The 122,397-nt window shown below is 32.1% G+C and overlaps 15 protein-coding genes and 1 non-coding gene across 24 annotated transcripts; 10 read left to right on the top strand and 6 right to left on the bottom strand.

Annotated features, from left to right (window-relative positions):
• Positions 1-1,274: 1,274 nt before the first annotated feature.
• On the top strand, positions 1,275-8,958 carry LOC108347325 (glutamate--cysteine ligase, chloroplastic). Its single transcript, XM_017586492.2, has 15 exons — positions 1,275-1,815; positions 2,724-2,874; positions 3,005-3,112; positions 3,359-3,451; positions 4,489-4,572; positions 4,707-4,775; positions 4,853-4,923; positions 5,009-5,077; positions 6,188-6,281; positions 6,424-6,513; positions 6,608-6,688; positions 7,473-7,565; positions 8,138-8,218; positions 8,296-8,365; positions 8,605-8,958. The coding sequence occupies exons 1-15, from the start codon at positions 1,532-1,534 to the stop codon at positions 8,691-8,693; spliced, it is 1,527 nt and encodes a 508-aa protein (XP_017441981.1). The 5' UTR covers positions 1,275-1,531; the 3' UTR covers positions 8,694-8,958.
• Positions 8,959-10,984: 2,026 nt separating this feature from the next.
• Positions 10,985-13,473, top strand: LOC108347324 (tubulin beta-1 chain). Its single transcript, XM_017586491.2, has 3 exons — positions 10,985-11,546; positions 11,997-12,266; positions 12,539-13,473. The coding sequence occupies exons 1-3, from the start codon at positions 11,153-11,155 to the stop codon at positions 13,213-13,215; spliced, it is 1,341 nt and encodes a 446-aa protein (XP_017441980.2). The 5' UTR covers positions 10,985-11,152; the 3' UTR covers positions 13,216-13,473.
• Positions 13,474-13,783: 310 nt separating this feature from the next.
• Positions 13,784-13,855, top strand: TRNAC-GCA (transfer RNA cysteine (anticodon GCA)). Its single transcript has one exon. It is a non-coding gene; the product is annotated as a tRNA-Cys (tRNA).
• Positions 13,856-14,142: 287 nt separating this feature from the next.
• LOC108347326 (serine/threonine-protein kinase BSK7) lies at positions 14,143-25,788 on the bottom strand. Of its 2 annotated transcripts, none has more exons than XM_017586495.2 (12): positions 25,688-25,788; positions 25,421-25,477; positions 24,900-24,994; positions 24,595-24,818; positions 22,638-22,773; positions 22,213-22,346; positions 21,574-21,679; positions 20,609-20,694; positions 19,452-19,640; positions 17,180-17,332; positions 15,978-16,091; positions 14,143-14,885 (listed from the first exon to the last, which is right to left on the bottom strand). In XM_017586495.2, exons 1-12 carry the CDS (start codon positions 25,765-25,767, stop codon positions 14,643-14,645), a joined length of 1,617 nt encoding a protein of 538 aa, XP_017441984.2. In that variant the 5' UTR covers positions 25,768-25,788; the 3' UTR covers positions 14,143-14,642. The 2 variants fall into 2 exon arrangements, with proteins under 2 accessions (XP_017441984.2, XP_017441983.1); XM_017586494.2 differs by having other exon boundaries at positions 25,421-25,485; positions 25,688-25,772.
• Positions 25,789-28,980: 3,192 nt separating this feature from the next.
• On the top strand, positions 28,981-33,773 carry LOC108347429 (AT-hook motif nuclear-localized protein 5). 3 transcript variants are annotated; one of them, XM_052879865.1, is made up of 5 exons: positions 28,981-30,284; positions 31,009-31,076; positions 31,645-31,776; positions 31,872-32,030; positions 32,857-33,214. In XM_052879865.1, the coding sequence occupies exons 1-5, from the start codon at positions 29,813-29,815 to the stop codon at positions 32,941-32,943; spliced, it is 918 nt and encodes a 305-aa protein (XP_052735825.1). In that variant the 5' UTR covers positions 28,981-29,812; the 3' UTR covers positions 32,944-33,214. The 3 variants fall into 3 exon arrangements, with proteins under 3 accessions (XP_052735825.1, XP_052735821.1, XP_052735819.1); XM_052879861.1 differs by lacking the exon at positions 32,857-33,214 and adding an exon at positions 33,221-33,773 and having other exon boundaries at positions 29,001-30,284; positions 31,681-31,776; XM_052879859.1 differs by lacking the exon at positions 32,857-33,214 and adding an exon at positions 33,221-33,773 and having other exon boundaries at positions 29,012-30,284.
• A 1,047-nt stretch (positions 33,774-34,820) lies between these two features.
• LOC108347430 (probable glutathione peroxidase 8) lies at positions 34,821-37,719 on the bottom strand. Of its 2 annotated transcripts, none has more exons than XM_017586661.2 (6): positions 36,483-37,719; positions 36,163-36,242; positions 35,973-36,034; positions 35,661-35,779; positions 35,112-35,279; positions 34,821-35,022 (listed from the first exon to the last, which is right to left on the bottom strand). In XM_017586661.2, the coding sequence occupies exons 1-6, from the start codon at positions 36,534-36,536 to the stop codon at positions 34,987-34,989; spliced, it is 519 nt and encodes a 172-aa protein (XP_017442150.1). In that variant the 5' UTR covers positions 36,537-37,719; the 3' UTR covers positions 34,821-34,986. The 2 variants fall into 2 exon arrangements, with proteins under 2 accessions (XP_017442150.1, XP_017442152.1); XM_017586663.2 differs by having other exon boundaries at positions 36,163-36,239.
• Positions 37,720-37,858: 139 nt separating this feature from the next.
• On the bottom strand, positions 37,859-39,978 carry LOC108347458 (probable phospholipid hydroperoxide glutathione peroxidase). 2 transcript variants are annotated; one of them, XM_017586707.2, is made up of 6 exons: positions 39,623-39,978; positions 39,459-39,535; positions 39,211-39,272; positions 38,859-38,977; positions 38,170-38,337; positions 37,859-38,079 (listed from the first exon to the last, which is right to left on the bottom strand). In XM_017586707.2, exons 1-6 carry the CDS (start codon positions 39,872-39,874, stop codon positions 38,050-38,052), a joined length of 708 nt encoding a protein of 235 aa, XP_017442196.1. In that variant the 5' UTR covers positions 39,875-39,978; the 3' UTR covers positions 37,859-38,049. The 2 variants fall into 2 exon arrangements, with proteins under 2 accessions (XP_017442196.1, XP_052735842.1); XM_052879882.1 differs by having other exon boundaries at positions 37,859-38,337.
• A 529-nt stretch (positions 39,979-40,507) lies between these two features.
• On the top strand, positions 40,508-43,533 carry LOC108347457 (glutathione S-transferase T1). 2 transcript variants are annotated; one of them, XM_052879881.1, is made up of 8 exons: positions 40,508-40,668; positions 40,756-40,829; positions 40,919-40,979; positions 41,141-41,194; positions 41,714-41,793; positions 42,363-42,568; positions 42,908-43,147; positions 43,234-43,533. In XM_052879881.1, the coding sequence occupies exons 1-7, from the start codon at positions 40,604-40,606 to the stop codon at positions 43,118-43,120; spliced, it is 753 nt and encodes a 250-aa protein (XP_052735841.1). In that variant the 5' UTR covers positions 40,508-40,603; the 3' UTR covers positions 43,121-43,147; positions 43,234-43,533. The 2 variants fall into 2 exon arrangements, with proteins under 2 accessions (XP_052735841.1, XP_017442195.1); XM_017586706.2 differs by having other exon boundaries at positions 40,516-40,668; positions 42,908-43,533.
• Positions 43,534-44,054: 521 nt separating this feature from the next.
• LOC108346224 (glutathione S-transferase T1) lies at positions 44,055-46,950 on the top strand. 2 transcript variants are annotated; one of them, XM_052879873.1, is made up of 8 exons: positions 44,055-44,152; positions 44,232-44,326; positions 44,447-44,520; positions 45,116-45,176; positions 45,365-45,418; positions 45,882-45,961; positions 46,162-46,367; positions 46,512-46,950. In XM_052879873.1, exons 2-8 carry the CDS (start codon positions 44,253-44,255, stop codon positions 46,722-46,724), a joined length of 762 nt encoding a protein of 253 aa, XP_052735833.1. In that variant the 5' UTR covers positions 44,055-44,152; positions 44,232-44,252; the 3' UTR covers positions 46,725-46,950. The 2 variants fall into 2 exon arrangements, with proteins under 2 accessions (XP_052735833.1, XP_017440730.1); XM_017585241.2 differs by having other exon boundaries at positions 44,059-44,326.
• Positions 46,951-47,079: 129 nt separating this feature from the next.
• On the bottom strand, positions 47,080-56,007 carry LOC108346225 (probable copper-transporting ATPase HMA5). The gene is made up of 6 exons (XM_017585242.2): positions 55,664-56,007; positions 49,687-51,078; positions 48,938-49,192; positions 48,633-48,755; positions 48,074-48,550; positions 47,080-47,746 (listed from the first exon to the last, which is right to left on the bottom strand). Exons 1-6 carry the CDS (start codon positions 55,952-55,954, stop codon positions 47,330-47,332), a joined length of 2,955 nt encoding a protein of 984 aa, XP_017440731.1. The 5' UTR covers positions 55,955-56,007; the 3' UTR covers positions 47,080-47,329.
• Positions 56,008-71,941: 15,934 nt separating this feature from the next.
• On the top strand, positions 71,942-74,843 carry LOC108346969 (serine racemase). 2 transcript variants are annotated; one of them, XM_017586046.2, is made up of 7 exons: positions 71,942-72,044; positions 72,613-72,803; positions 72,960-73,046; positions 73,123-73,353; positions 73,899-73,972; positions 74,073-74,259; positions 74,412-74,843. In XM_017586046.2, the coding sequence occupies exons 2-7, from the start codon at positions 72,628-72,630 to the stop codon at positions 74,662-74,664; spliced, it is 1,008 nt and encodes a 335-aa protein (XP_017441535.2). In that variant the 5' UTR covers positions 71,942-72,044; positions 72,613-72,627; the 3' UTR covers positions 74,665-74,843. The 2 variants fall into 2 exon arrangements, with proteins under 2 accessions (XP_017441535.2, XP_052727936.1); XM_052871976.1 differs by having other exon boundaries at positions 72,016-72,044; positions 72,509-72,803.
• A 1,131-nt stretch (positions 74,844-75,974) lies between these two features.
• On the top strand, positions 75,975-77,650 carry LOC108347199 (actin-depolymerizing factor 7). Its single transcript, XM_017586362.2, has 3 exons — positions 75,975-76,126; positions 76,624-76,883; positions 77,059-77,650. The coding sequence occupies exons 1-3, from the start codon at positions 75,980-75,982 to the stop codon at positions 77,207-77,209; spliced, it is 558 nt and encodes a 185-aa protein (XP_017441851.2). The 5' UTR covers positions 75,975-75,979; the 3' UTR covers positions 77,210-77,650.
• Positions 77,651-79,617: 1,967 nt separating this feature from the next.
• Positions 79,618-82,740, top strand: LOC108347711 (RNA-binding NOB1-like protein). The gene is made up of 5 exons (XM_017587128.2): positions 79,618-80,035; positions 80,171-81,308; positions 81,534-81,702; positions 82,114-82,233; positions 82,373-82,740. The coding sequence occupies exons 1-5, from the start codon at positions 79,717-79,719 to the stop codon at positions 82,520-82,522; spliced, it is 1,896 nt and encodes a 631-aa protein (XP_017442617.1). The 5' UTR covers positions 79,618-79,716; the 3' UTR covers positions 82,523-82,740.
• Positions 82,741-84,165: 1,425 nt separating this feature from the next.
• Positions 84,166-88,401, bottom strand: LOC108346201 (probable LRR receptor-like serine/threonine-protein kinase At1g63430). The gene is made up of 13 exons (XM_017585204.2): positions 87,691-88,401; positions 87,304-87,442; positions 87,064-87,135; positions 86,792-86,935; positions 86,564-86,713; positions 86,351-86,467; positions 86,208-86,272; positions 85,794-86,045; positions 85,503-85,708; positions 85,265-85,400; positions 85,031-85,188; positions 84,738-84,953; positions 84,166-84,648 (listed from the first exon to the last, which is right to left on the bottom strand). The coding sequence occupies exons 1-13, from the start codon at positions 87,776-87,778 to the stop codon at positions 84,403-84,405; spliced, it is 1,989 nt and encodes a 662-aa protein (XP_017440693.2). The 5' UTR covers positions 87,779-88,401; the 3' UTR covers positions 84,166-84,402.
• A 6,723-nt stretch (positions 88,402-95,124) lies between these two features.
• LOC108347107 (protein LURP-one-related 4) lies at positions 95,125-98,347 on the top strand. Its single transcript, XM_017586236.2, has 4 exons — positions 95,125-95,254; positions 97,049-97,461; positions 97,596-97,817; positions 97,937-98,347. The coding sequence occupies exons 2-4, from the start codon at positions 97,231-97,233 to the stop codon at positions 98,069-98,071; spliced, it is 588 nt and encodes a 195-aa protein (XP_017441725.1). The 5' UTR covers positions 95,125-95,254; positions 97,049-97,230; the 3' UTR covers positions 98,072-98,347.
• Positions 98,348-104,032: 5,685 nt separating this feature from the next.
• On the bottom strand, positions 104,033-109,459 carry LOC108347579 (uncharacterized). The gene is made up of 9 exons (XM_052879974.1): positions 109,044-109,459; positions 108,513-108,713; positions 108,318-108,440; positions 108,178-108,215; positions 107,968-108,076; positions 105,435-107,675; positions 105,179-105,316; positions 104,845-104,930; positions 104,033-104,629 (listed from the first exon to the last, which is right to left on the bottom strand). Exons 1-9 carry the CDS (start codon positions 109,110-109,112, stop codon positions 104,383-104,385), a joined length of 3,252 nt encoding a protein of 1,083 aa, XP_052735934.1. The 5' UTR covers positions 109,113-109,459; the 3' UTR covers positions 104,033-104,382.
• Positions 109,460-122,397: the final 12,938 nt, after the last annotated feature.

Genomic DNA, 122,397 nt, shown 5'->3' with positions numbered 1-122,397 from the left:
CACATATCTTACACTATTTTTTGCTTTTCTTTACTTAAAAAAATCCCATACTATAACTTAAAGCCATAATATTTTAATTATATTTATTTTTTAACTTGAAATTTTAATACATATTATTATATTATTAAAGGAGTTATCAAATGAGTATATATTTGAGAATTTAATATATATTTAAGAATATGACACTTGAGATAGATAACTTATCACTATTCATTCTTTATATACATTTAACAGATTAATTCCATTACTTTAGTATAATGGGAAAGAAATAACAATGTTATTTTTTTTAATAATTCATTTTTTAAATTATATCGATTTTGATAATTTTAAAATATACTATTTTTTTTCAATCAGACATAAAAATTAAAAAATTATAACTAAAATAATGTTCAAATTTTTATTTATTTCCAGAGACTATTTTTTTCAATTAGAAAAAAAGCCAAAAATACTCAAAATTTCAAACTCTTGGAATATAACTAAATCCCTCTCTGTATTATATAATAACACGAAATAATTGCAAGTATATAAAAAAAAAGTATGTACGAATTTAGAAAAAGACCATGAGATATTATGTAGGTGCCATGATCACCAAATTTAACTACATTTTCCTTTTCTATTATAAAGCAACTGATATTTATATTAAAATTATACCATAAAAGGCTAAACAAATCTTCTTCCCAATTTGCACCAATTAAGTTTTTTTTTTTCAATCACTATTATTATTTTTAAACGGGGGATTATAATCTACTTACTCACGAATAATATCGATAACTTGTTTAAAGAAAACCCTAATATTGTAACTGTTTTGAATACCTTGCAAGTAAAAAAGGGATATATATATATATATATATATATATATGTTTAAATGGAGAGAATAAGAATGATGTGGCATTCATGGAAGAGATTGTGCTTCACTACTTTATTGTCTAAATCATTATACCATGCTCAAGCCTCGTGACCCTTTTGCTCACTCACAACAATTCGAATCATAGAATAAACTTTATAACTATATATATTATTTATATAATTATAATAGTACTACTTTCTTGTCTTATGCTCCCTAAAACAAATATTTCCTCGTAATTCACCTCTAAATTTCCGCCCATTACTTTTTTTTACATAATATAATAATTTGATTATCTTAAATTACTGTAGTTTGATTTTATTTAAAAACGGAGAAATAGTTTATGTTTTAAATATTTGAATAATATTGTTTGGAAGAATAATGTTATTTTAGAGAGTATAGTGCGTAATGCATATTAAGTAGTGGAGAGTGGTGGTGTGGTGGTAATATATTGCTTCCATTTTGATTCGAAGAGAGAAATAGAAGAGATAGCTACGAAGCTAAGCTTCTCCAAGCTGTGACCCACCGACTGTACCAGAGAAACACCTTCCTCCACTCTCTCTTCTCTTCTTCTTTCTTTCTTCCACTGCTAACAGTCAATTCCTCAACCCTAATAACCGTTTTCCTCGCTCTTCTCTCTCCCGATTTCTAACATTCCTCCGCCTTTCGCTCCTTCCGGCCACCGCCATGGCAGTCGTTTCGCGAACTACCACCACCTACTCCTACAGCCACTTATCCCGACGACACTTCGATAGGGAAACCAAAGCCTCTGCTGCCAACACTTTGTCATGCTCTGCCTGGGTTTCTGCTAAGAAGCCTTCTCCGACGCAGAGGATTGCCACACGTGGGGGAAGAGTGATTGTTGCTGCTAGCCCTCCCACTGAAGATGCCGTGGTTGTCACGGACCCACTCACCAAGCAGGATCTTGTGGACTATCTTGCCTCGGGTTGCAAGCCCAGGGAAAAATGGAGGTGTCCTTTTCTTGTTTTGCCATTCGGCCTTTCTTTAACACGTGTTTTGCTACATGATTGTTTTGTTTTGACGTGCTTCTTTCTCTTTTCTTGTTTGGTTTAAGAGTATTAATCATGCTCCTTTTCATATCACTTTTTTTTTACTTTCCACATGGTCCACGCATTAAAGCTAACAACCAAGAACTAATTTGTGTCTGGCCACCCCAGCATTATTCTAACATGCAAAAAATTCAGCACTTCGGTAATGGATTCTGTTGTAGTAGAATTGAGATGATTATTAATTAGACTCCTTTGTAAGCTGATACAACTGCGCTGACTTGGTTTATGGTTCTAATGTAGTAAGTCTTGTTTTTTGGTCCTGGTTTCATTTTCTATTTCAGCAACAATGTGACTATTGCTGGTCCCCCGATAGAATACGGGTTACAAAGTAGAGAATGTTAAGTATCTGTGACCGTAATTGCAACTGTAACACGGAGGTTTTTGCGGTCCAGCTACTGCCATTGCCTCTGACAACTTCCACATTTGTCTGTAATTATCTGCAATATCAAGGATCACCACAAAACTGCAACAATAACCACAATCGCAATCACAACTATCATTTTAAACCCTTGGTTTTGACACTTATAAATGAAAGAAAAATAAAAATAAAAATGCTTCAATTGCTGGAGCAGTCATCCACACTGGACCAATGCTCAAATAGTTAGAGGAAAAACATTTTCCCCTGGTCTCGTGTTTGTTTATTACGAGGAGACCTTTATCTTTATATTTTCTTTTCTTGTTTGTGATTTTAGTTAAGTTTATATAGAACCTCACTAATTTTCTTGAAGGTTTAAAATTTGAGGTGTCTGTGATGTTGATGACTACTTTGTATGTCTATAAGTGGTTAATTCCTTCATCTTGTCTAGCAGAATAGGTACTGAACACGAGAAGTTTGGTTTTGAGTTTGGAAGTTTGCGTCCTATGAAGTATGAGCAAATAGCAGAATTATTGAATGGAATCGCTGAGAGATTTGACTGGGATAAAATAATGGAAGGTGATAAAATTATTGGACTCAAACAGGTTAGTTAAATTTTGAATGAACAAGAATGTCAAACATTTCTTGGGCAATTACAGTTTAATTCATTTGTTTAAATTGCATGCATTGTTACAGTTGAAGATTTGAAGTTTTTTTGTGCTTTATGTGAACCAGGGAAAGCAGAGCATATCATTGGAGCCCGGTGGTCAGTTTGAACTTAGTGGAGCCCCCCTTGAAACCTTGCACCAGACTTGTGCTGAAGTTAATTCCCACCTTTATCAGGTAGGCCACATGTTCTTGTTAGGGAGATCTGTTGTTTTGCTGTTAGCAAAATAAATGTGTGATTTTCTGTGGAATCATGATTTTTTTTGGATAAATATGTATACCATTGTGGGTGTGGTCTTTTATCTTTTTAAGTTGTGATAGCTAAATTTAATGCTAGTTTTGTGTGTTTGATCTTTCTGTTATCTGATGAGTGGTCCTATTTCTTTCAGATCTGTAATTATTTCCATATACTTGTGTTTATAGGTTAAAGCTGTAGCTGAGGAAATGGGAATTGGATTTTTGGGAATTGGTTTCCAGCCAAAGTGGGGAATCAAAGACATACCTGTAATGCCAAAGGTAGTACTTTTCTTTCAACCCCAATTTAAATTTCTTGAAATGTTGAACAGATACTAATATCTCAGCATAAAAATCTTCCTCAGATGTCACTTCCTGACTGCATCAGTTATTACTTAGCCAAGCTAATAAAATAATGATGTCATCCTATGTTACACAAATACTTCAGTTTGTGTCACGTATGAGTATTCAGTCCTCTAGGATACTTGACCAATACTTTTATGATGACAATAATTTATAATTTTTTGTGTCAATGTCTAATAAATGTGATTTTAAGTTGGATGTGAACAATGCAATTGTATATTTATCAAGTTTTAGGAATTTTTATACATTTTTCAATGTGTATATATATCGTATCATGTTATTTTCAGAATGAGTGTATTGCCATATCGGACATGTATTGTCTGATACACATATGTATCAGTGCATCATAGACACCATCTCATTTTAGTTGTCTTTTCATCAATTTGGTTGGGTTTCCTGATTTCAGGTTACATAGCTGTCAAATTTCAGTCATACCTATTCACTATCTATCATAGTTGTTAAATAACAGTTATGATAGGGCCTTAAAGGAATTATGGGAAGTTTTGTTGCCCCCTGCCACTTGCCTCCTGCTTTGTGCTGCTTTCTGCCATTTCACATTTTGTGGCTTTCATAATGGATTTGGACCTTTTTTAGGCAAATTGTTTTAAAACCTTTCTTCATTCTTCTGCTTGCGTGGGCCAATTGTAGCCCTTCTCCCTGTACCATCAGCTGCCAGTTCCAACTCTGATGACCCAAACTGTGGCAACCACCATAGTTAAAGCTCTTCTTTCCATTTTGTTTTAATTTCTTATCTCTCACTCTTGTATTTCGTCTCTGTGCTAAATCTTGTTTTTCAATGTTCTATCAATTGTCCCTGTTGGTGGTTTTTTTATTTTATTTGTTATATGCGAAGTTCTGTCAGCGGGTCCTATTCTTTGTTTTAACTGAAAATGAGACAGTTTATTCTTGACCTTTGGTTGTTCAATCACCTGCTTTCTGACTATGTGTTGCCACAGGGAAGATATGATATTATGAGGAATTACATGCCTAAAGTTGGTTCTCTGGGGCTTGACATGATGTTCAGGACATGCACTGTACAGGTATATATGTGATGATTTTCAAGCTTGCTTTTAACAAAGTCATCCTAATTTAAATTTGTTAAAACAGTATCTTTTGACACAATGTAAGCTGCTCTGATGCTGGATAGTAATTTTTTTTTGTTTTAATTTTATAGGTCAATCTGGACTTTAGTTCAGAAGCAGACATGATCAGGAAATTTCGTGCTGGCCTTGCTCTACAGCCTGTAAGTAATGTTCACATTTTTTTGTTAGGGAATTTGGTCAGTGCAGTGTGGTGTAGTCAGTGTTATCTTTATGACAGATAGCAACGGCTCTTTTTGCGAATTCACCTTTTAAAGAGGGAAAGCCAAATGGTTTTGTCAGCATGAGAAGGTACATAGAAGTTTTCATGCAGTCATTTCCTTTCACACTCTGCCTTGTAAAGGTACCTTAACCATTTGTCATATGATCGGAACAGCCATATTTGGACCGATACTGACAAGGACCGCACAGGCATGCTGCCTTTTGTCTTTGATGATTCTTTTGGGTAAGATATTTTCCAAACCTTTCTGAGTCCTGGCTTCATTTAATACTTTGATGTTATAAGAAGCATTGAAAAGAGAACTTTTTATCTTTTTGCTGATTTTCTTATCCTTCTTATTGGCTTCCAAAATACATCATGTATTGGGAAATATACCCGTAGGGCATTTAAACTTTTGAGATATAAGATTCCGATCCCTAAAACTATTTTTTACCAGATATTAAAGGAGAGTTCGGGTGTGATGAAATTGAGGGTCACTGTTCTACTTAAGTAGGATACTGTGAATTTTTAACACTTTTGCCTCTGAAGTTCTTCTGGTACCGTGATAGGTTTGGTACCATTTACAAAAGAAGGAAAAGATAAGATAGTTAGTACAGCTGTAATTAAATTGCTGTAACAGACTCTAATATAGTTCTATCATACCATTATATCCACACCGTCCAACTCATTCCTTGATGATTTTCTTCTATGACCTTTTTTTAACTTAGGGTTTGGCCGAAATTCAAGGGGTTAAAAAACTGAATGATGTACTTAAATACAAAATTCAAGGACTACTGTTTTTTTTTTCTTATAAGAAAAAGGACTACCATGATGACTACATCAAGACTGAAGAATATGAAGAAAAAACTCAGTATGCATAGAGCATAATTTGTTGTTTTAGTGATGTTTGCTGAATTTACATGGGTATTTTGAGTAAGATAGAACAGAACATTTCATAGAGAATTTAGAGATCAGAATTTCTTTATTATTCAAAACAATGCAGTATACAGTTTCTCGGTATCTTCGGTATCTATATACTCTTGATAGACTATTGGAGATGTATTCTAGGCTATAATTAATTTAGTGCCACTCCCTAGGCACCAATACCCATGAATAATAAATGCATATATCATTTGATTCTGGACCATACTATTCTTTAAGTGCATTAACTATTAACATATCCAACAATGCTGGATTTATCATGATAGTTATTTTCTGTAATATTTATTTGAACTACGATAATTATTGTATTACGTAATCTCATCTAACGTTCTGAATTACTTTTTCTTACAATTTTATCAATTGCATTTCCTGTGATGATTTGGTTAATTTTTTTCTCCTATTTTTTGATTGCAGGTTTGAGCAGTATGTTGATTATGCTCTTGATGTTCCTATGTATTTTGTCTACCGGAAACACAGATATATTGATTGTACTGGAAAGACCTTCAGGGTTCCCATCTATCCTTACTGTTATTGTAATTTAAGGCTATTTATTGTAGATATGCCATTCTTTGTCGCAGAACACGCTTTCCTTAACCACAGTGCATGTAATCTTGAATTTTCAATGTAAAGAATTGATTTTTTAATTGCAGGACTTCTTGGATGGAAGACTTCCTTGTATTCCTGGGGAATTACCAACTCTCAATGATTGGGAAAATCACTTGACAACTATATTTCCTGAGGTTAGATTTTGTAGGTTTGACAATATAATATTTCTTTGCAATGGATTTGCGGTATTTTCCTAGTTGCGTTATTATAAATCATTTTTCTTTCCAGGTCAGGCTGAAGAGGTATTTGGAGATGAGAGGTGCTGATGGAGGCCCTTGGAGAAGGTTATGTGCATTACCAGCACTTTGGGTGAGTGGCCTTTTTCTTAGCTGTCAATTATGTTTGTAGTCACTTGGCCTTTGACATTTGGAAGTTCATTGCATTATTTGTCCAGCACTCACCATAAAAAATGATGTCACTGAGTGTAGATGCTAGCATGTTGAAGTTCGAGCTGTAACTTAGCATTTAGCTTATTCATGGAGGTGCTATGTGTGCAACAATTTAACGTTTATTGTCTTCAAAAGGCAAAATGGAATAATGCTTTTAATAATACATTTTTGGAATTTCTGTGGAGGAAGTCACAGATGGCGAATTACTTATTGTTAGTGCTATCTTATTTGAGGTATTATCTGCTTTTGAAGCTTAGACATGACTTTGTCATGATTTTCTTCGTAAGTTAAGGGAGTAGGTAGTGTATATTATAAACTATAATTGGCTTTCATAGGTAACTTGTTCCAGTATGTCCAGAAGCCCTACATTGGTATTAGAGTCTATGGTATACACGTTAAAAGGGCCAGTGACCATGTTATATATGTATCAAGGCCAATAATACTGGATTTGAGGAAGTGTATTGGGAAAAACCCAAATCCCACATAATCTATCTATAGTGTTAAAATGCAGTATATAAAAAAAGGGAACCGTTCTCATCTTACACCTTACAAATCAATTTTGTAGGGATAAATTATACCTAAACCCACTTTCTAAGATATTTTTAGTTGCTCAAATTTTTGCTTGCATGCTCTTCACCTAACATAATGAACTGCTTCAATAAAATATTTAGTGACAAGCTGACTGTAATTTTTCTGATTGTCAGGTAGGGTTATTGTACGATGATGCTTCTCTACAAAGTGTTTTAGATTTGACAGCTGATTGGACCCCAGAAGAAAGACTGATGTTAAGGAATAAGGTAGCATCCTTTATACCACTATTTTCTATTTTCATTTGTATTGCTATTATCCAACCCGGATGCCCAAGTTGTTAAGTTCAGTCTCAGAAATATTTTATTAATCTCCGACATGTTCTCTCATGCACAATATCTCTGGGATGGAAGCGTGGACTAACCCTTGTGCTGAAATATATTTAGAAGTAGGGGATAAGTGAGAACCGAAATCTTGTCTTGATCATTTGATCAAAGTGGCCTTGGATCCTTGCCTAGTTATTTTATGAGAGGTGCGACCGGAAAGTTGCATAAAAAAGGGAGCTGTTTTACTTGTTGCAAATTCTATTGAATTTCAGAGAACTAAATGTCACTCAGAACCTAGTTTCTTCTCTGATTTATGTCTCCTCCCCTCTCACACACATGCACACTAACACACGGGTATACCTCAATGCCTAGAGATTTTCTTCTAATTTCTTCACGAGGATTGATATATATGTCAACCCAGGGGTCAGCGAATGATTCTTACTATTGTACAGTTTATATTTCAGCAATGACTATTTTCGTACTATGTCTATACTAACCACTTGAGTCTATGGCAGGTTCCCGTAACTGGTCTAAAAACACCATTCCGAGATGGTTTGCTGAAGCATGTTGCGGAAGATGTTCTACAGTTGGCAAAGGTAAAAGCCTAAAAGGTGTCATTATTTGTGTTATTGCTGTTGTTTTCAATGTTGCTAAGGACATTTGGCCTCCACAGGATGGCTTGGAGAGAAGAGGCTTCAAGGAATCGGGATTTTTGAATGAGGTAGCCGAGGTGGTTAGAACAGGTAATGTTTAATTTATAGGGTATATAATACTGTAATTATGCAAGTTTAAGCCAATTTTAAGAGCGCTTTTTTCATATACAGACCCGAGTTTTATTTCTACATCTTGAAATAGAATTTCTTTGCATAGACCACTGCATCGTGAAATAGATTATCTTTACTATGCCATCATTGTTTTTTGTTTTCATGAAAGGTTTTCTCTGTTTTACTTGGTTTTTGAGTAATGATCTTTGTATTGGCAGGCGTCACTCCAGCTGAGAGGCTTTTGGAATTGTATCATGGAAAGTGGGAGCAATCCGTAGATCATGTGTTTGAGGAATTGCTTTATTAAAGGTGCATTATCTTCCAAATGTCAGTGGAAGATTAATTGTGTAATCTTTTGGTTATAGTCCTGGCTATCTCATTTGAGCTCTCCATTTAGATATAGGAAATAATGTATTTGTAATTTTTGCCATGAGGCTTCTCATATACCTTTCTTGGAAACACGATCTGATCTCGCTGACATTTAATTTATGTCACGCATTTGAAAATCCATCAGCATAGTCATCATTTTAACAAGAACATCAATAGATCAAATGTTTGTGGTAGATATTCAATAACCTTTATTTCTAGACTATGACTCATTCAGTTACTATCTTTTTAAGTTATTTGGTCACTATTTTCCATCATTGTTTAAACGTTCACTAATCTATGCTCCATTTGAAAGATATATCTCAACCAACCAAAATACTAACTCCATGTTTTTTTGTGACAAGTGATTACAAGTCATCGGCCATGTTGCATGCTCTTGCGTAAGTAGTTCTTACTTCTAAATCATGATACCTATCATGAACAGTTGTTTAGCAATTAACATGGAACACTACAGAATAGCCTTCTGAATGTGAACGTGAATATCTTGAAACTCAACTAGTTGGAGAATGAGGGGACTGGGTAGAGGTGGGTGATTGCTGTGGATAGAACATTCTATCTGTCATCTGAAGCCTGATTTCATTTAATCAGAATTGATGGGCTACCTTATTAGCTCAATCCACTCACTTGAAAACCATATATTCAACAGCATAACTCTATCTCTTTAAACCTCCTCTAATGCCACTGTTCTTGAATTTGATTTATTTTTACACAATATAACACCCTGATGAAAATTATACTATATTCATTTTCTTTCGTTTAGTCATCAATGAAAAATGGATCATTCCTATTACAAGTTTTTTTTTAAAAGCAAGATTTTGAAGATTAATTAGAAGTGAACATTATTTTTTATCTTATCTTTTTTTTTATTTATCATCAATTTAAATGTGAAAACAATGATTACAAAAAGATTGTTTTGCATATTTGATTATAACAAAAAATGATTAAGTCAACAATTGTTTATTAAATTACTCTTCAGAAATAATTCAGTCTACAAACTCATAGTATGTCGCAATCAACAGATAATGCAACCACCAGATATTGGCTGAATTAGCAACCACCTTAAATCCTGTGTATGGTAGCTGTATGAGATGATATCATACATTCACAATCATTCCTATCACATTTCTTTCTCTCTTGTTTTATTAAATTACGGATCAAAATTTTCTACGCAGTAGTAAATTTAATATAAACTGGAATACAAGTAGCACGTATGAAGACACAGATTTTTAATACACAAAATACGCATACTTTTATCTTATCTTATTATTATTAAATGCTCAAATTAACGTAATTAATGTTATCGATTACAATTCTCATTTACAGTTTCTAATTGGGAAAAGAAAGGTAAACAATCTCTCCACCAGCTTGTGTTATTCCATGAATAAAGATGACAGTGAATGGAAAATGCTGATTATTATTTATAATAGGAATTGGGTTTTCCAGACCAATACCTAACTATTCTCTGTCAACATGCTTAGGTATTTATATGAACATACACCTTTTAATTTTTTTAGTGGATAACCGACAAGAGAACTTAAACCCTAATAAAAAAGCTTGAAAACAAGAAGTAAAACTTCCAAATTATTACATGGTCCGAAGTCATGATTTCAACGACATTTTACTCAACAATTTCTCTTAATTAGTTCTAACAGATATGGGGGAGAAAAATGATAGAAAGAGATGGCATTTCTTCCCCCCAATAACATTTATTAACATGTCTAAAAGAAATATTAAAAATCAATAACATGTTACATAAGAATAGAGATGAATGGAGGCTACAACATACTTGATCGTATTTCATGATGACAAGACTACAACAAACCTAAAAGTTCAGAGAATATGTATGTAGCAAACTGTTTGGAAAAAAAATATACATTAATGAGTCTAAGTCCAGATAGAGAGGACAAAATTAAATATTATATATAATATCTCCTTTTAATGAAGGTCTGAGTGAGAAAGGAGGTGAAAAGAAGTAGTGAAATGAGAGAGTAAAAGCATGGTAAGCAAAGAAGGAATGGAGAATTATTGGAAGTAGTAATTGACAGATGGGATATCAAGTGGTAGGAAGGAGTGATGATTCAGATATTTTGCTTAGCTAGCATGAGGCCATAATAGCACAACAATCATGCAATGCAAGTTCTTGTCCCTTTCCACGTCCAGCTCATTACACTACTTGGAGTAAGACACAGCCCCTTCCCAACAAACCCACATGAACCTATTAATTCAACTTCCATTCATTTTTATTTTCATGTTGACACTAAGAAATTCAAGTACCATTTTTATAAATCTTATCATCCCCTTTTGCCTTGTCCCTACAAAAGGACCAGCCCCTCTTCCTCTTCCCTTCTCAACTTCTGCTGCATCACTACCCTCTTCAATATGAGAGAAATCCTCCATGTTCAAGCTGGCCAATGTGGCAACCAAATCGGAGGCAAGTTTTGGGAGGTGATGTGTGATGAACATGGCATAGATGCCACTGGAAATTACATAGGGGACTCTCATCTTCAACTTGAGAGGGTTAACGTCTACTACAATGAAGCAAGTGGAGGACGCTATGTTCCTCGAGCCGTGCTTATGGACCTTGAACCGGGCACCATGGACAGCTTGCGATCTGGTCCTTATGGGAAAATTTTCAGGCCTGATAACTTTGTCTTTGGTCAAAACGGAGCTGGAAACAACTGGGCCAAGGGGCATTACACTGAGGGAGCAGAGCTTATTGATTCTGTTCTTGATGTTGTTCGTAAAGAAGCTGAGAACTGTGACTGCTTGCAGGGTACTACTTCCTTAGCTGATTCAAGTTCTTAGTAAATTGATAAATTGTATGTTCATTCCTTCATGCATGTCCTTTATCACTGACAAACTCTAGATTCAGATCTTTGCACAATTTTCATGTTTATCATACTAGAATCACAGCTTCACCTTAGGAACATGTTTTATTACTGGGATTACAAAAGAAATTTTTAATTCTGGTTTAAAGATAGCACTAGAATCTCCTAAATTGGAAATTGTGTACTTTTACTCTTTGAGTGTGTTTTGATCTGTCCCACAATCAAAATCAGACTTTTAGTTGACAACGTATTCTTAAATGCAATGTTCACATTTATGAAACTCTAATTCTGATAGAAAAAAAAGGGTTTTCATACAAGTTTTGTACCTTTTGAAAGTGTGGATTTGTTTATGGTTTTATGTATATGAAAAATTGTTTGTTTGATGATATTGGCAGGGTTTCAAATTTGTCACTCACTGGGAGGTGGAACTGGGTCTGGAATGGGTACTTTACTGATCTCAAAGATCAGAGAAGAGTATCCAGATAGGATGATGTTGACATTCTCAGTGTTCCCTTCTCCTAAGGTCTCTGACACAGTGGTTGAACCCTACAATGCCACTCTCTCTGTTCACCAACTGGTTGAGAATGCAGATGAATGCATGGTCCTTGACAATGAAGCACTCTATGATATCTGTTTCCGAACACTAAAGCTCACAAATCCAAGTTGTAAGTGTGATCATCACCCTAATCCCACTCTTTTAACACATTTCTAATCATCATTTATTAACTCCAATAAAGTAAAATTCACCTTAATGAATAATGAAAACGCCAGAGCATGTCTTGTGTTGGAGCAGAGCACTTCAAAATTAGCAATCTCATCCTGAGATTAATTTGGATTAGCTTAAAAAAAAAACATTTTCATTATCAGTGATGTTTTCTTAGCTTCTCTTCAATGCGTGTGTTTATGTTGGTGAAATGACATGAATGAATGCATGCAGTTGGTGATCTGAACCATTTGATCTCAACAACAATGAGCGGAGTAACGTGCTGCCTCCGCTTCCCCGGCCAACTCAACTCCGACCTCCGGAAGCTGGCCGTGAACCTCATCCCCTTCCCGCGGCTCCACTTCTTCATGGTGGGTTTCGCGCCGCTAACCTCCCGCGGCTCCCAGCAGTACCGCTCCCTCACGATCCCGGAGCTGACCCAGCAGATGTGGGACGCGCGCAACATGATGTGCGCCGCCGACCCTCGGCACGGCCGCTACCTGACGGCGTCGGCGATGTTCCGTGGGAAGATGAGCACGAAGGAGGTGGACCAGCAGATGATAAACGTGCAGAACAAGAACTCGTCGTACTTCGTGGAGTGGATTCCCAACAACGTGAAGTCGAGCGTGTGCGACATTCCCCCCACCGGCCTCTCCATGTCCTCCACCTTCATGGGCAACTCCACCTCCATCCAGGAGATGTTCCGGCGCGTCTCCGATCAGTTCACCGTCATGTTCAAGAGAAAGGCTTTCTTGCATTGGTACACCGCGGAGGGCATGGACGAGATGGAGTTCACTGAGGCTGAGAGCAACATGAACGACTTGGTGGCTGAGTACCAGCAGTATCAAGACGCTGCCGCCATGGAAGAGGGAGAGGTTGACGAGGACGAAGAAGATGACCTGGCTGCATGAGAATGACATCATCTGCGAGAAACACATGTAACACTGTTTCACATGGGACTAGTCGAAAACTACGTGTGATGCCAACTATCTAATAATTTCTCTTCCTTATTCATGTAATGAAATTCATGTGTGAAGACTCTTTGTATATGGAAGGGAAGGGTGTGTTACATATTTGTATAGTTATTATGGTTTGATTATTTGCAATTTGAGGATTTTGCTTTGCTGTTTTTGTTTCTCATTGCTTTTAATTGTTCTGGGTTTTGTTTTTCTTGTTTGTTGTCAATGTTAATGCTTTCACATAGTTTTTGTTTTCTATTTTATTCTCCTCCTCACCTTTTCTATCATCTCCATGCCAATAATTGATGTGCCAGTTGTATTACACGTGGAAAAAGTCTCCTTAAGGTTTTTCAAGTTCATGCTAAATTAACAAGTAAATTATTTAACACCCAAATTAATTATTATTTAAAGGGAATTTCGCATAAATTGGAATGGAACAAGAATTGTTTGTTCAATATTAGTTATAAAGTAAATAAACTATACTTTAATTTTATTAAAAATGTGACACATAACATCGGAAGGGTCCATAGCTCAGTGGTAGAGCATTTGACTGCAGATCAAGAGGTCACCGGTTCGAACCCGGTTGGGCCCTTTTAACTATTTTTTTGTTATGGTAAATCATATTAAAGTGATGCTGATTCCATAACAGTTAATTTTGCTGAACAAAAAATAGTTCTTTGTGCATGGCTTGAACATTCCCAAGTTTATTTAAATCTAATCACATTTTCATCCATTTGTTAACATCCAACCCCGTATGGAAAAAGGATTAAAACCTACCTTATTCATCGTCAAACAATATCAAAAGAAGAAAAATTTGATGAGGTTTAGTAGGTAAGAAACCAAGATAAAGAGGCAAGGAGATGATTGTAGAAAAGAAAATAATATTAAAAGAATTTATTAGATGCAAAATCAATATCAATATAACATACAAAAACAACATATTTCATGTTGACACGGTAGCCATAACCAATTGTTCTGTACATTAAATTACAAGCACACCAACAACATCTGCTGTTTACTCAACAAATGCTGACATACAGTGACAGGTGAACCTTACCTTTACAAACACAACTCTCTCCCAAAAGTTCCTCAAATTCTTCCCATCATCATCTTTATACTGACATAGCTGACTAAACAACAAAAAGAGAACCCTAATGCAAATAGATAGTGTATATCTCTGGTGACTCTAGTCTGTGCAAAAGAATGCTTCTAGGCAACCAATGAACCAGTGATGCACAAGTATAATAAACCACTCTATTCCATGCAATACAATTTGTCCGATTAGGAACTGGGGGGCCCTGTAACATTGAGAAACCAGCACTTGTTCTATGCAAGTTATCTTCACGAACAAGAAAGCAAGGTTTGGCCAAAGAACTCCATTAATTTGTGCTCCTTTTACTTTCAAGAGAGGAACCTTCTTTAAGTGCCATTTGGGCATCATTCTCCTTGCCCATTGCTAAAAGTGCAACAGCTTGTAAATAAAACGCAATATACCAAACGGGTGATATTACTTGGGCTTGCATTGCATCATTAAGTGCTTCATCAGCCATGTTGCTCATAAGATAACATAAACTACGACGTGCATAAACCGTTGGAGAAACCATTGTTCCAACATCAATGAACTGCATTACACAACAAATCTATCAGTGCCACATCATAACATAACTGCTCCAACATATATAATCAATATAGGCTATTAATAAACAGAACTAGTCATTCACATTATGTCTTTATTTTGTGTATGAATCAGATCTAGTCTTGCAAGATTGAAAAATGTACTTTATAACATTCCAATATTTGAATTGTATCACTTTCTTTCCTAGTTCAGAAAGGAAAATTATAGTTTCATAATGAATTTAACATTTCAAACTGATTTCATCCTCTTATAACGCCCGCCAAGTCAGAAAGGGACACCGAGTGATTTCATACAGCTTAATTTCCCTTTTGATTCCTCTACTTTCTCTATCTTGCAAAGTTCAACACCAATTCTTTTGGCTTAATTTATCTCTCCAGTACCAATTGTACAATTTTGGTTCATATGTTAGCTTAACACTCAATGTTTAACAAAAATGGTGACATGACACTCTAATGCCATGGCACATTAGCACAATAATCATGTTGGCGTGACTCTGCACTGTACTGCTACATTATTATTTTTGTTAAATATCGGGTGTTAAGCTGGATAATCCAACACACTCTTTATTAAAATCAGCATAATTACAGTCAATTCATTGATATGATCCGTTAAACTCACGGATTTCCGTGGACTTCAAACTGCAACATTTTAGACAGAAAAGTTACATAACTAACCAAGAATTGAAGAAAAAGGAATTTGATTTAATTTGATGGATTTTATTCTATAAATTCTAATTTGGTCAATTTTATTTGGATAGATTTTGTCTAAACAAAACAAAGTAAAAATAAATAAATTTCTTTTAAATTAATAGATTTTTCAGTTTTTGGAATAATTATTTGGACCCAAGACAGGTCTGTTTATCCACAGGCTTTTACGGACTAGACTAAACCTAAAAAAAAAAACATTTGTTTTGACCTAACTTATCCATCCCTAAAAATAACTCAACTAAAATATAGGGGATCAAATTAACAAAAATAATATAGAGGAGCAAAATTCATGAAATTGAGAAACCAGGAGGACACCAAAAGTGAAACTAAGTTTACTCTTCAATATAACCAAGAGCCAAGAAATTATTAACCTGCGTATAGCCATCAATTGCCGTTTTAAAATCCTTATGCCGAAAAGCAGCATCCCCTTTCTTCTTTGAGTCCAACGTTTCCTGCATCTGGTTCGTCCACATTTGGAATGAAAGCTGCTTGATAGAAATCAGTGGACAACAAAATCAGTCAACCAGCATGGAAAAACAAGTTAATACAATAGAAAACAAGTCAAGATTAGACCAACATGTTTTAACTAAGTGTGCAAACAAAAAAATGAAGTTCATAAGTGAAAAACTCAATGTAGCACTAAGTCTTCTTATGTTGTCTGATATGACAGACCAAGTACAGCATAAAATATTCCCTTCCCTTTCCCACTAAAGATTAAACTACAAAAGTGTCAAACAAAGGACCCAACAAATTACGAAGACCAACAATGAATTATGTCAGAGTCGACCATAAAACAAACAACAATAAAAGCCTTGTCTCACTGAGGTTGGTACATGGATTGCAAGACACCATTGGATTCAATTAAAGAAAAATACTCAAAGTGATTGGGCTGATTTGTTTGTTTATTTAAAAAAAAATGCTTTTATAATAATAAGCAGTTATGATTCTTTTTATGTTTTGTCTAATATGCTTAGTTTAAAAATAATATGCTTAGTTTAAAAATAATATGCTTAGTTCAATAAGCAAATCTTATCTGTTTCTTAAATAAGTGATTTTAAAAAAAAAAAACATTTGAAAAAATTTAATTTAAATTTAAACAAACTAATCCATTATTCACCACAAGGTTAACAATTTCTGCTAACGTCCTTCTTAGGTTCCTTACCCTTTTTACACGGTTCAAAACCATGCATTGTATGTTCCATGTAGCTGCTAACAGTAATCTTCCTCACACAAACTTCTTAACCAAGTTTGTCACATATTCTCCAATCTATGACACATTAATATCTCCTCATATATTATAATCTGGAATAACATCCTTTCTTGTGCAGCCACACATTCATTTTAACCTTCTCATTTTTGCTACATTCACATTTTTTTCGTTTCTTTAAAGCCAAACATTCAACACCATTAAGTATAACTGGATATATAGTAATTTGATAAAACATTCTTTTTGAGCTTGGCAGTTACTTTGTGATCACGACTAATCATTGATACTTCACAATAAAAACACAGTTGAATGAAAATGAATAATAAACCAATGGCTCAGGTTCTACAGTTTAGATATCAAACAAACCTCAGTTGCTGCACCCTCATCGTCTTTATACCCCATTTTCTCCATCACCTCATGCAGAGCAGTAAGATCCATTCGTAGACAAGCTTCTCCTAGAGGTGTAAGGGGAAAAGTAGCTGCACCATCTGGTATACCCATCAGTACATGAGAAGAAGCCTACAAAAGAAAAAACATCGATTATCAATTCCAACAATAAAAAAATATGGTCCAAGTGTCTTATGATTCTATTAAAATATCATGACTAACCAATTCATTGTTATTTTCTTTTTTTTACATTCCTTTGACCAATTCTCAACAAAGAAATTAGAAAGTTAAATATCCTAAAATTTATTTATCTATTTACAACATATAAAATTTGAAGCCCTAAGTGTCATAATTACATCTGTGATTCTGCTCCGTTCGATTGTTACATCAATGATGTTTTAAATTCTCCATTCCTTTGTTGAGACATCCATCTCTATTTAATTCTGACATCAGCAATTTGCTTGGTTCCACATCCATCTTTATGTTACTTAAAACATGCTAGTATCTACACCGGCAATGTATGATCATTTTTTCTTCATGGCTGATTTGTGCTTTCGAGTTCCACACCCATCAACAATTAGATTTAGAAGCTCATGGCACCTATACAACATGCAACGTTCGACCCTAGTTATTAAATTAAAAAGGGATTAAGGAGTACTATTAGTTGCATATTATTTGGTTATTGCACTACCAAATTTTCATGTTACTGGAACTGGAGTTTTACACTGACACTCATTTTTATACACTCTATTCAGAATCGCGTCCAGGATGACTTGGAGGTTATGGGTCATTCATTTAGGGCATACAGAGAGGACTTGTCGTCATTCTCTCTCGTATGGTTTGTACAGAAGCATAGGTCTTGTTAGAATAATTACTGTTATATATTATCATTAAGGCTTGTCTGCTAGCCCATTAATGAGTCGTACCTAGTTTTGTACCTAGAGGTCTAGTGCAGACTCTTGATGTTCCATGTACTCTTGTGTTTTCAATATATATAGAAGATAATGAGAGGGATCTGTTAAGTACTCAAGAATATATTTTATCAGTTTTAATCTCAAGTGGTCTAAATGGTCACAGAATATTTTATTGCTATCATTAAAGTTGTTAATTGTCCTACAGCCACAATAATTCGTACAGAAGCACTTCCTATATTTTCCATTTTCAGATTTAAAATGGCAGGATAAGCTTGAATTTTAGGGTGGGTTGTACTGCTAGTTCAGAAGGGAAAATAAATTAGGGACAGTTAGCCATATGGGATTACTTAGATACAGGGGATGAAGTACAAAGTAGGGGAGAATAAGGATGGAGGGGCATTTGAAATGTATAGATTCAGATTCAGGTATTAGCTCCATTATAGGAAGGGGAAACCCTTTGTGAAAGGGAGATTCTTGGAAAAGAAACCTCAGTTGTTCTGTTATTTTCAATCAAGAGATAAGATAAACTTCTTTATCTATTTTTTATTCTGGGTTTTTCGCATCGTTCCATAGCCTTTTTTTCATAGTTATGTTGTGGAATATCAACTCGAAGAATTATAGAAAGGTAGGAGATTGAACAAAGAAGAATCCCGAACTCAATTTTATTACAGAAAGAAGATGCAAGAAGAGTTTGAATGAAATCAATAGTCAAAAAGGAGTTATTTACAACAGTAGCCGTTATTTTCTTGTATAACTGCTGAAAAACTAACTCCCTCCCACGTGGCACCCCAACTAACTACAAATAAACAGCACCCCAACAAACAATTAACAAACAATTTCATAGCAACTTCTAAATTAAGGACTTGGAATTTATCTCTTCTGAGATTTATAGTTAAGACGTTTTCCATTTTCTCATTTAAAATTATTATATTGATCACTATAAATCTTTTATGAGGAATACTTCAATGTGTTTTTCATTGAATTCCTGAATCTTACGAATCAGTAAGATTTACAATTCATAGTTCAACAATTAGGTTTGTGTCCAGAATTTGGTCGGAATATTATTACTAAGACAGATATGCCTTGCAAAATATAAATCAGTCTCCAAGGTTATTTTAACTGGTATATATCAACCACATGTTACCCTTTTATATGAACCTTTATATAATAATATTTAGCAGATAAAGTAAGAAACATCAGTCAAAAAGCAAATTAAAATCCTAGAAAAACCACTCTTCAAGAATTATGCTATAGTTTATCTTCATTTAAAATTATTAAGTCCAGCTATCCTTGTGCTCATACAGTAAATTATTCTGCCCACTTTCAAAACAGCTAACCTCAGAATCCTTCTGTAGAGGTATTAGAGCAGCAACCAGTGACTTTGGATTAGGACGCTCTCGTGGTTCAGATTGCAAACATAGTGAGGCCAGACGCACTAATTCAGTCCCATCATCATTTGTAAGCTCCCCTTCTAAGCAAGAGTCTGATAGCATCTGAAGGTTCTTGTCTCTAATTAGGTCAAGGGCCTGCAAAAATTATGAACGTAAGTGTGTGTATGCTTTGAAGGAGATTATTTTGGGGAATTTTTTTTCCCAAAAGTTGACAAGTAGTAAATTTTTCTTCAAAATAAGTCAAACTTAAAACACGCTAAATGCTAGATGCACAACAAAATTTAAATAAAAATCAATACAGAAGCTTAGCGCTTAAGAAAAATAAAAACTACCATTCACAGGCACAGGAACCCTTTGTTTGTCCAAACAAATGGATAAGTTAAAATTCTCAAACAGGGCACTTCTTACTTGATTTTATAGCTTAGGTAGAATAAATCAACTAAATGAAAAGGCTCAAAAAGAGAAAGAAGATAGACAACATTAGGGAACAGAGCATACTTGGAAGCACAAATTCAGTTTCCTGATGATTTGAAAAATTGTTTAGTGCCCTACATTTGAAAATTGTTCAGTCCCATGATCATCGAAAAATTGTAGAGTCCCTAGATCATTTGAAATATGATCAGTTACCTGATCCTTTGAAAACTGTCTAGTCACCAGATCATTTGAAAATTTCCCTTATAAACAAGAGTCAGATAGCATCTCGGGGTTCCTGATTCTAACCAGGTCGCAAATACTATGAAAGGAAGTGTATGTTTTGGAAGTGATTATCTTGAGATTTACTTTTTCAGAAATTTTCAAAAAGTTTACAATAATAGGTTATTAAACACTTTAAATGTTAGATGCACAACAAAATCTAAATCTAAATCAATACAAAATCATTAGTCCTTGTCCAAAGAAAAACCACCATATTCTATCACAAGAGCCTCAAGTTAGTCCAAAAAAATGTGCAATTCAAAAATCTCAACGGAGTACTTAATTTTAGCTAGAACAAGGAGAAGAAAAAAATGATCAAAAGAAAGCTAAATTAAGAAGATGGACAACACTATAGGACAGGCCACAGTAAGTATGGTTTGCATAACTTTGAATCAAGTAAAGAAACTTACATGGCTTGGAGGAATATGTTTTCCACTGAGAAGGTCAAGCAAAAGTGTGCCAAAGCTATAAGTTACACTCTCTGGAGTGACTCTGCCTGCAAGACCAGGGAATAGGAGGGCAAACACAATGCCATTATATACTTATATTTATTACTTAAGAATATATGATATGAAATGAATATAATAATTAAACCATCATCACATCATATGAAAAAAAAGTGTTTTTATATTTGGGGGAGATGAGATTATATAATCCACTCAAGGCAAATTCACCGATCAAAATAAAGAAAAAACTCAGGGCACACTAAAGTTTGAAATATATCACAATAAAAACAAAACTATATCAACATGTTAATTAGCCATGACACTAATAATCCCCCAAATTTGCTCAAATATCACCCACGACAATATGAAGATGAATGTCCACAGAAATAAGTCAGTAATTGGATTAAAAGTTTATGAAGAGAAGCATGAAAGTATAAAATTGATCTAAAAACAAAATTTGCAGAAGACCCGGTATGACTAGATAGTTTCACATTCTTGACCAATGAATTCTTCTTGACAGAGAATAAGAAAACACTAATGATAATGACAGTAGTCCAGGTCCAGGAGTAAAATTGCCATAGGTATCATCTGATAACATTTCAGCTCCATGGATATCATCACATTAGGTACTAATTACTTGAGCTCCAAGAGAGAAACTACTTTTACACAACATATGAACACTTTCCATAAAAATTGAACAGACAAGTAGGTTTTGGTTCAAGTAGAACAGCCAAAGAAAGGTGAAAGTAATGACAACTGAAACTCAATTATCATATCTGAAACAACTGTCATGAAAGAAGAAATGCCAATTATCATAACTAAAAAGTCTTAATAAGAATGGTACTAAAGTTATATCTCCAAGTACAGACAGAGAATATCAAGTAACAATCATTTTGTGATGAAAAATATTATCTTGTTTGATATGGTACCTGTCCTGAGATATTCAGGTGGAGTAAACGCCAAATTCGTACTATAACTTTTTCCATCTCGACTATTTTTCATCAAACCAAAGCATGAAAGTCTAGGATTGTAGTCCTGAATAACAAGTGGGGAAAGAAAAAGACAGTCAACATTTACTCTTCAGGCTAAGAACACAAATCATTCCATTTCATTGCCCTTTAATAATGTAAATAGGAACTTACTATCCACCCAGTCTTTACCCTCTGAGACAATGAAGAATAGAACAAAGATCAACTCTATAAGGTTCTAATAAACTTATGATATTATTTCAAATTCTTCAAAAACAGCATATTTATATATTTACCGCATTCCAATGTTTTTTTTCAATTATTTTGAAATAATATTTAGGATTGTGAAATATAAATATTTTAAAACAAGAACAAAATAAGTATTAATTTTCTGCTTGTTACGGGGAATGAATTGTCAGTATTAAATGACGTTGATTAACTTTTAATGTATAGAATATCGTTTTATCAACTGTGATAAAGCTTTCCAGGATTACACCATATTCTGTGCTGGATAGCACTTCCTGAGGATGAAGACAGTTAACATACTGCATGTTCTAAGCACCAAAAAGGTCATGTCACAGATGAAGGAAATAAACTTACATCATCATAAAGAACTCTGTAGGCATTTAGATCATGATATAGTGCACGTCCTTTGCTGGTACAGTACTCCAGAGCTTGGGCAAGGAACAATGCAACTCTCATTCGCATTGCCCATCGCATGGGCTGATTTTCCCCTAAAAAGTTGAGTAAAATGTTGCTAAGAAAGCATCACCAAACCATAAAGAGGATGCGAGCATGAAGTAATGGCAACAACAAAGACACAGCTACAGTTCACCAGGAAGAATTGAACAAATAAAAGAGTTATGGCAATGAATTGCCTTCCTGGCAAACAGATTTTAAAGAATCATGACAAGGGGGCATTCTTAATTCCACCAGGTTGCTTTCAGCCAATGGCTTGATGAGAGTTTTATTTAGAGCCCAAACAAGTGAATGGAAAAAATATTAGTTGTCAACTATGCACTTACAATGGAATAAATGTTTTGCCAAAGTATCATTGGGCATATATTCTGCAACGAGTAACCTCTCGTCACCTTCACAGCAACAACCAAGCAGATTTACCAGTCGTTGGTTCCTCAGCTGACCAACAGCCCTGGCCTCCTCCTGACGTGGGAAAAGAAGGTTCTTTAATGAGCTGATAATGAATACTAAATAACATGCTTAAGTGAACAAAGAAAACCACATCTAATCAGATGCAAAAGAATTTGTAAAAACAGTGGATAATTTTCAACTGGTATTACAAGTAGAAAGGATGAAATATGAAAATGCTAAACTGCAAGAAAAAGCATTCCGTTTCACAGCAAATAAACCAAAGCACACTTAAACGGACTACCTTACATTTGTTTATCTAACACAAAGAAATGCAAATGAGTGAAAAAAAAACAGTAGCACTTACAAAACTAACTAATGATTCCACTGAACAGGTGACCCTGATAGGACCTATGTGTCCTCAATGGGACAAGAATGAGGTAAAACCAAAAAAAATAAATAAATAGATGACAAATGTGCACGACCCAGAGTAATAACGAATTCAGCAGTTAAAAGTGGAAAAAAGAAGAAGGATAAACCAAACAGATTGCAGCATTATTAAAATGTAAAAACACACAAAAGAAAACTTTAACGTACACTTAAAATAACAAATCTAGAAGGACATGCCTGCTCATCATGGACATCTAACCAGGTTGACTAATTGAAACCATTTGAAGCACAACATTTAAACAATTTAAAACACTTAAACTGGACCTATTATATGTATTCATCCTATATAACGAAATGATAAGCAGATAAAATCTTTGTCTGCGGTAGGAAAACAGTGAGGTAAAAACAGACATAATAATTGATTTAGCCATTATAAATGACAAAAGTTCTGTAAAGCCAACTGGAGAATCACAACTCTATAAACATCTACAGTGTTGGAACCATGTTAACTGAAGTTAATGCAAGAAAACAACATCAAACACACGCATAAAACAAATTATTATGAAAGTGAAATTTAGGTTTAACTCAATATCACAAAACTAGTTTGGTAAGATAAGGTTTGCACCCATCAATATATTATAATTCGGTCATATTTCTAAACAATGTGAGATTTCGAACATATTCCCCCAAGCAAAGGACATCGAACATTCCAACCAAAAACATCAAGCATGGGAATACAGGGGAGCCCACCAACAGGTGGCAAGATAAGTCCAACAAATCTCACTACAATAAGCTTTGGTTAGCTTTAATAGCATCCGATGAAATTGAACTTTAAGTCTACCTTAATCTAACAAAATTAGCTTGATAAGGTGAAATTTGAACTCTTTTGTATATTATAATTTCACCATATCTCTAAATCTCACAAAATTAGCTTGATAAGGTGAGATTTGAACTCTTTTGTATACTTCAATTTCACTATATCTCTAAATGTGACATCAATTAAAGATATGGCCAAATTATATAATATAGATGGATAAAAACCTCACCTTATAAAACCAATTTTGTATTAAGTTAGGCTTAAATTTCACTTTCTTAAGATAGTATAAGAGTCATTAAGAGTCTATCCTAATATATCATTGACGTGGGAGTGTATTAGAGATCCTACGTTAGCCAAATTTATGGTCAAATTATACTATATAGGTAAGTCCAAATTTCACCTTAATAAACCTATTTTGTGAAATTGATTTAGACTTATTTCACTAATTAGTCATCCCCCTAATTCCCATAGCATATAGGAACTCTGTCCGGCGGAGGAAAAGAGCAGACAAAAACCAACAAAAAGAAATCAATAGAGACATGCGCAAGAAACAACAATTGATTCAGTTGTTAAAAATAACAAAAGTTTGGTAAAACCAACAAGATAATTGCATCACTATAAAAAGCATAAACATACAAAAAAGTTAGTACTTATAATGAACATGTAAAGTAACAATGATGCGTGCTTACCAAAAATGGCTGCGCTTCAGGCCAAGCATTTCTGTTGAACCGTTTGACTGCAATTCGCATTTGATTATCAAGTCTCCCTTTATAGACCACATTTGGAGCTTTTTCTCCATGTTCAGAAACTATATTTTCAACAGCAAATCCTGATGTAGCCCTCCTAAGCTGATCAATGGTGAATTCATGAAACCGTGGCAACTCAATGCCCTCAACAGCATTGTCTTCGTTTTCTGAACATCAAATATAAACACAGAAACAGCAATTACTCTCAGAGCATTAAGAACAGAAACTAGGCACATCCAAACACTTACCACCGTCAACCTGATCCTCAGGAGCCGGATGACCATCCTCCTCTGTACCCATGCAGCATGCTGTGTACTTAGAAAAGTCACAACCCATCCCAACCCTGTAACTCAGAGGAAAATTCCAGTTAGACCACAAACTTTCCAATTACCCAAAAGCCCCTTTTAGCTTAAAACCGTATTAAGCTCCCAACCTAACACCATCTTCAACTGCATACCATATCACTCGTAGGATTACGTTGGAACAAGTTCGGTAGGCCTTCACTTACCAAAATTGAATCTCTTTATTTTCAACACTCAAAAAACCCTTTTAAATTAAGAGAACAAAACCCCCCCACAACAAGCAGTTTCTGTACGGAGCTCGTCACAAATTCACAATTGAATGTCACCTGGGACCATGCTTAGCTCGGTTGGGAGAACCCAATAACAGTTAACAGTGAAAAAAGGACAGAAACTACCCAATAAGGAAATTATCAAAAAACAAGCATTACAATAACGCATATCCAGCATATGCGGCTAAAAAAACAAACCTTTCTGTCAGCAGCAAATCAGAGCAGTCCTGGTCAATCAACTTTAACGGTGCCTCCCTGAATTTCTAACCAAAAGCAATCAAATCAGCCAAAAGACGAGCTCCAAAACATTTATTTGCTAGAAAAAACTAAAAATGCATTAGAAGAAGACGAAATTGAAGCAGCAAGCAATGAAGCAAAGGATTTCTTTAAGCAAAATCAGAGATCAGAAAGAAACACGAAGAGGAATTGACTAAGAAAAAGCGATAAGAAGCATTGACGAAGCACCTCAGCAAGCGCAGGGATTCCAAACAGTCAAAACTATGAAAGACAGGGAAAGTGAAAGGACTTTGGTTGCTAGTTCTCATCTTTCACACCTTATATATGTATATACTGTGTTTTAATATTATTTGTATTTTCTATAATAAATACCTTCGTTAATAAAGGAATAAAAAAGGTTAAGTCAAAACTCAACTTCGTCAATCAAACTTAGGAGTCACCAACTACATTAATCAACTACTAATCTAGCTTTAGCCACAAGTTGTGTTGCAAATGGGTTTCATTAGCTTTTTATTTTTAAATTATCTCAGTTTTTTAGACTTTGCGTGTACCCTTAGATTATTCATAATTTATGTTATTTAAATTTGTAAAATTAAAAAATTACTCAAGAATTACAATAAATTAAAAAAATATATGTACCAAAACCAAAACAAATAATTTGTATCTGTAGACGTAAAAACTAAAAAGACAAATAAGTGATTAAATTTCTATGGTTGATCTCAAAACCTGTTTTACAATTATTTTTAAACAAGTTAACAAGATATTCCAGAACATATTAAAAGTTGTGGATTTATATCTAGGCTAATGAATTTGACCCTTTGAAAAAGTATATAATCATGAATCGAGTGAGTCATAAATTTTCAAACAGCAACTTAAATTATTTATACATGTAGTTATCACCTTTCAGTGCTTTCATGCCTAACAAGAAAAATGGATTGAGTATATTTTTCTTTTTATTTCTACAAGTGAAAACACATGCCTTAAGAGCGCACGTGTGTATATTTTTGTGATAATAAAAAATAATAAAATTATTATTTTTATTATTATAACAATATTGAAATAGCTTTTTAACTTTATCATAAATAATTTTATTTTGTAGATAGTTTTATAATTAAAATATTAAATTAAAAAATAGTAATTGAATTTTAAAAAATCATTTAAAAAGTAAACTTAATAAAATAGTTACTTTAATTTTAAAAAAATATTTATTTAAAAAGTAAAACTGAAAAAATAATGTAAATACAATAAATGATTTTTTTTATATATATTGATATAGATATGTCAATAAAATAAAAAAATTCCGCTTAATTGTACCACACCATCATTTAACAAAATAAATATAACACCGAAAAAAACAAATATGTGTATTTTAAACACCAAAAATATTATGGATAAAATAAAAATTAATTATATTTTAATAATCTTTTATCATACTGTTATGGTTTTTTTATTTTGTCTCCTTGTTTTTAATGAATTTTTACTATTTTAAATAATATACCTGTACTAATATTTTAATAAATTAATATAATTGTCTTTAAAGCATGTTTCATTGTGAAAATATTATACACACTTTTTTAAAAAAAAAAACATATATATGTGGCTATTTTGTTTTTTCGAGTTGTAGACGGTGTTTGTTTGAAGTTTATATAAGATAAGATGCAAGCCATACAACAAAATTTTATAACAAGACAAAAATAATATTCAAATCTATGAAACTATTTTGTGAAGCTTGTTTATTTAACTATTTTTTTTAAGTTTAGACAAAACTTAAAATAGAGGTGTTAGTATAAGCAAATATGTCCATTGTTTTGAATCGAAATAAATATAATAAATATCTTGTCAACTTTTGTTATCGTTATGGCAAATTTATATTTGCAGTCTTTTAACAATTTTTTTTATAGTATGTCATGAGAGGCAATTAAATAATTATTGAAATTTAAAAGTAATTACATGAATTCTCTAATTTGAAAACAAACATTATGTTTTCCTCGAAAATTAACAATAAAAAAAGCTTTACGATCAAAGATAGAATCCTAAATTATTTTTATTACTCTATCAAATTAGTTATTTTACATCTTATTTTAATTTGTTATAAATTCTCACAACAATCAATAAGTTTTTTTCTTAAATCAATCTATTATATTTTACATCACTTTAATTAATCTATTAACTAATCTCAAGAGTTGTCTAACATTAAAATTAAATCTCAAACTTTCCATGGTATACGAGTATTGACTTATATCAACTCCTCGTATATTCAATAATCAAAGCCTCTTTTAATTAACCAGAACAAAATATTCAAGTCAATTAATATTACCAATCACCCAATTTGTATTGTATTCTTCTTCTTCTTCTTTTAACATGGGCTTGTACTGTATGACTAAAAAAACATCAATTTATTCATTAATTTAATCATAATTTGATCACAATTACAATGCGAGACGAGCAGAAAAGGAATACATTTTAACTATAGGAACAGGACACAGGAAAAGGGAAAAGTTAGATGATAAAATAATGTTTAATATATTTTAGCCCAAAAACTAATTTTGTATAGTTATTTAAATGGATTTAAAATTTTGCAGGTAATTATGACTTTGTCTGATTACTTGGATATTTTATTAGGATGTGTTTGTGTTTGGTAGAGAGAAAAGAAAAAGATATGATAAATAAGAATTAAAAAGTGTTTGTAGAATGGGAATGAATGGTATAGCTTATTTGTGAATAGTCCAATTGTGAATTTATGAGATGGTCAATAATGGCTACGCTTTATTGCTTTGAAATTTCAAAAAAGACCACAAATGTTTTACCTTTAAACAAAACTATTCTCGTACGACTAAGTGATTCACTAATCATGATTATTGATGTCTAATCTAACATTGAACTCGGCTGATTCAACAAATTAAGAGAAGATATTAAAATTAGTAAAAGACAGAACAGAAGACAATCAAAATTTAAATAAAAAATAAAAAATCGTTAAAACCACAAAAGAGGACCTTTAATTAAGAAATAATGTATGGGAAATAATTATATTTCCTTCTCAATAAAAACTCTACCATTTTCTTTATTGTCATCCGTTTTTATTTATTTATTCCATCGACACTGTTGTTCATGCTTCCTATCGACAAATTGATATAATTATATAAGATTATATGTATGGCAAAATTAATATTTTTTATGCATATATAGTATACATAAATTACATTATTATTTATGAAAATAGTAATAATTTAAAATAAAATAAAATTTAATGTAAATAAAGTTCTTAAAGTAGACTATATTTCTTGACCGACAGATTCTCTACATTTTTTACAGAAGTTTGTTATTAATAGACACTCCATATCAGTAATATTAAAAAAAATATTTTTAATACTTAACAAACTAAAATTGAAATTGAAAACTACTAACAAAGCAAGAACTGAATTTAGATTAAGTACATGCATCTTGTTTGTGAGTAAAAAAATATCGTTTATAGCGGTTAAAAGACTTTATGCTATGCCCTCTGAAGCAAGGGCTGAGTACCCTATGAAGCAAGGGCAGTCAGAGAAAGGACAAGAGGTTTTGGTACTTTGGTAGGGCACACTTACCCTCCAATGCCCACATTTTCTGCCGTCCCTGTTAGTCTTCTTTTCTTGTCATGTTTCCTTTTTTTTTTTTTTTCTCTCTTTATCTCTCTGCCTGCTTGGTCATGCTCACAAAACAATTAACTGTCAAAGCCTCTTTTTTTTACCCCCTTTATACACCCATATGTTTCACTCACACTTCTCCACTTCACTACCCCACTTTCTTTCAAAAGCTCACATTTTTATTCATCTTTCCCCTTCTCAACTCCCAACTCTCACCCATTTGTCCTTTTCCCCCTTTCCCCCCTGCATTCTTCTGTCAAAACCCTAGATATCAAATCTGGGCTTTTGTTTTCTTAGTCAGTTCAGACAGGTCCTTGAACTGCCAGCTTGCAAGGCTGAGTTTTCTGTCTGGAATCCAAACTTCTGGTGTTCCTACATTATTTTATAGACAGAACACAATTTTCCCTTATGTGCTTTCTCATGGATTTTCTGTGGTGACAGTGTCTTGAGTTCCTTTCAAATGGGTAGGGTATTTTTTTTTTGTAGAGGGGATATTTTAGATTCATCTAAGTAATTAAAACCCTTGTTCCATCACACACTTTGCCTTGAACCTGATACCTGTATCTGTAGAACTGTGTGTTTTAGATCATTTTATCTTTTTAGGGCTTAAAGTCCTATTTTTTCATCATTGTCTGTGTCTTTTCACTTTTAGCATTTTCGCCTATTTTTTAGTATAAGAAGTTAGGTTTTGGAGAGTTTTGGCGTAGTTGCACAGGTAGCAAGTAAATGCATGGATGGGAGAGAGGTTATGTCATTTTCTGGTGGCTCACCTTCATATTACATGCATAGAGGAGGGGTTGGAGGGTCTGGTTCTGGAAATCTTAGTGGGGGAGGGGAGTTCCAAGCTACCCCTGGGTTCAGACCTTTGTCAAACCCTGCCATTCAAGCTGAGCCAAATTCAAGGGGTCAGGGAGGTGGTTCTGTAGGGTCTAGCTCCATATTTTCTGTGGAGCCTCCTCACGGTCGTGCCAATTTTAACCATGACATCGGCATTGGCAGTGGGGCACCTTCAAGTGAGCCTGTTAAGAAGAAAAGAGGGAGACCCCGTAAATATGGTCCTGATGGAACAGTTTCTTTGAGATTGTCTCCAATGTCTGCCCCCGCTAACTCCACCCAGGGTGGAAGTGCAACCACCCTTTCTCAGAAAAAGGGAAGAGGGCGCCCACCTGGATCTGGAAGGAAGCAACAATTAGCTGCATTAGGTGTGTTTGTGTGGAGATCTTCATTTCTTGTTTATAGTATTTGCAATACGGTTAATGATCTCTAGATTTACTGTTTAGTATTTGACTATTTGTGCTCAGATTTTGGGTGCAGCAGTAGATGCTTTAAATTTTTGATAAATTTTGTGGTCAGTTTTATGTTGTTAAATTTCATTTATTGAATCGTTATTTGCAACTCAACAGTAAGAGGTGGATGATGGCTGTGCTCTGGTCTGGTATTGCTGAAATGTATTTTAAAAAGCATTATTTTTGTGTTGCTGTTTTTTTCTATTTCTAGATGCATTATACTGGTTTTTTCCGTTTCTTTATTCTCCTAGTTATTTTTTATTATTTTGCAGTGTATCGTGCCTGATTACTGACATTCTATTTTTCTTGTGATATGATCTCCCGTTATTCTTAAATTCCTCTTTCAAAATTTCTGGAATGGAAGTGAATGTAACGATGAAAGGATTTCCTGGAGACGTAATTGCTTAATGTTGTCATCATCGTGATTTCTGACGTTTATCATGTGTAGTCACTGTCCGCAGTAGTTTACATTTATGAATTATAAATTAAAATAAAAAAATTAGATGATAAGTTTTACACTTTTAACTTTTTTTGTTTTGGTAGTAACTAATAGTATTAACAAGCTATATTTTTGTCTTTAGTTTACTTATTTTCTTGAAAGTGGCTGGATCTTTAACATCTTTTGTTTATTGTATTGCAGGTGAATGGATGAATAGTTCAGCAGGCTTGGCCTTTTCACCTCATGTTGTCACTATAGGAGTTGGGGAGGTATTAACACTGTTCATACACCATACCGATATTCATATTTATTTTGTTCTCTTTCTTCATCCTGAACGCGAAAAATGTTGTTGAGGGCATTGTATGTCTTAGAGCGGATGGATTTTTTCTTAAATGCTTCCTCTTATGGGCTAATTTTGTAGTGACTCTAAACTCTTTGTTGTAATTGATATAAACACAGGAAAAAAAACTTGCTCAATTTAGAAAATTTACTTTATGTGATTTGAAGACTTGTCGTCAATAGTCCATAATTCACACAGATCTAAAAAGCATGCAATCCAAATGAATGGTTTATATGATTGGAAATCATTGAATGTACACATGGAGGGACTTTTCAGTGACTGGGTTTATCATAATAAATATAAAACTTCTATTTAAAGATGCTTGTTGAATACATGTAATACTGATGATTGATGATGCTACTTGATAGAAACATCTAATTTGGTTTTCAAATAATAACTGTAATTACTGTATTCTTCATGAAACTCTTCAAGATTTTATTTTTATCAATGCATATTAATTTAGAATTTCCTTGAACAATCAATTTTTATTGCTGCAGGACATTGTGGCTAAGTTATTATTGTTATCTCAACAGAGACCAAGGGCTCTTTGTGTTTTGTCAGGCACTGGGACAGTTTCTTCAGTCACTCTACGACAGCCTGCTTCTACCAATGCCAGTGTAACTTTTGAGGTTAAAGCACTAAATAGTACTGCTTAAAGTGCCTATTGCCTAAGGTCGTTCTTATGATGTACTGGGAAACTTATTCTATTTTCTAAATTTTACAGGGACGATTCCAAATACTATGCTTGTCTGGTTCTTACTTGGTTGCTGAAGATGGTGGACCCTCCAATAGAACTGGTGGCATTAGTGTTTCACTTTCTAGTCCTGATGGTCATGTTATTGGTGGTGGTGTTGCTGTGCTTATTGCTGGAAGCCCTGTGCAGGTATCTTGATTCTTCTAAAGCCTGCAGTATGTTTGTAGCATGATTATCAGTATCGAATGATTAGTGTGATACAATGCTTGGCAATACAGAATGTGGGTTGTATTGTATCAAATGTGTTTTAATCGCACATGAATCACGTAAATTGCAAATGAATTATGTCTTGCATGCAAATTATGTGATTCCTCTGCAGCATGTTGCAATACCTCGCTTTCAAAGATCATTGCATTGCAACTGGCCGAAGCAATGTTTTTTGGCAATCAGAATTACAAAAAAAATGGTTTTTGCAATCAGAATTACAAAAATATGGGCACTGGGGTGGGCAAATCTCACTGTACTGCATATCTGTGACCTCTGTTTCATTTAAGCTGCACTAGCTGCTTGTGGACCAAGAAGGGAGATGACCCACAACTCTGAAGATAAATGACAGTGTTCTGCCTTTTATTTTTAGTAGGAAAAAAATTATATTTTATTTCCATGACAAACTTCACCAAGTTTCAATTTTTTACTTCAGGCTGTAAGTTCATCTATTGGATCCTTTTATTCATATAGAGCTTTATAATATCTTTTAATAAAAAATATAGAGAAAACAAAAGGGTAAAATCTATATTTGATTATAGTCAAGATTTATTTTCTAATTTAAATTCTAATTATGTTATTTTGGAAATTATAATATAAATTATTTTGAAATATGTCACTTTATTACCTATTTAACTTCACAAAGCTATTTATGTGTGTATTGATTTCTTTTGTTAAATGGCTCAAAGAATTATGCTTATTATTGATCTGAATCTTACAATTCTCAATTCCATATCGATTTGCCATTCAGAAAATGGACCTTCCAATTTATGATCTGTATCCTAATTCAACCACCATACTTGGATTGGAAGTTCTGGTTGTTATCAACTTTGCTTAATTGCTTTTTCACACTGTTAAGGCTGAAACAATATGACAAAACAAGAATTTGCTTTGAACGGTTGGGACAATATATATTAGATCTAGCGAGATCGGGATGCTCACAAAAACAGTTTTGATGTAGCTTAGGCCTGTTCATAATACTATAGTTTCCTTTCAGCATCGAGAGTGTGTAGGGACTATATGCTTCTGAATTTCTGTATCAAAAAACCGAAACAACATCATAATCCTGAAATCTAAAAGGTGGATAGATGAATGAAAGGGTTGGCTTGGTACAGGTGGTATTGTGCAGTTTTGTGTATGGTGGCTCAAAGACCAAGCCTAAACAAGGGCTCACTATCACAAATGAAAGTGGTGAGCACCCTCAGCATAATGACAAGATGGCTACACCAGCCAGTGCTCCACCTGGTCATAATCAAAACTACCTCCCTTCTGGTTCACACATTTGGCCTGGACCTCAACCGGCAGAGCTGAAAAACACGCAAACCCACACTGGCATTGACTTGACTCGTGGCTGAGGATTTCTCTCGGAAGGAATGATAGAGTTTTGTATATAACTGTTGTACATGAACTTGAGTTTGCGAGCATTGTGACTGTGTTTGTTATCCCCTTCTGTTGGGTGAGAGGTTTGCACTAACACATGCTGCAACAAAATGATTTATTAGTGATTAAGTGATGATTCTTGGCATATCCCGAAAAAATGTCTGTTGAAACGTTCATGATATTTGCACATGTTTGGTCGACAATTACATTAGTACCTTTGGGAATTTGAATGCAACTGTGGGTTTAGATGGATGACTTGACAAGTTATCAAATAAAAGACTTTTTTTTGAACCCTTTCTACTTTTAACCAAAGCAAAATTCATTGGGATGCATGCCTTCCCGAGTTGAATTTGATGAGTTCTGGGATCCCTTGATGATAATGGTTCACATTACTCCAATTGCTGAGTGGACTGAGCTCAATTATTTGCCTGTCCTTGGCCCTGGTATTTAATATCTCTGCACACTGCAGCGTAATAAACTGAACAGAACATAATTGTGACTGAGCTGGACCTAAATCCTCCTCACTGGTATGTTATGTTAGCAAGAATACTGCTTAGAAATGTTTCAGATTTTTTTCAAGGAAAAAGATAAATGAAGTTTTCATTTATAATTTGTTAAAATAAATAAATAAAATAATAAATTAGTGTATACAAAATGTTGGGTTGTGTATTCTTGTTATTATTAAAGCTTCATTTAACAATACAGTTTTGTTTGGTTTTATTAGTTAAAATAATTTGAAGGGAACAGTTTGTACATGTTGAGAAGACAAAGAGCCTTATTTGCCTGGTCAAAACTACTATGCAAACCAGGTCTTTGATTACTCTTTTTGGTTGTGATGAGAAATCCTTTTGCATACTACATTCCACGCTTTTGCTCAAACAAACAGACCTTGAATATCCTCATTGAAATGAATAATCACGTGCTTATGTAATAACAATAAGTTGAATCATAGGAAATAAGATGTAATTAGTCCTAAATGTTTTGTCAACAAATGTTAATATTTTGTTGATGAGAGTTCAATCCATAACTTTTTTCACCTGCCCTTCTAAACTTACCAAATCCATCTTATATCTCTTAAATGTTCGTGATGAGAGTTAAATCCAGTATCTCTCCCTCTCTTCTCTTCCACTTTATCACTGTGCCACCTTATTGCAATTAGCCCTATTTGCCTTGGAGGTTTTACTAAGTACTGTTATTTACGGTCAATGAGTTTCTCAATGAATTACTCAAGTATGAAAATAAAGTTATATGAATTTTTCTTCAAGCAACCTTATACAACTTTTTCATATTTTGGCATATTATTATGTCTTAGATTTATGCTCCCACAATCCCAACTAAGCACAACCAAACCAGACATCATGTTATCGATGGGAATAAACAAATCTTGTTCAGATGATAAAACACCTTTATGCACAAAATCAGATTTTTCAAGGGTAACATAACAAAGTCAATACTAGATCCTTTGACGTTCATCACACCCTCTCCTCCCAGCTGAATCCTTTCATTCAGACAAACCAAGTAGCTTACGGATGTCTCGCTGCCAAAAAATAATGCCATAAGAATTAGAGGCAGCACAAACCATCTGATTTATAGAATATTAACATACAGAGAGAATGCAACTTTTACCTCAAGGCTAAGAGGAGATGTGGTGGGATAATAGCGATCTACCACTTGCCCATCCTTGTCAACTAGAAACTTGGCAAAGTTCCACTGAATATCATCCCCAAATATTCCCCACTTACCTGACTTCAAGAATTTATATAAAGGAGCAGAATTGTCCCCATTCACTTCAATCTAGCAGAGTGACAGAGAGGTGAACATATATACAGTATGTCGGATTTCTTCAAAAAATTTGGAAGTTCACAGATGCAGAGTCTAAAAAAGATGAAAATGTTTATTTGACCTTCTTTTCCACACACGAGGAAGTTTAATATTGACAATAGATGACAAAGAAAAATGGACCTCATGCCACAATAAACAGAAATCTCACTCAGGGCAGTGACAAACATTAACCAAATTGCAGACGCACAAAATCCATACTATTTAATCTTCAGCACAAGTATCACAAAAGAGTTGGAATTTGAAATAGAATATCTGAATAAAATTAATTCGCACTTGAGAGGGCTCAAACTTGGTGATTAAATGCGAGCTTTCCAAGCTAGTATGTTCATCTACCTTATCAAAGATGGGAAATTCAGATTTAAAGCGAGTGCAGACAAACTCCTTAATTTGATCATTGCTTCCAGGTTCTTCCTCCCCAAATTGATTACATGGAAATGCCAGAATCTCCAGCCCTAATGAAGCCATCAAACTCCGTCAAATCTATAAATAATAAAAACCATACTCGGAAAATAATAAAACGAAACACTCAGCTTCATACAGTAAAGCATCACAATATCAATCTCCACAGGCACAAATCATAGAGCCAACCTGAATTTTGCAGAACTGAAGTACATAAAATCATGGAAGCGTTATATAACTACAAACCTTTGTCTTTGTACTTCTCATATAGTTGATTCAACTCCACATAATTTGAGTTGGTCATGCCACTGCCTCAACAATACCAACCAAAACAAGAACTATAAATATTCTCACGTGATCAGAAAGAATAATCATCGATATGAGGGGGGGAAATTTCCGACGATGAAATATATAATAGCAAAGAGGGATAGCATACCATTTGGAAGCAACATTAACAATGACCAATACCTTTCCTTTGTAAGTGACAAGATCAACATCATCACCTTTAGTATCCTGCTAGTGAACGCAAAAACTCGCAAATCTTAATCATACTTGCTTACATATACATACACATACACATGCAAGGATTAAAATGATGCTTTTATGATTTTGAGAATAAGATTAAGTGATACTAAATATTTTAAACCTAATTTAGCAACAGAATAGTAATCTTAAATAAATAAAAACAAGATTGTTATAGAAGAAACAGTTGCGAGTTAAGGTTACAGTGAAAGCAAAGAGAGATAAAGTACAAACCTTGACATTAAAATCGTATACTGAGTTTGGATGGTTGGTGGGTTGAGTGGCCATGGTGTGGTGAAGGTCGCAAAGAGAAGGCAACAGCTCCGATCAGAGAATGAAGAAGCCGATGAGTTTGGAACCCAACCCAACCAATACCACACTCAGCGTGGTTGAAAACTTGTGTGGAATAATTTTCTACTTCACTTTTTCTGAGTTTTAATCCTTTTCTCCGTCTCAAATTCGTCATAGATTCTTTGTTATTTGACAATTTTAGAAAAAATAACCGAGAATCTAATTTATTTTATTTTTAGATCGGTTAATGAGTGATTGACTTCTCTAATTTATCAGTTTAATTTATTTTAATCCTTCTATCATTTTTGTGTTTAATTTAGTCTCTATTTAAAAAAAACAATTTGATCATTTATATTAAGTTGATATATTTTTTATGTTATCTTTAGCTTCTTTTTTTTTTTGAAATTTCGTTCTTGACTAGGTTACCTCGAGAAGAATATTTTCACGTGTGGCCTTCTTTATCAACGCACAAGGAACTTTTCTTCCCCATTCTCCTTCTCCATCCGCAAGCCACCACGATCGGAATCCAGTGCCTCACCGCCGCCCGTCATCTTGCCGGTCTGAGCTTTCGACGACGACACAATTGGAGTCGAAGTGCTTGTCGTGTCAACAACGTTAGTCACCTCCTATTTTCTTGCGTGAAAACATCAAATCCAGCCACCGTGTCTTGATCTTTGTCGAGCCCCACCTACAGCTGTTGCTAATCGTGACTGGGGACAACGTCAGTGCTACCATCGTCGTTCCCTTCCACCACTGCGCGACTTCACCTTCTATCCTTACCCGTTATTTATTTTAATTTTTTTTCGATTGATTAGTCTGTGTTGTTGGAATGTTGGAAGGGGAGGTGGAAAAGTAGAAGGCGTGTGATGGAGAGAGGTCCCTGTTGCAGTGGTGTGTGAATGGGGAAGAAGACAGAGTTTTGTGATGTCTGTTTTATGTGTAAAATTGGTGCAGAGGAAGAAAGTGAAAGTGATGATGGCGAGTTGATCAATCATGGGATTGCAGAAGAAGAGGGTTGGAGTGGTAGTGAAATTGGTAGCGGCTGAGTCTGAGAATTGGATTGGTTGAAGCTAGGGAAAATGTCTTTAAAGTTGCATAACCCCAAGCAATCCCTTGACAGAGAAAAAATTTTAATTTTAATTCAATAAAACGTCTACAAAATTTACGGACAACATTTTAACGCAGTTGAATCAAGGACTAAATTACTACTTTTGAAAGTATGAGGATTGAAAACCATTACAAATTGACATATTGACATAGGACAAAAACATATTTAATTCTAAAATTAATAATTTAATGATAATGATACGAGAGCAATGTAATAGAAAGCTTAAGTTTAAGTAGACAATGTCATAGTTATGAACATAATATCAGGTACCAGGTACAAGAGCAACTGTTTCAGTATATGTAAGACAGACAGGAAAGTGCAACAACATCTCCAACACTTTTCTTATTTATAATTATGTTCTAATCTCTACTCATTTATTGACAGATGCAGTCATCCATAGCTTCAAGCATCCAACAACTTCAACAAGTCCTTCTGCAGATATCAGAAAAAGAAGCATTTTTAGTGTAAAAGTATCAGATAAGTATAGGCCAAATTATTGGTGCATAATACTATTTGTCTTACCTCAATGCTCAGAGGAGAAGTTGTGGGTGCATAGCGATCAACAACCTTCCCCTCCTTATCAACAAGGAACTTGGAGAAGTTCCATTTGATATTATCCCCGAAGAGTCCACCTTTGCTTGATTTTAGATACTTGTAGAGTGGATCAGCACTGTCACCATTCACATCAACCTATATTAAATGCAAAAGAACAATGGTCTCAGTATAAGGTTAACAGTACAGTGAATACTTAGACACAGAAAAGTGAAGTATATTCAAACAAGAATTAGTTTCCCCTAGTCTGAAATTTATCTTATTTTCTTAGTACTGCGTGGTGGGATATTAACACCACATCAAGGAAGAATCCATTCATCTCTACTTTAATGGTTAATATATTAAAGCATTACACAACCTGGACTAAAACTGGGGGAAATCTTGAAAGGATTCACTGCTCTCCTAATCGTCTCTGATTTTCAGGGAGAGTTAATTTCAGAACTCATTAAGAACATGTTCAAGGGAATCCAATTGGAGATTAGAGGTGAACAGAAAGAATACGCTAACTTGTGAGTCAAACAAGATTTAAGCTAAAGCCCAAAAAGATTGGTAATAGAAGAGCTAATCCCAAGAATACAGACAGAGCATGAAATTGATTTTTATACACAGGAATGAAATCAGTCAGTGGGAAATGCGAATAAGCAAAATTTTTGTTTTACCTTGTTAAAAACGGGAAACTCAGCCTTGAAGCGAGTACAGACAAAATCTTGTATCTGTTCATTAGATCCAGGCTCCTGTGCCCCAAACTGATTGCATGGGAATGCTAGAATCTCCAGACCTAAACAAAGAAGATCAAGGTTTTGAGAATGAAGACATGGGTTTGTTATTGCAACCAGTTCAATATGAATAGAACAAAATATGTAGATTAAAACAAAATGAATTTGCCATGCTACAGAGATAACATTGACACTACCACAGCATAAGTTAACACAACAATGAAAGGGACAACAAGAAACAAACAAACAGCAGGACACCATCGCAACAGCACGATAACAGAAGACAAAAACAAACCTTTTTGTTTGTACTTCTCGTATAACTGACTCAGCTCTGTGTAATTCGAATTAGTCAAGCCACTGCATCAAACATTAAAACAAAATTAAGGGCGAAATCCTCCAATTCTAGACCCACATGACTAGCTGTGCCAATTTACGGTAAAATCAGAGAACATAACTAAAAACATTCTTGATCAAAATGAAAATCGGTAAACTTCAATTTAAATTAAACAAAGAAAACGAGAAAAATGAAAATTGGAGAGGTACCATTGTGAGGCAACGTTGACAATTATAAGGACCTTCCCTTTGTAGTCACCAAGATTAATATCATTTCCCTTAGCATCCTGAAAAAAGAATAAAGAAAAGGGTTAACCTAAAATCTAAAAAGTTTACGCACTAAGCAAACGATGAAAAAGAAGCAAGATTTGTACTTTAACGTTGAAATCGTGGACTGATTTGGCGCTTGAGGTGGCCATAGTGTGATCGGTTCTAAAGGAGGAGAACAAAGAGGTGGACGAGGTTGAAGGAAGCGGTTTGAAATAAGCGTGCAAAACAGGGCGGAAGAGGGTAGGGTTGGAGAGAAATCGAAGAGAGGAGGAAGAAGAAGAAGAGGAGGTGGAAGAAGCTAATCTTATAGCAGTTGTTGTGTGGATGAAGATGCGAGTGGTTGAAGAAGAAAGCATTGGTAAATAAGTGTAATTTATAGCGTCTTTATTCCGCGTAGAGCGACACCTTCCTTCTTGGTTCTTCTTATTCTCGTAGCTGGGTCCAGTACCAGGATTTCATGGTTCTATTATTATGTGAACGTCAACCACTTATGTGGTTGTGTCTGATGACGGCATCGGTGACGGTGAGGAGGTAAACGTTTAACACGTGGACGCACATGCACACTTTCTTTAAAATTTAATATTGATTATTATACAATCCTATATGCCAACTATTTATTTATGTCATTTTTTTATATGCAGGCAAGCTTCCTCTTTATTAAAATAAACATATTATAAATTTTATTATCTATTTTTTATTGTTTTTTAATAATATAAACTTCAAACTTCCCTTTTCCCAAACCTGGCAAAAGAGTAAAAAAAAAAAAAATTATCATTCTTAGTTTTTAATAAGAATTAAAAACTGATTCTCTTTATTTCGGAATACACAAAATTTGAAAGACACTCATTCCACCCCTGTTTCGGATCAAAATTTCAGAAGGCTGTGATGGGATGAAGAAAGAAATTTGACCGGGGGTGCAGGAAGAAACACCCGAAGGCTTGACACTCAAAAGCCCAATAAGGCCCAAATAATTTGCAAAAAAGTGAAGTAGAAAAAAAAAATAGAGGATGAATAAAGATTATTACAAATAAGATAACGTGAACGGTGTTGAGTGCTTATGCAACTGTGAGAGAAAGAAAGAAAAGATGAAGCTGAAGGTTTATGCAGATCGAATGTCGCAGCCATCCCGTGCGATTCTCATATTCTGCAAGTATTTCTATTTCCCTTATTATATTTTCTTTTTCTTTTTTTACTTCTTGTTGTCTTCTTCTGGTATTTGAATACGGTCTCCGTGCAGAGTGAATGGAATAGATTTTGAGGAGATCAAAGTCGATTTATCCAAACGTCAGCACTTATCTCCCGAATTCCAAGGTAATCAGTCAATTGTCGATTTTTGTTTTCTTGGAAAAGAGTATCTATACTCTCTCTCTCGTCTTTAATTTTGTTGGATCTTCCTTCAGCAATTAACCCTTTAAGGAAAGTCCCTGCAATTGTTGATGGAAGGTTCAAGCTATTTGAGAGGTACTTCAGTTTCAAAATTTCATGTTTGATGCGATTCTTCAAATTTCATTGTGTTATTGGTTTGGTTTGGTGCTGGTTACAGTTACCAAAACATTCCGTGCTTATGGAGTGTGGAATTATCTTCATTTTTGTTAAAGGGTGTGTTGTTTTCTTCTTTGCAGTCATGCAATTCTCATATATCTTGCATCTGCGTTTCCGGGAGTTGCAGACCATTGGTTAGTTACTATTATTGTCTTCTCCCTCTTTATACATTTAACTGTGAAATTAAGATATGTGGATGTACAGAAGCAGGGAAAGGTGTTGGGTTGTTTGTGTTTCGTTGGCTAAGTGCTGCATGTGTTTCGCAGTTTGTATGTGATAAGGGATCGTATGGTTTTACGGAGGGGAAGGGAAGGAAATGAAAGAGAGGGATTTTGATTTTATATTTTGTTTGGTTAAGAGGAGGGGAGGAGAGGGGAAGTGATCCTTTCTTGTTTGGTTTACAAAGAGAGAGGGTAATGATTTTAAATATTAAGTTACTTTTATGTCCTATTAGTTTTGAATTTCAAAACATAAATAGTTATTTTTGTCAATAGAATTGAAATCATACTGCAATAATTACCTTTCTGTATGCTTGTCATTGATACAGCAGGTTCCTGTCTGTTGTGTTTATATTGATCCCCTTGCTGTGGACACACACTTCTGTTGCCTGTTTTTTTTTTTCTTAGCAAGTTTTGTTTTGTTCATTCCGGTAGGTACCCAGCCGATCTTTCCAGGAGAGCAAGAATTCACTCCGTGTTAGATTGGCATCATCAGAATTTGCGGCGTGGGGCAGGTGCATCATAGCTCAAAAAGAAGCCTTTAGCTTTTTGTTGTTGTCTTGCTTGCATGTGAAACTAGTATGAAAATTAATGTTATTTCATGACTTTTTATCATGCTGGCCTACTTTAACTAATCTCAATGTAAATAAATCAAAACTTGGTTTCATGTTTTGCTTGCTTTCTTGATCAGATAGCTTTATATTATAGCACTTTTGAGGATTTTTTCTTTTTCCATTTGCAAAGAGGGGAGTTGAATAGAGTTAAAAACATAGCTGGAAGATAATAGTGAAGCTTCAGAAAAATATGCTCAAATGCCTTACTCAATTTAATTAGTTGTAGAAGGCCATATATCTTACTCCGATGCTTTGTATCAATGGCAAAGTAATTTGAATTACAGTTTGTTTAGTTCTGGTAATGCATGTATTTAAGTTGATTTATAGTTTATTCTTGTACATGTACATGTTGAAGCCATGCTTTGCAAATATTTCCTTTGAGCACAGGTGAAGGTGCTGTTTTTTGTTTGTATGCAAAACCATTCCTGCTTCGTTTCTTTTAATGACATATCTTCTTGATTGTATTCCAGCTGGATTTGTTCTAAATACTGTACTAGCGCCAATGTTGGGTCTACCACTGAACCAACAAGCAGCTGCTGAAGCTGAGAAAATTTTGATTTCATCTTTGACAAAAATAGAAAACATTTGGCTTAAGGGGAACGGAAAGTACTTGCTTGGTGGCTTACGCCCATCCATAGCAGATCTCAGTCTGGTTTGCGAAATTATGCAATTAGAGGTAAATGGTGAAGTTCATCTAAATTAGGAATCATCACTAATTATGTCATGACTTCGGTAAATGGGGATAGATTTATTTTTCCATTAAGCTTTTTTCTTGAGTTTGAAGAAAATAAATTGTCGACCTCTTTCTCGTTTAGTTTATGTTTTATGATTGAGAAGTTCAGAAACATACAGGTGTGGTCAGACATGTTTGGTTTCGTTAAGATAAGGAAACAGTTTACTTTTCATGTCTGTCTAATTAAGAACTGTTTACTTAGAAATGTGACACGCATGACAGAATGTTGATCCCCTCATCTTGAGGAATTGCGATATTGACTTTTTTTTTTTTTGGTTGCAGCTTTTAAATGGGAAGGACCGTGATCGTATCCTTGGCCCGCACAAGAAAGTTCAGCAGTGGATAGAGAGCACAAGAAATGCAACGATACCCCACTTTGAAGAAGTTCATAAAATCCTCTATAGGCTCAAAACGAAGCTTTCTGAACAGCAGTCTAATCAGGCAGATAGCGTAATGGAATCTAGGATTCGAACCCCACTGACTTCAAAAATGTGACCAAACAACCTTGACAGACAACTTTAGGTGATGCATATACATATGTTGATTGAAACATCAAAGATGATGATGTTTTTGTCTGTATTAAGACCACCTTAATATATGTTGGATAGGTAATAAATGTCACTGCCATTTGAAGATACAATCGTGCCTCCTAAATGCAGATCTGGCGTTACACTTATTAGGGTATGTTTGGAAACATGTTATAACTCGGTTGAATGGAAATTTTTCAGTTTTTGATGCTCAAACTGAGAAGGAAGTGGAGTGTTAGGTCCATGTTCAGTTCAACTGAACAGAAATGTAAACAGATACCTGATCTATCTGTTATTTACTTTTACTGTGTACAATATTTTCAAGGAGTTGGTAAATTGCTGTAGAGCTATATGAATTGTACAAATATGCTTATCGAATCACTATACTGACCTCAATCCTTGAATTGTAAAATATAATTTTGTATGCATTATCCAATGGCACTGGCGTGGAAGTACGTCATTGCGTGATAAAGTCTATTATATTTCTCAATTTATTTTTATATAAATTTCTCACTAATAAAATGTCTTATGATAAAATAATAACTAATAAAGTTGGAGACTCTGGATGCAGAGAAGGTACGTAGTTCTTTATTAATAAAGAGCAGGAGTCCAATTTTCGACTATTTGGTTAAGGATTGTTATTAATGTTATTGTAGATTTAGTAAAACTACTGTTGATTAGTTTGACAATCTTAAAAAAAAAAGACAGGATAAGAGAATTATATTATAGTGTATATTTTAAGAATTTTTAATACAAAGCTAAAAGAGCATTTGGGAGTGGATATTTTTTATATTTCTAATAAAATTTCTCGGAGACCCTTTTAAATTTTTCTACGAAACAATATCTTCCTTAAAAAAACTGAAAGCCTTATCTAATTTACGGTTTGTTTTTGGTTTCGTTGAACAGGTTTATCCAAACGGATAAAAACTGTTCCTTACAAGAATTCCATAAATATATTAGTTTATGGATTTTAAAGTTTGACTGTAAGAAGGTATTTTTGGTAAGTGTGTAATGAGGCAAATGAAGCAATGCAACGAACAAGATAGAAGATAGTCAAAGCGGTGCTTTCCTGACTGCAGTGCTTCCCAAACTTGTAATCGATGATGATGGAAAAGCTGAAGGTGTTTGCGGATCGAATGTCCCAGCCTTCTCGAGCAGTTCTCTTATTCTGCAGGTTAATAGTTCTTCATACTTTGCACACACCGCTAAACAAAACCTTGATCTGTTATTTATTTATATTATGATATGATTATGATGAACTAAACACTATTATCATAATCTTTGTGTTAAAAAGGTTGAACGGAATTGACATCGAGGAGATCAAAGTAGACATTTCCAAAGGCCACCACCTCTCTTCTGAATTCAGAGGTATCTATAGTGATATCCCTCTAATCTAGGACGTTAAATAAGCATATGCACTTTATAAGTATTTACATTCACCACCAACTCTGCCCTTAACAAACTCTTGGTTCCTAAGTATAAGATTCAGTCATTTAATTCATAATTAAGAAAAAAGGTTAGTTTAGTTAACACACTAAATTTGTCTTCTTCTTTTTCTTTTCTCTTAAATCCACCTTTGTCATTATTTTTTGTCTCTCTTTCAAATATCTGCTAATACAATCTCTGATTGATTTTAATTAAGAGTGTTTTAGTTAAAAATACTCAGTATGTGATACATTATTGGTCTAGTCCTAAAAAGAAATAAGTATCATTTCTTATTTTGGTCTTATAATAGGAAGGAAGGGAGTATAATTATATGTTGTGGTATTTTGTCATGGCACTCCCTAAGTAATGGATAGAAAATTTAACAGTGTGTATATTCCATTTAAGTTCAATTGAAGGAGTATGATATGAATGGTTCCAAAAAAGGAGGGCAAAGATCTGGTGCTTTTGTTTTGCAGGGTTGGTGCAAAATTAGTGGTCTATTCTTCTGTTAATCTGTTATGTATTTTATTTTTTGCAGAAGTAAACCCTCTGCAGAAAGTTCCGGCTATTGTTCATGGAAGCTTCAACCTCTCCGAGAGGTAATCTCTGATAAGGCCCTTGTCTTCTAACCCACCTCTATGATATTAATGATTATTTTACGCATTATTGTACTGGTCACATTATGCCTATCTAGTTGACTTTAATGAGGATGGAGTATCTAAGATTTGAATATTTTATTTGTTGATTTTACTATGTGTTCTTAATAAACCTCGTTTTGTTTTGGCAGCCACGCAATCATTGTCTATCTTAATTCTGCTTTTCCTGGAATTTCTGACCATTGGTTAGTAGATTCTTTTCTTTTGCTTCTGAAGTCCCTTCCTGATCTACCTGGTTGTTTTAAAGAAATACTTCTATGTTCTTAAAATCAAAGTTAGAATGTTTCACTACGCAGTAGTTCAACATGATTTTATTTTTTAAGTGTAGTTGAACATACATGATTACAAACGGCCTAATCATGGCCTGGGATGCTTATTGTTAATGCTCTTGTTCCTCACTTTTGGATATGGTAGAGATCTCATATCAATTAGAAATATAATCAAGTTATAGTACATAAGTGTAAATTTACTTTATTAGTTGGTAAGTTGAATTAAGCTTAAATATGTAAAAAGAAAATGTATTGAATTTAAATTCAATTCTGTGCTACCTGGAGATACATTTTCTACAATCTAAACTAATCATACTTGTCATGCTTTAAAAGTTTAGAAAATTTGCATATAAATATTATCCTCATGATGATGTATCAGGTACCCAAGCGATATTTTCAGGAGAGCAAAAATTAACTCGGTAATGGATTGGCATCACTCTAATTTACGACATGGAACAGGTACATATAACAATGCATATTCCGTCGTTTTTGCTTTAAAAGCAACATCTGATCGAAGAATAGATTTTACCATTTCTGCAAGCGATATGTTAAATCATATGTTTCTAGCCTGAGAACATCTTTGTTTTGTCCTATTTTTCGAGAACTGACATGTTTCTTGTAAACTATGACTAACTGGTAGAAGCACGACCTTTTTGCAGTGAACTACGTAGTAAATACTGTACTAGGACCAGCAACTGGCCGTCCACTTAATCCAAAAGCAGCTGCTGAAGCAGAAAAAGTGCTATTTTCTTCTTTATCAAAGCTAGAGGATATTTGGCTCAATGGAGATGGACGCTTCCTGCTTGGTGTCTCTCAGCCATCTATAGCAGATCTCAGCATGGTTTGTGAACTTATGCAACTTGAGGTAACTGTATGTGACTTGTAAATTGGTGCTGCATTCAACCAGATTGGCTCAATGTCTTGAAATCTTCAGTTGAATTAGAATTTTGATTGGTATCATAATTTCATTTTACATGAATTTTGGAAAATTGAACTGTGATGAACTTAGGTTTTGGATGAGAAGAATCGCAGTCGTATATTATCCCCATACAAGAAAGTTCTTCAGTGGATTGATGATACAAGAGCAGCAACAAATCCTCACTTTGAAGAAGTGCATAATATCCTTTATAGAGCTAAAAGGAAATTTGAACAGCAGCGTTCAAGGGTAGCTGAAACTTGGACTGAGCCTAGCGACAAGAGAGGTGGACATTCAAAGATGTGACAGACATGCCTTCATCTTTGCTTCAACACTGACAACATAGTCATAGCCTTTTTTCTTTGTTGGCTTGAAGAAATTTACATCTTCCTACAAAAACAAGAATGTTAGACCACCATAAGATTTTGTCGAGTAGTGTTGTACACCTTGACTGCATATCCTGGTTCTATTTTCACTCTTAACCAAATTAGTCAATAATTGTGTATGTTCATTTTTTAAGGTTGTTGTGCTTTTATTTAGTGGTCTGCTATTCACATATAAAATAAAAGAACAAACTACTATTTTGTTCGTGTTGAGCATTGGATAAGTCTTGGATGTTTGGAATGATATATCTTCCCATGTGATAATATAAATGTGCTGAAATAAACCCACCATTTTAATTCCTGTAACTTTTGCGGGTGCAAATATCATTACTTAAAGGATTTTCATTGCGCACGTTATTCCAACACCAGAATTATTTTACATGCAAACATCATGCAAGCAATGTTTACAACTTCTGACAAGTGACAACTGTCCAAGGTTCTTGATACATATAACTGAACAAGTCCACCACATACTATAGTAGAGCTAACACAAGATCCTGCATGAGTTCTTCTGTGCCATATTTTACATCACTCAATGCTTATGCCCCGTATCTCAAGATTGTTCAACTTCTTGGGTCTCCTATAATACTTCAACAGTAAAGAACAGCAAACTACACTGACAGAAGACGCAGCCATGGCAGCCCCGGCAACCCACGGTGGCAACCGAAATCGTGTAGAGGGAAAAAGAGCTCCAGCAGCAATTGGAATTCCAAGCAGATTATAGCCCAAAGCCCATATGTAGTTGAGACGGATACGAGAAAACGTTTTTCTGGAAAGATCAATGGCAGTTATGACATCCTCCAAATTGCTCTTCATCAGGACAATATCAGCAGCTTCAATAGCAATGTCTGTACCAGCACCAATTGCCATCCCTACATCTGCTGCCACAAGTGCTGGTGAATCATTGATACCATCCCCCACCATAGCCACCTTGTGCCCAGAAGCCTAAACAAGAAAAGGTTGCTCAATATGTTAACCACAGGGAACACATGTCAGAGATGTGATTTATATACACTTTCACCGTAGGGTATTAGACATCTAATTGGAATTTAGCTTAACATCACATCATGTTAGTGAATAAGATAACATGGTAAAGTTGGGAAATCTTATTAGATAGTTATGTAAATAGAATAATATGGTAAATCGGTAAAATCTTTTCAGATATTAATGTATAATTAAATATTCATGTCTAAGCTTTGGAACCATTGCTTTATGATTGGATCAGCTCCCACCGTTAGGAGAGGAAAAGATGCAAAATTTTAAACCAAGTACCTGCAAGTTCTTCACTTGCTCAGCCTTCTGCTCAGGTTTGGCTTCAGCAATAACAGTTTCAATTCCAACTTCCTTTGCTATAGAATTGGCAGTTCCCCAATTGTCCCCAGTCACCATGATGCTCCTGACTTTCATAGACTTGAGAATGGAAATGACTTCTTGTGCAGCTGGTTTCAATGGATCAGATACTGCTAAAATCCCAACAACTTCCCTATTTATAGACACTATAATTCCAGTTTGAGCCATTGCTTCCGCTTCTGCCAGTATCTCTTCAGCATCAATAGGAAGTGCAACATTGTGGTCCGCCATCAAGGTCTTGTTACCCACAAGTATTTCCTTATTTCTAACCATGGCCTTAACTCCATGTCCAGCAATCGACACAAAATCCCGTGCCTCTGGCCAAATGGGGTTCTCTTCATCTCTCAGTCTTTTAGCATACTCTACGACAGCCTTCGCCAGCGGATGCTCACTATTCACCTGACATAGGAAATCATACAATGAATGTTTTATTGCAATAATTCATGGATAAGCATGTGAAACTCAATAATTGTATGCCTACCTCAGCTGCTGCCACAAGTTCATAGAATTCTCGGAGTACCATATTTGTAAACAACTTTGTATTTACTACCACAGGTTTCCCGATAGTGAGAGTACCTGTCTTGTCAAATACAACGCAGTTCACCTGCAAGGCAAACCATATACACATTCAAATGTTGTATAAATCCCACCCTTATTACGTTTACATAAGTTGTGTCTATGCTCAAATAAGAAGAAAGACAACCTACGAAGTTCATGTTAACTTCACCAACATTTACAAAGCAAATACTGAACTTGAGGACCTGTACTCTAATGTCAAGTGCTGACCTTATGTGCATTTTCTAATGCTTGACCTCCTTTGATAAGTATTCCCTGAGATGCACCTACTCCAGTGCCAACCATGACTGCAGTCGGTGTTGCTAAACCTAAAGCACATGGACAGGCTATGACCATGACAGAAATCCCGAACTGCAAAGAAAGCTGAAAGCTATCCATGGAAGATGGTATCCAGGACTTGGGGTAAGCACGAACTTTTCCAGCTATAAACCAGGCAAGCCAAGTTGAAAATGACATTAAAATAACCTGCTCAAACAAACCCCTTTGAAGTAAGTACTATACAGACATAAGGATTCAATTTTAAGAGATAAAACCTAGAACACATAAATGAAGTACAGAAACCATCTATCAAACAAGAAGAACCTGCCAGAATAAAAACAATTACCAAGATTTGTTATAAGCTTTGATACCATGTTAGGATTAATCTTAAAATCAATTGACATTATTTGAAATTATCCAAAAGATACATAAATTGCATACAAATAATTGAGGAAGACGACACTAGACTTTCTTCTACTAACATCAAGCTGAATGAATGTTTCTCATCATCAAGTGAATCCCATTTAATAAGAATCTTAAACACTACACCATGAAACTTTGCCTATAGCTATACAAGAAAACTTTGCCTAATTAATGAAAGAAAACAGCTAGTACATCAGTTATTTAAATCCGTTAAGTAAATATTGTAGAGAGATTATTGGAGAATCAATATGGAAGAAACAAATTTAGCAAATCCCTACCATAGGCACAAAGTATTTGGAAATGCGGTCAGCAAACTTCTGCACAGGAGCCTTGGCCATCTGTGCTGACTCAACAAGTCTGACAATCTGAGCAAGGGCACTCTCTGATCCCACCCATGTAGCCTTAATGTGCAACACTCCATTTTCATTCACAGTTCCTCCAATAACAGTATCCCCTTTCCTCTTTGCCACAGGACGTGCCTCACCTGTTATCATGCTCTCATTCACGTGGCTCTGACCCCAAATGACCAATCCATCGGAAGCCACTTTTGCACCGGGAATGATCTTAATAACATCATTCTTCTGAATCAACCTGCTATCAATTTCCTCCTCACCAACAACATTTCCTTCACTATCCAACGTCAACAATATAGCAGTGTCAGGTGTCAAGTTCATGAGCTTGGCAATTGCATCGGATGTCTTCCCCTTGGCCAAAACCTCAAGGTACTTCCCTAGCAAAATAAACGAAATAAGCATAGCACTGGTCTCAAAGAAATCGGTACCCTTGAAACCATCAGATGTAGCAGCTCTCAGCACAGAATACACTGAGTAAAAGTACGCTGTATTTGTCCCCAGGGCAATCAAAACATCCATGTTGGGAGAGCCAAGGCGTAATGCTTTGTAAGCACCAGAGTAAAATCTCCTCCCTATAACAAACTGCACTGGTGTAGAAAGCACCCATCTTATGATCTCCCCCACTGTAAGCATTTTAACAACTTTGGCATCTAGTCCATGCTTAATTCCAGGGATATACATAAACACCATGGAGGTTAGAAACACAGGAATAGTAAACACCAAACTCCACAAGAAGGATCTATAGTATTGCTTGATTTCCTCCCTCCTATGACTATTCCTTTTCCCTCCTTCTTCCGGGAAAATCATTGCCTTGAAACGCCTAGACCCAGTTTCCTGAATCACGTTAATGAAATTTCGTGGTCCTGTCAAGTCTGGTTTATAAGAAAGAGACACTTTGTTCAACAAAGGGTGTGTTTCTACACCTTCGACCCCAGGAAGTGCTTGAAGAGAACTTTCAATTATTCTCATGGAACGACCCGTCCTTACTCCCTCAACCTGAAGGTCTATTCTGCTCATGTCTTCACCTGTGCTTATAAGAGTGGCTTGAAAACCAGTGTTTTCTACTGCTTCCAAGATTTGGTTGTAGGTGACAACGTTTGGAGTGTAGTGAACTTCAGCTTCCTCAGTTGCAAGGGCCACTTGAGCTTTCACAACTCCTTGGATTACTTGAAGTGCAGTTTCGACAGTAGAGGAACACGACGTGCATGTCATTCCTTGGATACGTATGCGGCATATCTGTATAGAAGTCTCGTTATCTTCTCTGATTAATGCAGCTTGGAATCCAGCATCTTCAATGGCCTCGCGAATGCTCTCTTCCTGAGAACAAAACGCATGGAGACATCAAGAAAAAACATTGTCAATCATTGAATTATACTGAAACCTCTGTTAGAAGCGGTTTAATGTTTTATAGCATGTATATATTTAGATTCTTTTTATGATATGTATAGTTTGTCTACGAAAAGAATACATAGAAAATACAGGGACCGAATTTAGTTTAAGAAAATATAGTTTATTAGTAACGAAATTAATGACTTTTTTTTTTTAAGTTAGGGACTGGTTTAATGAATAAATTTCCAATAGAAGGAAACATTTATTGAATAAAAACAATATAATAATATATTATTATAATTCAACTCAATGGCAAAATAATTTTAGAATAATTAACCTCCATTTGAATTAATTGCTTTATCTCAATCCATGGATCAAATAACTAAATTAAATTAAGGTTTAAAATATGCTTTTAGTTTTTAAAAAAAAATTGTGTTAAGTTGGATGGATATTTGAATCATATACACCATCTCACATATATTAAAAAAGTAAAATAAAATCTTCAAATTTATATTTGATTAATTGTTAAGTATTAATTTGAGTAATTAAATTCTTATTAAGTATGATTAGATAATTTGCACAAAAAAGAAGTTTAAATATTTCAATTTGCGGATTTAATTCTTAAACGAGTGTATTTTATTAAATATACTGAATTTATTTAATAAAATTAATATTTTTTTCTTTTAAATATACAAAATTTGGTCTATTTAATAAATTTGGCGTACTAAGAAGTATGTTATAACTCATATTAAATATCTGTTATATTTCATAAGTTTGTTTCAAAAATGTTTTATTAATTTAAATGTAATATTTGATATATAGCATGACATGTTTGATTTACAAACAAATTGTATAAGTAAATTTCGTCCATAAACAAATAAATAAATTTGTAAAAGAATAAACTAAAAAAATATATATATGATAGGAAGTAACACACAGATACGCGTGAAGAGTTTGAGAAGGGGTGTGACAAAATATGAGATGAATGAGAGAGGTTATAGAGTGAGTCAAAATCATAAAAATTATAATATCAACTTTTTAAAGTTAATATTTTCATTTTAAAATAATTCATTGTTGTCATAGATAATTCAAAATTGAAAAAACAAACAATTTTTAAGTTATTTTGATTAACTTATGGAAATGTTAATGACTTAAATTAATGTTGGGGATAAATTATATTTCTTTTTCCGCCAAAATTCTCATTAGATTACATGTTACTTTAAGAAAGTTGAAAAATATTACAGTTATATTATTGGGGAAAAAATCATTGAAAATCGATATAGTGATAGATATCTTAGTAACTGATTTTAAATTTCAAAATTAATCGCTAAATCACTCATTATCTATACATTTTTAACTTTATATAAAGAGAGAGTACATCTATTTGGTATCTCTTGTTTTTTTTTTAATTTTATTATTCTAATTACTATTTTTAAATTTCAATAATTATTCATAATAAAAAAGCTATTTTTTAGTTTTATCATTTTACTTACTATTTTCCTGAATTTAAATAACTATTTATTATAAAATAATTATTTACTTTTTTTATTATTTTAATAACTACTCTTCAAATTTAAATAATTATTTATAATATTATTTACTTAATATTATTTATAATATATTTTATTCCAATAATCAAAATCTATTTTATCTATAGTTATATCTATAACTATATATTTATAATTACATAAACTTTTTATTTTTTAATTTTACTCTTCTATTACTACTTTTTAAATCTAAATAATTTATAAATATTTAATTACACTAGTATACATAAAGAGGATATCTCTTTTCATATAACTTAATTTTTTTTCTCATTTTACCTTTATGATATAATTATTAACGAATTTTTTTAAAAGTAATTACTATCTTAAAATATTTTGTACGAAATTGTTACGTGTTTCTCTTTTTTATTGTGTCTTTATTATATTTATATTTATATTTTTTACTATTAACATGTTAACAAGTACATTTTATTATTTGTCTCTTATATATTAATTTAATTAATTTATACAAATTGTTAATTTATAATACAATACAAATATTTAAAAATAAATACAGAGATACACACCACAATGTCTATCTTAACTCTAATTTCTATTAAATTGATTAGTATTTCAGCCATTAGATCCATCCCTACCAACATTAATCAATTACTAATTGCTTCCATCAGCAGATTAGTCATTATCAAATGAGTCATTTCCTTTTTTACTAGATTGACCACAACCATTAGTTACAAAATTAATCTTTATTGTCATTCACTAAACTAATAATTATTTTTATTACTAAATTAGTTATTGATTTTCATTATTAAACTAGTTAATACTTTCTATTACAATACTAATCACTAAGCCTCAATTACTAATGTTACTTAATATCAATGTATTATTGATTTTAGAATTAAATTTGTTTTTTTTTTCAAACAATTATAATTTTATTTCATTCTTAAATTAAATTATAAAAATATTTAGTTTCTACACCATATCAAAATCAAATAAATTATTTTTCTCAACCAACAAGGCTGTATTATAATCGTCTATAAAGTTGTGACGTGAAAAACACTATTATATTTCATTTTAAAAATTCGTTAATGACATGTGAAACACTTTACATGTTGGTAAAAAATAATTTTTTACACGACTTTCAGCTAAATAGTTTACAATTTAATTTAAGAATAAAAAACAATTTTTTTCTAATAATTTATAAGAGGATGAGGAAGAAATCAAATTTAACACTTAATTTCATTACTCACCAAACTTATCTATTTAGTAACAAAGATTTTAATTTATTTGTTGAATTTCCTATAATAAATATTTACAAACAATTGCCTTAGCAACATTTTATAAATTGAAACATGCGAAAACATACAAATATAACAAAAAAAATCATCACAGACAGGCCAGCTCGATTTATTGTTAGTTTGTCAAAAACAGAACGAAATGAACTAACATGTCACAGTAAAATAAGTAAAAAAACTTATTTACCCACCAAAAGCGGGCAAACTAATTAACGAGCCAGTCTGCCAACTTTTTCTTTCAGACTTTGTTTTTCTTTTTTTTATGTTTTTAATATATATATATATATATATATATATATATATATATATATATATATATATATATATATATATATATATCAAAAATACATTTAACTATATAATTTTTTTAAGTGTTTAGGTAATTGATTGATGTCTCTAATATGATTAGTTAAAATAATTATTACTTTTATATGTTAAATTATTTTATTATAATTAATAATTAAAACTTAATTTATAATTATTATTATTAATTTAAAATATATATTATTATTCAACTAATATAATATAAAAAATTTAAATAAATTTTTATTTTAATTTTTAATTAAAAGTAGCATAGAAACATATTAAGAAAACTTAGGAATGGCAAAAATATTTGGGTTAACAATGGTCTAGTGGATGTGGTTGGTATAGGTGGAATGCAATATCATATTATCTGTATCCACGTATATATATATATATATTCACGTATATTTGTTACTTATGAAAAAAAATTAAAATTAAAATTTAATTTATATTTTATTAAGTTAAATTTAATTAAAATTAAAATTTAATTTATATTTTATTAAGTTAAATTTAATTAAAATTAAAATTTAATTTATATTTTATTAAGTTAAATGTAATTAAAATTTAATTTGAATTTAATTTAATTTATATTATTCTTTTAAATTTTATTTTAAAAATTTATAAAGTATTTTTTTTAAATATCTACAAATGTTCATGGATACTTACAAATCATAAAAAACACACTAATCTTTTTCAAACTAGCAATCAACAAATAACATAACAAATAATAAATTAGATTTTTTTTTTTCAAGTTGATAAGGGCTAGATAGTGTCAAATCCCCTAAAAATCCCAACAAAAGTAGAGTAACAAATCGAAAAATTCAACCAAGACCAATTTGCAAATAAAAACCCACTTTACTATTACTAAAACACCATAAAATATTTATAACCTATAAAATTACTTCTATGAGCATATTTTAATTAGATTTAGAAATTAACTAATTACCATATTTACGTCCAAGAGCATTTTCATTAAAGAAATCATTCTATGATGTCTAGATCTTTTGAATTTTAATTTTTTTTTTATAATTTTTATTTTAAGAATTTTAAAAGATTCATATTCTTATTAATGTTTTATTTGGTTGATTTTTTTATTCAGACTTTTAAACTTATTTGTTATGTCACGTTAACCTATTATAACACTCAAATATTTGTCTTTTAACAGACTATATAATTCCAATAAATGAATATATTTTGCTTGTCAACACTTTTAACTTGTAAGATCAATCACCCAATTCAGTTATACCAAAACCAAATTCCGTAAGCAAGAAATGAAAACATGAATTAAAAGTAATTCAATGGAATCTACATTTGAAAGCAACAGAAAAGGAAAAAATACGACAGTGAAAGGTGTAATATGCAAGGTTTTCAAAAACAGCCAAAAAGAAAGATGTATACACAGTGATCGATTGAAGATGAGTGCAATGTTCTTGAATAATTAATTCGAAAATCAGCATAATAATAATTACGTACATTGACAAAGGATGGATAGAAGAGGATTTGTGCACGATTGTTGAGAACATCGACAACAGCTTGGCGAATTCCGGGAAGACGTTTGACGGCTTTCTCGACGGAAGCAGCACAGGCGGAACAAGTCATTCCGGTGACTGAGAAAACCGCTTTCAGCAAAACGTTGCTGCTTCCTTCTTCTTCCGTCACACCTTTCGGATATCTCGGCATCGATGGATAGTGAGAACGAGGCGAAAGGTTACCCGAACCCTCATTCTTCCGCAAGCAAGCTAACGCTAAAAATTTACTTCCCATTTCCAACACCACCCCAAATACAATCTACCTCTCCGCCTTTTATGCTTCCATTTTTCTCTTTCCCCATCCATTTTTTTATTTTATTTTCTTATAATCACTACACTCCTTTGATGTCGATTGAAATTCAAAAATATGTCACGGAATCTCTTTCTCGTTAATTCTATAAAACCTAAAAAAATATTAATATTTCTTATATGTTATTCAACACTTTTTTTAATTTTATTATATTATATATCTAATAATCTCATGATATTTAGAAGTTGAGGTGAAATGCAATTTAGATTTTTTTTTCTTTCATCTTTCAAAAAGATAAGTCAAAATCGAAATGAAATTTTAGTCTTTATAACAAATAATATTATATATAGACCTTAACAATATTATTAAAGATTAAAACAATACTTAATTAAACATAATATGGTTTGATTAGTATATGTCATGACCATAAAATATTTAATTTTTATTTCATTTCCAGTGCATAGGTCACCAAGAAAATGAAATAAATAGGTAATTAAACGGAACGAGCATTGATCTATATACGACTTTTACTCACGAATTCGTTTTTTTATGTATGCAAATGCAGACATCCAAGGTTCCATGTGGGTCTGTGCGTACGGGACTTCGTCAATGATGGGCTTGAAAATTTATTTTTCTATTTAATTCATTATAAAATATCGCTGTATTGTTGTTATTATTTAAATTTTTAGTAATTCATGAAAAATATAATTTAATTATTTTTATTTATTGGTCCAGTTTTATGAATAAAAAGTAAAATGAACATTTATTTGTAAATTTTATATCATAATTTACTATATTTTTAACATACACCAAATATAAAATATGAGAGTTTTAACATACATTTAATTTACTATATTTTTTCAAAACAATCCATCATCGTTAAAAATTTACCTCTCTTTACATATGAGAGTTTCACCCTTTACTTAAATTGTCCATATTATCCGCAAGGTTTATTTATGCTCATGCGTTCTATTTTCTCATTATTGTGATAATTAATGTTCCGCCTAAGATGACATTAGTTTAGGAAGTTGCACAAAATGCTTTAGGTCAAGTTTAAGTCAACCGAAACTAGATGTCTATAATAGACATTTATACATTTATTAGGTAGAAATTAAAGTAATATTATTTAATAAAAATTAACATGAGACATATTTACATATGATTTTGTAATAAGTTTCAAAAGTTAGTTTATGTCTAAAATTTTAATATATTTTAGTCACTTAGATAAATATAATCCTTTTAATTTAAGGATGTATATAATCCTTTTAATTTAAGGATGTTAATTTTTTTTTGTGATAAACCGTCTTCCGTATCATATTTAAGTTAGAATTAGTCAAATATTACAAAGAACCAAACACCTACATGAAACATCACTTTACGTGTAAAAAAATAATATAATTGAGTTATAATGACTATATTCATTTATTTTAAAAGTTTGAATCAAATTGTATCAAAATTTTAGACAATAACAAATTCAAATCTTAAGAACTAAAAACACATTTAACCCTTTAAATAATTATATTTATCAAAAAATAAATTAAAAGATTCTAATTAATAGTTTATTTCAAAGGTTTAGTAATAATTAAAAATTATATTTCTTAATATTACAAATTTTGTTTTATATTCATTAAATTCATTTTTTAGTATAACTTCAAATGGTTAAAACTTGTGACTTTAATAAGATAAAAAAAGAGAGTAAAACTAACAAACTAATTCTCTTTAAATATATTACCAATGTATTTATATTATCATTAGATAAGTCTAGAAATATATATACTATATGTATGTTGATTAGACAAGTCTAACAACAAGCACTAAACAAGTAAGACAAAAAACATCATATAAAACTATTTAAAATATTAAACTTATTTTTTATACTATTTTTTTTTATTTTTAATTCTATCATTTGTGATTTCCAATTACTTAGTTATTTAATAAAATAAAATTTAGAAAAATATATTTTAATTTTTATTTCTTAAAATAATATTGTTTAAAAAATAATATATTTTATTGATAACACAAAATTGTTTACACTATAATACAAAATAAATTGTAATGTAATAATTTTGTCTTAAACAAATTACATTTTCTTTTCTATTTTAATTTATAACATAAATATTCTTATTATTGATTATTTTTCATATTTTTAGTATGTATATAAAATTGACATAAGGTTTTAAATAATTATATTTGTAATAGAAAAAATTGAAATATTTGTAATAACAAAATCACACTTCTTAATATTATAAATTTTGTAGTAACAAATTATTCATATATTTAGTAAATGACTTTAAAATTAAACAAGTATTTTCACACATAATTAGACAAATCTATTAATAAACCTTTTCGTTTTCTACTTAGATGAATCATACAATACACATTAGACGAGTCTTTTTATATATTGATTAGATGAGTATAACAAAAAAATTACATAAGTTTAGCAACAAACATTAGACAAGTCTGGCTACATACTGATATAACAAAAAGTATTAAATGAGTCATCTTATGTATTGATTATATGAGTATAAATATATTATTAGATGAATATGTCCAAACACTGGTTAAACGAGTCTCGTAACACAAATTAGACGAGTTTGTCCATACATTAATTACACTAGTCTTAACAATACAGTTAGACGAGTTTGTTTATACACATGAAATTAATCTACTAATGCACATTAGATCCCTTTATCCATTATATGATTAGGCAAGTGTTGCAATATATATTATACAAGTTTGTTCATATGTTAATTGGACGAGTCTTATAACTCATTGAACGATTTTATCAATACATTGATTAAATGAGTATAACAATTCACATCACTCTATTCATACAATAATTTATATTTTAACCGATTCAATTTTACATACTTTTCATATTTCTTTGTACTTTTAAAGAATCTACTATATTTTTTTGCATGTATTTTATTATTTATATTTTTACAAAGTCTGGTATTTATATTTTCATAAACATATTAATTTTTAAATTATTTCTAAAATTAATTCTATTCAAAACTTAATTATAAATTTAAAAATATTATTTATTATTTTTTTATAATAAACATACAAACCAACGTCAATCTATTCCAAACTAGGAGTTTAAAACTAATTTTCACATAAATATTACATCAAAGATGAAAAGATATTATAAAAAAAAATCCGTTGTACTTTAAGGTCACATTAACATAAATGCCAGGTAATAAAACAATTTAGCCATTGTTTAACACTTAGAAAAACCTAAAATGTGTTTGGACGCAATTTTTGTCCAAGTACATAGTCACATTTTAATCCTTTATGTAATGTTACTTCAAATTCCATGTAATAAAACTATTTATCATTTTAAAAAAATGAAAATGAAGTTGCTAAATATCGACAAAACATAATTTCTTTTATAAAACTATTTTTTTTTTTGTAAATAAAATATCTTGTCAATATTGCTGCCACAGATCTTTACAGCAATTATACTGAAGAAATTAACATTTTTTTTTCTTTTTTTTCTTCAAGGAAACCAATTGTCCGGATTTAGTAAACGATTTTGTTCAAGTTTTATGGTTTTTTAAAGAGCAACAGCGTTTAGTTAAATTTATTATTTTATGAAATATTTTCAATGTTATTTAAAATTATTTATAATAGTATTTAAAAATAAATATTATTAACATCATTATACCATAATTTTATTTTTTAGATTACCAATATTCTGCTAACATGGACATAAATGATAACCTGTGTTCGTTAGTAAAGAGATTCAAAGTTTTAATCATTATGATGTCGTTAATAAATAACAAAAATAATTGACATTTTTATTTAAGTTATAAATTACTGACTCTGTTTTAAAATAAGTAGTAAGTTTGTTTTACAAAGATGAATAAAAATAGCAAATAACTTTATAAGTGAAACGATTTCATTCAACTATCTTTATTAGTTATTCTTTATCCTAGATTCTATCGCGTTAATTATTTATTTGAAGAAATATTAGAATAAAAGAAAATCAAATGTCTCATTAACAATCTAAAATATCACTTAAGTTGATTATTTTTCGGTGCTAAAACGGTATTTCACAAAACATTTTGAAAAAACATTAGTATGTTTCCGAGTTAAATTTGCAAATTTTAAATTTTAATCTTATATTAAAAATTTCTAAATGTAATTCAAATACCAATACTATTAAGAGTGAGATTAATTATGTTTTTAGTTTTTTAACTTTTAGAAAAAGTTGAAATTAATTTATCTTGAAAACTTTAGATTAATTTAATTTAATTTTTAAAACTATGTGGATTGGTTTCTTTTAATAAAATTTTATTAAATATTTTATAATTGTATTTGAATTGTTTATACTATTTAACACATTTTAACTATAATATTAATTTTTGATAAGAAAAGATGCAGAGAAAAAAATATTTTTTAAACTAATATATATTTTAATTTAATAAAAAATGAAATAGAAAAATAGATTTTATGCATAAACTTTCTTTGATTTAAATCTTAAAAATATTTTGTAGTCTTATAATATATTTTTTTTCATGTCTAAACAAAGGGAAAACGTTGGTCATGACGTTTCGTTGACTATATGATAAATCTATTTCAGCAGAGAACGAGAAGAACAGACGAAAAAACAAAATAAATAATTTGTGTTCAGAGTAAACGAGGTTGTTTTGTAATTTAGTAGTTAACACTGAGTGTTGAATAACTTTATAACACCGTACACAATGTAAAACATTATTCATGCTCCACAGCCTTTACATCATACCTAAGTTTAATACTAATTCTGTCATTAACTAGCTCCTAATTCATGGCTTACACGTAAAACTCACAACGTTAATTAAAAAAGAAGAATGATAACAGCAAGAGCAAGCCTTTGTTACTAGTTGTACCTTCCCGCGACCTTATACTCCATACATTCCCTTTTTTTTTTTTTTCAAATATCCATATATGTATATATTATCCTTCAAGCTTAGGTAGCTTTCACCATTACCTCAGTACTTAAATTCATCATTTTTTAAATATTTAATTAGTAATTAAATTTTTATACTTACATTTTTTAATTCTTTTGCCCTTTATATTTATTTTTGTTTTTAATTTTATAAAAAACTCAAAGTGATCATTTCGTTATTGTTTGAAAGTGTTATGTCAAAATCTAGATTGGTTATATTTTAAAATTTATATAATCTTTTACTTTGACTCAATTGATTCAACTGAATCATTTGTTTAGATTGTTTTGAATTGTGAGGAATATGAACTAATTTGGTGTTAGTTAACTTGATAGTAAGTAGTGCAAATTTAAAGTATTTGTTAGTGTTTGAATAGATTGAATGATTGAATTATGAAATTGTAGTATATGAGTTATAAAGTTGGTTTAATGATACTGTTTAAGATGCTTAAAATCAAAGAACACTCGTTGAATTAAGTTAGAAGAGGTAAAGTAGTTAAATATATGTTGAACCATTTTAAACACAAAGAAATGAAAATACGATGTTTATCATGATATTGAGCGAAACTTGGAGACCGTTGGGTGCCACTCTGATAGAGAGCTCCACAGTTTTTGGCATTGGATGTCACTCTAGTTTCGCTAAGTGATAATGATAAGTTTTACCATTATCTAAGCATCCTTTTAGTGGTAAAATCAACTCTTCTCTAGCTTGAATCTTACTTAATCCTCTCTTTTATCTTATTTTTATAAATAATTGTGTTTAAGGCTACTTTAATGTAATTTCATCACTAATCCCCTTTTTTTGTAGCTAATGTTGTGTTTGGAAGAACCGCCACCAAGGTATAGAGCTGCACTAGCCATAGAAGAAAGGGAATCTGCACGAAATAGGAGAAATAATTGACGCAGAAAGCTTGGAACTAAGCGTCCAGACCTGACACTGAGTGCCACCCCTTAATGATGAAGAATTGTTGATTTCAGTGACCAAGGTTCTGAGCGCCCAACCCCAGCACTGAGCGTCCATTTTCCAGAAACTATGGCACAGAGTGCCTACACCGAGTGTTTCTCTTTTATGAAGGTCAAACATGGAGCTTGTGGAAACATCTTCTTCTTCTTCTTCTTCTCTAGGTCTCCTTCTTTCATCTTTCATGTTTGTAATCTATAAGGTTCTCCATGGAAATGGAGAACCAAACCCATCTTGTTAGGGATAGATGTAGACTCTAAATTCTTGTGTAATTGATGAATGTTTTGATTATATATATGTCTTTTCCTTCAATTGCTAGTTTTTTGTTTCCAATCTTAATGCTTTCATGTGAAGAAATATTCATAAATTGATTTGTGGTTCATGAGGTATGTGGACGTATTTTGTGTCCTAGATCTGAAACAAGAGGAGTAATGGGTGGATGGATTCTAGGGATAGAACATGATTCATTGGTTATCTTAAGATTCTAGTTCTTAATGCGAGTTTTTCTTATTAATTGATCATGAGATTGATTGTTAGTAGGGGATCTAGGCTTTTTCACCTAAGGGACTAAGGTTAGAGTAATTTTGTGGGTTGACATTAGTTAATTGATGGCGAGAAATAAGTGAAACCTAGCCTTAGAAATTTCAATTCATACCATTTATAGTCAATTCCATTTCTAAGTGTCTTCAAACACTAAAGTCCAACCTTGTAATTAATTGTAAATTTATCTTTTTGCACTTGTTTGTAAATTGATGTGTTGTTCATGAATCTAAACGATATGTCAATTGTACAATTCTCTAGTATTACGAGTTTCTTGGGAAAGCGATACTTGGTCTTGCCATTTTATATTATTTGAACAATTCAATGCACTTGTCGGAACCAGGCAACAAGTTTTTTGCACCGTCGTCGGGGACTCGTGTCAATACTAGACTTTTGTGCAGTTTCTAACTTGTTTAAACTTTATTGTGTATATAGAATTAACTCTTTTCTTGTATATAGATTTTTAGTTTTAATTGGGCTAATTTATGGCTTTAGTTTAGTTGTCTCCAAGTGTATGTAAGACAATTTTCACATAAGGAGGACTGCAACCTCAAAATCTTCATGTAGGCTGTGAAATTGAAGGAATCATGATGTTACTTGAGGACAACAAGCTTTAGCACAACAAGCAGTCCCAAATTTATGATGTTACCCGAAGGTAGAACCTTCAATTAATTATGAAAAGTTTATGTGGTTTTCAAAATGGTTATTTTCTCAAAAAATAACAATACAAAACAACATCGAATAAACAAAATATATTTTTTATTTTTAGGAAGCTCCACAAGGATTGACCTCGCTTCTACGTATTCTCATCCAAAACATGAGAAATTAGGGGTATGTAGTTCTTTTAGAAATTTTTCATTGAAATTTTTCATAGAAATTGATTTTTATGAGATGATTTGAATTTTAAGGAAATTTTAGATTTTATGGAGATGAATGTGACAAGGATATGCCTTGCTCTTACGTATCTCCACTCTTGATGGGAAATCAAGGATCACCTAGTTCTCACATAGATTGCTTGAGAGAATTTTGATATTATTAGCTTTTTGGATATTTTTGTATTTTTTTTGTACTTTTGTTATGATTGAGAAAGAAAGATGTTCTTGAAAGTTATACAATTATTTTTCTTGTGTAGTTTTGTAATTTTATATCAAAAACTTCTTTTTTGTAATTTTATAATTTTATCTTTTTTTATTTATTTATGAACAACAACATTTTAAAAAGAAAGAGAATATTTTAAAAAGAAAGTCAACAATAAAAGCTTTAAAATCTATTTTTTGGGATTTTATAAGTTTATATTTTTATTTTATTAAAAACAATATATAAAATAAAAATAATATTTACCTAAATATTTAAAATGAAACAATAATATTATGAACATAATTATTTAGAACAAAAGTAACAATGTTATTTAAGTAGATGATTAATATATAAAGTAATAACAACATTTACAAGAGTATTTAAAATAAAACGATAATATTATGTCCATAAGTATATAAAATAAAACAATATAGTAATAATAATATTTACATAAGTATTTAAAAAAATCATAAAATAACTCTCTTATTTACATAATAATTTTTAAAGAAAAATGTAAAATAGAAAATAAATTTAAACTACATTATATGCTCAAAACACCAAAAAAAACTATTTTTATATCTTTATAATGTATTCTTTTATTTAAGAAAAACAATATTCACACAACAACAAAATATTAACAAATAAAAAAAATTATTTAGTTATTTACAAACAAAGATGTTATTAATTAACTCTAAAACTACTCTTTTTAGTTTTATAATTTTGTCTCCTTTTTTATCATTTTATACCTTTTTCATTTTTTTTTTGTCTTTTGTTTTTATGGTTTTTATTGTGTAGCAAATAAAACAACACAAACAAGTTCTAAGGAGAAATGTGGCCCAATACGCATGTGGGTACCTCACCTATTTTACCCTGTACTCCCATTTTTCATATTTGTCCTTCATTTATGAAAGTCAATTGAAAATTAATGATGAATTAATGATTTTTTAACAGCCAACAATCCTAAATTTTAACCATAAATCTCCTCTGATGGTATAAATCCTACCCTACATGCACCCCTTTCCTCTTTTTAATTTTTCACTTTCATGACATTTTACTGTTAAATTGTTTTTTGAGTTGAGAGTTATAAGGTTATAGAGTGGTGATTGTGATAGGTGTGCTGGTGGTGTGGGTATTAGATGAGGAAAAATGTGGTCAAACACAGCTCGTGAATGTTAGTTAATATTTCAAGTAAACATCTTTGAACTGCGGTTGTTCAAAATCGGTTGTATATAGTCGAAGTACGAATTTCGGCTACCTCCAACCGCACTTCAAACTACAGATTAGGAGAGTCGCACTTGGAAGTGTGGTTGCATTGCGCAACATTTTAAACCGAGCCTACGCATTTGGCATGCTTGTTTATTCAACTTTAAGACCTATTTTCAATTGTGGCCACTTTCTAAATTATGAATGTAGGAGGCAAATAAGATGTACAAATGAAAACTACCAATATTAGTTCTTCTGCATGATGGATGCAGTATTGGAGTACCTATTTCAGTAATCATAAATCAGTATTAGGCAAGAAGCAATGTATTTATTTGATTTTCAATAGTACATATATGGACCAAAATTGACTATAAGGGAAGAGATAGGAAAAACCAAAGCTTTACAAGGATGTGTTATTTTACGGCATTCAAAATATTGCCAATACATTGTATTCAATAAACATAATGCACAAAAGTATTATATAATTTTGTATTTTGAAAATAGTGATTAAAGGAAAAGGAGAAGCATACATGTTCTGCAATCACTTATTCCAGGCATATCAGCTGATATTCTGAGAGAAGAGCACTCGGAAGCTCCACCGCAACATTTAGTTTAGAATATTTTTTGTTATTTAGTTTAAAATAATAAGTAAGAAAAAAATTTAGAGATAATAATAATTATTTAATTAAATAAATAATTTAATAAAAATTACAAATTACAAATTCAAAAACAAAAATAAATAAATTAAATAATATAATATACATAATAAATAATATATAAAAAAATTAACTATGCATCTGTTTACTTTTATGTGATTTAACATTAAATAGAGTATGCAAATATTGGTTGCCATTGTGAACACGGGTTATATTTTCATTTTGATTTCAGGATGTTCAAAAGGGAATTGATATTGGTTTAGTATCTTCAGAGGTTTTGCAGAACTTCTTTGATCTAGAGCATTATCCTCTGATTTCAGAACTCACTCACCGTTTCTAGGTAAATTTTTTATTTGAAAAATACTCTGCTTTTAATCATGAAAAAATTCATCACTTCGTTGCCTTCATATTCCTACCTCTTCATCAGGCTCTTCTTTATATAGGGTTTCAGGGAAAGATTGGTTGCATATCCCTCAGAAAGACATGGTTATGGTGCACCACGCGCGCCTTGTCGTGATGGGGGTCGGAATCTGGACTGGGTTGCTGCCGGTGGCGATTTGGGTGGCTTCATGGCGGCGCGGTTGATGGTGAAAGGTTGGTCTGGTGGTGGCTCGCGGCTCTTTCCGACAGCGAGGATGGGGATATCGATTTAGGTCACGCACCCGTCGAGAAGATGGTAGCGGCACCAGGAGGGTGATGGAGCTGCGATGGCGCGATGAAGGAGAAGATGGTGTCGCGATTTGGGCGAAGGTGGTTTTGGCGGTTAGAGACGGTACGTGATTGGGACGTGGTCGAAAGGGGATGGACATGAGGATAGGTATGGGTTTACAGGTTGAGCCATTGGAAAATGTTTTGATATGACGCTCAATGTGATGAATTGAAACTTTTGTATGAAATGAATTTTTGACTTGATTATCTTGTGGTTGGAATTATGTTTGGTTTGATGATGAATGAAATGGAATTGTAGAATGAATGATGGAATAACAGGGCATGAGGACGGGAAAAACAGGGTGACACTAATGGAGGGGCTGTGGTTAATCCAGGTTATGAAGAAAGTGAATCCCAGTCTCCCTCGTGTAGCTCGTGATCCCCCCACAGTTTGGGTGCATGCGATCCTTTTTGTAAAGGGATTTCTTGAATATCTGTCATTGTGATGTTGGTGACCAAAATATGCAGATAAAAAATTTTACCCAGGGTTGAACATGTGAATGGTGATTACTCATTGTTTTTAATATTTTTTATGACATGTCCAGGACAAGTTCATGGAAAAGGGATGAAATAAAATGACCGAAAGATGGTGGCCGGAACATATGAGCAAGGACAAAGATGGTGGCTGGACAGCATTTTTGACTAAAGACAAAACAAAATACAAAATAAAAACAAAATAAAGAAAAATAAAACTAAATAAAATAAAACAAGTAAAATAAAATAAAAAATATTAATAAAATAAAACATTGAGCATTTGTTGTGTTTTTGTGAGTAGAATCACAGATATTTTTAAGTGGATTGAGGGCAATTAAGTGTCAAAGCATAAGACCAAAGAGAGGGAAGCAAAAAGGGAGAAATTGGGAGTTCAGCGCCCAAGCGCTGGCCTCTGGGCGCTCAGCACTAACGCCACTGTTGGTAAAAAAAATTTATTGTGGGGCCCACATGCTCCTTTTACAATTGCTGAACTCTAATTTCACTCACATTTGCGCTGCCAGGCTCTAACTCTCGCATAAACCCTCGCATAAACCCCTTTTCTCTCAAACATAACACCAAAAATCTCCTTCCATTCAACCATTCTTCATCTCTAATCTCAAATTCCTTCATCAAATCATTTCGCCTTCATCTTCATTACATAACCCATCATTCCATTCTTCATTTTTGGATTAGATTCGACCCTTTGCATGGAGTAGCAGCTGCTCCCTCTCAAGTTTTTACACCTACAAACTCTTGCTCTTCAATCTTCTTCTATCAAGTAGGTTATTCTTGTTTCTACTTTCTTTTTTAATTTTTGATCGTTGAGTTTTGTTTTAAGTGCTTTTAGGTTCGTGCTTTGTTGTGCTGCATTTAATTGGTCATTTGGACAATTAGTTTTGTAATTGTGTTGTGAATTTGTAATATTCTACGTCACCCATGTCAACACAGAACCATCTTCATTTTCATACCCTTTATACTGCCACCAATCATCACACTCTTCATCTTTATGTATCTTCATTCACCAACATCTCTTTAACGTGCATCCAGAAAGCAAACAATAATGTTACTTTGACAACATTTTAACACTTATTTGTGATTTGTCTACGTTGGTGTTTATGATTATTATTATTGATTATAAAGTAATTTTGGATCAATTACAGAATGACATGTAGATGATGTTAAAATATTGTCAAAAAATATTGTCAAATATCATTATCCTTTTAAATTCTTAAGTAAATAATATTGTTATTTTTAGAGCTGTCAAAATGGGTCACAACCCGCAGGCCAACCCGGCCCACTACGAGTTTGAGTCGGGTTGGGTTTGAAAAAATTGTATTTGTTTATGCGGGTCAGATTTAAACCCGGCTCATTTAAACCCGGCTCATGCGGGTTGAACCCGTGGTGGGCCGGGTTGGTCCACCAATCCACCTACCTAATTTTATTTTATTAAAATGAAATTTTAATTTTATAACAAATATTTATTATTTTCTTTTTGCTTGAAAAAATTATTTAAGTTCTTTATTTTCAAAATTAATTAAACAATCATGTTCGGAGTGAAATTTGGAAATGAAATTTGTTTAGATTTGAATTATAGAAAGTTTGTAATTTTTTTTTTATTTTTAAAAAATTGTAATTAAGTGAGCCAACCCGTTTACCCACCAATCCGTGGTGGGTCGAGCCGGGTTCAAATTTTTCTGCCTCGCTAATAAATAAGCCGGGTTGGGTTGGCTCACTAAGTGACCAACCCGTGGTGGGCTGGGTCGGGTCGGGCCGGGTGGCCCGTTTTGACAGCTCTAGTTATTTTATAGTAAGCTTTTATATAAATAGTGTTGTGATTTTGTAAATAATATTATTTTTTTTATTTTAAATACTTAAGTAAAAATTATTTTTATTTTTATTTAGTATTAAACGCTTATGTAAATATAATTATCATTTTTAGAATTTAGTTTAAACATTCATGTAAATATTATTTTCATATTATAAAAATTGAAAAAAACAAAAGATAAAAAGTAAAAATTATAAAGTAAATATATATATATATATATATATATATATAAATGAAACATGTGAGCCAGAATCATATAAACCAAACTTCTTTGGGTCTCATTCTTCTTCCATCTTCCATGTTTGTAAGCTTTAAGGCTCTCCATGGAAATGGAGAACCAAACTCATCTTGTTGGGGGTAGATATAGCCTCTGAATTCTTGTGTAATTGATAAATGATTTGATTATATACATGTATTTTCCTTCAATTGCTAGTTTCTTGTTTTCATTCTTAATGCTTGCATGTAATGAAATGTTCATGACTTGATTTGTGGTTCATGGGGTACGAGGACGTATTTTGAGTTAGATCTGAAACAAGAGGCCTAATGGGTGCATGGATTCTAAGGATGAAACGTGATTCGTTGGTTGTCTTAAGATCCTAGTTCTTAATGCGGATTTTTCTTATTAATTGATCATAAGATTGATTGTTAATAGGGGATCTAGGCTCTTTCACCTAAGGGATCGAGGTTAGAGTAATTTTTTGGGTTGACATTAGTTAATTGATGGAGAGGAGATGAAATTGTGTATACACAATAGTGAAATAGGTGAAACCTAGCCTTTGAAATTTCAATTCATACCATTTCTAGTCTATTTCATTTCTAAGTGCCTTCAAACACTAAAGTCCAACCTTGTAATTATTTGTAAATTTATCTTTTTGCACTTGTTTGTAAATTGATGTGTTGTTCACGAGTCTAAACGAGTTGTCAGTTGTACAGTTCTCTAGTACTACGAGTCTTTTGGAAAAACGATACTCAATCTTACCATTTTTATATTACTTGAATGATTGGATGCACTTGCCGGAACCACGCAACACTGAGCATACTCAAGTCAAGGGCATCAGGGGTTTTTAGCATCGAGCTTTGTCCAAATATCGTTGGGTGCTTACTTCACAATGAGCTTTGATGGGTTGGAACATTGGACACTATAGATACCGTGGACGCTCCTTTCACAGAGGGCTCCAAGGGAATTAGTGTTGGACATTGGTGGAGTGGCACTGCGCGCGGGGTTTAGCATTGAGTGTATTGTTTGCTTTTCAGGTTCTGAAATGTATTATTAGTAATGCTTTGTGAAATATGATTATTATCTTATGCATTATGATGTTAATGAAAGTGATTGTAAGGATAATTGTTTTAATCGTGTAAGTATAATATAAGTATTGAGTATAAGTTTTAAGAATAAGGCACCTTAACTCTACTAAACTAACATACTCAAGAGAGAATAAATTATCCTTTCACATTACATCTAATCATTCACAATAAATTATATTAAATATTTATAATTAATATAATTTATTTTAGTTTTTATCAACTTTCATCACTTAAATATCTTTCTCTATAAGAGAGTAGTAAATAATAGAGTTATGACAATTTTGTCAAGAAATTCATATTCAATATGCATCATAAAATCATGCACAAGATAATATTTCCTCTCTAAAAATAATTACATTCACATCACATATACTTTTAATCAACAATCTTGATAGATTATGGGTATTAACGTAACTTTACTCACCTCTCACATATATTATTGGTAGATTATGACTAATAGTTTGACTCTACTTGACCTCTCAAACATATTTTCGATAAGTTATAGTTAATGACTTGACTATACTAGCCTCCCACACATATTTTCTTTTTAAAATATCAGTTCACTAGTTTTCATAGCAAAATCTCTTCCTTAATAAGCATAGATAAAGTGTAGAAATTTCAAAAACTTAGGCCCTGTTCGTTTAAAGTGATTTGGGGGAGATGATTTGAATGGATTTGAGTGGATTTGAGAGTAATTTTTTTGTTGTTTTTTTGAGTGGATTTGTGGGTAATTGAGAGTGAATTTGGAAGTAAAGTTTGTGATAATTAGTGTAAGATTTGATTGATGTGATAGATTTTAAAAATTAGTTTAATTGGTAGAAATTAAAGATTACCAAAATGCCCCTAGTTATAAAAGTAATATAAAATGTTATTTATAAATGTTATATTTAATTGTAAAAATATTTATAAAGAAAAAAAAATTATGAATAATTTATAAAATTAATGCTTAAAAATTATAAAAATTAAATAATCAACTTATTTTTAATAAATTAGAAAATATAATATACCTAATTTTAATTTTATTAAGATGTAGATATTTTTAAATTATAATATTAAAATAATTATAAAAAAACTAAAAATTTATAGCCTGTAACCGGTTACGCGTTTGCGTAACCGATTACGGGGAGGTCAGCGGAGGGTTTGAATTTACGAAGAGCTTAGTTAATTTTTTTTGGTTGTGCTGATCGCTTTTGGGGTATTTCAAGTGATTTATTTGTTGATGGGAAGGTGATTCCTAGGCCACAATATAGATATTCGGAGAGGCAACCCCATGCAGAGGCATGTCTCATCCGTGATTATTAATACCATAAATTACTAATTGAAACTTCTATAAATTTGTTCCATACAACATTGCCAATGGGAAACCCAGATTGATGATCGGCAAAGACCAATACTAGAGGACAAGAGACTACCTGAATGGTAATCTTCAATTCTTTATTCTTTATCCTACTTCTACAATATGACGTTTTCAGAGTTATGTGCAGGTATCCAACTTGCGTAACCGGTTACGAAAGTGTAACCGGTTACGCCAAAATTTTGTAACCGTCACTTCTGTGTTATACTCTGCTGTAACCGGTTACACTTTGTTGTAATCGGTTATCACTTCCCGCTGTTTTCACGTTTCGTTCCGTACAGGGCATATGAGTCTTTGTGTATTAAATCACAACAAATCTTCGCAAATTGGCGAGATAAGTTCAACCGTGCTATCTCGCAAATCAGCGTTATTCCATCGTTCCAAATCGTCGCAAATCATCGCAAGAGAACAACGTTCGTTTTCGAAATCCATCCTCACTAATCACCATAAACAATTATTTCCTTTCAAACGAACAGAGCGTTAAGCTTGTCAATTGATCATACTCATTGCTAACAAGCTAATCCTTAGAAGTATTTTCACTAGTTCCATGTGAGTCTTTGATTTTTTATTAAATTAATTTCTTCTGAACTTTTATTAATTTTTTTTATCATAACTAGACGCTTTCACTTTTACATGATGTAATACATATAAAACTCATATAAAAAATGTCTGTGATACAATGTCAACCTAGGATTTTTTTTCAAGATTATTAAACTAAATATTATTTATCTTTCTTAAAAGAATGTTTTGAGAAAATAAAATTACAAAATCTTAACCTAAAACTTCACTCTTTCTATAAAATTTCAAAACATTGATTTTAAATTCTACAAAATATTTACAGGAGCCAAAATGAAAAGAATCACTTATTCTACCCAAATTTAAAACAGACTCAAGCATGTGATTAATGTCTTGAAAATTTTAAAAAGAAAACAAAACAAAAAATAGCAAATGACGCAAAAATATTTGGGCGGAGATATTAAAAGGTTGGGAAGTGGAAATGAGAATGAGGAGGAGCAGGAGAGCCACCAACCAGAACTGCTCGATAGTAAGTTTCGGATTTCGAACCTCTTTTCTCTTTTCATTTCAGTTTCAGAATCTCTTTTCTGAAGATTCTAGTGCTTCACTTTTCAAACATAAAAGATTCGCCTTGTCAGATTCTTATAAACATTCAACGATGTACCAGTGTTTTTCATCCATGTTTGTACCAATTTTCCCCACACTTCAATTGCCCCACTCTATTATGGAAATTTTTAGTTTGAGATCATAAGAAAATTATCTGGTATTGAGTCTAATCTCCTCTTTTTTTCGTACAGATTTGAGATCAATAGGTTTAGAAAAATTTAGATGAGCTGGGTCTCTAGCATTTGTAACTTTTTTGACACTGTAACTCACTCAAATGGAGGTTAATATGTCGAGTTACCTACAATATATGGAAATGATGTTGTTTGGTAATAGTGGGACACATTGCTACAACTGTTTGATGGTGTGCTTGACTGTTTGTTTGGATAGTTAACTCACTTTCACTGGGAAAGGCGAGCATTGATGGGTTGGTGTTAAACTCTGTTTCTAACAAGGATAGAAGTACACACTGATCTGTCTTTGTTGACTTTCAGAGACCAGTTACTTAGATGGAAGAAGAGGGCAAAATAACAAAAGGAAAATATGCTGCTGATATTTCCTCCATAAGAGAAGCACAAGATCGAATCAAATCATTGGTTCATAAAACTCCGCTTCTGTCCTCCACCTCGCTGAATGTTTTGTCAGGAAGGCAGCTCTACTTTAAGTGTGAATGTTTACAAAAGGGGTGAGAAGTGGATATTTTATGAATTGCACTGAATTTTGGATTTTATTTTTTATTTTTTTTCGGAGTTAATGGTGTACTTTACAATCCCTCATAATTTTGTATAAGTGAAGAAGAAAAGATGATGACATACTTTCTCTTGTATTCCATGGCCATCAGGGGAGCTTTTAAATTTAGAGGTGCCTGCAATGCTGTGTTCTCTCTCAATGATGAAGATGCTTCTAAAGGGGTTGTAACACACAGCAGGTTTGATAGTAAACATAGATTTCTTTTTTCTAATCAGAATCTGTCTAGCTCTTCTGATCGTGTTCTACAAAATCAGTGGAAACCATGCTGCAGCATTGGCTTTGGCCGCTAAACTACGGGGGATCCCTTCATATATTGTTATTCCAAAAAATGCCCCAACTTGCAAAGTTGAGAATGTAAAGCGGTATGGTGGTCAGATTGTCTGGTCTGAGCCCTCTGTTCAATCCAGGGAAGAAGTTGCAAACAAAGTGTGGCAAGAAACTGGTGCTATCTTTATACATCCGTATAATGATGGACGCATATTAAGGTACAAGTACAATGTTGATGATTGTATAATTTGTTTCTGTCTAGATGCCCTGCCATTCAACTCTTTTGGGGGATAAACTGGGAGTGTACCCATTCTTTTCATAGGAATTTACCAATTAGATCATGTACCATTTGGCCAATCTTTTTCCAGTTCTTAAAAGAAGAAGCTCCTTCAATTGGCATCTTTGTATTGAAGTTTTTTTTTCTTGTCTTCTTTCAGTTATCGCTTCTCTGGATTTGTGTTTGAACTAACTTGTTCTTTTTAAAGAAAATCCATAAAAATCTGGGCCAAATGCAACCTAAGTGCTGCTTTGAGCTTTATTTATTTCTACAGGCCTAGCTATAATTCATTGACACTTGAGCATCTCTTCTGATATTCTTTTGTCATTATTTTTATTTCTCACCTCACTTCTGAATTATTGCTAAGCTGTTAGATAAATCTGTTCCATTCAACATAAGAAACTTGATATATTACGTAGGCTCATGCTTTAGGAACTTGTGACTTGCAAACAGTTGCACTTTTAACATATTGCATTGTTGTTGCAGTGGACAGGGTACCATATCCCTGGAGATTCTGGAGCAAGCCCCACATTTAGATACGCTAGTGGTACCCATAAGTGGTTTGTTCACTTTTTTACAGTCAAGCTGTCAACCAAATGCTGTAAAATTTGCATTAATTTGAACATCTGCTTCTTGGTTTGTCAACTAATGAAAATGCAGGTGGTGGTTTGATATCTGGAATAGCATTGGCTGCCAAGTCTGTCAACCCAGCTATTCGTATTTTAGCTGCTGAACCTAAAGGAGCTGATGATGCCGCCCAATCTAAAGCAGCTGGGAGGATAATAAGATTGCCTGAGACAGATACTATAGCTGACGGTCTTCGAGCATTTCTTGGAGATTTCACTTGGTAAAAAATTCTTTAGTAATTAAGATAGTAAACTGAAAATAAAGTTTTGGCTCCTTTTTTGTTCTCTGTCATAAATTTTCTTCAATTTACTATTATTTTACAGAGGAACTCTCTTGATTTGTTGTCCTTGTTACCATTTTATGATGGAACAGGCCTGTAGTACGAGATCTTGTTGAGGACATTATAACTGTTGAAGACAGTGAAATAATCAAAGCTATGAAACTGTGTTTTGAAATTCTTAAGGTTGTTGTAGAACCAAGTGGAGCAATTGGCCTTGCTGCTGTTCTATCCGATACCTTCCAGAATAATCCTTCTTGGAAGGAATGCAACCACATAGGAATAGTACTTTCAGGAGGCAATGTTGATCTGGCCGTGCTTTGGGATTCTTTGAAGAAAGGGAAATGATCTCTACTTTGCTTATGTGGACCTTCATTACTCTAAATATGAGTGTAAAAGCGATCTAGTTTTTATGATAAGTCGTTTCCATTGCTTCAGGTTACCTTGTTGGGATTGAAACTCTGATTTTGTGAAGAATGATTTAGAGAGTCGTTCATTCGAAGGAGTATTCAATTGAGATTTCAAAAGACTTTTTTACATTAAAAAATAATGTGGATTTTAAAAGATTTTGTAAAAGGGTAATGATTTTATTTTACTTTAAAATACTTTTATCGTTAGAATTTTGTAATTTGGGTTTGAAAGGATTTATAAATATGAAATTGTGAGATTTGAAAAGATTTTATCATATTACAAGAATTTAATTGATTTCATATATTTTAAAATATAAATCATAATTACTTTTCATCTTTATTTTCTTTTTGGAAGAATGCATTTTTACATAATATTTTAGTGGCAGATAGTGTTGATATTAGAGTAAACTATCAAAGATACAAACATTTGATATTAGACTAGTAAGTTATTATTAAAAATAAGAAATGATTTTATTATTTGCTATACATTGTCTTAAGTAGATAGAATGTTATAGATTGGATGAAAAGAAAAATGTTTGGAAGGAGGGTACAATTTTAAATATCATTTTCTACCTTTCTATATCTTTTTGTGAATGAAAAACTCAAGGAGTTCAAGTTATCTTGCATACCTTATTTTGGACGTGTTTACGCATAAGCATTTCTGCAAGAGAAAAATAACAAAAAAAAATGTAAAATTCTCTCATAGAGAGTCTGTTTAATTTTGCAATCTATATTTAGGTTAGTCTTAACTCATGGAAAGTTCCTCTCATTGTTTTCATTTTTTTTTCTCCCAAAAGTTTTTAAGGAAAAAGTCATTTAAATAGACTTCTAAATTACTTTCATGTCTAATAAGAATTTTGTAACACCCTAATACATTCCAACATTCTAATTCTTTCCCTATTAAAGTGTGCAATTGAGTTAAAATACTAAAATAAATTAAAAGGAAAGATCAAATAAAGAATTTGGTCAATTAATTTAAATTCTGTCACATACAAAAAAGGGATATGAATTATTTCATCAATTGATTTTAGGATTTATTTTTTTACATTACTAGAAACTGTGATTTCCCATTTGCCGTTAACAAAAAATTGAAAGAATACATAGATAGAATACAGAAGAAAGAAACTAACGTGAAAAGATAAAAATAAACTTGTGGCGGAAGAAAAAATTACAACAGATTTATCCATTAATTTCTCCCTGAAGTTCTAATTTTCAGATGCTATCTTAGTCTTCTAAAAATTGCACCTCTCATTATGCAAAATAAAAGGCTCTTTGTTCGTTATTTTCTCTGCATACTAGTCATTGGGTCTATCGTTCTCATTTTCCAATCTCCATTGCTCGAATCACTTTCCTTTCATTCACATTTCGCAGGGCGCTTCTTTCTCATTGCTGGCAAAATGGTATGCGTTCTTTGTCCCTTCTTTCTCTATGTTGCACACTTGTTGACCATGTTTTGTTTATAATCTTGAAGATAAATTCCATTTTCTTACCTTTTCATCTTTTGGAAAAAAAAAATATGGACTATAACCTTTGGATGCACCATCTTAAAAGAGCAACACTATGGTAACATATTTAAAAGAATTTGGATGATTTTGCATTTACCCACATTAAATTCAAGTGTTTCTTCATGTCTGATGTGATTCTAAGAAGATGATAGTTTTAGTTTTTCGTTCAAAATGGAATATTTTGCCTCTTGGTTAAAATGATGTGTTATCATACCCTGTAACTGTAACCTAAAGATGATAGCTAGCAAGCCATTTTCCCACCTAGCTTTTCATCTGTGAAAGTTATAGAAGTTGCACGGCTTTTCAAAATTCAATTTTTTATTTCCACTTGAGGATGAAGAATGTATAACAATCATTGAATCTAAAATTCGGGACATGAAATTTTGGGGTAGGCAAATGCAGCGTCCGGAATGGCTGTGCATGATGATTGCAAACTGAAGTTTCAAGAGCTTAAATCAAAAAGGAGTTACAGGTATATTGTGTTTAAAATTGAAGAACAGCAAGTGGTGGTTGAGAAATTAGGAGGCCCCACGGCAAGTTATGAGGACTTTATGGCCTGTTTTCCACCAAATGAATGTCGTTATGCTGTCTATGATTTTGACTTCACAACTAATGAGAACTGCCAAAAAAGCAAGATCTTCTTCGTTGCATGGTACTCAATTTATATACAATTTGCCTTTGATTTCATAGTTCTGGCTGAACAATATGTGAAATTACAATGTAGTATGTATACTATTGCTTGGTTCATTTTGTGAAGAAACAACTTATGTATATCATTGCAAATTAAGACAATCTGAAACACCAGCTTAATCAATCCTTGTGTGCAGGTCACCAGATTCCTCAAAGGTGAGGATGAAGATGGTGTACGCAAGTTCTAAGGATAGATTCAAGAGGGAATTGGATGGCATTCAAGTCGATATGCAAGCAACTGATCCAAGTGAGATGAGCTTGGACCTTGTTAAAGCACGAGCCATGTAATTGGCCTTCTTCATCATTGTTATTATCTCTTCTATGTTATGGATTAATTCCCAACTATTTTGCAACCTTGGGAGCCATCTTTCTTTGCCTATTATAGCTTGGATTCAACAGCAATCACAAATCCAAAATGACATGCATATGCATCATTCTTCCATGTACTCGACCCTTGTTCGGTTTTCTAGCGATCTTGGATTTCTGGCTTCTTTGAAAAGCCATGTGTAGTGGTGGGTTCAAGATCAGTAGCATGCATTTATTATATATCTTAAGTAGGTTGGTTATTCTCATACCAAGTTCCCGGTCTGACCACTTGGTTTTTCACTTGATGAAGGTGTTTGTGCAGAAGCTACTGAAGAATGATGGCACTGATATGTGTCTCATGTTTCTCCTTTTTTCTGTTCTTGTTAACTATTATGTTTCTTCATTTTCTTTATCTCTTGTTTTTGGAAGTACTATAATGGTATATATAGTACGATACAGATAATGATGATATACATATCTTTTAATTTGCTGCTATATATCATCTTCTCACGTCTCAGATGACAAAATTAGTTTTTATATCACCATTCAATGCTCAAAAATCAGAACTAACAAGTACATAAATGTAATACAATAATAATTATTGTATTATTAATAGAGCTCATGTCTACAAGATATGATAGTATGAACAAGTCTTATTATACCACTTTTATTTTATATTAAACAAATTATATGAAAGAATTACACCTCCTTAATAAGTAACAACACCCTCTTCGTTAACTTTGGTCTAAAAAAGTTTGAAAAATAATGAATTTATTAATGACATTGAAGAGTGGAGCACTTCATAATCCTTAATTTTCACCATTGTTCTTCGCAATTAATATGGTCAAGGTCTTCGCTGTATTGTTTAAAGTCTAAGTTATTGTTATGTCTAACCGGATGTTATCTGTAAAAGGTATTTTGATATCAAAGTCAGATCAACTTAGACAAATAACAATAAATGTTATAATTAATGCGTAACTACAATCTAAACTAAAATAATCATGCTTTAATCATAGGTTAATTAGTTTTAAGGTTGATCTGATTTGATAATGTTTAGATCGATTTAATGTATGACTATACAGTTTGTTAGGTGATTGTCTAGGTTCAACATCGTCATCCAAATGGTTTAATTGATCATTCAATCTAATGTATAGTCATATTGTCGATTAAGTAACTATCCAAACTTAATAACCTTATCGTATGTGGTAATTGACTATTTAGACGATAATTAACCATATAATCATACTATATATTATCTATCCAAAACCACTATCTTTAATATTTTCATAAATTTTTGTTTTTAATGTACATCAACCCGGTAATAAATAAGAAGTCAACTAAATACATAATGTTATATAATAATAATTACAATAATTATTATTTATATTTTATCCAATAATTTGGTTGGTTAGATTTAAAATAAATTTTTTGAAGAACCTAAAATTTGATTTTTATAATTCAATGATCTAATTTATTCTGTGATAGATTTTAATCAATAATATACTCAAACAAAAGCATAATTTTAATATTTAATTCTCATGTAAAGTTAATGAAATTAACTGTCTATCAATCATACAGTAGTATAAGTTAGTTTATCTTGTATCACTTTTGCTTTATTCATAAACAAGTTACATGGAATAATTACACCCTTCACAACACCCTAATTACTAACTTCGGTCTAAAAAAAGTTTCATATTGAAGCACTCCACACTCTTTAATCTTCACTGTCGCTCTCTATAATAAAACAAGACATTTATTTTTATGTTACAAACATAGGAAAGATAATTATAATTTATGTCAATATATTTTTTTTATTGAGATTGTATATATGACATGTTTGCATTACAAAATAGAAAGTTAAAAATTAATATATATTTTTAGTTCTTAGTCACTTTTTGTTTTCTTTTAAATTTTAAATTAATATTTATAGTAATGCATTTAAAAAATGTTTTAACCACCTTTCTTTTTTCAAATGCTTTATACTTAAATATTTTCAAATTGGACATGGTAAAAAGGAAAATAAATATACAATACGACATTTAATAATTACAATATAAAATCAAAATAATTTGTCATATAAAAGATTTATAACATAGGTAGAATTTTTAATAATATTTAGGAAAATCTGCCCACAACAAGTATTTTAAAATTATAAGGGTTAAAAATTAATTTTAAATATAAGAAGCAAAGACTAAAAATACATTTAATAAAATAAATTATTTCTTTTATTTCACAATATTTTCTTAAAGAATTTATTCACAATAACTTTTTTTATATAAACTAACAGAGTTGAAGGTTTTAAATATAAAAAAACAAACTGTTAAATTACATTCTTATGAATATAACAATTACTTAATTATAGTATTATTTGGAACATAATTTAAAATATTTAATAAAAACAGTGCACCCTTTCTCTGTTGTAGCGTCTAGGGTTTAGAGATCAAAATACACTCACCCCGCGCGCGCCTCTCTCTCTTTCTCTGCATCGCATGGAGGAACCTCCAACTTCAGTTCCGGCGACAGCGTCATGCTGGAGCAACGTGGTGAAGAAGCAGCCACCTCCACCACCGCAGCACAACGTTCCAGTTTTGGTGGAAACCACCGAATCTTCCAATGCCATCGCCGTCGCCGTTGTGGACGCCAACGCGATAATCGAATCCGGCGAAAAGCTCCACGGCCTCGCCGACAAGTTCATCTCCATCCCTGAAGTTATGGAGGAAATCCGTGACCCCGTTTCCCGCCACAAACTCTCTTTCCTCCCCTTCTCCATTCAAACCATGGAACCCTCCCCGGAATCCATCAATAAAGGTATTCTTAATTTTACCTAACCTCGGACTTTAAAGCTTGCTTGTTAATTACTATACTATTTCATGTTTCTTGTTTTTTTTGCTTCAAATTATGTGTTCGAAATTTGGACTTTTAATGTAAATATTCCTTTTGTAGTTGTCAAATTTGCTAGGGCTACTGGTGACCTACAAACTCTATCTGATGTTGATATCAAGCTCATAGCTCTGACTTACACGTTGGAGGCTCAGATTCATGGGACCAAAAATCTCAGGGATGCCCCTCCCCCTGTGCAGACGTTGAATGTGAAGAGGTTGCCAGAGAAGGACATGCCGGGGTGGGGTTCTAACGTGCCTAATTTACAAGAGTGGGAGGCGTTGGAACAGGCGGAAGACTCTTTGAATTCCAATTCGAAAATACTTCCTTTGCAGGATCTGAACTTGAACATTGTTTCTCCTGATGATCACTCTGTGGACGGTTCTGTGGAGAGGACGAGTGAAGCTGATTCGGGGATTCAGGACGGCGGTGAGGATGGTTTTACGAAGCCTAGGAGATTCACGCCTAAGAAAAAGGAGATAAAAATTGAGGGGAAAACAATGGTGGCTGATGGAGTCGATGCGTCGCAGGGCGAGTTTGATGACAATGCTGGTGATTGGATGCCGGCTGTCAGTCGGAGTACTCACAGGAGATACTTGAGAAGGAAAGCTAGACGTGAGTATCATGAGTCTATATCGAGCACTCAAGATGAACAAGATTTGGAAGGAAAGGATGATATTGTTGGTGAGGATGTTAGTGTTTTAAATCAGCAAGTTCATGAACGGGATCCTGAACAAGTTGAAAATGCTGTGTCTGAGAATAATGAGGTGGTAAAAGAGAACAAAGACAATGGAAGTATATATGAGATTCTCCAGCAAATGAGACTGGAGGAAGGTTCTCTTGAAGTTCTTGATGAGGAAAATAAGCCAAGTTTATCTTCCGAAGAACTCCAGTCAGACAATACTGGATTGGTGGAAACAGTACCTGATGGCAATGCAGATGTGGTCACTAAACCACGGGACAGTGGGATAGATACAGTTGATAGCCAATCAGATCACTTGGAAATTGCAAGCCAGGCCAGTGTAGCTGCTGACTTTTCATATGCTGATGACGATGGTAGTGAGCAAAGTTGGATGGTTAGATCTTTGTCTGAATCAAGCGTAGCATGTGTAACCGGTGACTTTGCAATGCAAAACGTTCTTCTCCAAATGGGTTTGCGCTTACGAGCACCCGGAGGAACGCAGATACACCAGCTGCACAGGTAATTTTAGGTAGCTTCAACAATATTGGACACCTATCTTTGCTATGTGAAAGAAAATTTCGAATGCATATTCAACCTAGATGTTTCATTTAACATTTTGTTACATTATTATTATATAATGACATGTGTTTACTATTTCTAGTCTATATATTTTCATTCTACACAGTATGCAGCATGATAGCAAAATTGTAATGTGTTCTTATCTTTTAATCATTTCCATTCCAGATGGATACTCAAGTGCCATGCCTGTTATACTGTGACTGCTGAGATTGGTAGAATTTTCTGTCCAAAGTGTGGAAATGGCGGCACACTAAGAAAGGTTGCTGTCACAGTTAATGAAAATGGAATAGTAGTTGCAGGCCGCCGACCACGGGTTACATTACGTGGCACAAAGGTGAGCAGTGTGTGTTTGGTTAATTTTCCTATGTCCTTCAGGTTGCTAGTCTTTTTCAATATAGAAGGTGCGCTGCGGTAGACGTTTTGTGCACTAGTTTGGGGTTATTTGCTTTTTGTAGTGTTGACATTTTAACTAGATAACTTGATTCATCAATGGCATGAGTAATAAATAGTAGGTTTGGAATAAGAGTATGATGCATATGATACCTTTCTTGTGGATATGTAAGACTTAATAGGAAATTTTATCCCACTTATTCTGGTTGACAGATGTTGATTTTAATTTGTAGAATAACGTTTGTCAAGAATTATTCTATAAGTTACTGGCAATGCCATTTCACCAGATGATATGTTTAGAATCCTTGATACACACATTTATTCCTTTATGACTTTTACCTGATTTGATGTGCAGTTTTCATTGCCTTTACCCCAAGGTGGACGGGCTGCAGCTACAAAGAACCCCATTCTCCGTGAAGACCAACTTCCTCAAAGGGTACTTTATCCCAAAACGAAGAAGAAAACCAGCAAACAGGTTCTGTGTATTTCTGTGTATTTAACTACTGATATATCTAATTGATTAATGTCCCATGGGAATGTCGTATTCTTTCATGTTTGTCCCCCAGTCAAATTAATTTCACATTAACCTGAACTTACTTAATTACCCTGTATAGGATGATGACTTATTTACACCAGACAGTGTCTTCAGCCACCACACTGATAAGAAAGCTCCTTTCCAGCCTCCTATAAGGAAAGCAATGGCAGTTTTCGGTGGAAGGAGAAATCCAAATGACAATCACTACTCACGCTCCAAGCATAAATAGTGGATCTCGCCAATTTTGACTGACTTTTATCCCCTAAATTTTGTTTTTATTGCTCGAATTTGAAAGTTAGTTGGAAATTTGTTGGGTTATGAAAAACATATATAAGTGGGTCTCATTGTCTCTACATATCTAGCTGTCTATGATCTAGTTTAGCTGTCATGGGAATGAATGCTGAAAGAGTGAATGAATTAATTTCATGAGAATGGATTTCAGTTTTGCATCGTTTGTGGTACAACAGCAGTTTTTTGGTTTTCATTTGTGAATGTCGTATAATTTTTCATTTGTGTATCGTAATAAGTGCATTCTCATTTAGATCTATTATTATTTCAAGTGATAAATATGATTTTAATTTATAAATTTAAGTGCAAAATGATATATTAATCTATTTAGATCTATTAATCTATTTCAAGTTTTGATATATTTTTGTTTTAAACTAAAAAAATAACTGGTATATTCCTTTTAGTTTAATAATATTAAATTTTTTATATCTGAGTTTTTATGTTAAGATTTGAGTTGAAATGTATTATATCAATAGTTAAAAAGATTGTATTTATTTATTTTTAAATTTTGTAAATTAAAATGAACTAAAGATTGAAATAAAAAATAATTTTAATTTTATGTTCAAAGTTTAGGGACTGATTAATTCTTATTTTAAATAAAGAGTTTTATGTAAGTGAAATTCGTTAAGCATAATGAATGTACAAATATAAATCAATTGTCTTTAGTCTTTTAATTTCCAAGTTAGTGTTTTGGTGATATTTAAACTTTTTTTAATTTTTAGAATGATATCATTTATGTTAACATAAATTTAATAAACAAAAGTAGTGATTTTAGATATTGAAAAAATGACAATATACAAAATGTTCAATAGAATTGAAATCGAGATATACCCATTTTATGAAATAAAAATAATAATTTGTATTTTATAAAGAGATAAAAAAGAAGACAATTTTCATTAAATCAATATTGTTAATTTTCAAAGTGAATGTAACAAAGAAAACAAGTTCCTTTTTTTTGTCTGAACAGTACATGAATTGTACATGTCTAATTTCTGGTATGCATTCAAAGTGGCGTCAACCATCCTGTCACTAAAATTAATATTAGGATGTTAATAATTTTTAGGCTCTGGCCACTGGTCCTTTTCTGAGAAACAGACGTACGATGGATCTAGACATTAAGATTGAAAGTTCCACACAACGATGCGTCTGTCTCTAACACAATCCTTGACTCTTCCGCAATATCTTATCCGGAAATGTCATGCAGTTCACTCTTCAACCATCTCCAACAACCAATTTAATATTATACTTAAGTTCATTCTAAAATAATTGCTATTACTTTATTTAAATAATTAGGCAAATTAAAATCAGAATCCATGTTTGATGCGTTTAAAAAATATTTAGGAAACTTTGTGCCAAGTACAGAGAGATTCCAACAGCTGCAAAGGAATATTTCAAGCATCCAAAAATCTTAATGATGCGTTTGCTTTAAGAATCATGTTTGATCGTTGGCTCACATCAATCACGCATTACCCAGAGGCCATACAACTGTCCTTTTCTTATGTTCATATGAACATGTTTGATAGAATGGTAGACACTTAAAGCTAGACTTTGTGCTTAGCAGACAAAAGCCTCAACATAAAAAAGAGAGAAGTAAAGACAGTTGTCCAATTCCATTGATTTATCAATTTCCATGTGTCAACCACCGCTATACAAGGTTACCTCACGATGCACATTCCCTTTTTTTGTGAACAATCATTTACAGGTGAGAAACAAAACTAAATAGATAAAAAAGGAAAATTTAAAGTTAGAAATGCATTATGGTTATAGGTCTGCTTCAGTAGCAGTGTGTAGTGTGTGGTTAGTTGAGTATTATTGAGTGAATTATGATGAAAGGGCTAGCTCAGCCCAAGCCAGAGATGATGCCTTTAGCTCCACATTTATCGATGTGTCTATTCTGCTCTCCAACATAATGCATAATTCACGCATTGATGGACGTACAGAGGGATCAGGACTGATGCAAAGAGTTATCACCTCACATATTGCTTTCAGGTCTTCATATCTAAAATGCTTCAACTCAGGAGCCACCACATATGACATTACTTCTGGCATTTCAAGATAGTCCCTGGCCTGCAACACATGAGTTTAACATTCAACATTTGATGCTTTAAGTGATTATTCCATAGAAAAATCAATCAATTTTCTGGGAAGTTTCTTACCCAATCCACCAAGTACCCTTTGTCCTTGCAGTATGGAGGTCTTCCACTGATTATCTCCAGTAGAAGTACACCAAAAGCATATATGTTTCCTTTGGGGTCAACATGGCGTGCTTCAAGGGAGTTTGGTAGAACACAAACAGCTCCTTGGCTGCTAACTGAACCAGAATTTTTTTCTGATCTTTCAAGAACTGTCTTCCAACTCTCAAAATCCACCAGCTGAAATTTAAGGTTCATCGAGTAAGATATTCAGCAAAATCATAATTATAACTTAAACTAGATGCATGCACACACACCTTAGGGGAAAAATCTTCTGTAAGGTAAACAGCATTGGAATTCAACTCTGAGATGGTGAATGCTGGCTCAATTTCATTGTGCAAATACTTGAGTCCACGTGCAATGCCAATGATAATTTTCATACGCCGTGTCCATGACAACTGGCACCCTTCTCCATCTGCAATTATGATTTCATTCATGTTTTAAGGAACTGAAACAAAAAGACATGCACACGAGCAAGAACTGTGACTTACAACAATGTAGGTGATCATAAAGTGTTCCGTTTGATGCATATTCAAAAACCAGCATCCTTGTAAATGGAATGCTCTCTCTGCAATATCCTAGCAGTTTTCCTGCGTTATCATGATCTAACCTTGCCAAGTCTGCCACCTGAAATGCATCGATAGCAGAAAAATTTAATGAGTAGTTTCATCATTTTTCTCTCAATTCTTGCACACTGTAAGCATGACACGAGTGTTCCATTTCATTTACCTCTCTTTGAAAATAGAGCTCAAGGTATCCCGTCCAATTTTCTTCCTTGATGCAGAGGGAGATTACAGCAATCTCGGGTCCACCTTTCATCGTACCCTTGTACACCACGCTATCTGGTGAGGACCCAATTACGTTGCTGAAGTCTTCACAGGCCACTTCAAGATCCTGTCTGCTATACCTCGTCACATCCTTCAACATCTCCGAGTCTGCTCATTGATAGAGTTAAATGTTCAAAACATCTATACAAAAATATCAGTAGTAATCACATAATAGGAAGCAAAGAAACCAAACCTATATGTATTGCCAGATAATCTTTTCCGCTTCCAGATTTTTTCCAAGGTATGATGATAGATGATTTGTTGTTACACCTTTGAATTGCAGTGAGAATACCAATAACAAAGAGAGAACCAACCATAGTTCCCGTCACTATTTCTAGAGCCAAAAGCCAAGCAGGTTTCGATGTTTCTTGATGCTTGGTTACATGTTTGGTAGCAGATTCGGACTTTGGGTTCACTACTGGACCACTTTGGGCAGGTGAAGCACCTAGATGTAAAACAAACAAGGAACAGCTATTATAGGTAATGTGTATATCGTAGCAAAAGGGATCAAATGCATACGTGATTCACAAAAGTTTGAGTTATCCATTATTCCATTCTCAAAACATGGGTTCATGTTTAGATGCAAAAAATATTATGTCATACATACCGCATTGCACCAAAGTCCTCTGTTTTATGTCTTTGATATGGAAACAATTTCCTTGAAAGCTTGATCTGCATGATGGATTTTACCTTTTCTGAGAAAGGAGGTTTGACTAAAATGCCAACGTAACGAGAAGATCAAAAGTATACCTCGGAAGATACTTCAAGCATTTGGGTATGCTGCCAACGAAAAAGTTATATGAAAAATCTGCTACTTTTAACTGAGATGAACGACAGAAGGCAGTTAAATTCACACCTGAGGCATACCTGAATAGGAATAACGAGTCAGTTTGAGATCCAAATTTTAATGGTGTAACGTATCCCTAAACAAACTACACTGGTTTTTCAAAAATATTTACTCACTTCCCATGCATATTTGAAGAAAAATTTGAACTGCTACCACCAGGAAGAGATCCTTGAAGCTTATTCCTGTCCAGTCGAAGTTCTTGAAGGTATTTCAAATTTCCTAGCTCCGGAGGTAGCCTACCAGTCAAACCGTTGGACTGCAGGTTTCTGCAAGAATACATGTTATTCAAAACACAAGTCCACAAAATAATTTGAGAGTCCAATTTTGGAATAAAGTCCTTTTACATTTTCATAAGTTGGGTCGAATTTCCAATCTCCGGAGGAATTGGTCCAGACAACTGATTCATTCCCAAATCCAACACCTTAAGAGATTTCAGCATGCCCAATTCTTTAGGTATTATTCCAATGAGATTGTTGCCATGTAAGATCCTGCAGCGATGAGAACCAAAAATTAGTCACAAACATGATATTGAAGTGCTATAAGTCAAGGTAATAACACCCAATCACTAACTAAGGTTTGGAGAATGATGTAAGGATTGCAGAAACAAGATACATACAGTTCTTGTATGTATGTGATTTTCCCAAATTCTGGAGCAAGAAAGCCCTTCAACGAAGCCCCTGATATATTACTGCAAAAAAGGGAATCCACTCTGTTGTATTAGGAATGTGCTAGCTCGGGAATGTATGCCATTAATTTAACATCTCAGTCATGGTTGATGAAGCTCGTCCCATTGCAAGAGAGGACTAATAAGCAAAAGAAATGTACTACATGTTATAACGGATCCATGGTATCTTACAGCTTGATGACATGATCTCGCGTTGCAGTGCAAGAAACACCATTCCAGTCACAAGGATCTGACTCCAGAGTATTCCAGTTGGACAAAGCCTTATGTGGATCTTCATAAACAGCTTCTTTGAATCTTCTAAGTGCCGAAACTGAGAACAAAAACCAAATTCTACAACTCAAAAATATATTAAAAGAAACAGAGTAAATGCTTCATTATTGTGAATGTATACGGTAGTTAGCCAAGACAAGAATGCAAACCAATTAATCGATCTTAAAATTTCCAAGTTCACACAAGAACAAAAAATGGTAAATTTTGCTACGTGATCCAAACAGAAGTCAACACAGGTAAAAGCTCGAGATCTGAGAGAGAAAGTGAGTTCTCAGCCTTAACTCTTACCTTCATTATTTGAAGGCAACCCGACAGAAGCCACAAAAGAGAGCACGGAAACCAAACCAATCAACAACAATAAAGTACACAACTTCATGTTCTTCTCCCAAATTTTCTACACTATCTTGCTTCTGCTTCTTCTTCTTTTCTTCTTCTTCCTCGTTCGTTAGTCACTGCCAAGGTGGTCTTCCCAACAAAAGTGCAACTCAGCAAAAAAGAATGATGGTATGAAACTGAATTTCCCAGAACTTGCAGGGATTTATACCCAAAAAAAAAAAGATACAAACTTGGCCAAGTTGAGAGGTTCAGAAAATGCACACTACTGATAGAGTTTTAAATGGTGGATTTGAGAGGTGTGAGGAAGAGGGTGACACTGACACTGGACTATACTAAAGTCTGAAGACAACCCAGAAGAGGATGAAACTTGGATTCAAAGAGAGTTTATCCAAGCTTGGATTTTGATGGCACTGAGTGAGGCCTATGAAAAAAAGAAGGACCTTTTTATTTTGAATTATGTTAAAAATGGCGGTTTGTGGATATCTTTAAGGTAAAAACTATTTTGTTTTTGTGCATTGTGTTCTTGGGACTTGGACTGTGCATTTCTCTCTTTCAAAATGCTATTGGCAGTGATTAGTGTTTCCCATAGGGAGGTGCTGATTGCTATGTACGTCTTCTATGTCGTCACACGAGAACCTGGTATTCTCATCCTTCCATTAAACCATCGTTATCACTTCAATTTATCGCTCTCTTTTCTCTCAATCTCATTTGCCAATTCAAATAAGTTTCACACGCCGTTCAAAAATATGCCAGGATGTTTCTTAAAAGAAACATTTTTCAAAAGATAAAAGTAAAAAAAAAAATGATAATTCTACATATAAATAGAAAGTTAAATAATTAAGAATCTTCAAGTAAAACAACCCATTAATTAATTCATGTTGTACTTCTTTAAAAATAAAAAGATAATACAATATTCAAATATGTATTTGAAGTAAAAATAAAATGGCGTTAGTTTGTTGTTTTGTGGTCGAGTTCTGGAGTGATGAGAATAGATATCACGATTTATTGTAACAAATAAATAAATAAAGACAAAAAATGACATGAATTGACTTTTCGCACAACATAAATTTACTTCCCATACCCCCGTTTTTAAATCTCACATTCTCTAGTTAATAAAAATAGGTATTAATGAGTAGAGTATATGTGTTGTTTTATGAAAACTAAAACAGAAACAATAAAGATGTTTTATTTTTTAATAATTACTCTCGTGTTTGTATACATTTAAGCAAATTTGCATTCCTGGCATTAAAAGAAAAAATAAAACATTTTTATGGACTAAAATTAGTTTTAAATAAGTTAAAAATTAAAAATTGTATGAACATTTTAATGCATAACATAATTTTTAATTTATTAAAAAAACATTTTTTATATTTTTTTTCTCATGGGCATTAAAGGAGAAATTTGTTTAAAAATGGGTGAAGAAAATGATAAATTTCAAACTAAATCACTTGTAATTTCCCCCCACATTCAATTACCAAAATAATATACTAAAAGTACATATCATGTGATATCAATTTCTTAAACAACAAAATTATTTTTTGCATTAAGAGTCAATGTCACGAATGAACAACGATTGCGGAAAGTCAATTTTAATAAATATTTTTTATTAAGAATATCACTAATAAGCAAATCAATGATTTAAATTGTATGGTTGATGTTTAGTTAGGTGATATATATGATAAGCAAAAGTGCTTTTTGAAAAAGCAACGAAATGCTTCCAAAATTCCACGTTCACAGTTGTTCTCCATCTAAATCCATTATTAAAGCTAATGTCACGCGTCAAACTATATTTTTTAGTCATTTATATAACAATTCCCCTCCTACCCTATTTTTTTTCTTTCTATTTTCTTTTTTATCAATAATAAACCAATAAACTAAAAATTGATAATTAAATTTTCTAACATAAATTTATCAACCATCAACCATGTTACTAAATACTTCATAGTAATAATACAAAGTTAACGAAATTAACATTATTGAAAATTAAGAAGAATATAGTTTTTTAATTTGAGTATGTTATTTTGATTTTGAAAGTTGTTAGTTAAAATGTAGTAAATAAAAAAGTAGGGTTGAAAAAAGAAGAAGTGGTTGGTGTTTTGTATTTGAAGAACTTAGGTAGATATATAGATAGAAAAGTAATGTTGATAGATAAAGGGGAAGGTTACTAAATAAGAAGAGCACTTGATTTGATTTTGACATTTTGTATTAATGGTGGTAAGAAAAAGACAAATGAAGATATTGTTTAAGTTGAAATGAACAGTGCTTCCAAGCAAGATCCTCTTTAAAGAGGTTGAGTATATTTAAAGGAAGGAACCTAATTAATAAGATTGCACAATAAGACTCCTTCAAAACGCAGTTAAAGTTTCTTAAAATGCATTTGATGCTGGACATGTAGTTTCCTAATTAATAATAATGTTTTAGATAAGGATAATAATATTTTAACAATATTTTTTTTACAACATTTTAACATCATTTACGTGTCATTTTGTGATTGGTCAATGTTGAATGCTTATGATTATTATTATTAATTGTAGAGTTATTTTAAACTAATCACATAATGACACGTAAATAATGTTAAAATATTATTAAAATAATGTTGTCAAAGTATGTTATCTTTATATAATGTGAGAACTCTGGTTTATGTTTTGTGGAAGTTGCATCCTCACACATTCATGTTCCAGTAAGCATTCCTTTCACCTGCCATGGAGAATCCCCCCATGTGCCTGCCTTTCATCAAGGCCCCCACATGCTTTTTCCTTCTTTTCTTTTTCTTTTTCAAAATACTCTCTCTTCCATACCAAACACAAATTCCTCAAGTACTTCACTTTCCCTCTCTTCTTTCTTACCTCTCTTCATTTGGTTACATATTCCTATCCATATACCTTCTTTACCATTCTTTTTTCTCTTTGCTTTTGTGCCTTATAAAAAAATTTCAAGCTTCCCAAAACGTGCCTCCTTAATCAACATAAAGTAGAATGATTAGTTGAAAATCAACTTATAAATACTTAATTACATTATTGATAATAACTACAAACAGAAAATATATATTAAAAAATGTTAACTACCTTGATGAATCATCCCATTGATGGAAATTAGTCTTAGAAACAACTAAAAAAAGTTAATCTATGATAAATATCACTAAGTGAAGTAATTAATTAAAGAACATAGTCTATTTTGTAAGACATAATAATATAATAGTTGGGTATGATTCTTAATGAACAAAAGTTGTTCTTATAGGAGATTATCGATCATGTTTGTCCGACACTAATTGAGTGAGCATAATGTGTTGGGGATAGTGCTTATTAGTTGTTATTCTTATCGTGAGACCGATTTTGCTTTGCTTTGCTTTATTCCCTACCATCTTTTCTTTGCTAATATCCTTATAAGTTAGTTTATCTGTCTCATTCGTAATGAAAATTGATTCAAAAGCAAGTAATTGGAACTTTCCAAGTTTGGTTAGAGTTAGACACAGTTCGCTAAAGGAAAACCACTATGAAATTAGTGACCTTAGAAGTGCCTTCAGCCAATTATTTATAGGGTTTCAACTCCATATTTTCTCTCTTACTTTCAAATTTTCCATTGCTCCAACTTCTTTTAAAATTAGGGAAATCACATAACGCAGAATCTTTTACTCCATAATTACATCTAACTTCACGCTTAAGCATTCTTTCCACCTTTTCTTTTTACTTTGCAGCGCCCCGTAATTCAGCTTTGTTTACAAATTCCTATTACTTTAGGTTAAGATTTTAAATTATAAGGTTTAGAAAAATTAAAGAAAATAAAGTTGAAGTATCACCAAAAAAATTATTTTTATTTTCATAGTTGTGAAAATATTTTATAACCATGAATATAAGAAGTGTTGGTTCAGAGGAGTTATTATTTCGATCATTAATTTGTTAGAACAAAATTGATAACCCTTATATTTTGTCTGTTAAACCCTTATATTGCATGGAACAAATATTCACCTTAAGTATTCCACCATATTTTGAATCATTATCTTTTGTTTTTCTTTTTAATGTCCTGTGAGTGAAACTAAAATAAAATTTTATAGTTTTCTACTGCTACATTAGTAAAGTTTAAAGATCAATTTAATAACTTTTTATAAAAGTAAACGTAATAAAATTAGAAATAAAATAAACAGACCAAATTTTAATTAAATATTTTTTATAATCTAAACTCAAAATTTTTATTAAACTCATATAATTAATTAAAAAATTAAAATATAAATGTAAATTTTATAAACTGGATTCAACTTTTTTTTAGGATATCATCGAAATAATTGAACGAAGGAGGAAAGGTATTATTACAGAAATATACATGGGCTCAGTATCAACATCAGCGTCACCACTACCTCCGCGATCATGGGCCCATCAAGCTATCAAGGTTTGTTGGGCTTATTTAATGTTTCGGTACACTATCAACCATCCAATGTTATCCAATCACGCAAATAAACCTAACAGAATTGGATATGGATTATTTTATTTTACTTAAAAAATACTATTGGAATTTACATATATAATCACATAATTATTCTATAAAGTATTATTATTTTTTATTTCAATATACTACTTATTTTTAAAATATTTACAACTTTTATCAGAAAATTAAAATTTTAATTCGTTATTAACAAAATGTTAAATATATTTCTATTTTTCGAACTATTGACCATGATACTTGTGGAGATTCCGTGTCCATGAAGACTTGAAACATGTTGAGTCAATAGAGATGAGTGAAGAGAGACTCTAACTCTATTAACTGTTTTTGCTAACATTTTATACCTTTTTTTTTATAAATTATAGAAATAAAATTACCACATAATATTATACAATTTTAATAAATGATTTAGAGACTAAAACATATTTAATTCTTAACAAAGATATTTTTTTAAAATTAAAAAATATTTTTTATTTCTTCCTCTCAATATCTTGTTTCATATTTAATGGGTAACCGTGGTGATTACATATAAAAATTACGTACATATATAATATTTTTTTATTACATTACTTTCCAATCCAAATCACATATTCTTTTAATTTTCTATTTTGCCTTTTTTTTAATATCATCATTAGTAATGTATATATCTTTTCTTAAATGGGCCAAAACTGGACTCTATCGTCTGTCTGAGCCCAAGTCAAGGGAAACATAAATCTATCAATCTATCTATATGTATTAATTTAGCTTCTCTTGTAGATTTTTTTAGACCTTACATCAAGCGAACAAACAAAAATTTAAAAATAAATATACTTGATCGTGTTTTTACTAAAATATTATGAAATTTTTATCACTCATTTATACTAAAATATAATTTATAACAAAATAACTTTCTATGATAAATGACAAATAAATGGTAGGAGAGGAAAAGTATAAGACAAAATTTATAATATAATACAATCGAGTCAAACTTTTCATTTTTTTTTCCAAAATAGTTTTCTAAAAGCATGATAAACATTTTCTTATTATTCTAATATGAAAAAGATGTTAAAACTTAGAATTTTCTAAATTGTAGTATGTAAATATAAAATCTCTCAGTGATTTATTCATAAAAACACATACGATCATATCTATTAAAACTCGTACGTATAACCATGTCCATCCCAATGTATATGGTATTATAAGTGTTAGGTGATGACATTAAAGAACTATGATTGTTGTACAAAATGTTAATGCACGTAATCTGAGTATGATAACATACGTATCATCAACTAAATATATTAATAAGCACAAGTTAGGTATTTGTGGTTGTTTCATTTCTTTTCTTGAATAGGAAATTTAGAATAAAAAATGAAATAAGTAATAAATTTAAAAATAAAAAGAGTAAATGCTTTTAATTTTTTGTTGTTCAAGTGGTCTTAGCTATCAAATTCGAAAGAAAGTTATGAAATATAATTAACATTGAAGAAAAAATAATTGAAAAGACAAAAAAACCATTATAAAATATTTTTACCTCTTTGTTTTATTTTATATTAAAATGTGCGCCTTTAATGGCTTACGCGTTTATAAAGATATAGAGCACATTTAAATATTATTACAAACAAATGACAAAACATCAAATAATATAATTATTAACTTTTAAATACGAACTTGACCTTTATCTGTTTTAAGAGGTTTTTAGTCTTTTAATCATGCTTAACGCATCCAATTAAACGAACTGACTTTTAATTTGTTTTTCATTTCACCAATAAAATTATTCCGTAAAAAACTTAATAATTAACTATTAATTTTGTATTTCATTTATTTACTAGTTTAACGTTTCACCTCCTATTTTTCTTATTATTTTTAGGTAATCCTTTTAGCCATTTTAACACACTTTCTTACGTGTTAATTTTAATAAAATATTTAATCTTAAAAAATTTAATTTATAATTGCTTAAAAATATGTTTAAAGATATAATTTCCTAAAAGTATATTTTAGCAACACAAAAGTAAGACGTACAAAATTATGCATGTGTTATTTGAAATGTGTTTATTCATTGCTTTTGTTTAATTTAATGCCCATATTAGTTATCCTCTTAAATTCATTTATTTAGATAATCTAGTTTATGGCAACGGTATTTCATTTTGTAATTAGCAAATCCACTCCAGTTTATTAGTAAGACACAGAATTCAAATCTGTTTTGAAGTAGTCAAATACAAATAGCACAGCTGATTGACAAGTTTTTTTTTCTAGTACTTTTGGTACGATGTTCCATCGCACTTCGTAGAACATGAAGTTTTGATAAAAACGTGTTAAATGAGAGACCAAGTATATATCAGCAGACCGGGTTATATATTATAAGACCCTAATTACATAACATTTTTTGTCCACTTTCATCTTCGCTTTATATATATCATCCAATCTTTGTTTTTAAAAAAAGCTTAATTAATCCTTATCGTATGATTTGGCATATAATTTCCCTTTTCAGGCTGCGTGATAAAAATAATGTCTATTACCGGGGGCTTGCCAAATTAAACCATGGAACAATGAAATTTTTATCAATATTAATATATTATTTTTTTTATTAGCTAACTATATTATAAGTATGAAGTATTCGGTCATTTTGAAAATCCCGTAGTTGATTATTTTTAAGGGTGGTGATACACAAACACTCCATTTTTTTTTCTCAACCTCTATCCAACTCCAATAAAATAACAATTTCACGTTAAAATATAGTAGAAAGTATTTTTTTTTAATTGGGCATAGAAAAACGAAGAGAGGTACATGAAATTTTTTCCTATTTTTAAAGAAATATTACGAAAATTTAAAATTATTTATTTATGATAATTGGGGTGTAATTAATGCATGGTGTTTGTTGATGTATATCTCTTAACAGGAAGAGAGTTTAATTTGATGTTTGCTTCTACCACCATGTTATTATATATATACATACACACACAAAGACAGTTTCTTTCATCCATAGTGATATCCTTAATTTTCCTGAGGTTTCTATATAGCTTGGCTATTACTGTTTCTCTGTCTGTCTTTTCTGGAACTGCATTTCAAGACAACAATTGGCCAAAAGTTTATAACAACATCAAAGGTATGTGCATAGATAGATGATTCATGATGTATATTTATATTTATATATATATATATATATATATATAACATTATCTAATAGTAATTTGATGTGGAATAATATGATAAATCTATTAAATAACAAATTTCATTAATAAAATAAGTTTTAAATATCTTAATATCATATTAGTATATAAATTTTAAGCTTAACTTAATTTTATAAAACTAAATTATAAAATAAAATTTGTATTAATTTATATATTATTAATTCATTTTATAATATAAAATCTCTAATAATATCACTTTTACCTCAAAAATTGTAGAAAACAAATTTATATCTAATTAAATATGAGATTACTCACCCCGATTCTCAATAATAAGTACTGAGCCATAATATTAACACTTAAAATCATGCAATAAAATACATAAACATGGGCAGAAAATATTAATTTTTTATCTAATATAATTGGTATTCCCGGCTTTATAGTATAATGATGTCTTAGAAAAAGTCAAACCCTTTCCTCCGACACCCTTTATAGCTCCATGAAGTTAAGTTGACGAAGCCAATTCAAGTTATAATGGTTATGATGCAAGCAGTGGCTTTTGGTTCAGTGCTAATAATAATAATGCATATTATGTGTACCTAATGACACCCATTTAGCTCCTAAAGTAAAAAGAGGTAGAATGGATAATCATTAATTATACTGTAGCCGATAAGTATACAATAAAAAATAATTTATCTCCTGTGTTCGTGACATCAACTGCCACAGCCGTCCATTTTTTTAACAGATAACTACACAACCATTGTCTGCACTATAATGACATTTCAAAAGCGATTTTTAGTTTTAAATCCTATCTATAACTTTTGTCCCTCAAAGTTTTCAGCTAATGCCACGAAATAGAAAACCTTTTTCTGATAAGTGCATGCTTAGTTAATTGTATATAATAGTTTTCAAATGAAAGTCAGAACACATAAACTAACTCATCTGCATTGAACACTGCCTCGTTGGCTGCTCCTTTCTATATTTTAATTTTCATGGTGTTTTCCACGCCCAATCCAATGCCTTAAACGTGCTCTAATGGAATATGACCACTCTCCATTTCGTCCTTACGTTCCTTCTCACTTCTTTCCTTATGTTCCTTTCTGTAACGTTTCTTCCTATAGCTAACTCCACTTTACCGAATTTCTCAACCAATTACTTTCATTTAAACTCAGCAAAAATGCTGTATTTAAGTTCGTAAATGATACTGATGTTTACCTTTTACATGTCAATGTTTTTTTTCAAGAATCAACCAATGTTCTTTTAAAACACCAACTTATATTCCAAGACAGTATACGACAAAATAAATTGTTCACCCATTAGTTAAACCTATTGTATTAATGAGTATATTTTTGCTTATGATAGTGCTGATAAACAAAATTATAAAATATTTGATAAAAATGTATAGCAGTAAGTTAATGCTTATTTTTTAAAGAATAAAACTCATGGCAGTGTTTCTGACACACATTCGCTTTTTGTGAAAATCTTAGCGAGTAGTTCAGAAGAATGTGACTGAGTGGAATGGAAAAGCTTTTCAACTTTATGTACTACAATCATGAGAAATAAGCTTCGTGCTTTCATATGTGTTTTCGGTTTTCCATTAGATTAAATTTAATCCTAGAAAGGTGGATTAGTGCTTGATCCACATATATAGGATGATTATAACAGGCAAAACAAAGACATAAATAATATAGTAAATGTATATAGTGCCTGAGATGAAATTAAGGGGGTTAATTAATCCGGGGGTTTAATCCACATCATTGTTTTTTTTGCAGATATTGATTAAGTAATTATAAGTCGTTGAAGAAGTGGTGTTGTATATATTAAATAGAATTATCTCCAAAAGGTGCTTGAAAGAAAGTGGGGTCGGGTAGGCATATAAATAAGTTGCATAAGACCATTCCCTTATTCCACACCTTCACACAACACAGTCCTTCTCTCAATCAAACACTGCAAAATGGCTAAGGTTTACCCTCAGTTACCAACATCTCCTCAGACTCAGTGTCTCACATCCAAAAGAGAAACATACACTCTATGGTTGAAATCACTCGTCTTCCACTCCAATGGATGCACTGTCTATGACTCAAATGGTGACATCGTTTACAGAGTTGACAACTACGACAGAAAGGGTAGAAGAGAGGTTAATCTCATGGATCTACGAGGCAAAGTTCTCTGCACCATAAAGAAGGTACAAATCACTCAAATACCACACCCCATATGCCAAGAATGGCTTAAACCAAGCCATTGTTGCTATTTTTCGCCTTGTAAATCATTCTACGAGATTTTAATGACTGACCTATTCCTTTTAACTGTATTTTGCAGAGATTACTAGCTCTTGGATGTTGGGAAGGACACAGATGCATCAGTTCAGATTTTGGCAGCCAGGAACAACCGTGGTTCCAAGTAAAAAGATGTAACCAAATGATCAAAGGGAAAGTAGCTTGCCAAATTTCTGTGGGGTGCCAAAAGTACAGCATAGTAAGAATCGGTGGCAAAGCAGAAGCATTTAGGATCGTGAACACCGATGGACAAATAGTTGCCGAGGTAATTAATTAATTACCCCTCTATATGATTTTCCTAATCACACAAACACCCACATGATTAATTTAACCAATTACTTAAATTTGAAACCGGTATTGATGTTTCTTTTGGAAATTGTGCAGGCAAAGCAAAAACACTCACCCTCAGGTGTTGTACTGAGTAACGATGTTCTAACGTTGGATTTGGCTGCTGGCACGGATCATTCTCTCATAATGGCTTTAATCACAGTATATGGATTGATATGTGGTATAATGTAAAAGAGAGAAAACTGCCAGTTCGTTGATTTCAAACACACAATTCATTGGAGACTGATTCAGGATTGCTTGGCCTTTGTGACTGATCTAATGTTATTCCAAGTTCACTTTGTAAATTTTCTGAGTGACAAGTTTTGTAATCAGAATTATTTTCTTAGTTTGTATAGATAGTATATGTATGTAGACATATATTGTTTACAGAAGAAACACGATACAATTTGTTGTAGACTCCATGTTTGGAATTTGACCAAATGTTGTGTTTTTGATGTTGTGTTTTTACTGTTAGTGGTACTATAACATTAATTTATGTATAAAGTATTCCAGCTGCTAACGATAATAAAGTCGATAAGGTAGAGAAACTCACATCTCCACAAATGCGCCAACCACTAATTTGTAGCAATTGAATGAGCCCCACACGAAAAGAGAAGTGGCTCACCACCAAGCAAGTCCCTTGTACAACAACAGTTTGATTAAGCCATAAGGACCAGACAGCACAGAGTGGGGTGCGTTTTGTCCTCCCTGCCCCTGTTCAAGATACGGGTGGATTTGGGCAGGTCAGGGACAAAAATGACATTTTCAATCCCTTTCCCATCAAGGTAAAACAATTCTGCCTTTCCATTCTTACGTTCTAATAATATCAAATCAGACTTATAACAAGTTATTTTTAATTTACATTTCATGCTTTTGATTTTGATAACTAGTTATATTGTAGAATAAAGTTATCTTCAATTATTAATTTTTTTCTTTTTAATTTATTCAAATTGTGGAGATGGTGTAGATATAATTGTTTAAGAATAAATTTTTGCTCAGTGAGGATAACGTGTGAAATAAATATATATTTTTTTCAATATTTAAGGGATTTATTTAATATAATTTTTTAATTTCTTCTGTCATTAATTCAATCCTTATTTTATTTAAAAAGAGACAATATCCTCTCTTTTTTCATTATTAAATTTGTGTTAACATTATGTGATTATGCATTAATAACTTTGGACTTTTATAATGTTTTATTTTTCTCTATTTTTTATCACTAGTGAAAAAAATCAATGATATTTTTCTAATAAAAGTATGAATAGTAAAAAAAACTTATAATAAGTAGATGCTGTGTAGAATTTGAAATTATATTCAAAACTTATCACAATAGACCAAAAAGACCTCTCATAATAAGTTTTTATTATGACGGTTAGTTCAACACCTATCATAATAAGTTGGACGCGATGACAAAATTGAAAATATATTTAAAAATATTATGACTATTAGTAAACCACATCTCATAGTATCTCTTCCTCTTATTTCAATTCATTCACGCATCATCTCTTCTCTTAATTCATTTATGTATCCTCTCTTCTTCTCTTCACAGACATTTCACATGTCATTGCCTCTATGTCATCGACGTCATCGCCTCCCAACATTGTTGTCTCTCCACGTCGTCGCCTCATAAACAACATTAACGGAAGACATTGTCAAAGTTATTTATGAACAAAATGAAATATTAGAAAATCTAAAAATCACCATTCAAAAAGTGTCAATGTAAGTTTAACCAAAAAAAACTCATATTAATTTCTTTTAAATAAAATAAAGAGTAAATCGAAAACAAAACAAAAATTAAAAATCACATTAAACAAATTCTTCAAATACAATATAAAACTTATTAAACTTAAAAATAAAAATATAATACACAGTGGATAGATCAAGAAGTTTCGTATTATTTGTAGCATGTTTAAATTTTGTTTATCCAAAGAATAAAAATATTTGATGCAATGTATTAATAAGTAAAATTTTAATTAAATTTGAATGCAAAATTAAGAAATATATTAAAAAAAAAGTTTAATGGTGAATGCAAAGTAGAACATTAATCTATTTTCATCTCTCTTCTAACTTTCTTAGTTATCTAGAAAACATTATATGCTTAACATTTACTATATATTATACTTCTAAAAAGAGATATTGTTGTAATTTAAGATAAAGAATAATTCAATTCTACAAAATTAATGTTTAATTTAAATAATCAATATAAAAAAATTTAATAATATAAAAAGTATACCTACGGAAATTGCAGTATAATTCAGTCTATTATACATTATATAAGAAGAGTAAAAAGAATTAAAAAATAATAATTGAAGGAGGAATAGAGATTGAGTTAGACAGGGAAGACTACCCAAAGTTTTTCAAAAACATACAAGGATTTCACGTTGTAAGTGTCTTGATTTATTGGCACCCTAAAAACAAGAAAGTTGAATTTAACATCTTTTTGAACCCTAACCACAGGGCAGGTGAATAATCGCTTTCAGTCCACAACACCTGCATTTCCCTTCTTCATTTCTTCCTTTATTCTGCAAAATTTAAGCTGTACATGCATACAGAAGCAGGGCAAAAAGACACACGTGTGGTCCCACATGCTTCAAAATATCAATCCCATTCCACACTAATCGTTATACCTTAGCACACCAATGTTGTTACTTCTTATCAAACACTACACGTGAGAGATTTATATTATGCATCAAATTCAACGTTATTAAACTAGGGTTTCTTTTCTCTTCCTTTGTGTTTATTCTAACAAATGCCCATTTTTAAAATAAAATATATAGTTAATTGTATTGTTTCGTTATTCTCTGATTTGTTTTCCGCAGAACATGGGAAGTGCATATGCAGCATGTGTGACAGATTATGCCTCAAAGAACTACATCAACACAGCAGTTCTAATGCTTTCCCCTTTTCATTTGACGTATTGCTAATGCATATATAAGCATCAACATGTGTTTGTCCAGATAATGTTTCTTCTATTTCTGGTCGGAACACATCTGCATAACTGAACATCATTAAATTCTCTAAACAAATTAGTACAACATTAATGACATATAGTTAATGGAAACGACTTCAATGCTACAAATTCTGTCATTAGTAGGGAATTAAGAACTTATAATAACATGCGATTTTTGTTTTCAAAAAATTGCTGATAATTTTCAATTAATCATTATAAAGGTTTCGATTCCAAATCCATAAATGATATGATTAGAATTAATCATCTATATTCAAAGTATTATTTTTTTAAGGCTAAAATTCTGCTATAATTTATCTTTAAAAAACGTCTTAAAAAGTGGTAAAAAAAATATTTATGCTGTACCATTTATCCTAATTCTTAAATAAAGTAAAATTATTGTATGTGATAGTAAAAATAAAGTTTATACTCTTAAAAGATAATGTTGTGTCCTCCCACTGTATGTAAAGTTTCAAGATTCCCTTTTTTTTCATATCCAATAAATGACAAAGTAAAATAGACGGAAAGAAGCAATAACAATAAGCCAAACATCCACTGGCAATTGGATAGATTAATGGAATTTGGAAAACATATAACGCACGATGCTTGTTTCAAGTATTTTTTTTATTTGCATATATAAATAAAGAAATTTAAATATTCGTAGTTAGGAGAGTCACAAATCTCCATTTTTTTAATAATGTGATCAAATGGAATCTTTACTGATTCAACTGTGTACTATACGAAATAATTCATGAAATAAACAACTAATACTAAATAAAGCATGTCTAATGTGGGCGACTATATGATATATTATGATTTTTTTTTTGCAGTTGCCATCCTTCTACATATGGAGGTTTTTTTTTTTCTTTTCTTTTCTTTTTTAGACGTCACATTAATGAAGTTTGATAAAGGAGTCTTTATCTGAAAAAAGATTCAGTGATTCAACATCCTACATGAGTGAGAAAGAAGGCGACAAGAAGAGAGAACAAGAGAAGCATAAAAGAATTGTTGTTCTATTTTTGGTTAGAGATTTTTGGTGTTACAATCGTGCTTCACGACATGCACATGGCTACATGGATAAGTGGATTTACACTGTACATTGCTTACCAATGACAACCATGGAATTATGAGAACCTAGAAACTTATGATGTCAAATTCGTATGGCTATAGTCAATGCGACTGTGAGAGATATACACTGCATTAGCCACATAGGCACGTTTTTATTTAATGATACTATGTATAGTTTTTAAGATTACATCATTCATATACTATATTTGCTGATAAAAAAAATTCATATACCTATATTTATATAATTAACTTATGTTTTGATGTGACGATGATGAGTACGACATCATTATGAGGAGCAATTAAAAAAAAATACAAAGTCTGGATAACAATCCTTGATCAGATATTGAAGCAAATATTCTGATAGATGTGAAACAAAAAAAAAGATGGTTTTGAATATATGGGTTGAGAGAAATGATAATTATTAAAATTAATAAATTAAGCAATGAATAATGTTTTTTTTAGAAAAAAAGCACACAAATAATTGCAGCTAGAAAATAAGCTTATGAAAGTAAGAAAGTTGCTAAGATCGGGTTTCTATCAATTTCATAAAATTCCCAAAGTACGTTTTAATTTAATTCGATTTTTAACTGTTCGCCGGATTGAATAATTTATTGAAATCTAAATGCTTAAGAAAATAAGAATTTAATCTTAAGTATTCTTTTGCGACAATTTTTAATCTTATAGTTAAGAACTAAATGTCTTCTAGTGAAATTAAAGAGGACTAAGTCTTGATGATAAAAATTCATATCAGATATCCAATGGCCATATGATATTTATAAATAAAATAAATAAATTCATTATAAATAAAATATTTATGGGTAGTGAAGTCGTAAAAAACATTCAACCCTAAAACACAAGGAATAAACGTACAAAACAAAATTTTTATAAATAAATAAATTCAAGAAACACATTGAAATTCAAATGACTCTTACATTTAACAAGACATGAAGAAAATAAGAAGAAAATACAATATGAAAGAGAAAAGAAGTTTATAAATCCTTGAAGGGTTTTTTTTTTCTCTCTTAGCAAGAGAGAGTAAAAAATAAACAAATATCTAACCATTTTGTTAATGTTTTATATGTGGGTTGGATGTCAAAAAAAGAGAGGGAGAAAGCCCAATACGTTCTAACTTGAAATGAAAGCCGATTCCATTTTTTCTTAGGTTGCTTTTGTTGGTTTATCTGTCCTGGTTCCATTTTCCTTTTTTCTTTAATTTTTAATTTTATTTTTTATTATGTAATATAAATTATAAAAAGAAATAAATATTACATTTTTAAATTCTATTTTCTAGGTCTTTACAAATAACTACTCATTTCATAACAAAGTTAAATGATAATAATTCAATTAAAATGTATAAAAATGTTAAATACCCAATATATCAACAAAATTTAATAGAAAATCAATTAAAAATATTCCTATCTGTGAAGGATTTAAAACTAAGTAGAAAAGTATTATGGCCTAGAATTTTTCTACTTTTTAAATTCGTTGAAAACTGCTTGATAATTTATGAACTGAAATATAGGCTGGTTTGTTATATAATATATGCATATCTAGTTCAAATATATAAAATTGTGTATATAAAATATTTAAGTTTAAGTTATTAAATGAATGATAAAGATCGGTTATTTCACTAAACAAACAAATCCAAGTTTAAATTTAGATTAAATTATACAAATGAGTAAACTCAAATTTTATAAATATATATTATTAAATTTTTTTGAATATCTCGAATGTATGAACTACTTACTCATCTCATACAAATAATAAAAACTCAATTATAAAAATTTACACATTTAAAGAAAAATACGTAAGCTAGAACTTACTTCCCTTTTCTTAATATTACTTTATAAATTATTGTTCAATCTAAAAAAATAATGCTATTTGAGGAGAGGTTTAAAAGAAATAATAAAGTTACAAATGAAATAAATAAATTGAGATTAAATTTTTGTTCTTTTATTCATATTAATTTTAATCATTGATCGGATATTCTTATATCATAATTCTGAGATAAAACCACAGTCCACTTTGACTGCATGTAACAATCGTTGGTGAGTATGCTCGTTTTTATCACACTTTAACTTGAATGCAATAAAAGAATATGAATGAAAATGCAAAACAAAAAGGTGTACACATTAATATTCAATGAAAGAAATGCTCATTTGTATTATATCATATATCAGTTAAAGGATACAATAAAAGAATATGAATATATAAACGCATAAGAAAAAAAAAAGGATACAATGAAAAAACTGATGAAGGCTATCAGTAACTAAGAAGCACTTAAAAACATCACAAACTGCTAGATAACTCTATAAAATGGTGCCGTTATGGCACGCATTTACGGTTCAGAAGAGGAAGAAAAAGGCTAAGAAAAGGGGAAGAAAAAGGCTAAGAAAAGGGGAAGAAAATGCATATTTATCTTGCCATTGTACACATTAATTTATTCATTTTATACTGTTTCCATTTTCCAGTGATGAACTTGAACAAGTCATTGAGCCTTCCGAGCATTCTTGAGGTTTCTTACAGTCATAACAAGCTTTTGTCTTTCACCTTCTACCTCTGCAAATTTGAGACTCATTTCTGAGTATCTTTGTTGTAACTCTTTAAGCTCAGTTTCCATTAAGTTGTTTCCTTCCTTCAACAGCGATAATTCAGCTAAAGTTTCACAAAGATTGCCATCTCCATTATCATCCACTGTGGATCTTTCTGCTTCTTTCCCCGGCAAATATAAATTACTGCAATGAACAGAAAGTGATCAATAATGAAACAAATGAATATGGTTTCATGTGATTTTCAGAAACTATTAGTAACATATTACAACTTCCACATTCCAAATGTGATTCATCCATCTTTAAGGTTTCTAAACACACTCATAGACATACCATGTAATCATAACAGGTATTAAATTATGTATACTTGATGTTGTACAGAAAATATATAGAACACAGACCTATTCAACAATGTCAATGCAACACCGTTTTCCTCAGCCACGCTTGTAGTATCATTTGAAGTAGTAATACCCTTATCCTCATCAACCTGTTTGAAATGCAAGACAATTATATTTATTACTGATATATGATTCAATAAGGTCATAGACCAACACTGCAATAATTATTACTATGAAACCTTGCCTAAGAAAAATGATAAATAAAAGAAATAGTTGGAATATTCTTGTTTGCATCCTTCATCAGAGCAGTTTAATGGATATGGCAGTTGACACTAAGACTCTCAATATTTTATTTATTTATGTTTGCAGATTGCTTGAGTTATGCTGATAAGTATACCTTTTGCAAAGCAATGCTTTGATTGAATTCCTCAACTTTGTCCTCTAGTTGCTCGATTTTGGATTGGAGCTCCCTCTCCTTCTCCAAAAATGAAGAAGCTGACATTTCCAAAGCAGTTTCCTTGGACTTTATCATGCCCTGCCACAAATAACTCTTTTGTTAATATACTTCCCTCAACTGCTAGAGAAAAACAAATTATCCTAAGAAAACGCATGCCAATAGAAGAATTCGCTTTTGGGATTTGTGAAGTTATTACCTCAAGTGTTTTAATTTTCTCCCTCAGATTTGCTATTTCTTTTGCACTCTGAGGAATTGAAGCACCTTTTTTGTTCTTTGAGTTGTGTTTGGTTCCATCTGAAAGTTGTGTGCGTCCATTGCTATCCTTGAACCTCTTCTCCATGTTGGTTAATGCGTCGTCCTTCTTCTTAAGCTCACCCTTTAGCTGGAAAACATGCTTTCTTAGATTTTCTTTCTCAGCTTCGTCCTCAAAACAGGCCCTTTTCAAGTCACTGTATTGAGCTCTGAGTTCTTCTAACTCTGACTGCAAAACTCTAGTCTCAATCTCTTTTTCATCATTGAGATGCTTCATCCTATTTAGCTCATCAAGTGACCTTTCTGCTTCCTTTTTCAACAGATCAATTTCACTCACTAGCTCATTTCTTTCCACCGTTCTACTATTTAACCGAGCCTGAGATTCCTCAAGCGATTTCTTCACGAGTTCCAAGTCATTTCTTAAGATATCTTTTTTTTCTACGTTCTCAGAGAGGCATGAAATCTCCACTTTAAGCCTTTCATTTTCACCTTTTAGCATCTGGATCTCTTCAAAGAAATCCCTACCAACTTGTTCCTCACGCTTCTTTTGATTTTCGAGCTGCTTGGTCTTGTCGTCAATTTCCAACAACATCTGTTGTTTCTGAGCAGCCATCATGTCTATTTTGTTGGAAAGTTCATCCAGTTTTACCTCATAATCAGTTTTGGCTGACTGAAGCTCGGCATTGACTTTGTGCAGCATTGCTTCCACCAGTCTTTTCTGTGCACGAAGTTCATTTGCTTCTGTCAATGCCCTCATGGCAGCCTTCTCGTTGGCATCAAATGTAGAGGCCATTTGCATTGAGAGCCTTCTAAATTCTTCCTGAAGCCTCTCAGCAGTATTAGCATTTTTAAGTCTGGTGCTTCGCAAAGCTTCTTCTGCTTGAATGGCTCTTTGCTCCTGCTCAACTTTGGCACGTGTCACGGCATCTAGATCAGCTTCAAATCCTTGGGCTTGTTTCTCCAGTTCTTCCTCTAATCTGCTGATTTGGGTTCCAAGATCCTTGATGGTAGCCAGAGAATTTGAGAGTTCTTCTGACTGTTGCTTGAGTTGATTTTCCAGATTCTGAATATGGGCATCAATTTCATCGACAGCAGGAGGAGAAGAGCATTCATACTGTAATTTTAATTGTTCTTGCAGTTCACTCTGTTCCAGCTTATATGCAATATCATGGTTTTCCTGTTTCAATATCTCATAGTCTAGTGCAAGCTGCTCCATCTGCATCTCTAACTCATCTTTGTCTCTCCTATACATCTCTATTTCACCATACAGATCTATAATCTTTTGCTCAAGTAGGTGAGTCTCCTGAGCATTGGTGTGCTCCTTAACTAGCTCTTCCAATTCTTTCTGTTCATCATCCGTTTCAGAATTACAGAACTTTCCTTCTGACTCTCGGGAAATTTTACCCTCTTCGTTCTTATTGGAAAGACTACACATTTCCCTATTTTTCTGCTCCAGCATTTCATCCAGGTCCTGCACAGCAAGAACTAGATCAGCGTTAGACTCTTGTGTCTTCTTTAACTGTAATTGGAGATTTGCGTTCAGCTCCTTCTCAAACTTCAATTCTTGTTTAATTTCTTCAACAAGAGTACAAAGATCCCCACTATCCAAGGGTGGCCTATTACTCAGTTTGGCATCCTCCATTCGTTTATGAAAAGATCTGAGATTGTCACATTCAACCTTGAGTGCATCTCTTTCCTCTTTGACGCAAACGATTTCCTTTGAGAGCTCCTGTCCTCTTTTGCTCTCCTTTACAATTTGCTTCCTTAGTGTCTGTAGTTCCAAGTCTGACACATCCACCTGCCTGGCCAAAGCAGCAAGTTCAGCCTTGAGTCTTCCAATTTCCACATCAGATGTTTGATGGGATCTTTCCCTAGGAAGAGCATCCTGAGAACCATTTGTTGAGCCATCCGTACTCAAACTGTGTTCTGAACCACCAGACCATTCCCAGTGTGATCTCTGATGAATATCATTTACAGCAGGTTTCTGGGGATCAGATGTGTGGCTAACATCTGAAAGAAAACCATTGTTGTTGGCGTGGATGCCACCATTTATTACTCCTAGTTCTCTGGGTGTGTCAAGTCCAGAGCTTCCATCAGAACTTAACGTTGTAATGTCAGATCCACTGGATGTCCTACAATCAGCACTCAATTCAGCTCCATTGCCATTTGCTTTGGCAGACACATCCTGAGAAAACGTAGAAAGTGGAAATTGATTATTTCCATACAACTTCATCCTCCAAAATAGAAGCAAAGAAAACAAACAACTTTTGACCTTTGAAAGTATATATGACAGTTGAAATTACATTTGAGGAAATCTTCAAGTAAAATATCAACAGACCTAACCACCCCACCACCACAACCAATCTTAAAAGCAAAAAAGTTACGAAAAGAAAATTTAGTTATGATTTTATAAACTGCGACACATAAACAAGCCAAAGTGATTCCTAGGCTTCGAGCCCCAACGAGTGAAACCTTACTTCAGAAGAATCACTTTTCGAGCTTGCATCTATCTCTCCATTGCTCAAGTAGGTCCTCAAACTTCTATCATTGGGTTTTAGTTCGGTATCTTCACAATCCTCTTGCTGTCTGCAAATGTTATTTGACAAGAAGAAACCTCATCATCCGAAACAACTTAGAGGCAAATTCTATAACCTGAAAATAGAAATATCCATAGCAATCTACCATACCTTTTATCATTATTTTCTTGCAGCCTCTGGATTGACACCTGTCCATTAAGCAGCAAATCAGAATCACAGAAATCAGCATTGCAGTAAAAAACATGCTACAGAATTTTGTTATTAGAAAAAGGGAGAGACCAAATACTAACATGCAAGACGGCTTCACAATTAGAATTCTTGATGGGAAGAGAGACAGTGGAGGGTTTCGTAGCCTCAGCATACTCAGAAAAGTCTACAGAGACTTCCCCAAAGGAGCTAGCTTTTGATAACCCCTATACAGAAACCAGATCACAATCTGACACACATAACAAGCAACCACAAACAGAAAATTTCAAACTCCTTACCGTTGAAACCACAAAATAATATACTCTCTCACTGAATTTCCCAGTCTTAGGCTCCTGAAAAAGCTTGATTGTTTCATAGACAGGATTCTCCCATCTGCAAACTCCACCACGAATAACTGCTTTCTCTAACCTCGTAGTTACCTTTCCAATGTCGCCTGGAACTATAGAAAGCACCAAAGATTCCACCCCAGATTGCACCATCTGAAAATCACACCAACCACAAAGTCAAAATCTCCAGTTTGACCTTCTCATTGCCGAACCCACTTGCTTGCTGCATTGCTCCCCCATCATCAAAATCAAAATCAAACGGGACCAAGAGAAACGAATTTAAAACATTTCTTTTTCAATTCTCACATTCATCTCATCTTCCTTGCGGAACAATCCTGTTCAAATACTAAACGTGGCCATTCTCTGGCGAAATTCGAACTTTGGTTCGCCATGAGAAATTGACCCTTACAAAATCAAACGAATAAAAGTTCCCAATTTAATCAACAAAAGCTTTCATTGTGAAATGAAACCAAGTTTAGCTACCTGGGTGACATGGAAGTGGAGTTTGAAAACAGCTTTGACTTTGTGTTTCTCACTCCTCCATCTGAACATCTTCGCTCACAAGCCACACCACTCCACCGACTCAGCTCCTCATGTCACTGATCCCACAACCCAGATAGATTTCGGTCACCGGAAATCCACGTCATCAACGGGAACTCCCAAAACCGCCGGTAAATGCTGCTCCGGTGGTCCAGGCGGAAAAAGCGTGCTGATCACAGTCTCAGCGGTTCTGAACACAATGGTGAAGTGAAGTGACGTTGAAACGAAAATCGGTTAAGGAAGGAAAGTGAGTGGAGCGGCCTCCAAAAAATCGAAAGCAAACAGAGCCAGTAGATCTCATCTCCTACGTGATGTTCTTGTCTTGTGTATTTGGAACAGTTCTCAAGGAACCAGGTGACACATGCATATAACAATTTAATATTTAATTCGAACCTTCTCTGTTTTATTTATTTTATTAATTTTATTAATCAATGTTTAATTCCATTTCAAGAAATAAATATGTCTATTTCTCTCTATATGTTTTTCTAACAGGAGGTAAAAAAATTTATTAATAATTAACCCGTATATGGTTTTCGTATTAGGAGAGGTGTCATTATTCGTTAATAATGATGGTCTTCTACGTTGTCTCTTTCCTTATATTAAAATTATCGTAACAATTTACCTGCCCCTGCGTATATAAAAAAATGATTTTTCCACATTCCTGCGAGGTATTTGCTTTACATTGTTAACTATGATGGATGAAAGGGAATTTCGAACCAAACAAAAAAGAAATTATTGAAGTGGGTCGTTGGAATAGTGACCATATCTTTAAATTAAATTAAAAAAAAACATTTTTTGCTGGTTTATATCCACAAGTTTGCCACTTTTCTTCCATGGAAGATGAAATTCATAAATTAGAGACATTGAATGTAAAATTTCTTAGATTAATTTCTAAAAAAAAATCACGCTGAGTAATTTAAAGAAATTATGTTCTGTGTGAGTTCTTGGAAAACTTTAAAAAAGAATACCACGTGCAAGATTAAATGGTGGAATTTTTCTTCATCTTTATCGAATTGTACAAGTGTCGGAATATGACTTTTCACAAGAAGATTAGCAATTGTCCTTTTGAAAATAACAATGTTACTTTCTTTTTTGCTTCTTCTGAGTTTGGTACATGAGAAGAAGGAGAAGAGCTTTGATGCTATAATGCTGATAAATGTGTCTGAACATTTTCAAAATATTACTTACTATAAATAACCATAATTTCAATGAAAATATTTATGTACTTTCGTCCTTGTTGAGGCCACCACTCAATTGTGCTTAGTTGTTTGGGATTTTTATTTTCAGAAATACTGAATAGTCAATGTTCTTCTTCATAAAATGCAGGAGTTAGTTATGATATAAATAAAGAGACTAAAGTTTCTTATGAAAACCAAGGAAGTAGCTTTTTGAAAAATATTGATTGAAAATCCAAATTATTATATACAAGTTAATCATATCATTGATACAAGTTTTTCTTACTGTCTTGTTGGATTCCTTTTTATTTAGTCCTTATCATATTATTTATTATATTGGATGCTTGAATTAAGAGGACCCACTTAAATGTGTACTTTTGTGTATTTTCCTTAGCTTCATCTGTTAATTTCTTGTGGAATTTGACATCTGGACCCCCAAAAATGATCACAATAAGCAACCCATCTTTCACTGCATGTGTGACTTTTTCTGTGTAAAAACAAATTGGTTAATAATTATATTCTCCTGACAACATTTTCTAAAAACAAAAATAATCAGGTCAAAATTTTATACAATTTGTTTCTGTGGGGGTTATTTGAGGCTAAAGTGTGAGAATAATAAAAGCTTTATTGTTCTATATTCATGTATATAATCTGTCAGCTGCCGACAAATATACATGCATATTTGGGCGGGATTTTATGTAAATAATTGCGAGAGGAAAAAAAAAACACAACAATCAATATTTTTTGTGTTCTTTTTCTATGTCGTGAAAATGACATCTTAACTAAAATATTGTGGAGTTCGCCTACGAATCCTATAAGCACTCGAAATATGATTATGTTATTGGCACTTTCTATGTTTCCCTAATAATTCATGGTATTATAATTTTTCAGATTAAATATTGGTGAGAATGGGCGCGTGTGGGATAAGTTTATCATTGGTTTTATGGAACCAAATTTCTATCAAAGTAATTATTTATTTGTTTTCTATTAAATAAAATATTATCATTAATACACAGTGTTAAAAAAAATTATATGTACTTTCAAAAGAATCGTAAGTCTATATTAGATTATCCAAAATACATTCTCAATCTATTTTAAATTCATATAAATTAACTTGGACGGAATCAAACAAGTAAATTAGGTTAAATCATGCTCGTTCCTAACTTTAAGAATACAGATAAAGATAGGTTAAATCATACATGTTTGTCTTTGGCTTTATTACTAATTATATGAAGTCAGAATCTAATGCTTTTACATATTAAAATCCAATTTTCGTTGATTAGTTAGACTTATTTGAAAGCTTCACGTACTCCAAAAAATTGTAAGTATTTTTAAAAAAAACTATTAATGATTATAATTTTATTTTTGTATAAGATGTTGCTTGATATTCATGGAGATTTTTACTATGAATAAGTAAATTTAACCCCACATTATTCACGCAGTAAAACCTTAAAACATTATATTAGGGAGTGATTTATTCCTATTAAGGTGTCAATTTTTATTTAATATAACATTTACACTTTTATTTTAATAAATATGAATGAGAACCGATGTTTTTAAAACCTAATTGGGCATTACATCAATTAAGTTACTGGGTCAATATTTAATAGTTTACTGAGATCAAATTGATATTAATAGAAATATTTTTAATAATTAAAATGCAGAAATAATATTAATATTATAAAATATTTTAATTTTAAAAGTAAAAACTAAAATGAGACATTAATTTACGTCTGCTAAATATTTAAAGTGCGTATAAGGTTTAAATAAAAGTTTTGCGTCATTTAAATTGAAATTTGAGTGATGTAAGCAAAAATTTATTATAGTAAAATGTCTATATACGGAATACAAAAATGATTAATATTTTATGTTATTTTTATTTTTGAGAAAAAATTAAATTGTAATTTATTTAATTTTTATTAAATTGGATTTTACCAATTTGTCTGCCGGACAATTTTGACTAATGTGATATCGATTTTCTTGACAGAAGCAAGGTTTTTTTTTTCTTTTCAAAATTATATATATAAGAAAAATTGACTGAAAGAAAAATCATAATAGTAATCTATATTTAGAATTACATAATAATGTTTTACTACTACTATTTTTAATATAATATTTTGTTATTAATGTTTATTACTTTTAGATAAATATTTTATTTCTTTATGACATTATATAGTGCACATATAATTATTTTTATCTTTTCAAAAATCGAAAATATTCAACAACATTTGGTGTCATTCGTTATTCTATTTTAAATGTTATGAAAAATTATATTTACATTTTATATTAACAATACTTTAAAAAAAATTAATTATGAATTATTTACAATTCAACGTTCTTTTACATTCTACAAGAAATTGAGATGTAATATGATATTCATTAGAAAATTATTTCTTTACTTTCGTCAGAGACGGTGAGGTTTTAACATCGTACCTCAAGTACTATATCTAAATACATTATTATATAAATCTTTTCAAAAACATATTGGATACACTTTGTTTAAATAAATTCTTAAAATTCGTTTTCAATTCGTAATCATTGTCATATAATAGAATCTGAAATCATACAATTGTTTTGAAAGAATTATTGACTAATTAATGTCTAGTAAGTAATAAAATCAACGTGCATAAATAGTAATATTTTGAATAAACCAATGAATTTGTTTTATAGCACGTGAAATTGACGATTTTTTTTATTTAGAAAAAGAATACATAGTTTATCAATGGTTATATAATTTATCAATATTTTAAAAGTTACTAATATAATATAAAACATTTTAATATTGTATTTGCTTTTCACGATATCTCATAAATAAGAAAGAGCGAGTATTAAGGTTGTTTGTTTAGACAAAATTAAAAGAATAAATGACTAAAGAATTATGAATGACATACCTAGAACTTTCTCACATAAAAAAAATTATGAAAGAAAATCATGTTATACAACTTAAATTACTTATTTCTTTCTTTGATTTTAGCGCATTACATGATTTAAAAAAAACATGATTTTAAAATTATTTTTAAAACATAAAAGAATTGATTTCCTTATATAAAAATCCATTATCTCATTTTTTATAAATATAAAAAATTAATTATTTGATCTTTATAAATATGCAATCGATTCTATATTCTTTATATATATATAAATATAAAGTATATATAAAGGATCACTATCTTATTCTTTATATGTATATAAAGAATTGGTTCTTTAATTCCTTTATATATCTTTATAAATATAGAATATAATACAATGAAGTAATGTATAATAGAGCTGTCAAAACAGGTCACCTGGTTCGACTCGGCCTACTAAAAGTTTGTCACTTAATGAGCCAATCCAACCCGGCTCATTTATTAGTGATCCGGAAAAATTCAAACCTGACCCGATTCACCACGGATTGGTGGGTAAATGGGTTAGCTCATTGACTCACTTAATTATAATTTTTTTAAGGCTGTTGCTCCCTCCACCACCACACCTTTCTCTCTCCACCTCCCCTTTACTATTTTGTCCCTCACTAAAATTTTATTTTTAGGGTTATTATTTTTTAATTTTACTCATTCACAACCTATTTATTTTAACATTATATTTCTTCCTCTCTTTCTTTCGCCGTTGTGAGATATTACAAGTTGCAAAGGTTGGTGGTGGTGGAAAGAATTATCAAGCAGTCTCCCTCTCGTGGTGCAGTGCGTGGAGTGGTGCAGTGCGTGGAGTGCTTCCTCGTATTCGAATAAACCTTGAAATAAAACCCTAAAATAAAAAACGTAACCTTTAAACGGATGTGACATCCTTCAACGGATGTCAACATCCGTTTAAGGAAAAACGGATGTCGACATCCGTTTTACCTTAAACGGATGTTGACATCCGTTGAAGATGTCGCCTCCCGTTTAAATGTTACGTTTTTTATTTTAGAGTTTGTTTTATTAGGGGACATCCGTTGAAGGATGTCACCTCCGTTGATGTATACTTCCTCACGCTGGTTGATGCTCTGGACATTCCTCGATATTCTTCCACACCACGGCGGCAATTGAAGCTTTCAAACCAAAAAAAAGACTGGGAAGAAAAAGGAATAGAAGTGCGGGAGGTGGGGAAGTGAAACGAAAATGGGAAAAGGGAAAGAGAGTTCCGTGGGTGGGTGCTGGGAAAGTAAAATTAGGGTTTCAAATTATTTAACATAGGATAAAAGTAAAAATCTTTTTAACTTAAGAATATAATTGTATTTAAAATAATGTAGGGAGGTGGAGGAAGTATAAGGTGGTGGTGGAGGGAGCAACACCTTTTTTTTAAATAAAAAAAAATTACAAACTTTCTATAATTCAAATCTAAACAAATTTTACTCCCACCACGAGTGTTTAATTAATTTTGAAAATAAGAAACTTAAATAACTTTTTCAAGCAAAAACAAAATAATAAATATTTTTTTATAAAATTAAAAATAAATTTAGGTAGGTGGGTTGGTGGGCCAACCCGACCCACCACAAGTTCAACCCGCATGAACCGAGCTTAAATGAACCAGGTTAAAATCTGATCAGCATAAAAAAAATACAATTTTTTCAAATCCAATCTGACTCAAACCCGTGATGGACCGAGTTACTCGCGTGTTGTGACCCATTCTTACATCTCTGTATATAATAATAAAGCATTAGTATAACATGGATTTGAGAAATATTATGAAAACTAGTTTTCCTCCGTAATCTATTTCATCATAAAAGAACTTAGTAAAAAACGAAAAAGTTGATGTTAGTATTAAAGAATTAAAATGAATTTTGTACTAGAATTTTATATTACCTTGGTTTCCAAATTTAGTCGAGCATGACATTAGAATATAGTACTGAAAAAAACAGAAGAGTAGTTAAGATTTAACCACTGGGAAATAAACAAATAGTTCTATAGGTGAAGTTTTCGAGTACATTTATTTCATACATTTAAATGTTGAGAAATCGAGGTGAGAAACGTTGAAGTGGGTGCAATAGTCTTCTTATAAAAACAACCCTATGACTATAATTAATATGTTTTCATCATTAAACTAATTAACCAGTCAAACCAGTTAAATCATTTTAGCTCACATGGTTTTGAGGTTTAAGATAAGTTCATGAGTAAGACAAAAATAGTTCTAGAGACCAAAAAGTAAAAATCATAATAAAAAAATAATTTAAAAAAATATTTATATCAAAATGATAATCATATTCTTTTCTCCAATATCAAATGTTAATAAAGAAGTTATAATTGTATAAATATAAAAGAAAATACCGAATAACACATAAATAAATGTTATAAATAATTGTAGAATAATTAAAAGTATTAAATGTGTGCTTTAAAAATAAGTTAGTTATGAAACTAAAGAATAAAAAAAATTAATATAAATATTCTAGATCACTTAATAAATAAATTATAAAGATGTTTCAATATTTTAAAACAAAAACAAAAGATAATATTTAAACAAAGATAAAGACAAAAATAAAACAGTACATACTCGATCTCATATTTAATTTTAAAAAAATCAAATTTTATCTACATTTATACTTATGTGTAATATACTTATATCTAATTAATACGAAGATTTCTCTTCTATTTTAAGTAAGGATAAATTAAAATAATATCCACATGTATCACATCTTTTATGGAAAGCATATAGGAGAGTAGATTAACTGAAAGCTAAAGCAGCAGTGAACTGACATTAAAGATGGCACCCACCAACAGGAAGCCCTGCGAAAAATAATTGTGAAGATTCCTTCATTTAAAAGATGAAGAATACGTGGGGGAATGAAGAAGGTGAAGTAGATATATACTTTTCCTTTTCATTCTCCTTTCAATTATAACTTGGCTTAAAAGCTCACATGGTTACTAAGTCCATTCAATTTCATCTTCCTACAAACTACCTATATATCATGCAACCTTTTTTTCTAAATCACTTTTTCTAACCATAATCACTTTTGCACAAAATTCTTCAAATTAAATATTATGTTTTTATATTAAAAATGGGTCAATCACATTCACTTTTGAATTAATAAAGAGAAAACATTTAATATTTTTAATTGATAATTAAAAATTACATTCCATTAGAGGGACCTATGAAAGAAAGTCCAGCTATGAAGTTTCAATGCACACCACAACTGCCAAACCTAACCACAGTCCACACCTCTTTAAACTGGGGTCCATGCTCCTTATAATCAACACATACTATGTATAATCGACATGAATCTTAAACCCTATTCATAGAAACAATCAAATCACAAGGTAGAACATATGCTAATGTTCTCCTCTTTCACCTTCTTTCAGCAAAGGCAAAATCCAACTTTTTGCTTCTAAGTTACCTCTCTCTTGGCTGCGTACCATGTAGAACCTATGCTAATTTAAGTGTCTCTCTCTCTCTCTCTCTCTCAAAATTTTCATCAAATATTCCTTCCTTTCATCATCTGCACAACAATTCCAATGTGCAACTTCCTGTCATGGCCTCCTTTCAATTATTACATGTCTGCTTCTTTTTAAGAAAATAAACACTATTCCAGAAAGATCTTGTAAAAGGGATTAATGTAATTTTACTATATAGTTTAGTTTAAGATATGTGTGAGCGTGACTTATATTTTTTAATAAAAATTAAAGTTTGAAACATTGAATAAAAAAGAAAGCTTATATTCTTTTAAGGCAAAATGATTTTCCTTTAGAAGATCCAACAATCACGCTTTCCTTTGGACTTGAGTGGTGTTTCCTCAATAGTTGAGTTAGGTTTTCGAGTGTAATCCAAAGGTCTAATCCCACAACCAAAGAGGCAAAGTCACAATAAAGTTGGGTTTGCTCAAAGACCAAGCCTAATTAACTCACTAACTCACCATGAAATGTTATTGTGATTGTGATTGCGATTGTGATCGAGTTAGGGTTTATTAGTTGCCACAAAATTAAACTAAAGATGCATGGTAACTAATTGCTGCGAGACTTGACTACTGTTGCAGACACAGAGGTCCATCTTATGAGACACAAAAGTGGGAACCATAAAGATGTTGATGTTTCTACCTTATATAATGATGTTATTTTTCAGAGCATCATCGTCGCTGGCAACCCAGTTGGTCCCATTCCACATTTTCAACGAGAGGGACCCTTAATCCGCTTTATTCATTATGATTTCCACTTTTAAACTTTGCCAAAAAATTAAGGATTGCGAGATTAGTATTATCGGTTCATGCAAACATTTACCTCCCTCAAATCACAAAAAGGAACCCTTTTGCGGTTTATTATTGACCAATGATCTTCTCAATCAACAAGTAATGAAATGAAAGTGCTTAATCAGGATATGGGTAAGGGTAATTTCATAGTTTCAACCTACCTCCGTTGCCTCCATAGACATGCCAACTAATTTGTTATTAATGTTGTAATTCCACAGTTGCTTTCTTCTTGCTTTTCCAACTCATGAATTCACATCAATGGTGTGTCATGCTACTGTGCTATAGGGAAGGTATATTCACTGTCACGCTCTAACGTGGGCATTTCAGAGATGGAATGGCTCAACACTCGAAGTGAGTTATTAACAACAGGTAGCTATTGCCAAAGCAAAAGAATGTGCTGCAGATCATAGAATTTCTTACATGTGAATTTTGGCCCTTTTTTCATCATATCAAGGATACGGTCATGCGGGAATCATTGACTATGTTTGGATCCCTTGCTTCAACAACAAGAGAATTCAACCTACCAACTATAGGGGAACATTTCTATTATTAATTTACTTCAACAACTTATGTTTTTATACATCTATGGTTTCTTTCTTCAATAATAACTACAATTATGGATCTGTTTGTGTGCTCTTCTTCTGTCCAACTTTATAATTAAGTATAAAAAATTGCAATTTTGAATTATCCCTTGTACTAATTGTTGCTCAAAAACACCACTTTGTAAAGAAGGTTTAACTGTAAGAGGGGAAACATATAAAAGAATACATAACCACCTGGTTTTGGCACTTGGAGGAAACAAACAAAGGTGTCTGTCCACAGATGTGGTCCGAGAGAAGTGTGTAGCTTTGGTTTTTGATATGCTTTTGTTTTTTCTCACGTGAATTTGGTTTAGTGAGTTTATCTACTTCACTTTATCACTGTCCGTAATGTGACAACAATGAGATGTGAAATCTTGGGGGTCTTTGATTTTACTCAGTTAAGAAATTGATTGAAACTACTAAAACACTTTTGTTTTAGCTTTATTTATTTTCAGTTGGATAAAGACAAGGTGGATGAGAATAAGAGAAGATGATGATGATGATGAGGTTGTGTTGTGCTGTGTGTGTGCACACACACATGACAAGCATGAAGGGCAACACAGTGAAGGTGGTCACGTGAAGGTGGTCGACCCCATGATCCATGATGGATCATCCAGCACACTAAAACTCACAAGACAACCCATTTTGCAATAAAAGATCATACTGTGTGAGTGGGTCCACACCAAAACTTGTCTCGCACACTCACACCACGATTTTTGTTGGCCCATATGCACCCTTTATAATTGGAAACCCCTTATGGAACTGAAAACTGAAAAAAAAGAGAGAAATAAAGAAAGCAAGAAAGAATAGATGCCAAGGTATATATAGTTGTGCGAAAGAAATGAAAGAAAGAAAGAAAAAGAAAAGATCATGTGCTTACCCTGCAAAGGTTTATAGATCTCACGTGATGAAAGAAAACTTGCGCTTCTGCTTCTCTCTATGCTTCCTTTAATTTTCATCACACGATAAAACGAGAAGGTCCGGAGCTACATATTCAAACAACTCCTTCATAAATATATAATGTGCCTTCACTGTGAGAATGATGACCAATTAATGCTACATATCAAACCATGATGTTATTCAAATTCAAATTTTGAAATACCCAATGATTTATAGTGAAAGAAACGTAAAACAAGGTTAAATGTTGAAGATGGACTTATTAAGTCGCTTCACTGCAATGGAAAATAGAAAGTATATTTGTACTATAAATGATTATTGAAAAAGTAGTAATGATTTTAACTCTGGTGAAATTTTTGTCCCCTTGACGAGAGATTTAATTTGTGTTGATTGAGAAATACTATGAGGTACTTGTGGCTTGGGATTGATTTATTTCACATGGGAAGCTTGTTCCCAGGATACGAATACAAAATCAAAACATGAGTTGAGTCGATGTGGGACTGTTGTCAGTGGACACTGGACCCACCTCGAAAGCCCAACTTGTATTCAACTCACATTCTTTTTTTATTATTTGAATGAAAAGTTGTTTCATTTTCTCTCTGTAATTAAATAAGTAACTTAAATTTGTTGTTTTCTAATTGTTTGTGCATTAAAAATTATGATCATATTTATAAAATATAGTTAGGCAGCCATAGCATAGGGGAATGCCGTTTTAAAGTTTTTATTTATTTATTTGTTTATGGTTTTCTTGGTTTTTTGTTTGGTCTGTAGTAAATATATTTGGGCTTCTTGCATCACATTGTTTTCTTTTTCTTTTTTGCACCCCAAAATTTTTATAATGGCAAAAAACCCTTTTGACTTTGACTTTGACTAGGATAAGAATCCCATATGATACATTTTTTCTTTTGTTGGATTGTGTGCTTCAAAATTGTTGATACCAAATTGATTATTGGATCTGGTGATTGGAACTAGATTGTTTGTTGCAGTGAAGTATTGTGTTGATGTACCATATTATCCTGTTAGATATTTCCAGATCTTTAGGATAAAGTTTTAGAGTTGATGTTCCAAGGAATGTTATGCTTATGATATCAAATAAATTGTTAATTACAAATGGGCTTGCTGCTCATATTATCATTATCTCTCTTTTGTTTTGTTTATGTATGTTTGTGGTGAAAACATATAGTATGTTAAAAATTTCATTTATGGATCAAAATTTATTGAAAAAAAGGGTGTTTCGTTTAATATTCTTTTTTTTTGTTATGTCATGCAACAAATATGCATGGAGAGTGGTTGCATTAGTACATATGTATGACTAACTTGGAGACACATGCTTTGCCTAGACAAAACAATTGGTTGTATCCATGACAATGTCTTATGGATATATAGAATTAATTAATATTTTTTACTTGACTTTTAAAATTTTTTTAAATGTGAAAACAACAAAGAAGTTAATAAGATTCAAAGAACACAATTCTTACGGCATTCATTAAGCAAGGTTATTGTCACTAACAATAACCATAGGAAGAGCATAAGATTTCATAAACATTTAGCCTTTCAATAGCTCAAATGAAATTATTAAGTTGGTTACTTGATAAGAAAACAAAAATGACAAAGAAAGTTAACATTGTTGATGTCACACCAATTATCTTAAGTAGAGACAACATATATTTGTTGGTTTTGTAAGTATTATCCATCAACAAAATAATGTTAAATGCATTCAATAACTTTTTTGCATTAGGAAGTGTCAAAAAAGGTCACTTACCATATCAAAATCTTTTTCACATCTACTTCAATTAATGTACTCATAACTCTCTAGCTACATCAATAACTGTTATCATCTTGCATTATACAATTGTTTCATTGTTGTCATGTTATCTTCATTATTTTCTTTCAAGGTAACCAAAATGTTTGAATGCTTAACTTCATTCTTAATCATGTCAACAAGCATTGAATGTTCATGTGATTTTCATCTTCCATCATAAGGGTGACCAACTAAAGTCTTCGACAAATCATAGTCATGGGATCCACATATTACCTTCAATACTAACTCTTTTTATTACCTCGCAATTTAAAAGAACAACCACATTTTCTTGTGTCAGTCATACTAGGTTGTAAATTAAATTTATACTTTTCATCCATTTCACATCGTAACAACATATATGTCTTCCTTTCAGGTTAACCATTAGCTTTATCATATAATGACAATAGCAAAATCAAGTTGAAAAGTAACACCTCGTACCCACTCAAGTAACTCATCACGTGTAGAAAATACCTCACCAGTTATAAAATGTCTGGTATATTCTCCATGTGCAATTCAGTTCAATGACAAAAATTGAGGAGTTTTCCATGTTGAAGCTTTGACTTATTTCATTTTATTCCTTAAACCTAAAAAAATAAACTTCAATCTCCAATATCAAAATTATAACCACCAACAAACAACACAAACTAATATCACTAAAACAATCATATTGTATGTCCACTAGACTACATAAATAATTTTCAAAATGACCTATCTATCCTTATATTAGAATGAGCATCTTGGTATGAAATCCTGGATCAAAGAATGACAACCAAATTACCTAATTTAGCCGAGATGTATACTAGAATTGTCAATTCGGTTAAGGATTTTTCAGTTATTAGACTGGACAATCCAATATATATCTTCATATTGAAGAAAAGATTATCAAAATAATTTGGTTAACTTTTTTTCCATAATTTGATATATAAACCAATTGTATAGTTTGGAAATTATAGAAATGAAGAATTTGGTTAACTTTTCAAATTGCTATTTCCATAAAATAAAAATAATCATCCACTCCTATCACAAACCATCACACCATATAATCCACCACCTACAATATAAGTGTTTACTAAGTGAAATTGTAGATTGTATATTGTTGAAGTAGTCCACAAGCAGAGCATTTACGATGGCTGGATGCTTGGTTTTGCAATGTGAAAACAAGGAAGGGTTTGGGTATACAAGAAGGGTTTTCAGTATCCCATGAGGAAGAAGATAAAAGTTATATTAAATTCTTTAATATATGAATAAGAGGCGGCAAATGGGAACCAGAAAAGAGGTGCAGGAAGAAAACAATAGAATGGAAGAAGAAGGCCCGAGATACTTTTCAGTTATTTCTATGATAGAAAAGCCCACTTCGGTTTAGTATGTCATCCATAGATGTTACTCCTAATTCAATGCACTTTGACTCAGTGGCATGGTTATGGTGGAGTAGATGTTGTTCACTGGGGTGGTTTGTCGATTTTCATGACATGGCTGGACAAATTTTTGTTTTTTTTTTTAACTTCACAATCAGAAATATGAATTTTGTATTTCGGTTTAATTAAAATACAAAATTCATAATATAAAATTATATTTAAAATATACAATTCATAATTCAAAATTTATATTCAAAATATAGAATCTAGAATAAAAATATTATATTCTAGCATGTATAATTTAGAATATAAAACAATTTTTATTTATTTTTATTTTA

Source organism: Vigna angularis, chromosome 1 (assembly GCF_016808095.1).
Source record: "Vigna angularis cultivar LongXiaoDou No.4 chromosome 1, ASM1680809v1, whole genome shotgun sequence".
Taxonomy (NCBI): domain Eukaryota; kingdom Viridiplantae; phylum Streptophyta; class Magnoliopsida; order Fabales; family Fabaceae; genus Vigna; species Vigna angularis.
This window is presented reverse-complemented; position numbering and strand designations above follow the sequence as displayed.

Coding starts and splice junctions, on each gene's coding strand:
- LOC108347325 (XM_017586492.2), top strand. CDS start 1,532: ATGGCAGTCGTTTCGCGAACTACCACCACCTACTCCTACAGCCACTTA. Junction 4,776..4,852: donor CTGGCCTTGCTCTACAGCCT/GTAAGTAATGTT, acceptor TCTTTATGACAG/ATAGCAACGGCTCTTTTTGC. Junction 8,366..8,604: donor AGCCGAGGTGGTTAGAACAG/GTAATGTTTAAT, acceptor TTGTATTGGCAG/GCGTCACTCCAGCTGAGAGG.
- LOC108347324 (XM_017586491.2), top strand. CDS start 11,153: ATGAGAGAAATCCTCCATGTTCAAGCTGGCCAATGTGGCAACCAAATC. Junction 11,547..11,996: donor GAACTGTGACTGCTTGCAGG/GTACTACTTCCT, acceptor TGATATTGGCAG/GGTTTCAAATTTGTCACTCA. Junction 12,267..12,538: donor AAAGCTCACAAATCCAAGTT/GTAAGTGTGATC, acceptor GAATGCATGCAG/TTGGTGATCTGAACCATTTG.
- LOC108347326 (XM_017586495.2), bottom strand. CDS start 25,767: ATGAGAACTAGCAACCAAAGTCCTTTCACTTTCCCTGTCTTTCATAGT. Junction 19,641..20,608: donor AACATATTCCTCCAAGCCAT/GTAAGTTTCTTT, acceptor TAATTTTTGCAG/GCCCTTGACCTAATTAGAGA. Junction 16,092..17,179: donor ATGAGGGTGCAGCAACTGAG/GTTTGTTTGATA, acceptor TCTATCAAGCAG/CTTTCATTCCAAATGTGGAC.
- LOC108347429 (XM_052879859.1), top strand. CDS start 29,813: ATGGATGGGAGAGAGGTTATGTCATTTTCTGGTGGCTCACCTTCATAT. Junction 30,285..31,008: donor GCAACAATTAGCTGCATTAG/GTGTGTTTGTGT, acceptor ATTGTATTGCAG/GTGAATGGATGAATAGTTCA. Junction 31,077..31,644: donor TCACTATAGGAGTTGGGGAG/GTATTAACACTG, acceptor TTATTGCTGCAG/GACATTGTGGCTAAGTTATT.
- LOC108347430 (XM_017586661.2), bottom strand. CDS start 36,536: ATGGCCACTCAACCCACCAACCATCCAAACTCAGTATACGATTTTAAT. Junction 36,243..36,482: donor TATACGATTTTAATGTCAAG/GTTTGTACTTTA, acceptor TGCGTTCACTAG/CAGGATACTAAAGGTGATGA. Junction 36,035..36,162: donor GTTAATGTTGCTTCCAAATG/GTATGCTATCCC, acceptor TTGTTGAGGCAG/TGGCATGACCAACTCAAATT.
- LOC108347458 (XM_052879882.1), bottom strand. CDS start 39,874: ATGCTTTCTTCTTCAACCACTCGCATCTTCATCCACACAACAACTGCT. Junction 39,536..39,622: donor TCCACGATTTCAACGTTAAA/GTACAAATCTTG, acceptor TTCTTTTTTCAG/GATGCTAAGGGAAATGATAT. Junction 38,338..38,858: donor AGTTTCCCGTTTTTAACAAG/GTAAAACAAAAA, acceptor CATTTAATATAG/GTTGATGTGAATGGTGACAG.
- LOC108347457 (XM_052879881.1), top strand. CDS start 40,604: ATGAAGCTGAAGGTTTATGCAGATCGAATGTCGCAGCCATCCCGTGCG. Junction 40,830..40,918: donor CTTATCTCCCGAATTCCAAG/GTAATCAGTCAA, acceptor ATCTTCCTTCAG/CAATTAACCCTTTAAGGAAA. Junction 40,980..41,140: donor AGGTTCAAGCTATTTGAGAG/GTACTTCAGTTT, acceptor TCTTCTTTGCAG/TCATGCAATTCTCATATATC.
- LOC108346224 (XM_052879873.1), top strand. CDS start 44,253: ATGATGATGGAAAAGCTGAAGGTGTTTGCGGATCGAATGTCCCAGCCT. Junction 44,327..44,446: donor GCAGTTCTCTTATTCTGCAG/GTTAATAGTTCT, acceptor TGTGTTAAAAAG/GTTGAACGGAATTGACATCG. Junction 46,368..46,511: donor GTGAACTTATGCAACTTGAG/GTAACTGTATGT, acceptor TGATGAACTTAG/GTTTTGGATGAGAAGAATCG.
- LOC108346225 (XM_017585242.2), bottom strand. CDS start 55,954: ATGGGAAGTAAATTTTTAGCGTTAGCTTGCTTGCGGAAGAATGAGGGT. Junction 51,079..55,663: donor TCTATCCATCCTTTGTCAAT/GTACGTAATTAT, acceptor TTTTGTTCTCAG/GAAGAGAGCATTCGCGAGGC. Junction 47,747..48,073: donor AGCAAGTGAAGAACTTGCAG/GTACTTGGTTTA, acceptor TTTCTTGTTTAG/GCTTCTGGGCACAAGGTGGC.
- LOC108346969 (XM_017586046.2), top strand. CDS start 72,628: ATGGAAGAAGAGGGCAAAATAACAAAAGGAAAATATGCTGCTGATATT. Junction 73,973..74,072: donor GCTAGTGGTACCCATAAGTG/GTTTGTTCACTT, acceptor ATGAAAATGCAG/GTGGTGGTTTGATATCTGGA. Junction 74,260..74,411: donor TTTCTTGGAGATTTCACTTG/GTAAAAAATTCT, acceptor ATGATGGAACAG/GCCTGTAGTACGAGATCTTG.
- LOC108347199 (XM_017586362.2), top strand. CDS start 75,980: ATGCAAAATAAAAGGCTCTTTGTTCGTTATTTTCTCTGCATACTAGTC. Junction 76,127..76,623: donor TTCTCATTGCTGGCAAAATG/GTATGCGTTCTT, acceptor ATTTTGGGGTAG/GCAAATGCAGCGTCCGGAAT. Junction 76,884..77,058: donor AAGATCTTCTTCGTTGCATG/GTACTCAATTTA, acceptor CCTTGTGTGCAG/GTCACCAGATTCCTCAAAGG.
- LOC108347711 (XM_017587128.2), top strand. CDS start 79,717: ATGGAGGAACCTCCAACTTCAGTTCCGGCGACAGCGTCATGCTGGAGC. Junction 81,309..81,533: donor CAGATACACCAGCTGCACAG/GTAATTTTAGGT, acceptor TTTCCATTCCAG/ATGGATACTCAAGTGCCATG. Junction 81,703..82,113: donor TTACATTACGTGGCACAAAG/GTGAGCAGTGTG, acceptor TTTGATGTGCAG/TTTTCATTGCCTTTACCCCA.
- LOC108346201 (XM_017585204.2), bottom strand. CDS start 87,778: ATGAAGTTGTGTACTTTATTGTTGTTGATTGGTTTGGTTTCCGTGCTC. Junction 86,046..86,207: donor GAGGACTTTGGTGCAATGCG/GTATGTATGACA, acceptor TTTTACATCTAG/GTGCTTCACCTGCCCAAAGT. Junction 85,709..85,793: donor TTATCTGGCAATACATATAG/GTTTGGTTTCTT, acceptor ATCAATGAGCAG/ACTCGGAGATGTTGAAGGAT.
- LOC108347107 (XM_017586236.2), top strand. CDS start 97,231: ATGGCTAAGGTTTACCCTCAGTTACCAACATCTCCTCAGACTCAGTGT. Junction 97,462..97,595: donor TTCTCTGCACCATAAAGAAG/GTACAAATCACT, acceptor TGTATTTTGCAG/AGATTACTAGCTCTTGGATG. Junction 97,818..97,936: donor ATGGACAAATAGTTGCCGAG/GTAATTAATTAA, acceptor GAAATTGTGCAG/GCAAAGCAAAAACACTCACC.
- LOC108347579 (XM_052879974.1), bottom strand. CDS start 109,112: ATGTTCAGATGGAGGAGTGAGAAACACAAAGTCAAAGCTGTTTTCAAA. Junction 108,714..109,043: donor TCCACTTCCATGTCACCCAG/GTAGCTAAACTT, acceptor TGTGATTTTCAG/ATGGTGCAATCTGGGGTGGA. Junction 107,676..107,967: donor CGAAAAGTGATTCTTCTGAA/GTAAGGTTTCAC, acceptor ACGTTTTCTCAG/GATGTGTCTGCCAAAGCAAA.